This window comes from Nicotiana tabacum, chromosome 11, assembly GCF_000715075.1.
Source record: "Nicotiana tabacum cultivar K326 chromosome 11, ASM71507v2, whole genome shotgun sequence".
Classification (NCBI taxonomy): Eukaryota; Viridiplantae; Streptophyta; class Magnoliopsida; order Solanales; family Solanaceae; genus Nicotiana; species Nicotiana tabacum.
In genome coordinates this window covers 169,312,868-169,457,046 of record NC_134090.1, presented here as the reverse complement: position 1 = coordinate 169,457,046, position 144,179 = coordinate 169,312,868, and the positions used below count along the sequence as shown (strand labels likewise).

Here is a 144,179-nt window from a genome sequence, read left to right as displayed (position 1 = left end):
TTTAGTAATTCAAGTGCTTCTAGGAGGTACAGGTTCAAACAGTCAAACTATTCAAACACAGGGATATAGGTCATTATAGGGTTATCAAAGAACAGGCTTCAGGCTCAAAAGGGGTTAACTATGGCAATATATACAGGTGGATTCACAAATATACAGGCTACACAAAGAAATGCCTCAATCATCTCTAAAACCAAACAGCTTCTATTTCGCTTTGCTAACACATAGGGCAAGTTCTAGGTATCACATGCAAGCACAGAATACAAGTAATAGCTCACACATACTTGGCATGTAACTCATTCCGAATCAGTTTATCAACACACTCATACGAGCGTTCGAGCAAGACAGGATGTGCAAAATTAAGGCATAGATTTACGAGTCTACAAACGAGCCTAGACGTCACACCCTCATGTTCGTTTTTGTTATTCTCAGGTGTGTACATCAAAGGTTCTAGCCTTCACCCATTTTGGTCCTAAAACTACAAACGAAAAAATCTACCTAACTCGGTTCAAGAAAAACCCTTGGAAAAGAACCGTGGTCAAAAGAAAAACCAAGGCAAAATTACTACACTACCTAAAAAAGAAAATAAAATAAAGAAACTATATGGACTACTTCCCTCAAGAGTACTGTCCAAGTGGTCCGTCCTCAGGAAGAGTCCTCTACATTTGTTTTTTAAATCCGACTTTGACCCTCAAGAGACCTGTCGACAAGTGTCCGTCGTTGGGCCAAGTCAGTTACTTCTAATGTGAGTACAGTCAATTATACACAACAACACCAATCAAATACTACAACATACACTATGTCTATATACACTACAATACATTACCCGAGCAACTCTCCCACCCCACACTTAAAAATTATGGCATGTCCCCATGTCATATCAAAAATAACGAGCAGAAGGGTAAGAAGACTTCCCTGGGCCTCAATAAGAGTCGGAGACGGTGCTGGGGTCCACATGGCAAGCTCTCCCCAAAGCACGGAACCAGGACATAAACCGGCTCTCAGACCTGGCCTGCCGCTGAGACATGGCATCCATACGCGTGTGTAGGCCCTCCACCGAGGTGCGAAGATCCCCGACCTCTTCCTCCATAGTACGCAACATAGGCTGGGTGGACTATGATCTGGATAAGCCTGCCCCAACATGGGGGCGCCAAGAGGGTCCGGCACTGTCATAGGATCTCCTGGATGGTGCCATGGGAACCGGGTCATCATCCTCATCATCGATCTGAATGGTGGTGCGTGCACTCCTGCCCACTCTGATGCCCGAAGCTCTGAAAGCTGCTTTAGGGGGCAACTCTCCATCAGTAGGATGGGTGGAGACATTCTTCAGCAGGCACAATGTAGTCACCAGGGAGGGGAAGTAGAATCCCTTTGACCTCAGTGGGGACCGTATGATCATTTCATCACCAATAAGTCTTGTCGCATCAAAATCTTTCTTTGTGACGAATCACCACGTCAAAAAGGCTCTTTGCAAGTTCAAATCAGTCGTGTTGCCTGAGGGCAAGAACTGGCTGCAAATGACAGTGAGCCAACACTTAGCCAAATGGGTGAATGAATTGGAGTTCAGGGTGATATGGTCACGTATCCAGATTGGTTGCCCCCCTGTGTAGAGTGCATCAGTCATAATATCCCAAGTGACTCATGGTGCGTCCTGGTAATAGTCGACGTCACCAATAAACCGGGGCAGCCGCAACACCTGTTGAATAGTTTCAACCGAGGCATATACCCATTTACCCCGCACAGTCACCTCCCGCAACGTATGTGATGGGCAGTTCGCGTAGGACTCTCTTACAAGCATCCTGTTCACCGTTTCAGGTTCATCAAATAAGAACTCCATTTCCCTCCATCGGATTTCCTCATACATCTCCTCCTTTTCTGCGCGGGGGACTGCCATGTCAATCGGAATCTCAGGGATGAAGCTCTTTGAGGCCTTGGCATGAAAGTCATCCTCTGCCAATTCTGATTCGAACCTTGAGGCATCATATGTAGGTTGTTGGGATGTGCCTGCCGATCTCTTTTGCTTCTTACGAGCCATATGACCTGCAAAGAATACAAGAGAACCATCAAATATATCCTATATGTGCCAGCCGGATGGTTACTCAGACTTCACCACCCGATGGCACCAAATAATAACCCCCATTTATTCCATTCATACATTATGCCAAACCCCCAACTAGTGAGGTGTTCCAGGTTACAACCTCCACAATGGCCCCACAACTTTCTTACAAATCCTGGCATACAACACCCCACACTTACTCCCTCAAGTGATTCACGTTAAATATAACACCACCATTCACCAAATACAACACCACCACAACCTATGATAGGCACAAATGCCTCACAATAGCACCACAAGCCCCAAATTTTCGGCCAAAAAGGGCCCTCCACCAAACTACACCGCAAAAATTATTTCTAGACCTCCAAATCATCTAAACAACCCCCACAATCGAAGTATAAGAAAGACCCAACCATTTTAGTACCAAAAAAATCCACAAGAAGCAAATACAACAATAAAAACAGAGAAGAAGCAAAAATTGAAAGAAAATCTACACTATTCCTACCTAGGGTTTAACTAAACTAGTTTAGACTAGATTACACTAATTAGAAGAGGATATAAAATCAAAAAGAAGAGAACACTTACTTGATGAAGGTTGGAAGGGGTGGGTGGTGGTGAGAGGAGGTGTGGAGAAGATAATAATGGCTGTTTTTTGGAGTGAGGGAGGGATTTGAGAGAGAAAGAGAAGAGAGGATTTGGGTTTAAATTTTTTTGGGGGGGGGATGGGGTTCGTTTTGTTTCTGAATAGGGAGGGGGAATAATTGTTTTGGGGTGGGTGAAAGATTAGGTGAATTAGAAAAAGGTGGGGGTGAATTAGAAAAAGGAAGCTTCTGATGGTTTTGACTGAAGTTGGTGGAGGCAGCTTTGCTATTACATCAACTTTCGCGCGATCCACCTCTATTCCCTTGCTTGACACCCGGTACCCCAAGGCTATGCCTTCTTGTACCATGAAATGGCACTTCTCCCAGTTCAGAACCAAGTTAGTCTCGATGCACCGTTTCAGCACACGCGTCAGATTTATCAGGCACTCATCAAATGAATTCCCCACCACTGAGAAGTCATCCATGAACACCTCTATTATGTCCTCAACCATGTCAGTGAATATGGCCATCATGCACCGTTGGAATGTGGCAGGTGCGTTGCATAGGCCAAAGGGCATCCGTCTAAAGGCATAAGTGTCATACGGGCATGTGAAAGAGGTCTTCTCTCTATCCTCCGGTGCAATGGAAATCTGATTGTACCCTGAGTACCCATCCAGAAAATAGAAGTGTGACCTCCCTGCCAATCTGTCCAACATCTGATCAATGAAGGGAAGTGGGAAGTGGTCTTTCTGGGTGGCTAGATTCAACTTTCGATAGTCCATACAAATTCTCCAGCCTGTGACGGTTCTTGTTGAGATCAATTCATTGTTGTCATTTGTCACAACCGTCATGCCACCCTTTTTAGGAACACATTGCACTGGGCTCACCCAGCTGCTGTCAGAGATTGGGAAAATAATTCCCGCATCCAACCACTTTATCACCTCCTTCTTTACCACTTCCTTCATGTTGGGGTTCAGCCTCCTCTGATGTTCCCTGGAAGGTTTGTGCCCCTCTTCCAGCAGAATCATGTGCATGCAGTAGGCGAGGCTGATCCCCTTGATGTCTGCCATGGTCCACCCTATGGCAGTTTTGCACTCCTTTAGTACATGTAAAAGTTTTTGAACTTGCACATCTAACAAACTAGATGAGATAATAATAGGTAATGTGGAGTCAGGTCCCAGAAATTTATACCTGAGGTGGGATGACAATGGCTTTAACTCCAGCTTTGGTGGTTATTCAATGGATGGCATAGCTGGAGGAGTTTCTCTTTTTTCTAAGTGCAAGGGCTCAAACTCTAGATTTCTCTCCCAGAACCCTCTACCTTCCAATGCCAACACCCATTCCGCCAAATCCTCACCATTCACTTCATCTAAGTTCATCAAACATGCAGCAAGGGGGTCCTCAATTGTCAACACCTCATCATCAGACTCTACAATTACATCCACGACATCAATAAGAGAGCAATTGGCGAACTCGCTTGGTCGCCTCATAGACTTCTGCACATTGAACGTTATTTCCTCATCATTGAGTCTCATTTTGAGCTCCCCAGTCTCACAGTCAATCAGAGCTCTCCCCGTGGCCAAGAATGGTCTTCCTAAGATTATAGGAATCTCTTCATCCACTTTGCAATCCAAGATCACAAAATCTGCAAGGAACATAAATTTTCCCACCTGAATAAGCACATCATCAAGGATATCGAATGGACGCTTCATAGTCCTGTCGGCCAGCTGCAGCAACATGGAGGTGGGTCTAGCTCTCTCAATGCCCAACCTCTTATAGATTGCCAGGGTCATAAGATTAATGCTTGCCCCTGTCATACCTCCTTTTTGACCTGCGCCCGCAGGGGCATAAATAGAGAGTTTTCCACTTAAAGGACAATCAAAACGGGATTTATTATTATTTATTCAGAGTCGCCACTTGAGAGATTAATGGTGTCCCAAGTCACCGGTTGAATCCCGAACCGAGGAAAATATGACTCTGTTAACAGTCCGCGAACTAGAAATCTGAATAAGGAATTCTGTTAACCTGGGAGAAGGTGTTAGGCATTCCCGAGTTCCGTGGTTCTAGCACAGTCGCTCAACTGCTATATTCGGCTTAATTATCTGATTTTAGTACATGTTCAAACCTATGTGCATTTTTAACCTTAACCGCTTTTATTCATTTTTAGGAAGATTGCAACGTTATTAAAACACGTCTTGAACCATGTCACATAAATGCACCCGTGGTCTTAGACATATTTTAATATCGTTGAGATTTGGATTTGGGTCACATAAATGCGCACCCGAGTTTAAGAAGGTAATATTATTAAATGTCGGGCCTAAAGCAACTAGCGTATTGTTAACTTTGGAGGAGGCCATGAAATTCGTTAAATGGCACGTCCCGAGATCTAAAATATTTTTTACTATAATTAAGAGGGCCACGCAATATATGATATTGGTTTGGCACGACGCACCTCATTTGTTTTAAAGCCAACCTAAAAGAATTATGATTTTCTATTAAGTATTGTCTCTAAAAGGGCCCTAATTAATTAGCATTGTTAATAAACCATCATTAAAAGTATTACACCACAACATTAAATAAAAAAAACTTTAATAAACAACCTAGTATCTTTAGCAGATTGGGCTTCAAAATCAGCCCAAAAGAAGGAGAATTGTTTAACCTTACAAAAGGGGAAGGGCTGTCTGACGCTGGGCCTTAAGCAGATTCAGGCCCAGATCTTGTTCAAATAGAGGCTGTCACATTTAGGATCCTAAACGAGCCTAGATCCCATACTGATTTTATTTAAATCTCAGCCTACTGATTTTAACTCACAACGAGCTCAATTATTGGTGATCACATAATCATTTCTAAATTCATGCTAATTTCATCATGCTAACTTTGAATCATCACAGGCGTATTCACTGATTCATACATGGTTAACCAAACATGCTGAATCTGTCACACAATTAACATGAGTAAAACAAATTCATTTTTGGCAGACACTTCAATTCAAATCTATTGTGGCTAAGCAACACACATTGATTGTTTGACGAAACAAAAGCAAATTTGTTGAAACTGAACTCAAGAGTATTTGAATTGGCACTACTGATGAATTATCTCTTCATTTTTAATGACCTACGTGTTAGGTAACTTCTGAATCTCGATTTGGAATACACCAGTGATACTAGAATACGTAAAACCACGCCTTAAAGTCTTCGTCGAACTGCGAATTCCTTAATTGAATCGCAGCTTTTCAACAGCACTCATATCTCATAGATACTTTGAGGTAGAGTATGAGATGAGTAATTCCAGTCAATATAAGTTCTAAAATACTAATTATTTATAGGAAATTAAAATACACTAGGACTAAACTAATGAAGCAATATACAGACAATTCTAGTTTGAACAGTCCAATTATACAAACGATACAAAGTTTCAAATAAACGTGACTGCTTTACACCTTTAAATCAAAACAAAATAGAAGAAATTCAGAGATCAACCCAAAACAACACTTTATCATTTAATCCCCAAATCAGATCTACATTGATCCTTTACAGTTCACACGAGATCAAGGGGAGTACCTGGAAATCAGTTACAATGGAAGAAGAAGAAGAGATCAGCCACAACAATGCAACAGTAGCAACAACAAACAATAACACCAACAGGTTGACAATCAACAACAACAAACATGGCCAAGCTCAAGACCAAACCACAGTCACAAAGCCCAGGAAGAAAGAAGCTTAACCAAAACACTAAATCTACTAGAAATTATACTAGGCAGTCATAGGACACCTTTCATCAATTCAGATAATACCCAGCCCCCTCGAGTAAATCCCCAATTATCTTCAAATGCCCTGAATATCCAAGCACAGAATAGGAGCAGAAAGATTTGAACTACTTCTACTCTTGAGATCAATGTAACAGTGTGAGAAGATTGTCTAAAGCACTCTCTCAAACTCTTAAGGTTTCGAAGTGTAGAAGAATTAAACTTTAAAAGCTCTCAAGAAAACTGATTCTCAAACCCTCTCTATGAGTTCCAGTTCTCAGAAACTGATTCAGGAAACAAGACTCTCTCAAAGACTGAACCCCCAAAAGAAAAGACCAAGACCCCTAATTCTTTCTTATGTCCCTCCATCTTATACCCAAACACTGACCCTCCCAGCCTGTAATGACACTAGGCAGAATTAAGAAACTAATTTTGCCCATGATACCTTTAGAACTCCACTAGAATATATTTTTTTACATTATCCCTTGTCTTTTCCTTATTTAATGTTCAAGCAGGTATGTGCAACATATTTTAACCAATCCCTTTTAAGCCTTCCATACCATTATGTTTTGTTCCCCATTAATACTAAACAAATGCATTAGTTTAATGTTACATTAGTGCTTTACTGACAGCCCACTTAGCAAGACCATTTTTAAACTTTTAAGTCCCAAATTATCCCCTGAAACCCCTGTGATTACTGTCCTACCCCGATCACTTTAAACCTGTATGAAACCTCAGCTATAGCCAATTTAAGCATATCGATTGACTAATTAGATACATGAAACTAACTCCCAATCAACAACATTAAGACAATTTCAACAGGTTAGATTCATATCAGAACAAGCTTAACAGAACAAACAAGCAGATTTGAATCATTAAACTTAATCATCAATTGCACTCAAATCAAATCCAACAACATTTCAACCAAAACGGGGATTCAATGATTCAGGACAATAGTCAGACTGGACTATTAAGGTCAAGAAATTGATTCATACAGATGCATGCGAGTAAGCTATCTATATCAGGAACAAATACAACTCTAACTTAACCTCGAACAAAATGCTGGAACAACAAGTATAATGGCTATGAGCCCTAAGGCTAAAAATACCAAGGTCGGAAGATAAAACAACAACCAATAACTTGAGGAGAACAACTGAACTATATACATGAATGGGTCAATCGACGAGACCATTTAATTGATTCAACATATGCCAATCGACCAAGATGAGAAAAACTGGACCAGAAAAAAAAAGGCCCGGAAGAGGAGGAGGATTAATTGACCTAAATGATGAACTAATCAGTCAGAAATAAAACAACAACAAAAGAAAAAGGCAAACAAAAAGAAATACCTCGAAACTTCAGACCAAACCCAATCCATTTCAGTATGAACTTCGTCTTGAAACTTAGAAGCCAAAACTGACCTTAATCGAGTGTTCTCGACTGAGAACACTCGACTAAAGTCGGTTAAGACCTCAAACCTTTAACTTCGTACACAGTCTGAAGCTGGTTCCTCTAGGGTTTGCCTTCGATTTAAAATTCGAAAGGCTCTAATAAGATTTGGACAGAACCTGGGTGGGATTTGGGATGGGGGTAGCTAGGTGGTTTAGTGGTGTAACTTTAGGACTGATTGGGTAGGTTTGAGGTTTGAGGTCTTGACTTCGATCTGAGATTCGAAGCAGTCAGCCATGTTTCGAGGGTGATGGTTAGAGGGGTTAGGTTGGGGAGGTCGAGGGGAAGCTGTGGTGTAATTTTGGTGGTCATTGGACGGATTAGGGTTTGGTTCGATTCTTCGATCTAAGATTTGAAATATTGGGTACTGATTCGAGGAAAACTGATACGGGATTTGGAAAGAGGACGTTGTGGGGAGGCTATGGTGTAATTTTGGGGCTGTTTGGACCACCAAAACCGCCGTGAGGCGATTTCCAGTGGGCGGAGGGCGGTGGTTGAAGGCGGAGGGTGTTGGGCCTGTCTCTAGGTTAGAGACGAAGGCGAAGGGGGGTATGGCTTTGGGGTAGGGGTGAGGGTTTAGGGTATATGAAATTGGCGAATTAATTTGGGTCGTTGGATAATTTGAATCCAATGGCTCAGATTAATTCATAAGACAAAACGAGGTCGTTTGGAGTAGTACTGGGCGGTCCGGGTATTGGAGTGACGGGTCGGGGTTGGGTTGGGTCAAGGCTTTGGGACCGTTTGATCAAGTTAATTTCAACGGTCCAGATTAAAACGCCTGAAACGACGTCGTTTGGTTGAGGTTGGAGACGGGTCTGGGCTGGTTGGGCCAGTTTTGAACGGGTTTGGACGGTTTTTCTGATGGGTTTGGACTGGTTTCATGTTTGGGCTGGGGTTTTTTGGCCCAGATCTTGTTTCCTCTCTTTTATTAGTTCTCTCTTTATTTTCTTTTCTTTTGAAACTAATCTTCAAAATTAAAATCCTAAAAATCCTAATTTAAATTGTAAAACCAAATTTAACTTAAAATGCTAATTAACTCTTAAAAACAAATATCACACAAAATTAAATACAAAGATAATCACACAATTTTCCATTAACCCCTAAAAATGCGAAGTACGTTATTTTTCGATTTTTTATTTTCGTAAAATAAATTACTATTTAATTAATCCTAAATTGTAAATGCAAATGCAACACATATATTTTGTATTTTTCTTAATTAAAGTAAAAATGAACATGCACAGAAAAGTACAAATAAATCACAAGCAACGCAAAACTATTTTATTTTGAATATTTTTTTGGAGTAGTTCTTGTAGGGCAAAAATCACGTGCTCACAGCCCCTAAATCACAGAGCGCCTTAGCAAAGGCAAAATTCCCAATAGTGCATGGAACTGTAAAGCTACCTGGATCAGACAGCTTTTCAGCAATAGGTCTCGTCACCACTGCACTACAGGTCTGAGTAAGTGTAACCGTAGCCAAGTCTTGAAAATCAAATTTCCGGGACATCAAGTCCTTCATCATTTTTGCGTACCCAGGCATCTCCTTTAAAGCTTCAATCAATGGAATATTTAACTGGATTTGTTTGAGCATTTCAAAGAACTTTTTATACTGCTCCTCCTTTTGATGCTTGGCCAGCCTCTGTGGAAAGGGTGCAGGAGGTCTCTTCTTCCCAATCACTTGGGACTTCTCTTTATCAAATTCTATTTCAACTACTGGCTCTTCAACTGGCTCAGCTACTTTCTCGGTCTCCTGCTGAATGTTCTTGTCTTCCTGAGCAGGCTGGACTGTCACTTCTGTCAGTATCGTAGACTCATCCAGCTCAATGGGCACTGTAATGAATGTCTCAGCCTGTATATTTTCTCGAGCTCTCTCTTGTTCTACATCTAGATCCCTGCCATTACGGAGACTTACCGCCATCAGCTGCTTTGGGCCTTGATCTTTTGGATTAATCTGGTGTCTGCAGGTAATGTCCCCTGAGGACGATTGTTCAGAGACAATGAAATTTGGCCCAATTGCACTTCAATATTTTTGATTGCTGCGTCATGTGCATTACTCTTTCATTTATTTTTGCATTGGACCCAAAAACCTGCTGCATCATTGCTTCAAGTCTCGTGAACCCATTTTCTTGCCTTCCACCATGTTGTTGCTGAGGTGGGGGATACCCTTGCTGCTGATTGTTGTACCCCTGTGGCCTTGGATAAGGTGCCATATTGTTGGTAGGTCTCATACCTCCCATGTTTCCAGCGTTGTACTGTGGCTGAGGTGGTCTGTATGACTGCTGAGTTTGCTGACCCCAGTTCTGATTGCCCTGTCTCTAGCCTCCATAGTTTGACACATAGTTCATGTCTTCAGGGTGCTGCTGATGATGATCATGTTCTGCATTCCAAGGATTACCAACTGGCTGACTAATGCAAGATGTGCACAAGCCCACATTGGTAGTATCTACAATGTGCACTTGTTGTTTCTTCCCTGATTCCTCCACCTTTTTGGTGAGTATGCCCATCTGTGTCAAAAGGGTCGCCACATTTTCAGCCATGGAATTTGATGGGTCAAAAGGCACTGAGTGTACCACTGGAGTGATAGGTGCATTCCTCGTCGTTCACCCCGAATTCTGAGCCATTTTGTCAAATAGACTCTGACCTTCTCTCCAAGTTTTGCTCAAAAATGCCCCACCAGCTGAGGCATCTACAATGTTCTTCATGCTATCTGACAGTCCCATGTAAAACTGTTGTCCCAACATCTGATCTGGAATACCATGGTGTGGACATATAACCAACATTCCTTTAAACCGGCTCCATGTCTCATGCAGTGTCTCCATTGGTTTCTGTTTAAAGCTCACGATCTCATCAATTTGTTGAGCTGTTTTGTTGGGCGGGTGGAACTTGATGTGAAATTGCTTGACTAACTCATCCCAAGTTTCTATAGAGTTTATGGGGAGTGAGTTTAGCCAGACCTGAGCAGCTCCTATCACCGAGAATGGAAATAATAACAGTCTGATTGCTTCCGAAGTTACGGTGGGTTGCCTTTGAATTTTGCAAATCGATAGGAAGTTCTTCAAGTGCTGCTGAGGATCTTCGGCTGGTGTCCCAGAAAATAGTCCCTTGTTTTGCAGCAAGTGCAGCATGTTGTTCGTGATCTGGAACGATTCAGCTTGTATCGCGGGCACAACAATGACAGTGGCTAGATTGTCAGTTGTGGGTTGTGCCCAGTCATATAGTGCAGCCTCAGGCACAGGAGGTGCCATATCTCTGACGTTTCCGTTGACGCTGTCTACGTCACCCATGTCAATTTCGAGTTTGTGTGTTTGATGAGGTTGTTGAAGTCTTTTGTTGGCACGGTTCAATATCCGGAATGTTTTCTCGGGGTCTGAGAGTCCTTCAAGTAATTCTTCAGTCCTCGTAGAGTTTCTAGGCATACACCTGTGCAACCACGTCAACAACCGTCAAAATTTTCAATTAAAACTTGATGTAGAGAAAACTGACTACACTAAAAAAATTTGTATTTCTATCAATGGTAATTGATAATTCCGTTAACTCCCCGGCAACGGCGCCAAAATTTGATCACGCCCAACTATGCCTTATAAAAAGGACCTTGCGAACGTTGCAAATATAACCTGAGTATTCCGCCCAGAGTCAAATCCACAGAGAGTTAACCTATCAATCACTATCTTTAGACCCACTAAACTCTTGAGAGCCAATTTCCCCAAACGTTTGAATCGCAGTTGATGGTGTCTTTAATAACTAAAATTGCAAGTAAATAAACAGCTGTAAACTAAGGATGCTAAGGTTGTAAACAATAATGAGAAAACGCTAAGGTAATGACTTCCCCTATTGATGGAATCTCTTCTGTTTATGCTTCATATAACTTGACCAACACTTCTCTATCAACCATGAACGCTCATCTTACCGTAAATCTCTCCCGAGTAATCAAAGTAATATACTCAATGCACTCTCCCGAGATACACTAGCTAGCTCTAATTAACACGGTTCACTTTAGATTGCACTCAAGGCTTCGTTATCCCTAATCCCGCCTTTAAACCCGCAGTTATAGATCCCTCTTATACTTTGGGAGTGGTGTTGTTCAACAATAACCTAAATATGCACTCTCTCCCGAGTTATGCACACTAAATAGGCACAGCTAATTGAGGATCCTGTCAATTAACTACAACATACACAAAGTTGAACAAATAAAGATTGAGACTAGCAATTTGTATTCACATAAACAAGAAGTTCATCCCCCAATAGGTTCCATCAAAACCTTAGACAAAGGATTTAGCTACTCATAACTATGGGTAAACAAACTAAAACAATATTCATCATAAAACTTGCAAGAAAAATAAAGAAAAGAAAGATGTTTTGGGTGATCTCTCACAATTGTTCTTCTTGCCAAAATACTCTCTAAAATAATACATGCCTCTCTTGGGCGGAGTCTAGTGTTTCAAATAGGGTTTTGGGCTAAAAATCCCGTGTTTTGCACTTTAGTCCCTGAAGTTCTCCGCCTCCGCCGTGGTTCTGCCGCGGTCAAACCGCGGCCAAACATGCTCTCTGATTCTCACTTTGTCTGCAGCCCTCTTCTACCACGGTTCTGCCGCAGTCGCGGTGGAACCGCGGCAATCCTCTTTTGGTTCTGACTTGAGCTGTTTCGCGTGGTTTACTTGACGGAATTTTACGATCGGCTTCTTTTTCTCCATATTTGATCCCAAAAGTACTCCATAGCCTTCTCTGGTCATATATAACCTGCAAAGCATGAAAAACACTAATAAGAGCATTTTGTTATCACTTTTATCATCCAAACTATACAAGATAGTGGTTATTTAGGGCCTAATTATAGTTAAATTCACTTATTATCAATATCCTATATATGCAATCCTGCATTGACTCCTCTTGACTTTTTGATATATCTAATTATTTATATTTTGTCACCCCACCTGAAAGAAAATTCTGAATCCGCCACTGCTATGGACATCATTCAATTCTTTCATAGAAACAGGAAATGAATCATAAGTTATGACCCTAGAGTCTTGATCAATCTCTCCTTGTATAGAACAAGCTTAAATAACGGACGATGGGTTCAAACTTGCATTATAATAATATTTCATAACCGCACAAAGGATATGTGGATTCTAACTTGCGTTTGATTCTCTCCTCGTAATATGTTTGGAAATAATTGAGTTACGAGATCAAGAGAAAAAGAATACATTATTCATAATTAACACGTTATGAGTTCTAAGTTGAGAAAGTACAGTTCTAAATATATATTTACCTCTATGTAGACTTTCTTCTGCACATATAAATACTGGGTTTTGCCGAACCATTTCATGAATAAATCTCCAGCAATGATTTAGATTTAACCAGTTGGAGAAAATAAGAAAGAAAATTCTTGAAGAATATAATGTTCGCGATATTAAAAATATGTCCGTTTACATATGCACAGTTTAAAATACCATTTGAAGGGCAATGCACAATTTGGCAATTGATCAAATGTATAGAGTCACATTGGTTGAAATACCCCTGAGCTAGCTTTTGGAGTTGAGTTTGTCTTAATTTTTTTTTTTAAATATGTACTCAATCAATCTCCGAGTTTTACTTCTTATACATCTGGACCCCCCCCCCCCCCCCTCTCTTCCTGTCATCCTAGCTAGGTGTCCTTTTAGAAAGTGACAATTACGCTTTACTGCATTTTATATGGGACTATTTAAGTACTAATTTCTCCTTCTCTCCTTTTGTTTTCTTTTTCTATTTGTCCACTTTAATGGATCAAATTGAGAAACTATATTTATAGACAATAAATTGTGTTGAGAAAATAAAATCAAAATCGAAAATAGCATTTCGGATTGAAAGGTATGCTGCCCCCAGATGTATAGAAAGGTATGCAAGAATCAATATTGAAGTACCTTCTGCCAGGTGTGTTGAAATGATCTAGACACCTACATATAGCTACTCACTTGTTTTCACATTACTACTAGTAAATCACACGAAGACAATTGGCTTTGCCTCGGTAGAATTCTAATTTTCAGTTTATTAAGAATGAATCTTGAGCCTAACTCAACCCCAAAAGCTAGCACGTGAGGTGAGAATTGTCCAAGATCATATAAGGAGACCAAGATATCTATATATAACCCACCAATGTGGGACATAACTCAACACCCCCCTCACGCCCAGGCCTACAACGGGAGCGTGGACAATATAAATGGGGGCCCAACATCGACAACAATAAATTAGGATGGACCTGGCTCTGATACCATGTTAAGAATGGACCTTGGGTCTAACTCAACCACAAAAGCTAGTTTGTGAGGTGAGGATTGCCCAAGACCATATAAGGAGACCAAGATACCCATAACCCACCGATGTGGGACACAACTCAACACAGTCAATTAGATTTCTTGAACTTGAACTTGATTGCTTGAAACTCGAAACTTGTAGAGAAATTTGCGGCGTCTGATCCACAAGCTCTCTTTTGCTTCTTGTTATCACTTTTGGTGTCTTTTCTAGGTTATGAAGACCCCTATTTATAGTTGTGGGAGGAAAGAGTTATGATAAGAACAAACTCTTTCCGACCAATCAAGTTGAAGTGTGACAAGGCCGCATTTGATTTGCCAGAACATGTCACTTGCACACGTGACACGATTTCATTAGCCTATTAATGTGACTTGACATGCCTTGTCATTTTGACGCGTGACATGATCTTATTGGCTCTTCTGCTTGACTTGTCGTGCCACATCATATGACACGTGGCACCAAACTGGGCCTCTAGGAAGATGACATCTTGGGCACAATGAAATGGACTCATCACTTTAGTTCAATTAAATGGGCTAGCCTAATAGATTAAGAGTTATTTATTTAATCCATATATATTGGACATATATAATTAATTCAATTATACTAACACATAATACTTTTTGGACTAATATAACTTGAACTTAAAATATAGTCCAACTTGTTTTACGGATTAAATCTAACAAAATTTAATTATCTACACTATTTTCAGGTTTTAACTCAATATTGGCATAATATAGTTGCAAAGCAAGGTATCAGCCGAAGGTCTATCGGAAATAGTTTCTTTATCTCACGCCAAATAGAATAAGGTCTGCACAATATATTGCAATATCGTTCTCTGTTCTTTAGGCAGGAATTGATTCCTCTGATAATCTTCTTGAAACAAGCTATTAGAACTAGGTTACGCATATTTGTTAAGAATACCAAGTTATTAGCAAAAACAAACACCCTTAAACAATTTACAACAACAAATAAACCTAGTGTAATTTTACAAGTGAAATCTGAGTAGGATAGTGTATACGTAGATTTTACCCCCTACCTTATGAATATAGAAGGGTTGTTTCAGATAGACACTAAGCTCAAGGAAATCACAATCACAATAGTATTAAAAAAGAAATACGACAATGGAGAAACCACTAAACGCCCTTAAACAATTTCTTGAGACTAAAAAGGAAAACATGTCAATATTGCAAACAAGCTAAATGAACTTCTATTTTATTAATTTCAAACACAAATATTCAAAGACAGGTCTCCATTAGGTTATACAAAAGCCAACATGACCAAATAACAAATGAGGACAACATAAACATAACATGTTTTCTTTACTTAGATAATTCAGCAGAAAGGTTGTGGGCCAAAGAAGAAATAGTTGTAGGAGATACTCCTCTACTTCCACCTAAGTACCATTTCTTCATCATTTCTACAACATTTGCATTTTCCACTTTAATTTCAGAGTCTTCTTTACCTTCTGTTGCGAACGAAATCTGTTAAAGTCATAAACAAACATCAATCAGCCAAAATCAGAAACTGATTTAAAGGGCAGCGTGTGCAAAAGGCATCACGCGTCTACGCAGGATTCGAGGAAGGATCGCATCCCAAGGAGTATGATGTAGACAACCTACCCTAATGTAAACATTAGTAGTTGTTTCCACAGCTCGAACCCCTGACCTATAGGTCACATAAAGGCAGTTTTACCGTTGCTCCAAGGGGTGTGATGTAGATAGCCTATTCAAATGCAAGCATTAGTAGCTATTTACACGGCTTGAACCTCTGACCTATAGGTCTCACGGAGACAACTTTACCGTTGCTCCAAGGAGAGTAATGTAGACAGTCTGCCCTAATGCAAGCATTAGTAGCTGTCAAACCCCTGACTTGTAGGTCACACGGAGACAACTTTACCATCGCTCCAAGGGATGTGATTAAGATAACCTACCCTAATGCAAGGGTTAATAGCTATTTTCACAACTCGAACCCCTGATATAGGTCATACGGAGTCAACTTTACGTTGCTCCAAGGAGTGTGATGTAGAAAGCATACCCTAATATAAGCATTAGTAACTATTTTTACGGCTCAAACCCCTGACCTATAAGTCACACAAAGATAACTTTACTATACTCGAAAGCTCCCCTTTAGAATTAGAAAATGACTTGATGATATTAATTCATATGTATCTTACCTTTGCAATGCCAGAAGTAGCTGGAAAAGAATATGTTATAACTGAACTTTTCTTGAAATACTTAGACTGGAAAAATTCAACAATTTTCTCAAGTGCTTCTTCTTCCTCTTCTTCATATTTATCAACTTCAGCTAAACGGTCGCGTACAGCACTCTCTAGCTGCACTCCATATTGTGAACCTTTGATTTCTTTAATCACAACTACTCTCAAGAATTTATCAACTGGAGCTGCAAATTGACATTTAAACTATTTTATTTATACTCATTTATCTCTTTTTAGATTTTTATCTTAAAGTCGACAACCAGGGGCGGAGCTAGTAGCCCAGATACGGGTTCGGCGTAACTTTTGTTCTAATAGTATAATTGTATTAAGAAATTCATTGAATATAAAAAATTACTAGTAAGTTTAAAACCCAGTTATGACTCGTTTTGAAATTAAGAACTCATAAAATTAAAATCCTGGCTTCGCCTCTGTCGACAACTTATGAAAAACAAGAATATAAAGTCATTAGTGAAGATTTTACCATTAACAATAGCCTCAAAGAAGTCATCATTTTCAGTTAATTCAGTTCCTGTTTTGCCCTTCCACTGCTGCAAATGAGTCACAATTTCTGGATCCAAGTAAACTCCAATTGCAGTGAATTTAATTTGGAGAAAGTGTATCTCTATATCAGTTATTCCTGACAAAATATTTAGAACCAGTAAGATTAGTAACCCGAAAAATAAAAATATGTACCTTATACAACAGGTTAAAATTAATGTCAAAAATTCTTTACACTGCGTAAATAAGTTAAATCCAAATCAAAAGGTTACATCTTAAACTCTGAGGTAGCATTGTCATAGGCTTACATCTTTGTACAAAATTTTAACTAATCATCACAAAGGGATAATATATGTTACTAAATATAAAAACAAAATTTTTACAATTTACCATTCAAAAAAAAAATTAGAACATGGACGACATGCAGCTCTAGAATAAAATAAAAAAAAAAAAGTAATCGGATGCACGAAGCATCTTGCGTTCACACAGGGTCCGATGAAGCACTGCACCCAGGAGTGTGACATAGACAATCTATCTTAACGCAAACATTAGTGGTAGATTCCACGGCTCGAATCCATGACCTATAGGTTATACCGAGACAACTTTATTGTTGTTCTAGGGCTCACCTTTGCAGCTCTAAAATAATGCAATAAAAATAAAGAAGTTGTGGTAAAAGTTTTTTTTACCATAGCCCATCAAAGATAAAGGCTTAGTGTTGATCATGAACTGAGAAGGAAAAGGAAATTCATCCATCATCACTTCGTTCTTTCCCACTGTATACACAAAAATTAAACATTTTTTAGAACAAATACATCAAGAATCTGTTTTACACAACAAATACAAAAGTAATAAAATAAAATTAGAAAAAACGAGAGAAACTTTTAAAATGGCTTACTCTTTATGTTGACTGAGAAAACTCAACAGAAGACTAGGTGATTTTGAGAATGAAATTGTGGAATTAAAAATATGAAAGTAAGAATGATAATAAGTATTTGTGTGGAATATATAAGGGGAAATTTATTAGGAGAACTTTTAGCTACCACTCAATCTACCTTCCAGCAATGAGACTTGTTAGGTACGAGTAGACATTTTTTTGGTCAAAAGAAAACAAGGTTGGCACGAATAATTAGAAAGGATGGTATGAATTTGTAAAATTTATAGCCTATAGTTTTTAGTTCCTAATGACATTTTTTTGGCAGTTATTAGTCAAATCAGTCATTAAGTTGAGGATAATTTGGTTGTGTGTTTCTCTCCTAATCAATGGTTTGAAATAAATAAATAAATGCACTCTGGTGCACAAAATATTTCGCACTCACGCAGGGTATGGGGAAGGGCCGCACTCTTAGATGTGGATAGCCTATTCTAATGCAAACATTAGTGGCTTGTGACACCCTAGGCAAATCTCACATCGACAAAACAAGGGAGAGATGCTGGGTATATAAGTAAACAAGTCCCAAACCATAGTGACGCGTTTTAAAGTCGTGCGAGCCTAGGCCCAAAGCAGATAATATACTAATGGGCTGGGCTGTTACATAGAGTTACTCTGCATGCAACCTTGAACGGTGATGGAGCAAACCTCAATGAGGATGCTGAGTCCCTAAGAGGAGATGTATGTGACACTCTAGACAAATCCCACATTAGCAAAACACGGAAGAGATGCTGTGTATATACGTAAATATGCCTCAAACCCTAGAGACGCGTAAGCCGTGCGGGCCTAGGCCCAAAGCAGACAATATCATTCATAGGTACCAATAAATAGTTCAGAAATAATTTTACCATTAAAATTAATTTTTCATAAAATACAAGAAAAGTTTTATTATATTGGGAAAAGGAAGTGTAATTAAATAAGACACAATGAGAATTGACCTCAGACTTATTATGTGTGAGATTTTTATTGGTACCACGAGACATTAAGTCTCGATAATCAACAATAATTCGTATTTACTTCTAATGCTACTTGACAGTTTATAAAAGAGATTCAAAAATTATTTTTCAAAAGCTTGTATAATAGAGAATTATTTTCTCATTGGGATATTTTACACCAGCATTCAAGGGTGAGGCATAATGCTTTAATGAAATTGATGAAAGTTTGGAGACTATCGTTCAAATTCAACATACATTAAAAATTAAAGAAATTATTAGCTACGTCATCTCATAAGTAAATTAGTACATAAATTAATAAATTCATAAAATATTATCAATATTAACCAAATACTACTAATATTAGCCAATTAGCTATTTGTAGCCAAAAAATATCAAATTTTTATTTTCTTTTGAGTGAGTATTATTGAAATAGAATTTGATGCATTTTAAGGAGGTTGAATTTCTGTTTTGGGATGATGTGGAGTTTTGAGGCGGTTTTGATTGAAAATTCGAAGTAAAAGATAAATAGAAAAAAAGATAATATGTATATCGCAATACATATCATTTCTTTATCACATATGTATCGTATGTGTATCAAATGTGTATCTACTGTATATATGTGAAGAAATTAGACAACTCCCTAACCGTGCACTAAGGGCTTGATCTGTTTTTAGTTGCGTTAGTTAGTGTAGTGTAATTAGTTATTAGTTAATTATGTTGATAGTGGAGGTTAGTTAGACAGCTGGAAACAACTGGCCAATTAGTTGTAACTTGTATATATAGGTGTAGCTAGCTCATTCATTTCACTATTCGATTGATAATACACAGAAAATTCTCCAAACTTCTGCATGTGTTTTCTTCTTTCATCTATGCTTTCTTCTGCTTCAATGTCAATCAAGATCTTAGTGAGTTTCTTCATGGTATCATAACGAGGTCTCGTCGATAAGGTCTAAGGATTGTTCTTTGCGGATTGAAGACGATCAAGAGATTCATCGACAATTTTTTGTAAGAAAACAATTCTTGGACTGAATTGTACCAAACCCTAGATTCACTTGTTAATTCTATTTTTGATTAACGATTCTTCACTGTATATATGAGTTCACTGAATTTGTTGTTGTATAAGCATGGCGATTGAGGATGTATCTGATTTAGGAACCTCTGTTCCAGCTCCGGTGGTGATTGATCATAATCATCCCCCGTATCTTCATCCTTCTAACGCCCCTAGGTCCTTATATGTTGGTATTCAGCTCACAGGGATGGAGAATTACACTTTATGGGATCGAGCAATGAGAGTTGCACTCCTAGGAAAAAATAAACTAGGTTTCATTGATGGTACAATCACTAGAGATATCTTTGGACTAGCTTTAGGATATCAGTGGGATCAGTGTAATGCAATAGTAGTTTCGTGGCTTACTGGAAATATGTGCCAAGAATTGCTAAGTGGAATTCTATTTCGTTCTAATGCACTCTTGGTTTGGAAGGAATTACAGGAGAGGTTCAATAAGGTGAATGGATCATGTTTGTACTCTCTTCACAAGGAGATCTTTACTTTGACTCAAGGAACATCATCTGTGTCAGTGTACCATTCAAGGTTAAAGGATTTATGGTATGAGTATGATTCAATGATGCCACCTCTTTCATGTGACTGTGAGAAATCAAAGGATTTTGTAGTGCATTTGTAATATCAGTGCCTATTACAGTTTTTAATGGGACTGAATGAAGGTTATAGTCAGGCAAGGAGTCAAATTCTAATGAAGTCTGAGGTGATTAATGTGAACCAAACATATGCCTTGATTGTTCAGGATGAGAGCCAAAAACCTGTGGCAGGAAGTAACTATGTTATAGCTGAAACCATGGAATCAACTGCATTATTCACAGCCAGAAACAATGTGCCTAAGCAGAAGAGAAATTGGGGTGTAGAATGTGATTATGTCATGAAAAAGGTCACACAAGGGATGGATGTTTCAAGCTGATGCATTGTGTTTATTGCAACAAGAAGGGTCATCTTAAGGAAAATTGTTACAAACTGATTGGGTATTCTGCAGGTTTCAAGTCCAAGGTCAGAGCTAATTGGTTGATGGGCATTCTCTGCAATTTGAGACTAGTGCAACCAATCAAGGGAACATCAATTCTTCCAACATTGTTGCACCAATGATCACACATGAGTAATACAATATGTTGCTCAACATGCTCAGTAAGGCTTCCACATCTGAAACAAGTGCAAATTTGGCAAGTAAGTATTTCCTTGTTAAAGATAATACAGTATATTGGATGGTAGATACAGGAGCTACAAATCACATGATAGGAAATGAACATTTGTTGTTGGATGATGGTAAAGTAGGAAGTGATGGAAATGTGCAAATGCCCATAGGAGAGTCTGCTAAAATAACAAAGATAGGAAACAGTCCTTTGGCAGGAGGTGATATCCTTAAGGATGTACTTAGTGTGCAAGTTTTAAATTCAATCTATTATTAGTGTCCAAATTGACCAAGGAACTGAATTGCTGTGCAATGTTCTTTTTTGAACACTTTATATTTCAGGATCTTTACACTGGGAAAGTGAAGGCAACTGGTAGTAGAGAAGATGATTTGTATGTACTAAGAAGACACCATAAGGAAGCTGGAATAAATAGAGCAAAGGCTATGGCAGTAGAGTAGATGAAAGAACCTGAGATTTGTCACAGGAGATTAGGCCATGTGCCTATAGCAGTTATTAGAAAAATTTATGGTTTTAGGAATAAAGATGCTTTTCAATTATAGCATTGTGATGTGTGTCCCTTGTCTAGGCAAACAAGATTACCATTCTATGTTAGTACTAGTAGAGTAGATGAATCTTTTGATTTGATACACATGGATGTATGGGGTCCTTATAAGGCCTCAACCTATAATGGAATGAATTACTTTTTAACATTAGTAGATGATCACACAAGATGGACATGGATTTTCTTAATGAGAGTGAAATCAGATGTGTCTGAGTTACTTAAAACATTCATTACAATGATTCTTAACTAATTTGGAAAGATGTTTAAATGTTTAGGTCAGATAATGGATATGAGTTTTTTAACATGTCTTGCAAGGAATTATTTGCACATCATGGGATTTTGCACTAGTGTTCTTGTCCTTATACTCCCCAACAGAATGGAGTGGTGGAGAGAAAACATGGGCACATCCTAAAAACAGCAAGAGCATTAGGTTCCAATCTAATTTGCCAATTCGATTCTGGGGCACATGTGTTGAAGCAGCAACATATATAATACACAGGGTACCATCTACCATCTTGAAAGGTAGATCTCCTTTTGAAATATTATATAACAGTCCACCTTCTTTGGCCCACATGAGGGTGATAGGTTGTCTCTGTTATGCAACTATTTTTCCAAAACATGATAAGTTTGGTCCAAGAGCAGTGAAATCAGTGTTGCTAGGATATGGTGTTCATCAGAAAGGATACAAGCTATTTGATCTATCTAATAAAGTGTGCTTTATTAGTAGAGATGTTATATTTCATGAAAGCATATTTCCTTTCCAGGATAATCATAAAAACCAAAGCTCCTAAAGTACTGACATTACAAAATTGCAGAGGTTTTGTGTAGTGGATGATTTAGATATTATAAGTAGAAGCATTTTGTATGATCAAGATGTTGCAGATTCTACTTCATAGCAGATTCCAGGTGCATCAGCAGATCTTGATAAAGAAAATCATGAATCTCAGGACCCTTATGAAGGTGTGACAGAATTTGTTGAAGACATAGAAGCAGTAGAAGAACATCAAATAACAGAATTGACTGAAAGAAGATCAGGAAGAACAACTAAGCCACCTATTTGGCTTAAAGACTATATGAGGACTGATAAACAATCAGGAGCACATGCTTGTTTGTACCCTATCTCAGATGTCATCGGTTATGACTTCTTATCCTCTAAGTATCAAAGTTTCATCACCAAATTCTCTGCAGACACTGAGCCTAAAAACTATGCAGAAGTAGTCAAGGATGCAAAATGGATAGAGCAATGCAGACAGAGATCAAGACATTGTAATATAATAAAACATGGACAGTGATGCATTTGCCACCAGGGAAGAAGGCTATTGGTTGTCGATGGGTATACAAGATCAAATATAAAGCTACAAGTGAAGTGGAAAGGCTTAAGGTAAGGTTGGTTTCCAAACGGTATAGCCAAAGAGAGGGACTTGATTATCAAGAAACATGCTCCCATGTTGTCAAGATGGTAACAGTGAGAACTGTTATTTCATTGGCAGCAATGTATAATTGGGACATTCATCAAATAGATGTATACACTGTATTTTTGCAAGGTTATTTAACTGAAGAAGTATATATGGAATTACCACAAGGGTTTGCTTGTGAGGGACAACATCAAGTTTGTCGACTTCTCAAATCACTGTATGGTCTTAAGCAAGCTTCTAGACAATGGAACATTAAGCTAACATCTACATTGACAACTTTTGGGTTCTATCAGAGTCACTTGGACTATTCCTTATTCACTAGAAAAGTCCAAGGCAAAATAGTAGTGGTCTAGTTTATGTTGATGACCTAATAATTACAGGAGATGATGCTGCCTTAATACAGAAGACTAAGGAGTACTTATAGCAAGTTTTTAAAATCAAGGACCTAGGGGAGCTTAAGTTTTTCTTAGGGATTGAATTTTCTAGAAGCAAAGAGGGAATTCTAATGCATCAAAGAAAATATGCATTAGAACTCATCTTAGATATAGGACTCCCAGGTTCAAAACCAGTGAGGGCATCTTTGGAGGTCAACAAGAAGCTTACAACATTGGAGTTTGACACTCAGTTTGGTATTGAAGATGTTAAAGTTCTTGATGATCCTAGTTCATATCAAAGATTGATTGGAAGACTTCTCTACCTCACTATGACTAGACCAGACATAGCATCTGCAGTGCAATGCTTGATCCAGTTCATGCATTGTCCTAATACATCACATATAGAGGTTGTCATCAAGGTGATCAAGTATATCAAGCAATCCTCAGGCATGAGGATACTAATGTCAGCAGATGTTTCCTCTCAACTCACAGCCTATTGTGATACTGATTGGGCCTCTTGCCCCAATATCAGGCGATTAGTAACTGGGTATTTGATTAAGTTTGGGAGCTCTTTGATCTCATGGAAGTTGAAGAAACAAATAACTATATCCAGAAGTTCAACTGAGGCTGAGTATCGAAGTTTGGAATCAACAGTTGCAAAAATAGTTTGGGTGACTGGTTTGTTTGAAGAATTGGGGGTGCATATGCAGAAACCTGTGTCTATGATGTGTGACAGTAAGTCTGCGATTCAAATAGCTGCTAATCCAGTGTTTCACAAGCGCACAAAGCATATTGATATAGACTGTCGCTTCATTAGCGAGAAGGTGCAACTTGGACTTGTTCATCTTTTACATCTTCTTTCTTCAGAACAACAGGCAGATATTCTCACTAAGGGTATGGGTGTCACCCAACATCATTATTTGTTGTCCAGTCTAGGCATGAAGAACATCTTCATGGCTCCTAGCTTGAGGGGATGTGTGAAGGAATTAGACAACTCCCTAACCGTGCACTAAGGGCTTGATCTGTTTTTAGTTGCGTTAGTTAGTGTAGTGTAATTAGTTATTAGTTAATTATGTTGATAGTGGAGGTTAGTTAGACAGTTGGCAACAGCTGACCAATTAGTTGTAACTTGTATATATAGGTGTAGCTAGCTTATTCATTTCACTATTCAATTGATAATACACAGAAAATTCTCCAAACTTCTGCATGTGTTTTCTTCTTTCATCTATGTTTTGCCCTGCTTCAATGTCGATCAAGATTTCAGTGAGTTTCTTCAATATACATATACGTGAGATACATGCTTGATACATGTGTGGCAGAGAAATTTTTAAACTCGATTTCAACAACTGATTTTGACTCAAAACTAGTCTAAATCATCTCCAATCTTCCTCAAACTTTACATATTGACTAATTTATACGTTTTCAATGAATTTCAACCATACCCATGAAAAAAGGTCCCTTTTCGCTTAGATTTTTGGATTCTTGTATATTCTTTTCTTTGTGTTTCATCACCTTGTTTATTACCTATCATTGAAATTTTATGTCCTTCTTGCATCTAATGTTTCTGATCACGCTTAAAAATATGGAAAGAGATCTTTGCGTATGATTCTTGGAGAGAAAGAATCCTTATTTATGTGGGGTTTCAATTTTTGTATGAGTTTAGCTAGTTTTGTTAAGTATGTAATTAATAGCTAAAAGTTGGTAAGTTTGGATTTATTTTGAATATTTTCATAAGATTCTCAAAAAATAAACGGTAGGTTAAAAAATCGAGGCGTGCCCAAACTAGTTGAATAAAACTTTATCATTTTTTTTAACAAATATGTCAATTCTGATTCTTGTGACTTGCCTCAATCATAGTAATGTTACTAAAACAATGGCCAAGACGTTTTCTCTTATTTTTACTATTTATAACCTTTTTTTTGGGTCATGTATTATTGATAACCTTTAATGCCCTATCGAACACTAAAAATAATCTAACAATCGTTTTTTTCAAAAATCATTTTGCATGAAAAACATTAATGTTGCACCATACCTTACACCATTTAAAAGTTGTGTATTGCCTTGAAAATGGATGCAAGTTTTAAACTTAATAATTATGAATAATTATTTTTGGTATAATGAGTGAGCAAATTACTTTATTCCCTCCAAAACAACATCAACTGTTTTTTCCCTTTCTATGGCTTCTTCATTATCGATTTTTCTTTTTTAGAATTGCTTTGGAATGCTCTGCTTGAGCCGAGGGTTTATCAAAACCAATCTCTCAACCTTCACAAGTTAAAGGTAAGGTCTGCATACACATTATCTTTCTCAGACTCCACATATAAGATTATACTGAGTATATTATTATTGTTTTCGTAAATAACCAAATTTTATATTTAAAAAAATAGCTCAATTTTGCACGTAAATTATCAGGTTATGTCATTATTTATATCCCATATTTATCATTAACTTTCTAGTTTAATTCTTTTTATTAATTAGCTCAAGGAAGAAGAGGACAAAATCTGCCTTCGTCTCTAGTTGCATAACCACCACTCCTTTCACCAACCAAGTTTAGGCCCTGTTGTCTCATTGAACACCTCTGACATTATTTATTAAAGTACTTTAAAAATATTTACTGATCGATAAAAATTGTCGAACATTTCATCACATTTTTGTAAGAATTTTGATGACTCACTAAATATGGGCAATCCAATTAAAGAATAATTATTGGAAGGGAGCCTTAGAGCAGTAATAAAATTGCATACGTATGATTGACAGGTCGCGAATTCTAGTCGTGAAATTAGCCACTAATACTTGTATTAAAGTAGGCTGCCTACATTACATCCCTTGGGGTGCGACTCTTCCCAGAATCCTGCATGAATGTGAGTTGCTTCAAGCACTAGGGTGCCCTTTTTTCCTGTAGTTATTAGTCAAGTTTAATTTTGATTCTAATGAAATGAATAACTTATCAAACTTTTTAAATAATAGAAATATCACATTTGGTACTTCCACGGACAAATTTTCATAAATATAACTTGTGTTTAGCAATTAAACCATGTTTAAAATACTTCTCCTTATTATAATTTTAAATTTGTTAAAATCTACTAGTCTAAGGACACAACTCTATTAATTAGTTGAAATAATGAGATTTAAGCACCCCACTGCTACTGCTGCTCCAAAGAGCCCACCTTTTATTTTGAGCAAACTTCATTTATAGCCACTAGAGCCAAACTTATATCACCTGATAGCCACAAAATAATCTCTTACAAGTAATAGCCTCAAAACAATAACAAAGGCTAGCAACTGAAAAAGCTGAAACCATACGCTCAACGCAAACGAAAAAGAAAGCAGTCCTAATCGATTTTGTATCCTAAATTCACGCATTCAGTATGGGATCTTCAACCTCCAAACACTATAAAAGTCGCCCAATTATTCACATTGTGAAAGAAATTCTAGGGTTTTTAAAGATTAAACCCAGAGAAGAGCTCTCAAAAATTCATGCTGAAATTCAAATTTTTTGCACAATTGCTGCCTACAATCAGCTTAATAGAGTTGAGATTTCGTTCTTAAATTGTGAAATTGATACAAAATCGACAAAATCAACAAATGTCTATGGAGATTGTGAATGTTGGAACTACAGTTCCAACTTTGATTCCGATTTTACTTCAACACAGTAGTGAATGGGTAAGTGAGAGTAAATTTGTTAATTTCCTTGTTAATGGCGTGTTGATCAATTCGGACTGTAGCTATGATTATTTTGTTGATGAGATATACAAGCAATTGGGTAGAGATTCAATTACGAGTGCAATGGAGATAAAATATACAGTGAAGGATGGCTATGTAGCAATTCCAATATACAATGATATGAGTGTACGCTTGTATATGGAGATGAAAAAGAAAAACCTGGATATCACTGAATATCCATTATGCATAACATTGAAAACTGTATATTCAAGTGTTGAATGCTCATATTCAAGTTCATACTTGGGTGGCAACTTACTTGCAACAACTTCAGCCGGAAACTTACTCGCAACAACTTCAGTTGGTTTACAATGTCAGAACGTAGAAGAAGTACATGGAACTAATATTATTGAGATGATGGATAATCATGTAAAGAAAGACAAAATTGAGATATTGAAGGGAAATTGTATAATAGACAATCCACAACATGAAGAAATTGCAGAAGGTCAGTTGTATTGGGACAAAAATACACTCATTAGTATAATGAAGCACTACGCAATACGAAAAAAATGTCAATTTATAGTGGATAGATCATCTACAACAAGGTATGATTTCTACTTATGAGATTGCACTTCTCTGTAATTTTTTGTATACAGATCTGGATAAAAAAATGTATAATTATTGTATAGTGAGATTGCACTTCTCTGTAATTTTTTGTATACAGATTTGTATAAAAAATGTATAATTATTGTATAATTAGATTGCACTTCTCTGTAATTTTTGTATACAGATATGTATAAAAATGTATAATTATTGTATAATAAGATTACACTTCTCTGTAATTTTTTGTATACAGATCTGTATAAAAAATGTATAATTATTGTATACTAAGATTGCACTTCTCTGTAATTTTTGTATACAGATCTGTATAAAAATGTATAATTATTGTATAATAAGATAACACTTCTCTGTAATTTTTTTGTATATAGATCTGTATAAAAAATGTATAATTATTGTATAGTGAGATTGCACTTCTCTGTAATTTTTTATATACATATCTGTATATATACAGATCTGTATAAAAAAATGTATAATTATTGTATAATAAGATTGCACTTCTCTGTAATTTTTTGTATACAGATCTGTATAAAAAATGTATAATTATTGTATAATAAGATTGCACTTCTCTGTAATTTTTTTATATAGATATGTATAAAAATGTATAATTATTGTATAGTGAGATTGCATATGTATACTGCTTGTTTATTTGAGACACGTGTAAAAATCTGAAGAAATGCATTATCATAACATTATATTTTAAATAGGTATTGTCTTACATGCGTGGATGAAAGTTGTAAATGGAGTCTTAGATTTTCAAGTTTACACAAATCAAATGTCTTCAAGATTAGCCGGTTCAATGATGTCCATACTTGCCCAGAGATGAGTAGACTATTTTCACAACGTCATGCTACTTCGTCAGCCATTGCAAAACTGATTTGCAACAAATATACCAATCCAAAAATAATATACACTCAGACAGACATCATGAGCAACATGAAACAACAGTATGGGATTAATAAGAGTAACATAAAAGCTTATAGAACAAAAGAAAAGGCGCTTGAACTACTAAGAGGGATACCGCGTGAATCTTATAGAAAACTGTCGGGTCACTTGTATATGATAAATATGACAAATCCTGGTTCTGTCACAAGGTTACATAAATCAGAGGACGAGCGCTTCATGTATGTTTTTATCGCACTAAATGCATCAATCATAAGATGGAAATATTGTTACCCTATCATAGTGGTTGATGGGACATTCCTCAAATCATCACACAGAGGAACAATGTTAACAGCTAGCGCACAAGATGCAACAGGTGAATATGTTGCAGACTCGTATAATAATTATATATGGTATAGATAGTTCTTATTTGTGTATAACAAAAATAAAATGTGGATACTTTCTTATTTGCTTAAGCGGGTAAAATTTTTCCACTAGCATATGCTGTTGTAGATTCTGAAAATGATGCTTCCTGGGAATGGTTTTTTGAAATGTTTAGACAGGCTTTTGGGGAAAAGGAAAGGATGTGCATCGTATCGGATCGTCATGCAAGCATATTGAGGGGTGCTTCGATTGTGTATCCAGAGGTATCTCACTGTGTATGCATCTTTCATCTTTGGAATAACATAAAGAAGCAGTTCAATAAGAACCATGACCGGCTGAGGGAAGTATTTTTTGCAATGGCCAGAGCATACAAAATTGAAGATTTTAATCGCCTCATGGAAGATATGGACAGCATTGATAAGAGGGTAAGGGGTTACCTATTCCAAGTTGGTTATGAAAAGTGGTCTATAGTGCATTCCATTGTTAATAGATCCATGGTGATGACTTCAAATATTGCCGAGTCACTCAATGCAAGGAACAGAGAGGCAAGAGAGCTACCAATCATGAGTTTGCTAGATTACATGATGAATTTGGTTATGGAATGGAATAATACAAATAGAATGACTGCAATGAGTACATTTATTGACATAGGACAAAAATATCATGAAGTACTGAAGGAAAATAGCTATTTGTCGCAAAAGATGACGGTAAATATTCTTTTATTATGTTTTACTTCATACGCCGGAGTAACATACTTTGACAAAAATGCAGTAATACTTGTCATATCCCTGTTTTAGTGTTACTAATAATATCTATTTAAATTTAGGTGAAGCCTTCAACCGATTATGTATATGTAGTAATGGATGCTAAAAAAAGGCGAAACATAGTCTACATGCAAAAAAGAGAATGCTCGTGCAAACGATTTCAAGTGGATGAGATTCCTAGTCCACATGCTATGGCAGTATTGGACTACACACACATGGAAGCACCTAAATATTGTTCTGCCCATTATACCAAGGAATACTTCAAGAAGACATATGAAGTACCAGTTAATCCACTTCGTGATGAAACTACATGGGACCTTCCAACAAAGGTGTTAGATAATGTGGTCCTACCACCGATAGTGAAGGGCAAACCAAGAATACTGACGAAGTCGCGACGCAAGGGACTTTATGAATATCTGTATACTGAAACTGTTACATGTGGACTTTGTGGAAAACAAGGACATAATAGAAGAACATGTAGGAATGCTCAAGACAACTAGTAGATGTTGCTATAGTGATTTAGTATTTTGCAAAAAAAAATTGAATATTGCAATTAGAATATTAGAAAAATAATGAGATTTGCAATCAGATTCTCTCTGATGTATGAATTAAGATGCTACTTTTTGTCATAATGAAAGTATTGGTAGAAGTTTTATTTCAAATACTATTATGGATGTCACTATACAAAATAGATGACAATATATAAAAAAGACTGTTACTATACAAAAATATACAAAATAGACTGTCACTATACAATTTATATGTAATATTTTGTTCCTATACAAAAAAAATAGAAAATAAACTATAGTTATACAAAACATATACAAAATAGATGTCATTATATAAAAACTATACAAAAAAGAGGGACTGCCAATTAAATATACAAAATAGAAATTGTATATATATACAATTACATACAATAGACTCTGACTATCCAAAAAATATACAGATAGATATATAAAACTACAGTTAACAATATCTTACACTTACGCTACAATTAATGATGCCACGGTGCTTAAGATTGTAAATTTAACCGGCCCAATGCAACAGGACAGGTTTTAAACACTTTCTTATCACCTATTCACTGGCATAATATGAAAACAGCAAAACCGTAACATTACAAGCAACATATATTTCTTGCATGTCTTTCCAATTTGCAAAAGCTGTGGAAAATGCAATAGTTGTTTCAACATTAGCATTTCAAACATATTGTTCAAAGACAACCCAAACAAAAAGCATAAAATGTAATATAGGTATGCAACTGTATCCTATCATAGACAATATAAGAACCAAACTACTTCCATCTTAAAACTACATGTGAAGTTTCTGTTAAACTATCCCAAACTACTTCATCTTGCCCTTCAACTTGCCCTTTTTCTTGATATCCTTCAAAGTCTCGTCATCACCAACATGCGTCTTGCCCTTTTTCATGTTATCCTTCAAAGACTTGTCATCAACAATGGAATGCGACTTGCTCTTTTTCTTGTTATCCTTTTTTATCTTATCCTTCAATCTACCAGTAGACTCATCATCACTAACTGCATGTCCTCTTTGTTTCTTCACTCCATAATCCCATAGCAATATACCATATCGATTTTGTATCCCGTCAATATCAATAGCTTTAGGAATATTGCTGCCTTGAATGATGTACTCAGCAAATGCAGCAACATAAACACCACAATCACTACATACAAGGTAGCACATAAACATTGAATAAAAGTTAAGATAATATCCAAATAGAAATTCATATACAAAAAATGAATAAGAATCAGAAATATTCAATAATAATTTACGTGTTATCTTGCATTGGAAACCCATCAACGACATGAATCTCAAAAGGATCATTGGCGGGGATTCCCATAGGATTCTCCTTTGTGTCCCCAAAACCAATACGATGAAGGAAATATGGGAGCAACACTGAGTATGGCTCAACTGATCTCTGAACTGCACTATTCTGTCGCGCGCCACTCATGGAATCATATACATAAATGCGCAGATCTTTGAATGACAATCTCGCCAATATCCAGTGCCACTTATCAAACAGATTTATAGGGAAAAGGATTTCATCAACAGTAGACCAAGGAACATTACATCTTAAAAAATACCCAAGTATGTACTCAACAATTGGATCTGTTTCAGTAATCAAATTCATGTCTCTATTTTTCTCCAAAAACTCCTTGTACAAATTCGAAATCAAGCAGTTAAACCAACAGTCAGTCATTGTGAATCTTATTGGAACATCAACATCGTACTTCCCTTTCTTTCTCAAATAGTAAAAAATTACATCAATATGCTGAAATGTGAAGAATATACACAGTCACAAAATTACAGTATGAAAAAACTAAAAATGTATATCACCAGTTTATATTTTACAGTTAAAGTGTTGACGTACTGAATCACACAAGGGTAGGCCGGGATATGCAAATGTGAAGAACCATTTTTTTTCTCCAATATCATCAACTCCAAATTCAAAGATTTTATTTAGCTTATTGCCAGCCTCTGTATAAACACCGTCCCTGATGAATCATGATAAAAAGATATGGTTCATAACACGAAATAAACAAGAACAAAAAAAGAAATAAGAAAAAACTGAAACATAAAACTTACGGCGCATTAGTCCTTAAGCCTCTATTGATGAAAGTGTTCCACTTACACAATATTTTGAAATCAACAGGATTGTCAACATTTCCCTCAAAAGAATACTTTATAGTCAAGATGGGCTTCTTTGACTTAGTTGGCTTGTTTTCAACAACTTGGATTGTGCCACCAGAGTCAAATGTGTTTATGAATGGTGACTTCATGACCCCTGCTGGTTTCCTTTCTCTAGGGTTCATTTCAGGTGTGTCATGATCAACAACAACTATATGATCTTCCTGCATAGTAGCAATATTTTTCTCCACTCCTAAACAATCACCATGTACAATATTTTGATTGAAATACTTTTGGGTGATTACAGTTATTTGAGCCTAAGCATCATTACTCCAGCTATTGTCCTTACCACCTTCCTCACAACTATTTTTACCAAGTTGTACAGAATCATCCACCAAACTCCCCATATTAGAAGTATTTTTGTCACAAAACTGTTGGGTGATTGCAGTGATTTCAGGCTCGGCATCCTCAATCCAGGCTTCGTCATCACCAACTCTTTTACTACTTTTACCATCTTGTATAGAATCTTTCACCACACCCTCCATAACATCAATAGTTTGCTCTAGACTTACCTCATTGTCAACATTTTTCTTTAGAACTTCTTCAATGCCAATATTTTTCTCCATAACTTCCTCACTACTAAAATTATTCTCTAAAAATTTCTTATCATGATGGTTGTCATTTTTTTGATTACCCTGTTCAGAAAAAATATACAACAAGTTGTAAAATTATAGTAAAAGGTAAAAATAACAAATAAGCGTAGTCATGAGAATACTTTGAAGCATTGCGTACACCTAGAGCTTTAAAAACCTTTTTAAATGAGGAAATCATTAAGTTCTCCAAAGATGAAACCTTATCGTTTACCTATAAAAGGAAAAGTGAAACCGAATATCAATTAAGTTGTCAGAACTGCTCAAAGACAAAATAGAATTGTACCTTCTTGATTTCACTTCTCATAAGTTTTAGCTCTTTCTCGCTTGAATTCAAGTTACTGGACTGTGGATTCGGATTCTCATTGTTGATAGATTGTGATTCTGGCTTATTTTTGGAGTGCTTCTTAGCACTTGTTTTAACTTCAACCACGACTCCAGATTCAATATGAATCTCATTTTTATCTTCACAAACTGGGACAAAGTCATCCAATTGAAGTCTTGTTTGTTCATCATTTGTTGGGAAAATGTTACCAAACACCAACTACAAATAAATAAATAAATAAAAGTTAGCAATCACCAAATGTATCAGAAATGCATAATTCATGTATCCGAAATGTATAATGCATGTATCAGAAATGTATAATTTATGTATCAGAAATATATATCTTTTACCTGCTCCTGACTTAAAAGAAAAAACTCTTTCCTCAACCTTTTAAACGTCACCTTCTTCTTTACTTTCCAGTTAAGTATGTGTGGCATAAGATTTCCAACCCGGCAAGCGAGGTTTTTGCGAGTATAGGGGCAGCATTCATAAAACCAACACTGGAATGACAAAGGCAAACCACCATATCGGTACATCTCTCTCCTACTACGAACCTTATCCTTCATTGAACACAACGTAACATTAAAAACCACTTTTCCCCAAGGGAAAGTCTCAAAATCACCAGATTCAACCAACAGAAAATTATTCTTAGTTATCAAATCATCATTCGTAGTAGAAAATAGGAAATTGTGAATGAAATACAATACTGCAATCTTTAATGCATCCTCATCAGATTTCCACATCTTGTTTAAGAAACAGTCAGTTAACGATTTCTTAGACACTTTCGACATGCTTGGAAAGTACAATTCCATCAACCGACTCGACTGGACAGATTCATAATCCTTATTGGGATCACCATTACACTTTAAATCTGTAATAATACAAAACTCTGCAAGTCCAAAGCGCAACTTGGTGCTATTCACTTTAATCCATAACTCATTATCTTTAGGTGACACTACTTCCCTAAGCAATAGTGAATGGATAAGTTGGTTCTGTATAAAAAATTCGGGCAAGTCCACAAAATAACCAAAACATGTTCTTCTAAACATCTCAATCTGCTGATCATCCAAATTATTTTTCAAATGTTCCACTATAGTGCAGTTTGTATGCACACTGATACGGGTACTATAATGATCAGCCAAAGGAACATAGTAATCCCAAAGCTGCAAACAACACAAAAATATAAATATATATAAGCTTCTTAACAATCACAAATACACACTTTAAACATTACTTATACAATATGTGGATAGATGATACACTTTATATACAAAAGTTGCACATTACTTATTGACTTGATACACATTATATACAATATGAAAAAGAATGATACATTTATATACAAATCTGGAACATAACTGTCATATTGGTTAAATTTCTACATATTAAAATAAACTAGGCGCATACAAGTCAAAGTTATATCATTAGAAAATACCTTCAAATCAGATGAGCTAGAACATTTTTTATCAACATGAACTTTTCTCTTTTTTGATGGAACATCATCCCGTCACTTTTAGCTTTCCTTTTAGAACCTTTACCATTATCCTTCATAACATCCTTTTTCGCTATTTTAATCTTTCTTTTGGAACTTGTACCTTTTTCAACAACTACATGCTGAGCAGTGTGTGACCTCGTTACTCTATCGCTGGGAGTCCCGCTATGAGAACGAGTCCTTCTATCAACATGAGTATTTTGCTTTCTTTCACTAAGGGTATTTTGCATTGCTTCAATAGAATTATGGGTTGCATGCCCCAAATCGCACCCAAATTTTGGTAAATCTTCAAAATCGTCATCGTCATTGCTAATGAAATTAGGGTTATATTTCAGTAATTTACCGGCTAATTTCAGAGAATTTGGAGATGCCTTCATCTTCTTTTTTTTCTTCAAAGACTTCTTTTCCCCCATTATAGAGTTGACTATGAACAAAAATCGGAAAACCTAGAGTTGACTATGAAGAAAAATTGAAAAACCTACTGAAATTTTGACTTACATTGAAACCAAGAGTAAAAATGCAGAAGCTGTGTTTGAGGAGAAAGGTGGTTTGAGAGAGCCGAGTTAAACGAGTAAATTCAAAAGCGTGGGTGGTTTATGGATTATGGGCTAGTAGATGTAATAAGATTGGGCCGGAGGGACATTTCGGGTCAAAGGGGAAAACTTTGGGCTATTAAAATTTTGAAGGGCTATACAGGGTAGTTTTCCCTTTTATTTTTGTCCAGAAACATAGGTTAGGTCACTTGGATAGTTGGATATGTAACTTGACACTATCCACTATGGCCATGCTAAATGAGCAGGGTCGGATCATTTTCAACGTGTTATGTGTAAAAATTTATTAAAATTTCAAAAAATATTTAAATCCATAGTTTTAAAGGTACATAGACTTCATTCTAAAAACCTTGAAGATGGTATCCATCAAATTAAAAGTTCTCGATTTGCCGCTGAAAATGAATAATCACACAATCATGCATTCATACAAATACAACTCTCTAATTTTTTACTTAATTAGGGTCACAATGTTTTCCAAAGTCTCGATTTTCATCAACGTTTGATTCTCGTCCTTCTTATCCTCGAGACATTTGGCTAGAAGCTGGATTAGTCCAGGCTTCACAAGCTCATACAAATATTAACTCATTTTCATAATAAAATAATGGAAAAGGGTCACATTTTGTCATATAATATCCGAAATTGAGTAACGTTGCCCTCTGTTACACTTCTAATCTAATAGTATCACCCCAGTTGTTTGACAAAAGTCTTGTTTTACCCTTGATCCCTAGCAGAGCTTCTACCTAAGGGTAATTTCTAACACCGTTGAAAGTTGAGGGATAAATTTGGATATATCTTTCTCGAAAAATTTGGACATTTGCAGTCCACTCTGTTTACGCTGGAGCTCCATTGATAATAAATAAATATTAGACGATTTACCAACGGCAATGGTACAAAGGCACTAACATTGTAGCGGATGACAAAGTTGAACAATTTCGATAGGGCAACTTTGGACCTTCAAATTGTTTTATGAAAGTTTAAATTTTACATATATTCAAGTCTACTAAATTTGAATATCATGAAAAACAAAAATGCCAACATTTTGAGAGAGATGGAAGTGGATATTACAAATAACCAAAGAACCAAACTCTCACCTCAGAGAATTGTAATATGTGGTGTTTCATCTTTTCATTGACGTGGAATAATATCATTGGTTCCACCTCAGCACTAAACAAATGAATTTGATTGGTCTCAAATAATACATGTCAAAGGTAAGGCGTGTGCCTATTTCACCCAACCTATTCCTTGCTTGTGCCTTTGCTATAACTGCGCATTCTATGCTCGTGCCTCCTTTTCAATGGCACTCATAAGGCCATAACATGAAAATATTTTTGTTCATTTACACCAGTCTTCAAATTCCTTAAACAAAAACCATTCCGGGGAAATAAAACCCCGGTAAGAAAGACAATTTTAGCAGAAATTTGATATATATATACTCTCAAGATGACGTCGTTACATATTCATCCTATTGTTCCGGTAGGAACATTGGATAAAAGTGGAACGATACTGAGAAGATTAACATGGTCTGTGCGCAAGAATGACAGGCACAAATGTGTTAGTACTCATTCATTTGTTTCAAAGCCATCTCTCTCAATCTCTAATCAAATGATGCAAAGGAGGCCTCTTAGTGTTTCTGCTTCTATGATTCTATCAAATCCACAGCCCCAGGACACAGTTATCAAAGATGATGATCAAAGAAAGGAAGCCATAGTATCGGAAAATCTGGACGAGTGGATGAAGGAATGGATGGTGGACATTGTAAAGAACTTGAAGCAAGCGCCACTACTGGTCCACATTTATGCGCAAGAAGATGATAGAGGCCAAGAGAGAAGACCCCAGATCAAAACTGAAAGAGCCTTAGTGGAGAAATGGCAGAAAATGAAAAATGAATGGGAAAATGGAGAGAAAAGAACCCCAGATGGACTAATATTTGTTGAAGAACTTAGAGATGAAGAAGATAGAGAATTAAATGAAAATGGAAATGACAATTCAGAAGAAGATTCAGTTGAAGGATTGACAAAATCTTGGGGGTTAATTGTACAAGGGAAAGGAGTTGAATTTGGACCTGCTTGTTATCTGTTGAAAACAAGCAGAGTTGGAGCTGGTAGAGGAATGGGATTGTTTTGCACTCATTATTGTTTAGTAAGAGTTAAGAATTTTAGGGAGAGTGCTTTGACACAACTTAAAGGTTGTTGGTTATGAAGTAACAAACAGCGATAAGTGAACAGTTCAATGGTCAAGAGATCACAATTTGAATCGTAATATGGTCCTTCCTATACTCCGGACCACAAATTTGGGTCCATGTTTACTATGTGAAAGAAAAAACAATGAAAACATTGTTGTTGTTCGTACTAGTAAGATTATTTAATCTTCATATATCTGAAAGGTACCAGTCAGTACAAAGTCCTGTGGAAATGACTCCATATAATTCATTTATTTTAAACAAGTGGGGCTCTATAATTCATCTCTCTGATTATATCTCAAGGCTGTAGTGCTACAAGACAACCTTTACAATATACAACACCTATGCCTGAGAATCGCGTGGAACAGATACAAGATCTAGATTACAGCTGAAAAAACTCATGATTGTCACTAGTTAGACTATATGTATCAAACGTGGCATCATATGTGCAGTAAGTTAGGGGATGAGAGAGTTATGATCATTATACTGAATATAACTCTACAGCCAATTGGCTGCCGTCTTACTTGATATTGGCTGGATTGATAAGTTATCTGAAACCTTGGCTAGGGAGCGATATTGCAACTTTACACTCTCAGCATTGTCTAGTGTCTTTACAACATACCTGCACAAGTTGTACATTCAAATAAGGAGTCAGTCCTCATAGGTAAAATGAGTCAGTAGAAGTTGGAATCTTTAAGAACATTTTGACCAGTGTTTATTTAAGTGTGACATAAGGGATACAACACATTCATAATAAGAGGTAATAACTTCTCAGTGTTAAGTTACCCAAAAAAAAAATCTGTTTTAAGAAAGGTTGAACCTAGTACTCCGTCTTCCTCACACTATAGAACACCATTAGACATGTAGTTGAAGAATTTTATCAGATACTGCAAGATGACGAGAAGTCAAATCGCGCTGTCAATTATATAGATGCAAATCCAGATAACAAAGAAGAAAAGCGAAAACAAAAAAGCTGGATTCAGCAGAGCACTCAAAATGAATACGATATCATTAGGTCGAAAGACAAAACTTAGAAGCCAATGAAGACAATCTGAGGCAAGAAGTTCGAAGGGAATAGCAAAATGCAACAAACTTAAGATTAACCTTTCTTCTTTTTCCTTATATAAGAAGGCCGAGAAACCTAAATGAGCTGAAGAATTCTTTTAATAAACTACTTACACAAAGTAAGCATTTTAAAGGTCAAAGATTTGGATGCAATATAATGAAATATGTTGACCCTTTCATGTCTGACTGGCACTAAAGCATTTTAAAATTCAAAGGGCATACCACTTATCTGAGCTATGTGCTAGAGAAGTCTAGAAATTTTTTTAATAACCGAGAAATTCTCGAGAATCAGGCGCACGATCCAAACTCAATGAATAATGGGTGCAATCCTCTACCCTTCTCCGCTTAAATACTAGGGGGTTTTCTGTGGCAAAGTTCGAACTCGACCCACGCATTACACTACGTCTTACCAGTGAACCAAAGCCCCAAGAGCGAGAGAGGTCTAGATTTCTGAAGATTTTAACCTTTTAGGCTTAACAGATATATAGAACTCAAATGTTGAGAGCCTAAGCACAAAGGATATATTAGTGGACTTTTTAAAAGTTGTGGCAAATAGCTTTGGGAGGTCAAAAAGGATGTAATGAAATTTGAAAAACAAAATGATGCAAAAAAAGAGGTGTACCATCCATTCAAGCACTGAGTGGTAACAACAGCCTCACGACCCACAAAACGCTGAGGTGTCCTTTTGTTACCCTATTTGATTAAAAATTTCAATTAGATAGCCCATTCAAAACCAATCTGGAAATGCAATTGAAATTCAGATATTACAGGAAGAACCTTTATAATAACCCTGTCTGTGACAGCAAATGGAAACTGAACGCCTCTTCCTCTTAGATGATCCGAGAGCGGTGAATCACCAAAGGTCCCTCTATCCTGCATCACGTTATGATATTAATGCCTTAAGAGAGAGTCAGGCTTTTGAGCACAAGGACAATCAGATGTAACTCTCCCTGATTTTCTTTTTATCTTTAGTCTAAATTAAACAACGTTCAACACTATTTCCATCTAATTTCAGGTCGTGGTATAGGTAAAAAAAAATAAAAGTGGCAAACCTGGTCATATCTCTCCTTTCTTCTTTTTAAAGAACGATTAAGCTGTGATTCCTCTTCTCGACGGAATGCTTGAACTGCAGCTCGAAGAGCTACAGAAATATGGAGAGGCAAATAGAGGTCATCAGAAAGAATAGAGATAAATAGGACTATATGAACTTACTCTTAGCTTCATTTCACACCTTAAAAATGCAGAAAGGACCAGTGAAGCACATAAAGACCCTTCAATCTATGTTCTTCCAAGTACGGACAGGTTTGACTAGAAGTTCAAAAAGAGTGTAAAACTAGGATCATACAATCATGAATATGATAGAGCCAGTAGAGAAAATTTCTTTTATAATCTAGAAATCCCCGAGACCCAATGGCACGCAGTACGAAACTCGACGGATAATGGGGCCATTCCTCTACCTTTTCAGTTTAAATACCAAGCTTTTGCTGGCAAGGTTCAAACCAGTGACATGCGCCTAACTCACGCATCACGAGTTCTCTTACTACCAGACCAAAGCCCCGAGGCATTAGTAAAGAAATTTATCCAGTTGACTTAATGCAAACTTACTTTTTGACAAGTTAAGCAACAAGTTTGGAAGCCCTTCTAACTCTAACTAAGGTTAGAATTTGAAATTTGAAGCTAGAGCCAAAACATGCGGGTTGTTAATTAGATATCCTCGGTCTGCTATGAGAAATTAAGTTTGCTGCTTCTAATTTGGAAATCAACTGCAAAAATAGAGTTGCCTTCGTCAGAAGAAGTGAAAATGATAGAGATGACAGAGAATGGACACTGGAGAAATGGTAGTTCAGAAATAGACAGCTTAACATGTGAACGTAGTGAGATAGAAAGCATGATGAAGGAATAATTTTCTTTTTTATACTGTGATCGAGAAAGAAGACTTAGCTCGTTTTTTTAATAAAGATAGAAGTGTGCATTCCAAAAGTGGAAACATGAGATGTTTACAGTCTGTTGATAGGTACTACGATCAGGGCATGTTTACAAATTTATTCTTAGATAGGGGCCACCATGAACCATGGTGGTGCTTCCTGGACAGTGAGTCCATGCCACCAGACAGAATCATCAAGTATTAGAGAAACCAGAGTAAATGGTATACTAAATCTACCAAAAGTAGAGAATATATACTTACATAAATTTGGCGCCACTAAATCTTCAGACACCACGTGTGAACAGATATAGCAAGCTTTCTGCAATTACACCATAAAGGCTAATTAGAGACTTACTTTAGAACTAGCTCACTCGCACACGGACTAAAGTCACCACAGATTCATATTCTCTTTCTAGGACCTTGTTGCCAACTTAAGTGCGAGAAGACAACTTCCTATTGCAAATGTGAAAGGAAAAACTAACATTTAACAAAAGGAGAAAAGACGAATGAAAATTTTGTGTCTCTTGCATTTATGTGAATTTGTACATTCATTAGATATCAATGAATGTCATAACTAGAACTACTAAGGTAATAGATAAATACATAGATTCAGAAATATTTTGTGAACTGTGAAGCAACATTAGATGATAGTGCAAACAGAGGATTATGCAACTATTTTTGTTTGACAGGAGAGACGAGATTTAATTTGAGTAGGGATGCAATGTCCATATATAGCTTTTGGAGGTGACATGGTTTCAGAACAGTTGGTCCTATATTTCAAATCTAAAATTAAAGGCATTTGCATCTGATTTTGCCATCTGCATCTCTCTCCAACCAATAAGAATATTAGCATTTTCTTGGTTATCACACTATGTTATCAGATACAGTGCAGTTCCCCTAAACTGAAAGTGGAGAGAAGTTTTTCCAAAGATGCTTACTTAAATCAAAAAGCATAAAAACCAGAGCAAAACCCCGAATTCGGGAACACATTCTCCTATTATGCAAATGAGGTTGTAAGTCTCTCTATCTAATGCATCTTGAAACAGAATTTGTTGATTAAGCAGCATTGAATATCAAAATCCTCAAAGAAAAGAGATATAAAGAAGTTTAGACGCAAATGCAATTAATATCGAGTATCAATGAAAGTTGGTAACAAACTGTTTCCAGAGGACATACCATTCTAATCACATGCTGCACTCCACCACTACCAAAGGAATGCCCACAAGGCAATATCATCGCATCATCCATAAGTGCTCCCCTGAAATTGACAGCATGATATCAAGTGTGGATGCAAGTAACGAGATGGATAAAATAATGCATGAATCTAGAACAGCAAATAACGTATAGAAAGAGACTGCAAGAGCACGTGATGTTAAGCCAGGACAAATAAAATAATGCATGAACCAAAAACGGTAAATACAAATATGGAAAGAAACTACTTAACTACATAAGCAAATAATCATAAGATTATTTTAACCTCTACTATAAACATTATCATTTGATAACTCAGAATAGATAAATATTATACAGCCATTAGAAGAACGAAAAAGTAAAAGCACGCCTCAGCCGTTTTTCAAAAAGAGAACATTTTGTTGACAAATGCCGATTCAGAAGATTTTTTTAATGAAAATTAGGCGGGAAAACTTGCATAAGCTAACAACATACACCTTTTTTTCCATTTTATGTGACATTTTTTTCGTTTTTATTTTATATGACATTTTAGTTTGTTTAAAAAAGAACAATCGTTTTATATTAAGAAACAATTTAACTTTAAGTTTTCATTTTACCCTCAATGTCATGATTATATAGCCACAGAAATGTCATGGCTACAAGTTCCAAAAGTCTTCCTTTCATAAACTTTGTGCTCAATCAAACAGGTTCACAGAAAAATGAAATGGAGGCAGTAATATTAAATCTACCGTTAATATTCCGCACCTCGACTATTTCACTGGGTACCTGCTATCTCCCACCAACATAGGTACTGGATAAGTCTACCCACCAATACTTAGGCAAAATAACCTAGTGTTTTTTGTCCCTACTAGAATTTGACACTGGTCTCCAAGGTTTCTATCCGATTCATTGACCATTAGGTCACACCCTTGGGTGCAATTTATGTTTCTGTGGCAAAACGACAACCATCCCAGATTCTGAAAAAAACTTACAAGAGTCATCTAGGTAAAATTCAATAAATCATTTCATCCCACCAAATGCCCTTTTCTTTTCTTCCTATAACAGAAAGGAAGTAGCAGAGCACACCTACAGTATAACTGAGAAACTAGAGCTAGCATTAGACAAAGCATCTATACTCTTTTATTCTCAAGCAAGATCACACTTGATTAAAGCTAAAATAATATGCTCTCCTGCGGGATTTACTTTTAATTGCATCCACATTACTGCAGCTTAATGCATTCTCCTAAAAAGCAACCTCTAGCATATAACTGCTAATTGCACATTTACACTAGTTGTCACTTGACCTTGCAAATATATTAACATGTGGGATCACCCTAATTGTCTTTGTCCGAAGTCTAAACTAAGAGCTCCAAGAAAGCAAACAACCTTTAATAATCTTATTAACACCAATTTTATCAATATCAATCATCTGTGCCACAATCCAAAATTTATTGAGGCCATCTATATGAAACCTCCATTTGGCCCATCTCATTCTAATACTAAATAACTTGCCTTTTTAAGACAATCTAGGAGTCATAACGCAATTTATGCTTTACTTAAGATCCAGAAAGCCGCAGCTAAACTAGAAGAACAAGCGAACAGCCAAAACAGATTACTCTCTCTGACCCAATTTATGTGATACTCTTCCTTTTTAGTCTGTCATGAAAGAATGATACGTTCTATATTTAGAAACAATTTAACTTCAAAAAGTTTCATTTTACCCTTAGTGAAATGATTATAGTCACACAAATGTCTATAACTTATTTTTACCACAACTTTCAAAACTCTTTCTTTCTTTCTTAAACTCCGTGCTCCGTCAAAAATTATCATATGGATGAAGGGATTACAGGACAAGAAACTTACATAATTGGATCGGAGAGAATAGCTCTCAAAGACTCTCCCGATTCACTTGAATAACAACCTTCCTTTCTCCCACTAAACCCACACCCATTCTCAAACCCCATTTCCTTCGGCCCTGCATTTGACCCTTCCCTTCCCTGCAAATATTGACTATTATAATACACCTCCCCATCAACACTAGCAATTGTCACTGCATTTCTCGCGTCCATGCCGCCCTCATTTCCTGATTCCTTAGCACCTTATTCAACATATCAATAAATCAATAGTCAACTACGCATCAATCCAAAAGAAGTCCGAGTTTTAAAAAACAACTAGAAAATATAATAAACTGTCAAAAACACTTACCAAAGACAGAAAGGGTTTTTGGTTTTTCACTGCCAATTTTACTATTACAGTTATTATTAACTTTATCACTATTATTATTATTATTATTATTACTATTTTCAACTATAACAATGCCTTCAGCTTCATTTTCATCGTCATCATCATTATCGTCATCATCCTCGTCATCATCCACGTGATCATCCTCCGATCCATAGCCACGTCGGTCGTCGGTGAACATTTGACGGCGAAAATCGGCAGCTTGCGGTTGATGAGTGAAGTAATGGTGGTGATGATTATTATCGTACTTGTCAATGAATCCGGTAAGTTCTCGGGTCGTTTTTGGGCCCGGATCACCGGTAATGGCGGCGGCGCAGCGATGAGGAGGTGGTGGTGGTGGGCCACAGCTGAAAGTTTCATGGAAAACGAGCTGTGAGTGTGGATTGAGTCCATTTTCCACTCGTCGGGTCGAAACCAGGCCCATTTCTTCAGAAGCCATAGGCAGTGTCAATAAAACAACCCTAATTCAAGTTAATTTCTGGAACGTAAAGAGAATTGCAGGTTTGGATTGAAGAGAAACTCCATTTTTGGTGATGAAGGAAGTGGGAATTTTTTTTGTTTTAGGAAAAAAATGGTAAGAATTAGGGGTTTAGGAATTTGGGGGTTGTGGGCCAGTGAAACGACGCCGTATTAAGTGTAGCTGCAGGATAGTGCAATTAAGAACATTGGTCAATTTGATGGTCGTTGAAAATACAAGATGGGTACCATTGTTCTAAGTTGAGAACAAATAGATGGTTAGACAAATGAAGAAAAACTCATATAATATTTTTTTTGTTTCTTACTCGGTGTTCGGTACCTGTATTATAACCCGGCTACATCAGGATTCGGGCTAGGTAGGACCCTATTTGAGGGGTAGCGCTCTCAATCAAGGATTTTTTCATACCTAGGGCTCGAACACGAAAACTCTGGTTACGAGAGGAGTAGCCTTATCCGTTGTACCACATGTGACCACATGTAATGTTTTGTTTGTCTTATTGTTTATATTGAAATTTGAATTTTAATTTCAAAGATTTGCATATACTTTATTGTTAATGTAATAAATTTAAATGTATAAGTACATGAAATCCGATAAATCATGGTATTACTATAATACACAAATTAATCATTTTGTTCTGCGAACTTGCTTTAGGTGTTAAATTTTCATCACCCTCCCCTTTCCTTACATCATCTTACAGATGGAGTAATGTGTCATTTATCTTATTTTCTGAGTTACTAATTTTATTTTTTATAAACCCCTATCTATAGCTATCTTTTCAAATAATGTAAAAGAAGCTTTCCCTCCGTTTCGCTTTATTTGTTACTATTTAATTGTTAGTCCGTTTCAAAAAAATTGACATATTTTTATATTTTATTAATGAGAAACTTTTATACTTACATAAATAATATAATTTGTTTAAAATTACAAGCTTTAAAAATATTGTAGCCAAATATTCTGGCATATTTAAGACGTTTAAAGTCTTCCTCTCTTTATTAAATTTTACGTCTAGTGGCATATCTAGAGAGCAGTGTATACGGGTTCCCGCCAGGAGTGAAGCTATATATCTTAAAGAGTGGTCAATTGACCACCCTCAACCAAGCCAATTTTGGGGTCGCTTTATAGTAATGAAACCAACAACCAAAGAGCTGCAAAGACCAATGGCCCAATTGTTGTACAATAGGGTTGTAATTTATTAGTTATTCCTGATGATGCTCGTCGGAATATTGCATTGCGCATATAGATAATTAATCACTCTTTATCAAAGAATATTTTTAACTTCTTTCGAGTTTGAACACCCTTGAGGAAATTCCTGATTTCGCCACGGGTTCCCGCGAATCCAATAACTTTTATATAGACCCTATATTTCTATTAAAAAATCCATGAAATATAGAGTATATAAATATCTTACAGCTTGTTTGGATGGTTGTTATGTATTGTTTTATAATGGATCGGGTAGTATTGTATTGTATTATATTGTATCATTTTGAAGTATACAATGTTTGAATAGATTGTATTGTTTGTCATCGTTTCATGAAGCCATGCACCAACAATATGAAGAATAAACTGCAATATTATTAAAAAAAAAGTAAGGAACGAGACAATATTATAAAAAAAAGGTAGAGTAAATAACAAAATATAATTATTTAATAATAAAAAGGGGCAAAATGAGAGAAAAAAATAGAAAAACGATACGACCACACTAAATCTGTCGTTTCATAAGGTGACATTTTTCGTTGCTACGTAACCATAAATTTAACGATACGATACAATAAAATTTAAATAACAATCAAAATAAACATTGTATTTGAAATAACAATATGATACAATACAAGAGATAACAACCGTCCAAACAATGTGTTATTGTGAACTCCATTATTATTATATATTTAGTCGGACCTCTCTATAACAACATACTTATATAACAGCACTTCACTATAACAACCAAGTTTTTCCGGAACCAAATTTCATGTTCTATTATAATATATGTTTTTTATAACAACAATTCGCTATAACATCCAAAAATATCTGGAACAAACAAGATTGTACAATCAAACATATCTACAACAGCCTTGCTTGTTTCAGATATTTTTGGATATTATAGCGAATTATTGTTATAGAAAATATATATTATAACATAACATGAAATTTAGTTCCGGAAAAACTTAGCTTTTGTAATAAAATATTGTTATATAATGATGCGGTTTCATAGAGTTATGACTATACTATTAATTTGAAATACAGTAGAAACTGATATGGCAAGTCAAAAGTATTTTGTACAGAGCTAACTTGAAAAGAATGGCGGAGACTTGCCGAAAGGAAGGTCATGGCGTAGGGGGAGGAGTAAGGCGTGGGGTTTTAGTCTGGTGAATTTCCACGGAATGAGTGTGACGTTGAAGCACGCCATTTTGACTAGGTAACGCTAAGAAAAAGTAAACGAATGAAATGTGAGAGACGAAGACGAGCCTGAAGAATTTTCATAACTCATTGACGCGGTCATTAATTAATTCCTCTTTTAGTCCGTCAGCTCTTTTGCTTGTCTTTGTCTCCTTTCTCTTTGAAACTTCCTCATCTTCTTTAATTATTGATATATTTTTTCCCCTTTTCACTTCTCAAAATTTATGAGTTCTTCTGCTTTTTTTCGGTTCGGAGGCCCAAATCCAGAGGGTCCATCATCCACTTGATCTGGAGTTTTTTTAATATAAAAGTGCTGCAGTGTGGAGTTAAAATGGTGTTCTGGAGATTGGTTGTTTCATTGATTATGCTGATTTCAATTTCTTTGGAGCAATCCAATGCACGTTCTGTACACTCCTTCGAACATTTAGCTCAGCCTCCAGATTCCCGATCGAAATTAAATAATCAGGTTTCTACACACCATTCAATATCCTAATTTATGTGGCATACTTTCTTTTAGTTTGTTTACATGTTTATATTTAGAAATAATTTAAATTTAAAATTTCGATTTTAGTGATGTTTTATAGCCACACAAATGTCTGTGACTTATTTTATACCATAAAATTCAAAAGTCTTTCTTTCTTTAACTTCTGTGTTGCTCACACATAAATTAGGACGGAGGGAGTATTTATTTTCTTAAAACAACTCTTTAGATCAAGCTGAGGCCAGCTGCACTTATACGAAGATTGTTCACAGTTCTGTTCTGTGCTCTTTCTTTGTTGATTGTGGAATTTTCAAGAACTTATTTTTATTCAGGTAGCCCCATCACCAAGCTTTGTCGCTGCAGTTAACGCGAATTCAGGTACTAATCAAGCCCCTGTAGGCCAACCAACGGCGGCTTTTGTTAGTCGTAATTGTGACGGGGCGTCTAATAAGTGTACGGATGATCATATCAGTATGACTGCCTGCTTTTTTCCTGCCAAGAAAGGTAATTCTCCATTTCTTTCGTTTTTTTCACTAGATACAGTAATTCCTTGTGGCTATGTAATTTTTAGATTGCTAAACTCGTGATTACAATTTTAGTATATTTGGTGCTTGAATTAGAACGTAGCACTTCATTATTGCATTTATTCTCACTTTTCTTTCATCTGTTATGAAATGAATTATTATGATCTGTACTGATATGAACAACATGCTGTAAATTTTCTGGCAAGTTCATGTCGATATGGCTCAAAAAGCATATTAAAACTGAAGAGCAGGGTTTGATTCGACGGAGCAGCTTGGATATTTGACAGGGTTGCAATGCGCTTTTAGTAGCAGCTTATTTTAGACGAACGTGACAACGTGGATTTTTCGAATATTATGCTATTATGTCATCTTGGATACCTTGTTGTAGTGCAAGCTAATTGTTGACGCCTTTGAAAAGCAAGTTGTTTGACATTACAAGTGTCAAATAAGCAAAGAATTATGTCCAACATAATCAGCATAGCACATTGCTAATACGGATTGAGGTTGCCTATGAGAAACTTGCAAAGTGACTTAGCTATAGGCAAAGTTTTGCCGTCCACATATCCGTGCAAGATTTGATTAGTTTTCTCATGAATTTCAAGTTTCTGCAGTTAGTTTCTCCAGTCATTATCTTAAGTTAGTGTCTCTCTGTCATTGAGCAGTATTCTTTTGTTGTAATCTTCCAGACACGCTCCAAAACGGGGCCTCAGTTCCATCCTGAATCTAGCAGCCTAGGTTCCATGCAACTCAAAAGAAGACTGTGAACAATATCCCTTGCGCTTTGCTGGACCTTCTTGACTTAAGACTAGCACTGGGGGCCAAAATTGCTGCCTTTCTAAAGAATCTGATGTTTTTTCTTTTGATCTAAATTCCAAGCTTCTAGGATTTTAACTTACTTGTAATGCAGATTTCATCCAAATTTCAAGCTTTACATCTGGTGTCCTCTTGTTCAGAAGTTTCTAGTACTCTTTTGTCTTCTGTCCTTCCATTTGTTCTTTTCTTTCCTTTTTTCTTTTAATTTCTGATAGTCGCTGAAGGTGACTCCGTGCTGAGAAAATATACACGTGAAGACTTTGATGTCTCCGTCTATTTAAGATTTTGTTTAGCTCTTGTTCTTACAATATTTCTTATGTATTGACTTGCTATTGATCTTTTATTTTTTGCTTGTCATTTTAATTTGCAACAAGGAGCGGATTGGATAATCGTGACACTTCTATATTCTCTTGTCCTGCCTTCTTACCGTTGATTCCATTTTATCCGCTGGCAAACATCTTTCTACATTGAATTCAAATGATTTGGTGTACATTTCATTTTTCCTAGATTACGTTATATTTGAATGATCACTTTCTTGTCTTAACACCTTAATTTGGCTAGACCATAAAGCTCACTTTGTAATTTTGTTGTAGGACATGAGGAATCATTTCTGCTCGTCCACAACAACGGTGAGAACCCTTTGATGCTGAAGGTCAATGTTTCACCTGCAAACAAAACTTATGAAAATATTCAGATACCAAGACATGATGTCAAGCAGGTAAAGAACTCTTCCTTTCTGAATGACTGGCTTTTGTCCTGACAAATTCCAAGACTACAAAATAACAGCAATAAACTTTATTTCTTCATTTTTGGTACCAATCGAGGAATCCTGGATGTTAAAAGGCTGAAATGAAGAAATAAAGCTTATTATTGTTCAGTTCTGACTCAAAAAATGAACATGACACTATTATAGGCTGCATGTATTGATATAATCAACCTTAATGTGCTGTTTCGGTGACAATGTTTTTCAACCTTCCAAATCATGAAAGTAAACTAATGTGCTGCTCCTAATTCCATGTTTTTCAAATCCTCATTTTGTAAATCAGATCAATATCTCGTCCACAATTGGAGCGAATTCATCAACAATTATGCTAGATGCTGGGACTGGGAATTGTACGATTGAGATTGGACGTTCAGTATGGCAAGGCTACTTTAACTTGCCATATTCTTATACCACTTATGTGACCCCTATGAATGGGGCATACTTACTAGGTGTGACAGCTCTTCTAATCGGAGGAATATTCATCTGCTGCAAGTTAAGAAAACAAGATCGACATCTTGATGGTGTTGCATATCAGGAACTTGAAATGGGAAAACCAGAACTTCAATCTTCCATCAAGTTGGAAACTAACGCTGAAGGGTGGAATGAGAGTTGGGACGACGATTGGGATGAAGAGGAAGCAGTGAAGTCACCTGGTGGAAAAACCATAAGCAGAAAACTAGCAAATGGTTTTGATGATTTGGATAAGAGTTAATATAAAGACACAGATTTTGTTCCATTTTCTTGAAAATAGTTCATAGGAAAAAAAAAATAGAATGGTGAGAAGTGGATGCAGTAGATGTTAAACAGGAATAGGAAACTGCTAAAGAGTTTCAATTTTAATCATTTTGAGTTGTGGTCTGACCACTTAAGTTCTCTATAGAGCTGGTTTAATGTAATTTTTCGGTTCATGTAAAACTACATTCAGATCTCTCTATAATAGTCAAATTTTATAACAGCACTTTACAATAACGACCAAAGTTTTTTTGGAACTAATTTTTCATGTTATGTTATGATTCTTTGTAACAGTACTTCACTATAGCTAATGCTGCTTGGTGGGCCGGGCCTGAACCGGACCGGACCGGGCCCGCGGTCCTAACGGTCCTGGTGGGCCGGTCTTGGTGGGCCGGTCCTGGTGGGCCTGAGAAGCCCGTGATGGGCCGGTCTTCATAGATTAGCCCACGAGCCCGGGACCGTCAGCCGGGCCTGGGCCGGGCGGGCCTAACGGGCCCAATGGATTTTTTTTTAAAAAAAATAAAAATTTGTATACACATAACATACAAAATATATAAGGTAATATATACACCTAACATACAATATATACTACAAGAAAATATATAAGTAATAAGTTATAATATATATACATAAGATACAATATATATACTACAAGAAAATATATAAGAGAATATATATACATAACATACAATATATACTACAAGAAAATATATAAGAGGATATATATATACATAACATACAATATATACTACAAGACAATATACAAGAGAATATATATACATAACATACAATATATACTACAACAACATATATAAGAGGATATATATATACATAACATACAATATATACTACAAGAAAATATACAAGAGAATATATATACATAACATACAATACTACAAGACAATATATAAGAGAATATATATACATAACATACAATATATACTACAAGATAATATACAAGAGAATATATATACATAACATACAATATATACTACAAGACAATATACAAGAGAATATATATACATAACATACAATATATACTACAACAACATATATAAGAGGATATATATATACATAACATACAATATATATTACAAGAAAATATACAAGAGAATATATATACATAACATACAATACTACAAGACAATATATAAGAGAATATATATACATAACATACAATATATACTACAAGACAATATATAAGAGAATATATATACATAACATACAATATATACTACAAGACAATATACAAGAGAATATATATACATAACATACAATATATACTACAACAACATATATAAGAGGATATATATATACATAACATACAATATATATTACAAGAAAATATACAAGAGAATATATATACATAACATACAATACTACAAGACAATATATAAGAGAATATATATACATAACATACAATATATACAACAACAACATATACAAGAGAATATATATACATAACATTCTATACTAGTATACTATATATATATATGCTTCATGTTGTACTTTGTTATAAAATTATTAGACGTATTTATGCTTCATGTTGTACTTTGTTATTAATTTATTATGCATGACAATTTAGTGTTTTACTATTGTTTTGTTATTTTTCTTTTTCGTCAAGCACTTTAATAATTAGATTTCTACATATATACTACATATATATTTTTAATATAGCCATGATACTACAATAAATTGCTTTACAAAAAAAAAACCGGTAGGCCCGCGAAGCCCACGAGCCCGGCCCGTTTACCCCGGGACCACATGGGCTTAGGCCCGTCACGGGCCGGTTCCACCAGGTGAGCCCACGAAGCCCGGGACCGCCAGAGCCCAGGCCCACGAAGACCGGCCCGTTTGGCCCACGAAGGCCTGGGCCCGGCCCAGAATACAGTGTTAACTATAGCAGCCAAAAAATATCGGAACAAACGAAGCTGTTATAGAAAAGTTTGACTGTATTTTACTTTTTCTTTTTTCATTCAAAATATGCCTATAGTTTTCTATCTTTCCTTTGTCTTGCTTTATGCTTAAATTTTCATACATACTGCTTTTGGACATTTGATGTTTGATGCAAAATGATTTGTCAGGTGATTAGTGATTTATTCTCTAATAAACTTGCCTTAAGTTCAGCTGCTTCACTTAAGACCCTTTTTTATTAGTTGACAGTAACCTTCATGGCATGTCTGTCCTATATTACAAACATATTGGTTTCATTTTCATCTGTGTCTAAAAAATGAATATGGTTGTTTTAGTTTTTCAAACGATTCACTTATTAGACGAAAAGGAAAAAAATATTAATTTTTAAGAGTTTAAATTTTGTGTGTTGAAAGTATATAAGTTTCTTACATCATCATGTTAAGTTGAGCAATAACAACATGTCAACTTAGCCTGCAAAAGATGGCAAAATTGTATTTCTGTAGCGTAAAAACTATTTTTCCTGCTGATGTATAAACCTTAAACTCAACATGAATAGGTGTTTAGTCATATCTTTGGAAATGATTTCATTTCCTAATATATAAAATTAGATGGTTTGGACCCACTACCACTAGTGTATTAACCAGAAATTGCATGGATTTGGTTCAGTAGGATAATGAAATGCATTAGCATTCAAATATTACAACTTGCCATGTTACAGATTTTGATATCAAATCGGATATTGATCTCCCTTATTGTTTAACGATTAAAACTACCAATTTTGTTTCCTTTTTTTTTATTAAGCTAGTTCTTACTTTTTTTCACTTTGTTCTCGTTGGGTTTTTGAATTCACTTAGATTAGTTTGATTTAATGGGTGCATGTGATTCAAACACTTCAATTGTGTATAATGTTTGTGAGAACTCCAAAAATATGCAAAATGCATATGTGAAATACGATGTATATGAGCCTAAGGCCACTAAGGCAATAGCCTTAGGCCCCCAAAATATTTAGGGCCTCAAAATGTCACGGTCTAGCAGTTTTCGGGTTGGTCATTCAAAAATAGTCAGCATTTGCCAAGTCATTGAAAAATAACCACTATTTTGTTGTAATAGAGACCGGTCCAGCATAATATACTGGAGTTCGGTGCACCTGTGTATGAACTTCTAGCATATTATGCTGGACCGGTATACTTTGTTGGCGCCAGTATAATATACTGGAGACTGGAGCACCAGTGCTCCAAACTCTAGTATATTATCCTGGACCGGTATATTATACTGGAACTCCAGTATATTATGTTGGAGTATTTTCCCGGATTTTGAACAGTATTTTCGTTCAAATTTATCTTTACATGAAAAGTGGTTAAATTTCGATTACTTTTGAAACTGTGGCTATTTTTAAATGACCACTTGTAAATCTGGCTATTTTTGAATTTCTCCCCCTCAAAATCTATAATATATATAATATTTTATAATTGCATTATTGGTAGAATTTTTAAATTATTTGCTTAAAATAATTATAGCTAAAAGTTATACATATCTTAAATTGTAGTTACTAGTTGTTTCCTGTCTTTAATTCATCCAAACTTAAATCGATCTACTTACAATGTTAGTTTAGACTAATTTTTCTTAAGTCTTTGAGTACCTTTGTAGACATATTTTCAAGCTACTTTGATAATTAACTATTAAAATATGTTCTTAATATTGAATGACTCTTGAAACATAGTAGTTACTATAATATTATTTGTTTCAACTTATATTTAGAATTAAAAGTGCTAAGAGAAACTGTATAAGTAGAAAAATACACTAATTGGTAAACTCAACAGGTAAAAACTATTAATTCAATTACCGTTAATAATTTCTAGATCGGTTGTTGTTTTAATGTAATTTTTTAGTTCATGTAAACCTACAGTCACACATCTCTATAATAGTCATCCTTTACAACAGCACTTCACCATAACGGTCAAGTTTTCTTTGGAACCAATTTTTTTATGTTATCTTATGATATATTGTTGAAAGGAGAAGGGGATCTGATCCTTGAGCTAAGATGGAAAGAACATAGAGTAGAGTAAGAGAGAGAGTGGAAAGTTCTGAAGAAGTTTTCTGTTATTGGCTCATACCAAACGTGTGACCTTTTACATTTATATATCTCCTATTCTAACTAACTCTAACACATGAATAATTAACTATCAACGCTAAGCTAACACTAATCAACTATGTACAAACATCATTGCTTATGTACAACTCTACACTTCACATACTAATTTCAACACCCCCCTCAAGTTGGGTGATGAAAAATATTTATCATACCCAACTTGCTAACCATTTCACTGTATAGCTGCTTCCCAAGTGCCTTGGTCAATATGTCTGCTATCTGCTCCTTACTAGGTACATGAGCTGTTTTTATCATTCATGTTTGCAATTTTTCTCTAACAAAATGGCAGTCAATTTCTATGTGCTTTGTATGTTCATGATACATAGGATTAGATGCAATCTGCAATGCTGCTTTATTGTCATAGTATAACTCCATCGGCAAATCAACTTTCACACCTATCTCCTCAAGTAATCCCTGTAACCATACTAATTCTGCTACAGTTGTGGCCATACTCCTATATTCTGCTTCTGGTGAACTTCTTGAAATTATGCTCTACTTCTTGGACTTCCACGAAATCATTGAATCTCCAAACTTTATGCAGTAACCTGTTATTGACTTTCTGGTAACTGGGCATGATGCCCAATCAGCATCACAAAATGCCATAATCTTGCCACTTTGTTTGTTGCTCATTAATAGACATTTCCCTGGGCTGATCTTACTACTCTTAGGGATGCTTCATAATGGGACTGCTTTGGTGTATTCATAAATTAACTTAGAGTCTGAACTGCAAAAGAGATATCTGGCCTTGTGATTGCCAGGTACAGAAGTCTGCCAATCAACCTCTGGTATACTCTTGTGTCTTCAAGTTCATGATCATTCTCCTCTCTCCCAAATAGTTTGTCATATTCCACACTAGCTAGCTTCACATTTTGATCAAGTGGAATATAACTGGTTTTGCTCCCCCTAAGCCACATTCTGAGATAAGATCTAAGGCATATTTCCTTTGATTCATAACAATGCCTTTCTGTGATCTTGCAAACTCAATACCAAGGAAAAATTTAAGCTCTCCTAAATCTTTCATCTTAAAATTATCATTCAGAATCTTTTTTGGCATCTTGGATTAGATAATTGTCACTTCTTGTAATTAGGAGATCATCTACATATACTAATATGATTACTATATCCCTGCCACTCTTTTTGGTAAATAAGGAATAATCCAATTTACTTCGGCTAAAACCCGAGTCTACAAGGGCTGAAGTCAGCTTCAGGTTCCATTGTCTGCTGGCCTGCTTCAGACCATACAGGGACTTGATTAGTCTACGCACTCTAGTCTCCCCCTGACTACCAAAACCCTGAGGCAAGGACATGTAGACCTCCTCTGAAAGATCACCTTGGAGGAATGCATTATAAACATCCATCTGGAACAAGGGCCAAGCATGTTGAGCAGTCAAGGCAACCACACTCCTTACTGTGACCATTTTAACCACAGGAGAAAAGGTCTCATGATAGTCCAGACCTTCCTGTTGAGTAAACCCCTTAGCCACTAGCCTGGATTTATACCTCTCTATAGATCCATCAGCTTTATATTTGACCTTATAAACCCACTTACAACCTATGGGAGACTTACCTGTAGGCAAATTCACTAACTCCCAGGTATTATTGTCTGTAAGTGCTTGAATCTCAAGTTTCATAGCTTGAACCTAATTACTGTCAGTGACAGCTTGGTCAAAGGAAGTTGGTTCAATGATGGATGAATAAGAAGACAAGCAGGTTTGATAAGAAGGTGATAAGGAAGAGTAATTGATGGAATCAGTGACGGAATAAGGAGTAGAAGATGAGGGTTTGATATGATGGACAAAATCTGTAAGCCACCAGGGTGGTTTAGATGGTCTTCCAGACTTTCTTAAGGGAGCTGTAGGAGTAGGGGGCAAATCTTGGTGCTGGTGAGTTGAAGGTAATAATGTAGGAGGGTCAGACAGGATAGGAGATGAAGAAGTAGGAGAAGGAATTGGAGAAGAGAGAAGTGGAGAGAATATAGGAACATAAGAGTAAGGAGATAAAGAATGTTCAGAGGTAGTTGGAGGAACAGGAGAATCTAAAGTTGCAGGTGGTAAGGAATCTATAGAAGCTGGAAAAGAATCATCAAAAGGAAAAGGTGGAGTACTGACAGGAAATGTAGGAGAGGAACTTGAAGATAAAGTATGTAGGAATGTAGATTTAGGATGCTTAAATGGAAACACTATTTCTCTGAAGGAGACATCCCTACTGACAATGAAAGTCCCAGTAAAAATATTGTATAATCTATATCCCTTTTGAGAGGTAGAATAACCCATGAAGATAGCAGGTATGGTCTTTTGTGAGAGTTTATCAGTGTTATGTAAAGCAGTTGCATAACAAAAACATCCAAAGACTCTAATAAAGTCAAATGTGGGAGGATGTCCATGAAAAATCTCATAAGGAGATTTCCTAGATAGGACTGAAGATGGCAGTCTATTAATAAGAAAGGCTACAGTTAGTACACATTTCCCCCAGAATTTTAATGAAACATGGGCATGAAACCTAAGGGCTCTAGCCATTTCAAGCATATGCCTCTGTTTCCTTTCTGCTACTCCATTCTGCTGTGGAGTATGTACACAAGAACTTTGATGTAAAATGCCAAGTGATGAGAGAAGAGCTGGACACTGGGAATTGAAGAATTCAAGACCATTATCTGATCTTATGATCTTAATTATGGTAGAAAATTGATTTTTGACCAGAGCAAGAAAAGATTTGAGTAAAAGAAAGACATCACTCTTCATTTTCATCAAGTAGATCCAATTCATTCTTGAGTAATCATCTACAATAGTAAGAAAATACTTGTATCCATTGTAAGTACATTGTCTATAAGGACCCCAAACATCCATGTGTACAAGATCAAAAGGACATACATTTTTTTTTGTACTAGTTGGAAAAGAAAACCTAGTTTGCCTTGCTAAAGGACAAACATTATAGTTTAAACTGTCTATGGGCAAAAATCGCTCGCTTTATCTTTGCACGAAAACCCTTCGTGTATCCGGGCAAAGAGGGGCAGCTGTAAGCACGTGATTTTTGCCCTATATGAGAATTACTCCCAAAAAATTCAAAATAAAATGATTTTTCTTGGTGTGCCATTTTGTGATATTTTGTGACATTTTGAATAATTATTTGTATTTGTCTGTGCGTGTTTATTTGATAAATTAATAAAAAATACAAAAATATGTCGCATTTTGCATGTAGGATTTAATTCTATAGTTGTTAGTAATTAAATTTGTTTTACAAAAATTTAAAAATTACAAAAATAAGCATCGTTTGCATTTTTAGCATTTAATGTCCAAATATACAATTTTATGCTTAATTAATACTTAATTGTGCGTTAATTGTTATTGGGAGTTAATTTGCGCTTTTATAACTTAATTTAATTCTTAATAATAGTTTAAGTATTTTTATAATTTAGTTTTAGAGAAATAAAAGAAGAAAAGAAAGCAAAAATATAAAGAAAGTCGGAATTAGGCCTCTTCTTCAATTTCAAGCCACAAGCCAAAAAAAAAATGGCCCAATCTTCCCTACGACCCAGTCCATTTCGAACTGGGTCGACCCAGTCCATAACCCAAAAGACTCAAACCCCATTTGTCTTTCATTTTTACAAAACAAAAACAAAACAAAAAAAAAAAGAAAGAAAAAACCCTAAAAGACCTAAGTCATCCGCCCCCCCCCCCCACCTTTGCTTCTTCTTCTCCAAGTTTCTCCCTAGCATCAATGGCTTCCCTTCCATCCTCCTCACTGCACACACACACATGTCGTCTCCAAGCTGCCCTCCCATGAACGACCTCAAAAACCACCAACGCGACTTCATCCTTCTCGCCGTGTCGCGTCGTTTTTTTTACTGTTGCTGCACCCTTTTCTCGACACATCTGCTGCTTCAGTGATTGCCATGGCCGTGCTTTAGTTCCTGGACAACTACGCAGTCGATGCCTTGTCGCCGCTACAGCTCCGCTCGTTGCCATGGCTGCTGTCGCGACTGCGTCTTCTCTTCGTCGCCGGTTGTCGCAGCTACTCCCTCCATCGTGCTGCTGTCGATGCTGCTGCTTCTGTTTCAATCAAATGACCAAACGAACACAGCCATGGACGAGCTTCGACGTCGACCATGTCGTCGTCCATGGCTGTCCGCGACGTGTTGCTGCCTTCGCTGCCGGATTGCTGCTGCCGATGCCGTGTTGCCGCTGCTGCTGCCACTGCTGCCCGTTTTTCTTCTTCGCAGCTGCTCCATCGCGGCTGACCATGGACGAGCTTGCTCGTCGCTGCTGCGTTTTCTTCATCTTTCACTGATGCTTGTTGCTTCGTCGTCTTCAAGTCCGTTTATGTCCAAGTTTCGTTGGTTTCGTTTAGAGTTCGTTCGATGTTCGTCATTGGTCATTTACGGTTAGTTGTTCTAAGTTTATTTTCATCCATAATTTGTTTGATATTTTCAGATTTGAAATTAGTATAAGTTTGTTTCATTTTTCATATTTATTTTTAGATAAAAATGGTTAGTTTAATTATATTGTTGATAGATTTGAATTGAAGATTCAATTAAATTATTTTTTCAGTTTGAGAAGATTTAGTTTTAATATAGAAAAGTGTTAGCTTAAATCGTTTAAATCCGTTGATTGTTGTTAATATAGATTTAATTCGTGTTTCATCTTGTTTGAAGTTCGTTTTTAATTCAGTGATTTAATGTGAAGTTATGTTTTGGTTTTAATTTTTGGATCATGCATATTTGTTATAATTTTGTTGGATTTAATTTAAAAAAAGATTAATTGATTATTTGAAGATTAGTAATTTGAATATGTTTATTTGTTTTGTTTAAGTTTAATTCGAAGTTGAATAAAGCTTGTTTGTTATTGTTGTTAAAGTAGATTCATTCATGTTCCTACTTTGTTTGGATGATCTTGAATCCGAATTTTATATAGTTTGATTTCTTGTTTACCATTTATGATTATTGCTTGAATTGTTCTCATAATCTTGTTTAAAGTTTAATATAAGAATTGTTTGTTGTAATGTTGTTAGAGTTGATGTTAAGTTCAATATTATTGAATTTAAGAATCTGAATATACTTGTTTGATTGTTGTTGTTGTTTAAATCCGAAAAATAGGTTTGTTGTTGCCAAAAATATTGTTCAATCAAATTTTGGTTGTTCTTGGTTGTTCAATTTATGTTCATATGATTTGTTGTTGAAATGTTGTTAAAATCATGTTCATGTGATATTGTTGTTATGATGTTCATCCATGTTCATATTGTTGTTTGAACATTGTTAGAAATTGATCATATTGACTATATTTTGGTTATGTTTGATTAAATGATGTGTTATAGCTGATGGGTAGTTTGGTAAATTTGTAATACGATCAGGGGTAGTTTGGTAATTTCAGTAAGGTTGGAAGGGGTAGTTTAGGAATTGTACATTTTGAAATTGTTTATTTGAAGCATGGGGGACAAAATGAAATGGGGTGGGTTGTGATATGATTATTTAATATAAAGGGGGGACAAGATTTAAATTAAAGGGGAATCTTGCATTATTTTAAATAAAGCATGGGGGACAAAATATAATGGGGTGGTGTGATATATTTATTTAATGTAATGGGGATGAGTGGGAAGATAATGGGTTTGGTAGAGAAAGGGATTGATTTGAATTGATTTATGGGATGAGATATATATATGTGAAGTCTTGAACATAAGAAAGAGGACAGACAGAAAAAAAGAGATTGACAAAAAAAAGGGCTGAACATTTATTCCGAAAAAAAAACATTGAAACTCTCAAGAAAAGAAAAAACATACAAAGAAAAAAAATTTGAAAATTAGAAGAGAAAGTAGTACACACCTGAGAAATATTCTGGTATACAGGTGTAGAAATTAAGGGTTGAAGATTAACTAGCCTTTCAAAAATCTGAAAATTTCCTTTGGTTTCTGTCCATTATTTTCGGCATTCCTGGATTTTATTTTGAATTTTTCAAAGCTGTCACTGGGATTTTCGTTGACTGGTTATTGCTGGTTATTGTTGCTGTTGCTGTGTTACGTATTACGTTGCTGACTTTCTTCTTCTTATATTGACAATATCAGGTACACAACTGTAATTTTGGCATTTTGTAAGCTGAAATGAAGAATGGAGTGTTAAATTTTTAATTTAGTTTAATTTAATTTTTGTATTGTATTTAGGTTATTCATGTATTATTATTCTGTAAATCACTGTCATCGGCATAACTAGGCATATTATAGCGACATATTAAATAACGCCTTTACCAGATTATTAGGAAATATATTTAAGCCTGATTATTAATTAAAACTGTTTAATAAAAAAAAATAGAAGAAATAACGTAAAAATGGCGTTATTGAATCAGTTTGGCAAAAAATTAACTAAGTTCCTTATGCAGAAGGTTTTTCATCAACGATAAGTTAATCCGAATCATGTAGTTAATTTCAGTTATAACATGAATTAGTTTGCAAACAAGTATTAGGACATGATGAATTAAAACAAAGTTAGTTAATGTTAAATTGTTTAAATTTTTAGAAATATGATTTAGTACTCAAGTTTTTATTTTTATTTCTTTCAATTTTCAGTATTTGCAAATAATTAGTTTCAATAAGCTTAAGTCTTACTAATAATTTGAATTTTAATCCAACTATGGGATAATTAGTTTTTTTTTATTTTTTTATTTTTTTACTTTCCGATAATTCCATGTTGTATCTATGATTATAATTTTATTATTTTCTGCTAATATTTGTTTTTCCCTTCTATTTAATATGTCATTTTCAAGAATGTAGATATTGATTTTATATTTATAAAAAACTTAGTAATAATAAAAAGGTAGTCATTAGGGATACTATTAAAGGAGTTCGCTAAAAATAAATAGATGTAAATAATACAAATGTATAGGATTCTCCATTCTCATTTATTTATTTAATTATTAAAAAAAATTACTTAGAATTAGGGATGGATTGTTTAGTGAATTTCACTTCCTTCCCCAAAGATGATGACGCGTTAGACTCTTTAAGGCGCGATTTAATTAATTTTACCTTCTTAAACTCGGATGCGCATTTCATGCGACCCAAATCTAAATCCTAAAACATCAAATAAAATATGTTTCGTATTGTGGGTGCATTTCATGTGACACAATCCAAAGATATGTTTTAAGCGATGTTCACATTCCTAAAAAAATAATAATTATAATAATAAAGCGGTAAAAAGATAAAATTTGCACATGGTTCATAATTGTATTAAAAATCAGATAAATAAGCCGAATATAACAGTTGAGCGACCGTGCTAGAACCACGGAACTCGGGAATGCCTAACACCTTCTCCCGGGTTAACAGAATTCCTTATCCGGATTTCTGGTACGCAGACTGTAATATAGAGTCATTCTTTTCCTCGATTCGGGATTAAAATTGGTGACTTGGGACACCCTAAATCTCCCAAGTGGCGACTCTGAAATAATTAAACCAATCCCGTTTCGACTGTCCTTTAATTGGAAAAAACTCCCTACGCCCTTCGCGGGGTCGGAAAAAGAGGTGTGACAGCTCTGGCGACTCCGCTGGGGACTTAACCCAGAACCAGTGGTTCAGGGTTAGAAATTCGAGCTCATATAAATTGTTATATTTGGTTTTATCTGATTTTTACATGATTGAGCCTAATGTGCTAAATGCTGCTTTTACCGCTTTGATATTACGTGAACTGTGTATAAACTGTGCCGAAACCCATCTCCTCTCTGAGTCTTCTAAATCATGAAGAAGGGTGTACTTCGTACGACTTCTTTTCTGTATAGTGTCAAATCCCAATTTAGAACGAGGTTCGGACAAGTTGCTAAGCCGGTGAAGCTTCTGTATTCCCGGTACGCTACCCCCTCGGCTCGAGCTGTCCGCTCGGGTAAGCCAGGTCTAGAACAAACACCCAGGTTCTGAACCTAGTATAACAAAACCACATGTCGGATCCCTAGTAGGAACGTTTGTTTGCATCACGTGCATCTGACTTTGGAGGCTCAACACAGGGGTTGAGTCTGTCTAGGACAGGTGCACCAAAAATGAAAATGACCATCCTGATGCATATTATTTGTTTTATGTGCATTTATTTGCTCGGTCTTGCATGTTGACCGGCTTCTGAGTCTCGGGAGTGTAAAAAGTAAAATAAAATAAAAATAGCAAGTAAAAGTTATTTGATTAATTTAGAAAAAATCAGTGTCCAAGTACTGTCGAAGTACTGCCGAATTTTTTTTAAAAAAAAAAAAGCATAAATTTTTTTTTACTTTTAGAATTGTTGGTTTGCCTAGAAAGCAGAAAGTGTGTAGGAATAAGTCTTCTATTTTAATTTGCTTTATTTAAAAAAAAAATGAAAAATGAAAATAGTTTTTTTTTATAAAAGGAAGTGGAAAAATTTGTTTGTTTTCAAAAAAAAAAAAAAAAAAAAATTAGTTAGTTTATAGCCTGAACTACGCGGGTATGATTCTCACCGGATGTGAGATCAGAGGCAAACCTCTTTGGTTTCGGCTCACCATATTCAAAAAAAAATCCAAAAATATTTAACATTACTCACTTCTTTAGAAAGTTTTTCTTTTAGACCTCAATTTTTTTTTTAAAAAAAAATATATTTCCTTTTAATCTCAAAATCCCAATTATTTGTTTAAAAGATATTCAAAATAAAATTCAAAAATATTTTTTCTGTAGTATTTCTTTCATAAATTCAGAATATTGGTTCAAAAATATTTCCTTTCTCCTTAAAAGTTTTTTTTCAAGAAAAAAAAATTATTAAAATCCAAAAAATATTTCTTTAGAATATAGATAGTTTTTAAGTCAAATAAAAGTTTTTCCTTCTTTAATCACTATAATAAATGTGCAGGATGAGCACAAGTCAAAATGAACCATTCTCAGTGTGTAGCGAGGTCCCTTCGCAACTCCACATGTGGTGGAATGATATGGGAAAGGATAGTATAAAGATAGTGGAAAGAGTTTTGGGAGGTTTTGTCGATCTGTTGAATATCAAGCCAAGGACAGATATCATCGAGGCTCTAATACCGTTCTGGGACCCAACACGCAACGTGTTTCGTTTTGCTGACTTTGAACTTTCACCTACACTAGAGGAAGTCGCCGGATATGCGGGGTTGAATGGGAAACTAAGAGGGCAGTATTTACTTTCACCAAGACCAGTATCTCCGCACGCGTTCTTGGATTTACTAAGCATTAGTCGGAAGGTACAGAATGATGATTTGTCGAAGGGATGTTGTACTCTCCAATTCTTGTATCAACGGTACGGAATTCCTCAGGGTTTGGAAGAACCAAACCTCGGATTAACTCACACTGGGAACAGAATCAGGTGGGAAGCAAGACGTACTTTGGCATTTATCACAGCATTTCTGGGAATTGTGGTCTGTCCCCGCAAAGATAAAAAAATAGAGATAGGCCTTGTAGGGATGGCCGATGTTGCAATCAAAAGAACCGACAGTACTGTGGTTCCTTTGATTTTGTCTGAAATCTACCGAGCTTTAACTATATGCCGAGAAGGAGGCAAGTTCTTTCAGGGATGCAATCTGTTACTCCAGTTGTGGATGCAAGAACACCTCCATCACCGAGTGGGATACATGAACCACGGGTTGACTGAGGAAAACTGCATTAGCGGCTTTGAGAAACGAATGACAGGCGTCATATTTCCCGAAGGCGTCGAAGCATGGCTTGCACAATTGAGGTCAATAACAGCCGACCAAGTTGAATGGGCATTTGGGTGGTTGAATGATACTGAGGTAATATACATGGCGGCCGAGGAATGTCATGTTCTTTTGATGGGACTTCGTAGCATCCAACCATATGCTCCTCATCGGGTACTGCGCCAACTAGGAAGATTTCAGGTAATTCCCACTGATGAGGATCTAAGCAAGCACGCCATTGAGTTGAGTCCAGGAGTCGTGTTCCCCGAAGGAAAAATTAGAAAGTTGTGGCACGAATGTAGATTCCTTGAACCCAAGACTATGGTTCGAGAGCTGGCTAAGGGTGAGGTAGACCCAAAATACGATGTTTGGTTCGGGAAAAGGTTCCAGATTCGTCAGAGGCCTGGCAAAAGAGCTCACGTCCAACAATTTACGGATGATTCGCAGGAACAGTGGGGCTGGTTAGAGAGAGAGGAAGGCTACCGGGTTGAAATCCGGAAGCTGAAGCGACAAATTGAAAGACTTATGTTTGAAAACAACGTTCAGGTAGCCTCAGAGCAGGGTGAGAAGAACAAATTAGCCAAAGAAAACCAGGCACTGAAAGCCCGAATTCGCCAAGTCAGTAAGAGTGATAGCGACCGACAGAAACGTCGATCTGATGAAAGGTTGATAGCGGAATTGAGAAATCAAGTCAGCCAAAGCCGAGAAGACTTGGAGAGATCCCAGGCTTGTATAACAAGAATGCGGGTCAGGTGGGCTACAGTTACAACATCACGGAGAGAGCACCTATGGAAAGTAAAAAGGGACTATGAAATGAGTGTCGCGACATTGAGAGAGATAAACTCCATTCTCAATAATCGGGTCCTCAAACAAGCCCAGGATGCTAGAACATATAGAGAACACTACCATGAGTCGATAGCCCGGATGGAAGAACAAATGGAGAGGTTCCAAGAGCAGCTCATTGACAATACTCGAATATTGGGACTAAAGAATCAACGGATAGAACAGCTGTGCATAGAGAGGGATAGAATCAGGGGTAGGATCAATGATATAGGGCGCTATATCACCACAAAGTGCCTAACATGTGAAGAGATGCCTCGTGATGTCCTATTTGCCTCAATCATGGGTTATGTCCATCAGATCATGGAGGAACTAAAAAGCTTGCAAAGAAGCCTGGCCCCCAAGCCCGCGGAAAGGCCGAATGATGCCTCGCGGGCACCAAAATTCAAAGCTTTAATGTATCCCTAGTTCAATCTTGCACTTGTTTGTTTTTCGAGTCTGTTGTCTACCCATATGTTTTTTCCTTTTCTTCAAACATTCTCAAAAAAAAAAAAAAAAAAAAAAAAAAAAAAATATATATATATATATATATATATATATATATATATATATATATAAAGTCTGTATTTTTTGTTTTTTCTGTGATGGCTTGTAATAGCATTATTTTTGAGTAATATAAAAAAAATATATATATATATATTTGGTCTTATGGCACGAACTACGCTTGGTCTGATTCGTGCGGGGTCACGATACGTAGGCAATCTCTATAGGATTCGACCGTAATTAAAAAGAAAAAAAAAGAAGAAAAAAAAAAAAAGAGGAAGAATATATATTTGTCAGAGCAAAAATAAGCCGGGATGATGCATGCGGATCGGAGCAAAAGCATGTTAGAAATGATTAACTACCTAGGAGCATTGCATCCCCCTAACGTGCAATTACAATATCTGTTAAGACTCTACCACTGACAAGTTTGTTGTTTTTTCATACCAATATCAGTTAGTTGTTAGAGCGTACTGGCACCGTACCATTATCAGACAAGATCAAAAGGTCCTATACCAGAAAGTATGACTGGGTCAGACAACAGCGTTGAGTCAGAAAAAACGGCCAATCAGATGCTGAAAGAAGCCCTGGAGAAAATGGAAAAAATGAGGCTAGAAATGAATGAAATGCAGATAGCCTTAGCTAGAGCCCAGAAGGGGCAAGAATTACCCGTTACTCCTACCCTCCAACCAACACACACGCCGGAATACCCTTCTCCCGGTCCTTCAACAAGTTTCCCAAGCCATCATTATTATCAGGGAAGAGAGGCTTATGATTCCCAAGCTCCACCACCCACTCAAAACCCTCCTCCACCAAATGTTCCCGTCTTTGTGGCACCTCCCCCAGCCCCATTGCACAGATCATCTAGTGAGCCATTGTTTCAGGCTCACGATACACAATACTACCCCCTGAACTCACATTCAAAGCACCCGAGCCACATACCTATAATCCCCACTTTGAGGTCCCGGCGGAGATTGAAAAGCCGGCTAAGAGCCCAGAGCAGGACGAGGTGATGCGGAAATTTAAAAGCCTGGAGCAATCCTTCAGGAACATACACGGGTTAGGTAACCAAGTCAGCGTGGCTTACAAGGATCTATGCCCTTTCCCTGACGTTCAATTACCAGCAGGGTTCAAAATGCCCAAGTTCGATTTATACGAAGGGCATGGTGATCCTATGGCACATCTACGAGGTTTTTGTAGCAAAATGAGGGGAGCAGGGGGCAAAGATGAGCTATTAATAGCTTACTTTGGCCAGAGTTTGAGCGGGTCGGCGTTAGAGTGGTATACAAGACAAGATCCGAGCAGGTGGTACACCTGGGATGACTTGGCACAGGCTTTCGCAGGACATTTCCAATACAACCTTGAGATAGTCCCAGACCGTCTCACATTGCTAAAGCTCGAGAAGAAACCCGGAGAGAGCTTCCGAGAATTTGGGTTCCGATGGAGAGAACAGGCAGCCAGAGTTGATCCCCCAATGAGAGAAGGAGAAATGGTGGATTACTTCTTACAAACTCTCGAGCCAACTTACTTTGGTCACTTGGTGACGTCAGTTGGCAAATCATTTAATGAAGTTGTGAAAATGGGAGGTATGATAGAAGAGGGACTTAAGTCTAATAAAATCCTGAGTTATTCGGCAATTAAGGCAACAACTCAGGCCATTCAGAGCGGCACGGGAGGTGCGCTAGGAAAGAAAAGGAGAGAGGAGGTCACGACATTAGAGGCCGACAATTGGTCCAGATCTAGAGGTCCTTCCCCTCATTACCAACCCAGACCCCATCGTCTAAACTACCCACACATTCCAAATTACCCTCCACAACCCTACTACCAACCACAAGAACAACATTTCACCGTCCATCAAGCCCAGACATACACCCAACCTCCGGTTCGCCCACAATGGCGCACGCCGGTTCCCCACAATACATACCCACCTCCACATAACACATACCCACCACCACAAAACACCTATCCACCACCAAGAGCCTACAGGAACCCTCCAGGGATGGGTTTCAGGGGAAATCCGGCCGCCAGAAATGAAAGATTGCAGAGGCAAAGAACTTTTACTGAGTTGGGGGAAACTTATATTGCCTTGTTCCACAAATTGAGGCAGTTGGGTTTATTAAATCCTGTTGAGCCTAGATTACCAAATCCCTTACCCCAAAATATGGATCACTCGGTAAGATGTGAATATTGTTCGGGAGCTCCCGGACATGATACCGAGAAATGTTGGAGGCTGAAACATGCAATACAAGATCTTATTGATACCAACAAGATCGAGGTACAGGCACCGGAGGCACCTAACATTAACCAGAACCCATTGCCAAAGCACCCTGAAGCCCACATGATCGAGCTTGTGCACGAAGTAGGGGAGCCGAAGAAACCCCCACAGACAGTGATGATGATCCGTGCCACTCCAAAAGAAAAATCGATCAATGAGGAAGCAGGGGTAAAGTTGAAAGGGGAAGATGTCAAGCCAGTGGTGATATTGGGGAAGAATCCATCTGCCGCTACAAGGAAACCAGAACCAGCCAAGTTGGTAATAACGGGAGCATCATCTACACCCGTGGTTGTTGTGAAAGGGGTCTGCAGGGAACTGGTCATCATAAAACCAGTAGTCCAAACACCAATGATTGATAGCAAGGCTGTGCCTTGGAAGTATGAAAAGGCAGTGGTGATGTACAAGGGACAACAAGTGGAGGAGAATAGTTGTGAGGCGCAGGGACTGACTCGATCAGGACGGTGTTTTGCTCCGGCGGAATTGAGAAGACCCAATCCAGCTGCAATAAAGAAACCTGTGTCAGAAGAAGAAGCTGAGGATTTCTTAAAGAAGATGAAAGTGCAGGATTACTCCGTGGTCGAACAGTTGAAGAAAACACCGGCCCAGATCTCACTGCTATCATTATTAATCCATTCGGATGAACATCGTCGGGCCCTGATGAAGATACTGAATGAAGCTCATGTGCCCAATGAAATTTCTGTAAATCACCTGGAAACGATTGCCAACAAAATTTTCGAGGTGAACAGGGTAACATTTTCAGATGATGATCTGCCAGTGGAGGGCACGGAGCATAATAAAGCTCTCTACCTAACTGTCAAATGTGAAGATTCGGCAGTTACTCGGGCATTAGTGGATAACGGCTCAAGTGCCAATATTTGTCCATTATCCACCCTGAACCAATTGAAGATCGACCACGGAAGAATCCAAAAGAATAGCATTTGCGTCCGAGGATTTGACGGAAATGGAACAGCCACCGTGGGGGATATTATACTTGAGTTGACCATCGGTCCAGTCCAGTTTACCATGGAATTCCAGGTATTAGATGCTACGGTATCTTATAACTTTCTGTTGGGACGTCCGTGGATCCATGCAGCCAAAGCAGTGCCATCCACCTTGCATCAGATGGTCAAGTTCGAGTGGGATAGACAAGAGGTCGTATTGCACGGCGAGGACACTGCGTGCACCGTAGGAGGCGCCATTGTACCCTTCATAGAGACTAATGATGACAAAGGTCCCTGGGTCTACCAGATTTTTGATGCAGTGTCGGCAAACAAGATCCCCGAGGGTGAAATCATTCAGCATCCTAGGATAGCTTCCGCAACGGTTATGATGGTTTCAGAAATGCTAGGTAATGGGTTTATGCCAGGAAAAGGCTTGGGAGCTGAACTTCAGGGAATTGTTCAACCTGTTTCCTTGCCCAAGAATTTGGAGACCTTTGGGTTGGGGTTCAAACCGACTGCGGCAGATGTAAAACGAGCTCGGAAAATGAAGAAGAAAGTTTGGTTTCTTCCCAAACCTGTGCCACGTCTCTCAAGATCTTTTGTTAGAGCAAGCGCCAAGGGGTCACCAGTCCCGAAAGTTCTCGGGCGATTGATTGGGATTGACGGGGATCTGAATCAGAGTTTCGAAAGATTGTTCACTAATGTCAATATGGTAGAAGTCGGAGAGGGTTCCAGTGGAACAGACATACAGTTTATGGGGCCTGAAGCCAAAACCAACAATTGGACGGTTACTCCTCTTCCTACTCGGGGAGAGTCCTGGTAGTAGGCTTTGATTTTTGCTTTTTTATTTTTCGGATTATTCAGGGTGTAATCCAAATCTCATTTTATCTTGTAAAAGTGTGAACCCTGTTATCCCGCATTTTAATAAAACTCTTTTCTTGTCTCATTTTAATTTTGTTTTATTCTTTTCTCTTTCTGAACAGTTCTCTTTTTACTGGTTCTAATGACATGGCATGCACGACGGATCTTCGACCTAGTCTAATAAATCAATCTGACTCTGATTTAATGATACAAGAGATCGATTATGAGTCTGAATATGATGAGGATAAAGCCTTCGAGGAAATAAACCGAGAACTATGCCAATTTGAAGAGAAACCCAAGCCTAATCTGAATGACACCGAGGCTGTAAATCTAGGGGATGCGGATAATGTCCGAGAAACCAAAATCAGCATCCACATTGAGCCTGGCATCAGGGAAGAATTAATCAAAGCACTCATTGAGTTTAAAGATATTTTTGCATGGTCATATGACGATATGCCGGGTTTAAGCACCAAGCTAGTGGTTCACAAATTGCCCATTGACCCGGCCTGTCTTCCTGTCAAGCAGAAACTGAGGAAGTTCAAAACAGATATGAGTGTGAAGATTAAAGAAGAAGTAACCAAGCAGCTGCAAGCAAAGGTTATTCGGGTCTCTCGATATCCTGATTGGTTGGCTAATGTAGTGCCAGTACCAAAGAAAGATGGGAAGATCAGGGTATGCGTCGACTACCGTAATCTGAACAGGGCAAGCCCAAAGGATAACTTTCCATTGCCCAATATCCATATCTTGATCGACAATTGCGCCGGGAAAGAAATCGGCTCCTTTGTGGATTGCTACGCTGGGTATCATCAGATTTTGATGGATGAAGAAGATGCAGAGAAAACAGCTTTCATTACGCCATGGGGGACTTATTGTTATCGGGTAATGCCATTCGGTTTGAAGAACGCTGGGGCAACGTACATGAGAGCAATGACTACTGTGTTCCATGATATGATACATAAAGAAATCGAAGTGTACGTAGATGATGTGATCATCAAATCCAAGCGTCAGGAAGACCACGTAGCAGACCTTAGGAAGTTTTTCCAAAGACTTCGAAGGTATGACATTAAGCTCAACCCAGCCAAATGTGCATTTGGTGTTCCATCTGGAAAGCTGTTAGGATTTATCGTCAGTCGGCGAGGCATTGAGTTGGATCCGTCAAAGATCAAATCCATCCAGGAATTGCCGCCACCGAGGAACAAAACAGAAGTAATGAGTCTGTTGGGAAGGTTGAACTATATCAGCAGATTCATCGCTCAGCTCACAACAACTTGTGAACCCATCTTTCGATTGTTGAGGAAAGATGCCGCGATAGAATGGACGGCAGAATGTCAGAAGGCATTTGACCAGATCAAAGGTTATTTATCTAATCCACCTGTATTGGTTCCACCTGAGTCGGGGAGGCCATTAATCCTTTATCTAACGGTCCTGGATCATTCGTTTGGTTGCGTGTTGGGTCAACACGACATCACAGGAAGAAAAGAGCAAGCCATCTATTATCTCAGCAAGAAGTTTACAGTCTATGAGAATAAGTACACTCAACTTGAGAAAACATGTTGTGCTCTAACTTGGGTAGCACAGAAGTTTAAGCATTATCTGTCGTCACATACTACATACCTTATTTCACGTCTGGATCCATTAAAGTATATTTTCCAGAAGCCTATGCCCACAGGAAGATTGGCAAAATGGCAGATATTACTCACAGAGTTCGACATTGTCTATGTGACGAGGACGGCCATGAAAGCTCAAGCATTGGCCGATCACTTAGCTGAGAATCCTATTGATGAAGAATACGAGCCTTTGAGGACGTATTTTCCTGATGAAGAAGTGATACATATAGAGGAGTTAGAACTGAATGAGGAGCCAGGGTGGAAGCTTTTCTTTGATGGGGCTGCTAATGCGAAAGGAGTTGGAGTAGGAGCAGTACTTATTTCAGAAACAGGACATCACTATCCTGTTACAGCTCAGCTACGTTTCTATTGTACTAACAACATGGCTGAATATGAGGCATGTATTTTGGGCCTACGATTGGCTGCAGACATGGATGTTCAGGACGTCTTGGTCTTGGGAGACTCAGACCTCCTAGTACATCAGATCCAGGGTGAATGGGAAACACGGGATTTGAAGCTTATACCATACCGACAATGTTTGCACGATTTGAGCAAGCGATTTCGATCAGTGGAGTTCAGACACATCCCGAGAGTTCACAATGAGGTTGCCGATGCTTTGGCCACTTTAGCATCGATGTTGCACCATCCAGACAAAATCCATGTTGACCCATTGTATATTCAGGTTCGTGATCAGCATGCCTACTGCAACATAATAGAAGAAGAAATGGATGGCGAGCCATGGTTTTATGATATCAAGGAATACCTCAGGATAGGAATATACCCGGAGCAGGCAACCGGAGATCAAAAGAGAGCCATTCGACGACTGGCAAATGGATTTTTCCTCAGTGGAGGAATGTTGTACAAAAGAACCCCAGATCTGGGATTGCTGAGATGTATTGATGCAGGTCAAGCCACGATAGTGATGACAGAGGTACATGCTGGAATCTGTGGGCCCCATATGAGCGGATATGTGTTGGCAAAGAAGATTCTGCGAGCGGGATATTATTGGCTCACTATGGAGCATGATTGTATCAGTTTCGTACGAAAATGCCATCAGTGTCAGATACACGGAGATCTGATTCATTCTCCACCAACGGAATTGCATACAATGTCCGCACCATGGCCATTTGTAGCATGGGGCATGGATGTCATTGGGCCTATCGAGCCGGCAGCTTCGAACGGTCACAGGTTCATTCTGGTAGCCATCGATTATTTCACTAAGTGGGTTGAAGCCAAAACTTTTAAGTCTGTAACCAAGAAGGCAGTGGTGGATTTCGTCCATTCCCATATCATTTGTAGATTTGGGATCCCAAATATAATAATCACGGACAATGGTGCTAATCTTAACAGCAACTTGATGAGAGAAGTATGTGAACAGTTTAAGATTACACACCGTAATTCCACTCCGTATCGGCCCAAGGCGAATGGAGCAGTTGAGGCAGCCAACAAAAATATAAAAAAGATATTGAGGAAAATGATTGAAGGATCCAGACAATGGCATGAAAAGCTACCATTTGCGTTGTTAGGATACCGCACTACTGTTCGTACTTCAATAGGTGCGACTCCTTATTTGTTGGTATACGGAACCGAAGCAGTAATACCAGCAGAAGTTGAAATTCCTTCCCTTCGAATTATCGCTGAGGCCGGGATTGACGATGATGAATGGGTCAAAACCCGACTAGAGCAGCTGAGTTTAATGGATGAAAAAAGATTGGCAGCAGTATGTCATGGCCAGTTGTATCAAAAGAGAATGGCAAGAGCATACAATAAGAAGGTGCGCCCCAGAAAATTTGAAGTAGGGCAACAAGTATTGAAACGGATCCTCCCACATCAGATTGAGGCAAAAGGCAAGTTCGCCCCGAATTGGCAAGGGCCGTATATTGTGACCAGAGTATTATCCAATGGCGCTTTACGTCTGATGGATGTTGAAGGAAGATGCGTCGACATGGCTATCAATTCTGATGCAGTCAAAAGATATTATGTGTAATTTCTTTTGTTGTTTATTTGTTTGTTTGTACTTAGTGCTTATCGGATAATGAAATGACGGAGGCAATTCTTTCTTCTATCCAAACACTTTTAACCTTTGCTTTACCCCTTTGAGCCATACTTATCTTTTTATACCCCTCTCTTGGAATCATTAATGAAAAATGTATGAAAAAAAAAACTTTTTGAAGGTCGCAAGAAAACAAAGGAGTCAGTGAACTACGTTCGACCTGATTCCTCAAAGAGGATACGTAGGCGCCTCACGGCTCGGTCATAAGGTAATAAAATAAAAAAAAATAAAAAAAAAAATCAAAAGAAAAATCCCCAAGTAAGAAAACTGGGGCAGAAATTATGTTTCTAAATTTTGAAAAAAAAAAAGTTTGATTCCAAGAGTTGTAATACTTTACCCATCAAAGTTATTTTGAATTTTATATCCTTTTCTTCTAAAACCTATATTGATATCCAAAAAAAGACCTCCCGATCAGTATCCGAGAGGTGTTAAGATAGGCAAATGAAAACCAAGAATAAAACATCGGTCCCTGACTGAATGAGGATCATGAATTGAAAGAATTTATAGCCAAAAGAATTCCCGGCAGAGATAAATCTTATCGGCAACACTCCAATCCCAAGCTGAGAAAATAAGATGAGAGAGTCTTATCGGCGAAAACCTTCACAGGCGCCATAAGGCGACGTAAGCTGAGAAATACAAAATGAGAGAGTCTTATCGGTGAAAACCTTCACAGGCACCATAAGGCGACGGGAGTTGTGAGAAATGAGAGAGCCTTGTTAGTGAAAACCCCGCGAAGGGCACTATAAGGCGACAAGATAGATTGACGGAAAAGATCCGTATTTTGCGAAGAATTGGGCACCTATTTATCCCCAGCAAGTGAAGACATCAGAAAGTTTGATCGACACAAATAGACTGGGTTGATTAATCCGGAATGCACAACATGATCATTGGAATCGGTTGTATCACCCAGATAAGTTCATTTTTTTTGTTCAGAAAGATTTTCTCATTTTTCTATCTTTTCATTTCGTTGTTTAAAAGAATTTTTCTAGAAATTTATGTTTTAAGGAAGGTCTTTCAGAGCTTACTACCAGTTGCCAAAATGGTACAACATAAAAAGTGAAAAGGTCAGGCAAGAGACAAGGCAATAAGGCAAAAGACGTGGGTTGCTAGGCCGAATAATACTGTCCTAAAATGGCAAGGAAAGTACGGGGAAGAGCCGAAAAAAAAAATGTTGAGGAAATTGTAAGCCTAGTTCCAAGACGATCCCCAGAGTACTCCGACCGAATATCGACCAAGCTACGAGGTGGTCGGACAACACAGAAGGGGAAGGGAAGAAGGGAAAATTCATCTTCGGCAAAATAACCTCCAGAAATTTTTGAGATACAAAATGGTGAAGGGATAAATGGAAAAACCATCCCCAGCAGAATGTTATCCCCAGCAAATAACATCATCCCCAACAAGTTTTGAGAACGCCGAACAAGAATAAGGGAAAGGGAACAATCATCCCCATCAGGAGTGACATGACCATTCGCCATATTTCAAAAAAAAAAAAAAAAACTAACTAAATTTTCTTTGATTTGAACAGGAAAATAAAGTGTTGATGATGGCCTAAAAATACGCCATAAGAGAGATCGCCAGAATTGGGGCATAAAATTTTCTGCCACAAGTGGAAATTTTCTCGGAGAATAGAGGAAACAAATTCAAATTATTCTTTACCAATTAGGCACCCACCAGTAAAATGCGGGAATACTTTCTGTTCTAGGTCGCCCACCAGTAAAATGCGGGAATACATTTCAGTTCTAGGTCGCCCACCAGTAAAATGCGGGAATACATTTCGGTTCTAGGTCGCCCACCAGTATAATGCGGGAATACTTTTAAGTTCTAGGTCACCCACCAGTATAATGCGGGAATACTTTTCTGTTCTAGGTCGCCCACCAGTATAATGCGGGCATACATTTCAGTTTTCCATTTCTAGGTCACCCACCAGTATAATGCGGGTATACATTTATGTTTTCATTTCATGTTCTAGGTCACCCACCAGTATAATGCGGGAATACTTTTCTGTTCTAGGTCGCCCACCAGTAAAATGCGGGAATACATTTCAGTTCTAGGTCGTCCACCAGTATAATGCGGGCATACATTTCATAATTTTGCATTGAAGCAACTTTTTAGTCTTGTATTACAGAGTTTGGAATCAGTAACCCCACCAGAAGGCGGAAGGTTACAACAGGAATCCCCAGCAATAAACAATAAAATTCCCCAGCACCGGGAAGCAGAAGGTTGCAACAAGGGGTCCCAGCATAAACTCAAGTCCATGTGTCAAAAGGAAGAAAAGCATCGGAAGAAAAGCACCGAAAGAAATGCAAGCAGACAAGGAAGCAAGGCAACAAAAATAAATTGTACTCTAGCCTAGCTTCTTGTTTTTTTAAGCACGGTGTAACAAGGAGATCGGTAAGCAATAATAATAGCATGCAACAACAGTAACATTGCAGTCCAACGGTAGTCCCAGCTACCAAAATTTCCCGAACTACATTGACCTGATTCCTGTTTAGCCCAGGATATGTAGGAAACCTTTGAAGCAAAGGTTCGGTCAAATCTTTTTCAAAAAAAATGCTTCAACGGAGTACGCGAATGGGCAAAAATCGCTCGCTTTATCTTTGCACGAAAACCCTTCGTGTATCCGGGCAAAGAGGGGCAGCTGTAAGCACGTGATTTTTGCCCTATATGAGAATTACTCCCAAAAAATTCAAAATAAAATGATTTTTCTTGGTGTGCCATTTTGTGATATTTTGTGACATTTTGAATAATTATTTGTATTTGTCTGTGCGTGTTTATTTGATAAATTAATAAAAAATACAAAAATATGTCGCATTTTGCATGTAGGATTTAATTCTATAGTTGTTAGTAATTAAATTTGTTTTACAAAAATTTAAAAATTACAAAAATAAGCATCGTTTGCATTTTTAGCATTTAATGTCCAAATATACAATTTTATGCTTAATTAATACTTAATTGTGCGTTAATTGTTATTGGGAGTTAATTTGCGCTTTTATAACTTAATTTAATTCTTAATAATAGTTTAAGTATTTTTATAATTTAGTTTTAGAGAAATAAAAGAAGAAAAGAAAGCAAAAATATAAAGAAAGTCGGAATTAGGCCTCTTCTTCAATTTCAAGCCACAAGCCAAAAAAAAAATGGCCCAATCTTCCCTACGACCCAGTCCATTTCGAACTGGGTCGACCCAGTCCATAACCCAAAAGACTCAAACCCCATTTGTCTTTCATTTTTACAAAACAAAAACAAAACAAAAAAAAAGAAAGAAAAAACCCTAAAAGACCTAAGTCATCCGCCCCCCCCCCCCACCTTTGCTTCTTCTTCTCCAAGTTTCTCCCTAGCATCAATGGCTTCCCTTCCATCCTCCTCACTGCACACACACACATGTCGTCTCCAAGCTGCCCTCCCATGAACGACCTCAAAAACCACCAACGCGACTTCATCCTTCTCGCCGTGTCGCGTCGTTTTTTTACTGTTGCTGCACCCTTTTCTCGACACATCTGCTGCTTCAGTGATTGCCATGGCCGTGCTTTAGTTCCTGGACAACTACGCAGTCGATGCCTTGTCGCCGCTACAGCTCCGCTCGTTGCCATGGCTGCTGTCGCGACTGCGTCTTCTCTTCGTCGCCGGTTGTCGCAGCTACTCCCTCCATCGTGCTGCTGTCGATGCTGCTGCTTCTGTTTCAATCAAATGACCAAACGAACACAGCCATGGACGAGCTTCGACGTCGACCATGTCGTCGTCCATGGCTGTCCGCGACGTGTTGCTGCCTTCGCTGCCGGATTGCTGCTGCCGATGCCGTGTTGCCGCTGCTGCTGCCACTGCTGCCCGTTTTTCTTCTTCGCAGCTGCTCCATCGCGGCTGACCATGGACGAGCTTGCTCGTCGCTGCTGCGTTTTCTTCATCTTTCACTGATGCTTGTTGCTTCGTCGTCTTCAAGTCCGTTTATGTCCAAGTTTCGTTGGTTTCGTTTAGAGTTCGTTCGATGTTCGTCATTGGTCATTTACGGTTAGTTGTTCTAAGTTTATTTTCATCCATAATTTGTTTGATATTTTCAGATTTGAAATTAGTATAAGTTTGTTTCATTTTTCATATTTATTTTTAGATAAAAATGGTTAGTTTAATTATATTGTTGATAGATTTGAATTGAAGATTCAATTAAATTATTTTTTCAGTTTGAGAAGATTTAGTTTTAATATAGAAAAGTGTTAGCTTAAATCGTTTAAATCCGTTGATTGTTGTTAATATAGATTTAATTCGTGTTTCATCTTGTTTGAAGTTCGTTTTTAATTCAGTGATTTAATGTGAAGTTATGTTTTGGTTTTAATTTTTGGATCATGCATATTTGTTATAATTTTGTTGGATTTAATTTAAAAAAAGATTAATTGATTATTTGAAGATTAGTAATTTGAATATGTTTATTTGTTTTGTTTAAGTTTAATTCGAAGTTGAATAAAGCTTGTTTGTTATTGTTGTTAAAGTAGATTCATTCATGTTCCTACTTTGTTTGGATGATCTTGAATCCGAATTTTATATAGTTTGATTTCTTGTTTACCATTTATGATTATTGCTTGAATTGTTCTCATAATCTTGTTTAAAGTTTAATATAAGAATTGTTTGTTGTAATGTTGTTAGAGTTGATGTTAAGTTCAATATTATTGAATTTAAGAATCTGAATATACTTGTTTGATTGTTGTTGTTGTTTAAATCCGAAAAATAGGTTTGTTGTTGCCAAAAATATTGTTCAATCAAATTTTGGTTGTTCTTGGTTGTTCAATTTATGTTCATATGATTTGTTGTTGAAATGTTGTTAAAATCATGTTCATGTGATATTGTTGTTATGATGTTCATCCATGTTCATATTGTTGTTTGAACATTGTTAGAAATTGATCATATTGACTATATTTTGGTTATGTTTGATTAAATGATGTGTTATAGCTGATGGGTAGTTTGGTAAATTTGTAATACGATCAGGGGTAGTTTGGTAATTTCAGTAAGGTTGGAAGGGGTAGTTTAGGAATTGTACATTTTGAAATTGTTTATTTGAAGCATGGGGGACAAAATGAAATGGGGTGGGTTGTGATATGATTATTTAATATAAAGGGGGGACAAGATTTAAATTAAAGGGGAATCTTGCATTATTTTAAATAAAGCATGGGGGACAAAATATAATGGGGTGGTGTGATATATTTATTTAATGTAATGGGGATGAGTGGGAAGATAATGGGTTTGGTAGAGAAAGGGATTGATTTGAATTGATTTATGGGATGGGATATATATATGTGAAGTCTTGAACATAAGAAAGGGGAGAGACAGAAAAAAAGAGATTGAAAAAAAAAAAGGCTGAACATTTATTCCGAAAAAAAAAACATTGAAACTCTCAAGAAAAGAAAAAACATACAAAGAAAAAAAATTTGAAAATTAGAAGAGAAAGTAGTACACACCTGAGAAATATTCTGGTATACAGGTGTAGAAATTAAGGGTTGAAGATTAACTAGCCTTTCAAAAATCTGAAAATTTCCTTTGGTTTCTGTCCATTATTTTCGGCATTCCTGGATTTTATTTTGAATTTTTCAAAGCTGTCACTGGGATTTTCGTTGACTGGTTATTGCTGGTTATTGTTGCTGTTGCTGTGTTACGTATTACGTTGCTGACTTTCTTCTTCTTATATTGACAATATCAGGTACACAACTGTAATTTTGGCATTTTGTAAGCTGAAATGAAGAATGGAGTGTTAAATTTTTAATTTAGTTTAATTTAATTTTTGTATTGTATTTAGGTTATTCATGTATTATTATTCTGTAAATCACTGTCATCGGCATAACTAGGCATATTATAGCGACATATTAAATAACGCCTTTACCAGATTATTAGGAAATATATTTAAGCCTGATTATTAATTAAAACTGTTTAATAAAAAAAATAGAAGAAATAACGTAAAAATGGCGTTATTGAATCAGTTTGGCAAAAAATTAACTAAGTTCCTTATGCAGAAGGTTTTTCATCAACGATAAGTTAATCCGAATCATGTAGTTAATTTCAGTTATAACATGAATTAGTTTGCAAACAAGTATTAGGACATGATGAATTAAAACAAAGTTAGTTAATGTTAAATTGTTTAAATTTTTAGAAATATGATTTAGTACTCAAGTTTTTATTTTTATTTCTTTCAATTTTCAGTATTTGCAAATAATTAGTTTCAATAAGCTTAAGTCTTACTAATAATTTGAATTTTAATCCAACTATGGGATAATTAGTTTTTTTTATTTTTTTTTATTTTTTTTACTTTCCGATAATTCCATGTTGTATCTATGATTATAATTTTATTATTTTCTGCTAATATTTGTTTTTCCCTTCTATTTAATATGTCATTTTCAAGAATGTAGATATTGATTTTATATTTATAAAAAACTTAGTAATAATAAAAAGGTAGTCATTAGGGATACTATTAAAGGAGTTCGCTAAAAATAAATAGATGTAAATAATACAAATGTATAGGATTCTCCATTCTCATTTATTTATTTAATTATTAAAAAAAATTACTTAGAATTAGGGATGGATTGTTTAGTGAATTTCACTTCCTTCCCCAAAGATGATGACGCGTTAGACTCTTTAAGGCGCGATTTAATTAATTTTACCTTCTTAAACTCGGATGCGCATTTCATGCGACCCAAATCTAAATCCTAAAACATCAAATAAAATATGTTTCGTATTGTGGGTGCATTTCATGTGACACAATCCAAAGATATGTTTTAAGCGATGTTCACATTCCTAAAAAAAATAATAATTATAATAATAAAGCGGTAAAAAGATAAAATTTGCACATGGTTCATAATTGTATTAAAAATCAGATAAATAAGCCGAATATAACAGTTGAGCGACCGTGCTAGAACCACGGAACTCGGGAATGCCTAACACCTTCTCCCGGGTTAACAGAATTCCTTATCCGGATTTCTGGTACGCAGACTGTAATATAGAGTCATTCTTTTCCTCGATTCGGGATTAAAATTGGTGACTTGGGACACCCTAAATCTCCCAAGTGGCGACTCTGAAATAATTAAACCAATCCCGTTTCGACTGTCCTTTAATTGGAAAAAACTCCCTACGCCCTTCGCGGGGTCGGAAAAAGAGGTGTGACACCAAATAGAAGGATGTGAACATGGCTTTGATGTGATATTAGATGACTCTGAGATTGGAATATTAGGATCTGGGTTTGCTGAAGATATGAAGGATTTGAGAGCAGGAGTTGAAGGTGTATCAGGCACTTTGACAGGTGGTGGTATCTTGGCAGGTTGAAGTATGTAAAGTCCATCCTTCTCCTTACTAATCCCCCTTACCCTGCCATTGTAGAGGTCCTGAAAAATGCATAATTCAGGAAAGAATAATGCACAACACTTCAGTTCTTTAGTTAGCTTTGAGACAGATAACAAGTTGTATTTGAAGTTAGGAACATAAAGGACATTATAAAGTTCTAGGTCATTAGAAAGAGTTAATGATCCTGTGTGAGTTACAGAAATAGTGTTACCATTAGGCAAATATACTTTACTAGAATTAGAGGCAATAGAGTGGGATTCAGTTAAGATGTCCAAGCTAGAAACCGTATGATTCGAAGCTCCGGTATCGATAACCCAGGAATTAGTTTCAGAACCTACAAATAGGCATGTATTAAGGAGATCAACTATACCTGTCATGTTTGCTTTTGCATCTGTTGTTGAAGGTTCTTTGTCAATTAGCTTCAGCAGTTGGTGATACTGTTCTGGAGTGAAAAATGGTATGTTGATGGGCCCTCCTGATAAACCATCTACTGAACTAGTTCCTTCAGATTCAGCAATGCAACTCACATTATTAGCTGTAGGTCCCCTGCTTCCTCCTGAATTTTCCTTGTCAAAAGTTCTCCTTTTGTTAAACTTGTTGTTAGATGGATCCTACCAGCTTATAACAATTTTCTTTTTGTGACCCCTCATATGACAATAGTCACATTACAATGCACTATTTCCATTATTTTTTCTGAACCTGTTACTTTGAATAGAGGCTAATGTTGTAGAATCATTCAAATCAAGTTGTTGCAAGGCTGGTGCTACCTGAGATATCATGTTTGATTGCACTCTGTGACTTTTATTCTGCATTATCATATTGTATGCCTGATTGAGAGTGAGAACATGGGCAGTTAATAGAACTTGACTCCTTGCCTGTGCATATATCTCATTTAAGCCCATCAGAAATTGTACTAGTCTTTGATGCTCCATGTGTTCAGCATATTCCTTATGCTTGGTACTGTCACATGGCAATGGTACCATTGACCAATACCCATCCCATACACATTTCAGTTTTGAGTAATATTCTGAAACTGATAAACTTCCTTGATTGGTGGTAAAAATTTCTCAGAGAAGTTGATAAACTCTAGTTAGATTTTTCTTATCAAACCTTTCCTTTAAATCTGTCCAAACACTACAGGCATTGGTTGAGTACATTATACCATTGGCTAGCTCTTTAGACACTGAATTGGTTATCCAGGATAACACAAAAGCATTGCACCTCTCCCATTCATGCTCTAAATCACCACTATACTGTTCTTTCCGATACTTTCCATCTATAAACCCTAGCTTATTTTTGGCTAATAAAGCTACTCGCATAGAATTGCTCCAAGCTATATAGTTTTCTATTCCTGTTAGTTATTGAGGAATAAGTACGCTACCTGGACTGTCTGAGGGATGCAAGTACAAAGGATGCCTGGGATGAATGTCCGTGAATTTTTCTCCATCGTCCTTCCCGGTCTCAGTAGTTGTGTTCGTCATCGTCTAGGCTTGAATCAGTGATTTGAAGGTTGAATCTGCATCAATCTTCAAGGAAAACTTTTCACTTTCTCGGAATTCACAAGTTCTGAAATCAATCGTAAAACCTAGGTAGATTCCCCAAATTTCCGACGAATACTCTTAAATTTTCACTTCTCTGACAATATTGAGTGAATTTATCTATACTAATCTTAGATTCTTCAAAGGATCGGATCAAAAAACGTCATAGATCTATGACTCTGATACCATGTTGAAAGGAGAATAGGATCTGATCCTTGAGCTAAGATGGGAAGAACAGAGAATAGAGAAAGAGAGAGAGAGTGGAAAGTTCTAGAGAAGTTTTCTGTTATTGCCTCATACCAAACGTGTGACCTTTTACATTTAAATATCTTTTATTCTAACTAACTCTAACACATGTATAATTAACTATCAACACTAAGCTAACACTAATCAACTATGTACAAACATCATTGCTTATGTACAACTCTACACTTCACATACTAATTTCAACATATATGTTCTCTATAATAGTACTTCACTATAACAGTCAAAGTATCGGAAATAAACGAGGTTGTCGTTGTAGAGAAGTTTGATTGTATTTTACTTTTTCTATTTTCATTCTGAATATGCCTATAGTTTTCTAGCTTTCCTTCGTCTTGTTTTATGCTTAAATATACATAAATACTGCGATTTGGACATTTGCTGTTTAATGCAAAATGATTTGTCAGGTAATTAGTGATTTATTATCTGATAAACTTGCCTTAAATTAGCTGCTTCACTTAAGACCCCTTTTTATTAGTTGACAGTAGCCTCATGGCATCTCTGTCCTATACTAAAAACATTTTGGTTTGATTTTCATCTGTGTCTATAAAATGAATAAGGTTGTTTTAGTTTTTTAAACGATTCACTTATCGGACGAAAGAAAATCAATACTAATTTTTTAAGAGTTAAGTTGTGTGCGCTGAAAGTATATAAGTTTCTTACATCATCATGTTAAGTTGAGCAATAACAACGTAACATGTCAACTGAATATTAAAAAAAGGGTTAAATTATTGATTGTAGTGTAATTTATTTTTTTTTGCGCCGTTAATATACATACCTTAAACCCAATATGAATAGGTGTCTATTCATCTACCTCTATAAATGATTTGATTTCCTAGTATATAAAAGTAGGTGTTTTGGGTACATTAGTGTATCAAGATCAGAAATTTCATGGATTTGGTTTATTAGGATGATAAAATGCATTAGCATTCAAATATTACGACTTGGCATGTTACAGATATTGATATCAAATCGGATATTGATCTCCCTAATTGTTTAACGATTTGGACAACCAATTTTTTTCCTTTTCTATTTAGCTAGCTCTTTCTTTTTTCACTTTGTTCTCGTTGGATTTTTGATTCACTTGGATTAGTTTTGATTTAATGGGTGCATGTGATTCATACACTTCACTTGTGTGTAATATTTGAGAGAACTCCAAAAATATGCAAAATGCATATATGAAGAACGACTTACATCTGTTCTAAAATGCGACTTATAAATCATGTTAGGAATGAGACTTATTATTGTTATTATTATTATGCATAATGGGAGTAGGAATGCTAATGCATATGAAAATTGTATACACACTATGAATGAGACTTATACCTGAATGTGATTTATAGATCACATCAAGTATGCGACTTATAAGTCTCGTTCTGCGAGTTATAAGTCGCATTTTACTTGCTGATGGTACTTCTGAAATTCCGACACTTATTAAGCTCAGCCAAAGAAACTCCTGCACATTATATTTGAACTTGGGATTCGACTTCATTAGTATTTTAAACCAAAAAATCCTCAGTGATTTTTAAAAAGTTAATAATTCTGTGCCTGTATCAGAGTTTAAAGATATTCCAAACTCGAATTAATGAGTAAGTTTATCTACATATTACTATTACCTCAATCAAATATATGCATTTCGAACTCTGTGAACTGCTAATAATGAACACACTGAGAATGAAATGAACAGATGCATCGAAGAGGCTAAAATTTCCATGCTTAAGCATTTGAAACACTCGGGAGGATGTCAACAGACGCCATGCGCGGAGTTCGGGAAAAGGCCGGACCACAAGGGTGTATTGTACGCTTAAAAATTAGAACCTTCTTAACTAATATTTGTGAGGACAAATGGGGGTAAATTGGTTTTGTGACTTTTTATAAACTTGTTTTTAGTTTTATGACCTTACTTCTTTTATTTACACATGGGAGATTTACTTTTATATATAAGAGATATGTCATTACACATAAAAGATTTGAAAAGATCATTTTTTTAATTTTAAAATCATAAAGGGGCATGATATACAAATAGCTCGGAAAATTGGTTGTAAAGATTATACGTGCTTTTGGCTTAAAAAGTAAACAAACAATAAACCAACAACAGACAAACATGTGAAAGGCAACAGGTACTCGCTAGAATAATTAAGATGCATGCGAGTTAAGGGCGAGGAAGGGCCGCATTGTAAAAGGTGTGATATAGGCAGCCTACTTTGATGGTGATTGGTTTCATGGTTCGAACACGTGACCTATAGGCAGGGGCGAAGTCACCTTTTATAAAGGTTGGTCAACTGACCACCCTTCACCAAAATATTACAAAAAATTACACTATATATAAGTAAAATATTGATTTTAGATATATAAAATATATATTAAATACCCTTAGTCAGGAATTTTTTTTTAGTTCTTTCAAGTCTTAACACCCTTGGAAACATTTCTGGCTTCGCCACTGCCTATAGGTCACACAGAGACATCTTTTCCGTTACTCCAAAATTCCCATCGTCACTATTATGAAAAAATAAAAAATAAAAAGGACTAGAAGAGTTCAAGAAACAAGTGTGAATTTCACCAGTCATTCAAACATAAGTCTTATTTTGCATTCAAGGCTCAAAAAAAAAGTTTATTTCAATGATGGTGGCTGTGTTCATCAAATCCAAGACACTGAATGAAGATAGAACAGAAATAGCCGACTAGCAAACAAGGGCAGCAACAACATGCCACTAAGGGATCATCATCTGGCCTGTTTCCTTTAGCTCTGTAGCGAAGATTGTAATTATAACCACCCATCTTCTTGTTCCCCCTGAATAAACAAAAGAACTATTGATTATTCATTATTCTACGAGTTTAGTTATATGTTGTAAGAAATTTTTACACTATCACGTTACCTTACGGGTAACATCTTTTGTTTTCAATATTTTAAATTTCACATTTTAAGAAGATTTACCAGTAGATATTTTTTGAATAATTAGATAGTATAAAAAATTCCTTACACTGACCAATATATATAACTTAAACTCATAATTATCATCAATGAACAAAAGATCAAAGAAATCAACAAATGAGCATATAACATACCTTGTGATATGAGCTTCCTCTTTCTTTGCCTAATTTCTTTGGAAATCTTACTCTATTTAAATAAAGCAAAGATTGAGAATTACCTATGGGGGGGGGGGGGGCAGTTATCAAATGCTTAGCTGGTAGGAATATTGTTCCTAGTTGAACTGCAAAATAAAATGTGAGACTTGTTCTTTTGCAAGTAGTAGTTGAGCTATTTTAACATTTTGCAATTTTGGCTAGCCTGGTTTTTATTTTATCCGTTAAAAACAGTCTATTCCAATTGGACTAAATAATAAGAATAGCATTCACATGGGTGGTTGAGTTTGAATTGGAAATTAAAAATTGCAATAAGCTTTGGTTAGTAGAATACATCGTTCATTCACACATAAGTTTTAGCAGCCATTTTGTCAATACATGGTTGAAGTTGAAAAAGGGAATATTTTAAGTTGGAATTGATAAAAAAATATGTAGAAGTTGACGCATTGTTTACATCCTTTTCTTCCCCTGTCTAAACCCTAAAGTCTAACTTTTCAGAAAGTTCATATTTACTGAATGTACAATGAGCACCCCAACTTAAGGTACTTTAACATTTAGTTGATAACTTGATATTGTTCGAGTATATTGTTAATACACTCTTACTTTGCGTTGCAACTGATAAAAAAATACAAAATTTTGCTAATTCAAATTGAAATCGCATGTAATGACTTCCGCGAGCCTCAATGAATTTGCGTAAAAAATACAGTGTTCAAACTAAGGGAAAAAATAAATACAACTCTCAATTATATTTCAGTTACAACTTTTACTCACCTGATGAGGGTAAAATTTACAGGACTCGTGAACTCTTCATTCAGTGTTGAGCCTAGTTTTGATTTTGTAATCTACATTCCAGATGATGTTCGGTTTATTCTTTGGGCACCCAATTTAGGAACCGTAGGTTTGTTTCCTCGGCCTCGGCCAATTGAAGGTCTGGCTTTAGCAGTTGGTACAGGAGCTGCAATAGCAGCCCAAGGATCATTATCATCAAGTGCTCCGCCTTTTTTCACATTCAAAGGCTTCGATGAAGGAGCTGGGGCAGCTATGGCACCCCACGGGTCATCATCATCAACTGGTCTACTTGCTCTAGAGCTTGATGGCTGAGAACTAGTTCTTGGAGCAGGAGCAGAAGCAGGTACAGATCCCCACAGGTCATCGTCTTCATTTTTGGTTACCTTTGGTGTGATGCTTCCTCGCAAACCTGTAACTGAAGCAAATATCATAAAGACTCAGGAAAGAAAAACAATATAGAAATTAGACTGATCTAATAGCCACATAAGTAATTTGTTTCAAGTTTTTTCCTAGTTTTGTTACTTGTAATGGATTGCCATTTTTTTGAAGGGGAAAAGAGGATTTCGAGATTTAGTTAAATGTGAGTCTCTGATGGGCATTATCACTGATGATACAATGAAGACTTCTAGCAGTGATAGAATCTCCTTGTTCATCACCCTTATCCAATTTTGAATTTACTTTGTATATGTGTGTGATCTTCCTGAGCCGAAGGTCTATTGGAAATAGCCTCTCTGCCCCATCCGGGTAGGGGTAAGGTCTACATACTACCCTCCCCAGACCCCACTTTGTGAGATTTTAATGGGTCGTTGTTGTTTGTATATGTGTGTGTATCTTTCAGTTATACATGTAAATGAACCGTGACTTCCCTGCTTACTGTCCAGGAACGTAAGCGTCTACTGGAACACATAGTTTAATAGACATCGTCATTACCTTGCGATTTTGGTTGAGAGACGGGACGTCTTTGAGCGGCTTGGATATTTGCTAGAGAGGGAGACGGTTTTGGCTCTTCGTGGGGCTCGATGTCATCCCAACCATCTTTATCATTGTCATGACCTTCATGAATTCCATTTTCAAGTTCTCCCCATCCATCAGTTGATGTTGGGGATAATGGCACAGGCTGATCTGTCATATCGTTGCTAGAACTTACATGAATTGGTGTTATACCCGAACTATCTGCAAATGTTTATTATTTGGAGAAAACCAGTATCAAGCTGGAGATGAGTTCATCCTCGTAGGCATATGATTAATATTTGAACAAAGCAACACTTAATCATTCATTATCAACCAACTCCCGAAGCAAAATGCAAAATAAATGAATTTGTAAGATGCGTACTTGAGCTAGCATCGGGGGCTGCAGAAGTAAGAGGCACAGTTGAACTAGCTGGAGCATTTGGACTCTGCTCAGAGGATTTACCGCCTTTAAGAGTCAACGAGCTCATAGCCCAACTGCAATATGAGATTCAGGCCATATTATTGAAAACTTACAGGAATTTGAAAAACTGAAGAATGAAAAGGGTAAACGATATAGCTCCCCAATGTATGCATACTTCAACAATTCTTCACAATATTCTTTAGTATTAATTCAAAGATGGCAATATTTTAATGCTTTTTAACACCCTTTAAATTTTCACATCATGACAAGTTAACGGAAATTCTGAGATAACTATAGTCAAATTCAGATAAAGCTTAGCGAACGAATGGAACTGACGATAAAAATGATTATGTTGCAGCTGCTTGCTGAAATGCAACATATAGCAATTATTTTACAATAGCAGCAAAATGACCACATAAAAATTGCTCAAATCTTTACATACCCTAGCAAACTCGCATTTCCAGGCATTGAAGAAGTTCCCATGCTTGCAGTGCTGGTATCTCCAGTGCTAGTCTAGAGAGGACAAAACACAAATGAGGGCACAAAATTCACAGGGGAAGGGCAAGAGAGCACAACTGAGAGCACATGTCATACTTACATGACATGCTGAAAACTATGACATGACATGCCGAATACCACAAAATTTTTAAGGAAACGTTTGGTATGTAAATACATTTTATCTGTCTCAACAATCTTTCTTATATATACATATATATAAAAGAGGGCGAGCACCCAGTTGTGAACTATGAACAGAAAAAGTACATGCTCCCTCCGGCCTACGTTCCATTTTATATGACGCTTTCTTTTTTGGTCTGTTCTGAAAAGATTGACACATTTCCACAATTGGGTACTCTTTAATTTTTTATGTTTCCATTTTACCCTTAAAGGCATGCTCTTATAAGAATGACGTGGCATGCTGAAAGCCAGAAAATTGTATGAGAACTTTTGGAATGTTAATATATTTACGTGACAAAAGTATATCCTTCATTCTTAATGGCTCCAATATCAGTCCATCACTACATTTTATACAAAATACAGCGAAGGGCGTAAATGTTCATTTCTAATCCGACATAAAAATATGCGTGTTGAGTATTCCGAAATACGAAAAAATTCATGAGAAGCTACTTAATTTTAAAGTTAATAAGCCGGGAAGGGCACCCAAGAAGTGGCAGAACTCTACTTCCTGCTCATCAGTTTATGGTCATTAACAAGAAAGAAAGACACAGCTTCTTTTAACAGGACTAGAGTATAGTCATGCCACATATCATCCAAGTTTTATAATGTCAAAGTGGAAAAGAAGCTTCTTCTTTTTTCCTTCTCTTTTCAGTTATGCCAAATAATCCCCAAGTTTTATGAAAAGGTGAAAACATTTTTTCTCAAGCTGCAACACAACATCACAAAAATAAGCTTTTCAACTCAAGGCTAAATCTGGGACATCTAATGTGCAAGTGAATATTTTTTAAAAGAATACATTAATACCTTCTCATGGTGCTGCTTGACTAATTGCAAAAACTGATCAACTGCTTGGAATGCGTTTGATTGAACATCACTGTTCATTGAAAAGAAACAAGTGATGAAAGAGCATATATGCGCAGAGATAATCAGAACAACTTTTCCAACCAAGCATAACAACTAATCCGCTCCAAACAACAAAGCGACTCAAACACAAAAGCACAGAAACTAAGAACAAAACCCAGCCAAACAAACAAAATGCATTATCTTGGATTCCATTTTGGAAGGGGAAAGATTCCAAACAAACAGTACAAATGGCAGATATGTGGATTACCACGATCTTCTATCTGTAAATTGAGTTTGACATTCGCACTATGACGAGCAATAGGCTCCACAAAATAATGAAACCTAAAGTTTCTAACAACTACAAACATTCTTACTTTTTGAAAGATTTAAAGATTTAGAAATGCACATAAATTATCCAGACAGCGAAGGAACTCATAATATTTGAAACCATTAACATGCAATGCTTGATAGCTGAATCTGTCAGCCTAAGCATCCATCGAACTAACAACCATGAGGATTCCGGCACTCATAGCTGTCCGATAGCCTAAACTGAGGCCTACTATTACCAATCAAAAAAAAATAAGGCCTACTACTAACACGAAAGTTCAATTCATCTAAATCACAGAGGACCAACGGCATGGAGTCCAAGTGCATTGACGCTAATCTATTTGCTAATGCAAGCTCCTTAACTGTGATTGTATCAGTAACAGCAAAGCTTAAAAACTTCTTAATTTTTATAAGAGCTAAAGTAACCCCAGAAAGTGGCATTTTCTGAATATTGGAAAGAAACGAGTTCAAACGCAGCAAAATGGATAGTGACGATTCATATAGCTGACCCCAACTAGTGATTGAGGCATAGTTGTAAAGTAATCCCGGAAAGAAATGTTCTCAAAACTAGCATAAACTGATTCCATGTGAAACCAGATATCCTACGTCCTTGTCAAGGACAAGTCAGTGTTATCAAAGGCGAAAAGCGCAAAAAAGCTCTAAGGTCCGTTGGGGCTTTAAGCGCAAAGCGCAAATAAAGCGTGGGCTTTAACGAAAAAAGGCGCAACTGGAGAAAAGTAAAAATTATATATATGTAGTCCAAGACCAATAACTATAAGCATGAATAACACATACAAACAGAAAAATTGAAAAAGAATTACGATAAAATGAAATATCAATTGTCCAGTGTTGCCTTTTCAAGATGCACTCATTGGCAAGAAAAAGTATGTCTTAGAGCCTTGATGCGACACTGAAGCACCCTCAAAGCAAGGCGAAGCGCTCAACATGTTTTGAGCCTCGCTTCAAGGCTTAAGCGTGCTTTAAGCGCGCCTTTGACAACACTGGATTTGATAAGTATCTTTGTAGCCCTAGAGCATTTTAGTCAATGGATGAAGTAGTTCAAGATCTTTGTAAATTCATCTAAGGGTCTTTATATACCAATGTGCGATTTGATATTATATAACAGTTTCCTGCAAGTATAACTCGACCTAGTTTCAAGTATGGACTTTAATGGGGACTTAAGGGTGTAAAAGCATGATTAATAAAAGTTGACTATGATACTATATGAAAGAACCTGAGCATCTAATGGAAGAGCTTAAAGCGCAATATGTGGAGTAACCAAGACTTTTATGAACCCATTTGGATGTCCTTATAAATCTAGTGTGGAACATAACCACACAGCAGTAAATGCAACTTTAAGAAAAGAATACCTGTCGGGATCAATGGTAAGTACAACTATATTGGGTAAAATGCGGGTTGCAATCTCAGTCACATCATAGTAAGAGCTGGTAGCACACAAAGCCATGACACCTGCCGCCATATTAAAATTTACATCCATCATTACAGAGAGAGGAACAAGGATTAAAAAGGGAAGAGAAAGCAGAGACAACCAAAGGAATCTGGAAAAGATCAATAAAGAATCTCTAGAAAAAATTAAACTCAAAAATATTATCATTAGCTTGTCAAAGAAAAAGGTTGAATGCAAAGCATATATGGTGCTACCTGCTGCTCGGGCAGGTGAAAATGTATCGCGCAAGGCACGAACAGTGAACGCATTTATTAGCACCCTTTTCCTTGTCTGTAGGCAGAAAATTCCATTAAAATTATCATGTTAGAAGTAAAACACATCTTGGGATGGATAGGATCTATTTTAAACTCCTTCATCAGTAAAAAGCCAGTAGGCATTGAAATATTGTCACTTATTTAAATTCTGGAGCGGTATGAGAATCAAGACACAGTTCCTTACTCCCTCATTAAGGTAACTGGCAATATTTCCAAGCAATATAGTAGTGTTTGTTCTAATTGCCGCTTCTTCATCAACCTACATACACCACATATAGAAGAGCAAAAACTAAGAAGCAAATAAATAAGCCTGGACAAGAAGAATAAGCTTTGCATTATGACACATGCCTGTTGCTTGAACAGATATTTCAAACACTATCAAGCAACGAATTAAAGCACAAAAAGGAAGACTAGCAGTTTTCCCTGTACGCTTCACACCTGTAGTTTAGAGAGATATTTCAACAAAGATCCCGATATCGTGCGATGTGAGAGCTGCAATAAATTTTGGAAATACATTAGTTAGCGTGATACTAGGAATTAACAGTAACACTATATGGAACTACTCAACCACTATGAAGCACGATATTGTTCACAGATGACCAATCTAAGAAACAATAAGCACTATAACATAACATGTAAATGCTAAGAAATTTATCAGTGCATATAGAACATCAGTAATCAGACTTCCAGAAAGTCAAAACATAAGTACAGTGGCATGTTCTAGTTCAAGTATACAGTTAAGCGCCGCACAGCTAGGTCAACTTACTGGATATTTGTGCTTATATGCTAGAACAAAAGTGCAAGACCTATATGCAGGATGTACGCACCTTAGGAGCCAATACAAGCATAGATTTGAGTGTCAACTCCCGAAGAAAAGCAGATGTGTCAGAGAACCCAGTAGCCACATGAGCATAAACCTGATTAAAAGCTTTGTCAGGAAATTTGACCATCAAAGTGCAAAGAATTTCTTACTTATTAAGGGTGTCCCTTCAAGTAAGAATAATTCTGCTCTTGGAAAAAAAAAAAGCCATAATTCATCTAATACTTCCACACCTGCTCAACAACTTGTGCAGATAATGACTCCCCATATTGATCAATGTGCTGCAGAAGACCAACTCGGATAGCCCGATCATTGGAGGCAAAAAGTTTTATGATCGTAGGCAGTACCTATTATAGATGCACACGGTTCAAATTATAAGTTAAAACAGAAACGTAACACCAAAAAGATGTGATCACTGTGCTGGATGTAAAAAGTACATAATGTTGGGAAAAGGGAAAAGGGAAGAGCGAGAAAAAAGTTCAACCTTGACACTGAACTCATCTGTTGAAAGCCAAGAACCCATTTTCAACAGCGCCGTTAAAGCAGGAGCAGCAGCTGAACCAAATTCTAATGCAGAAGCCAGCAGAGGAAGTAACTGCAAAGAGAAGATATTATATTTCCTCTATTAATTAATTCATTTATTTATTTTGAGAAAATTTTTCTATTTGCTTTATTTAACAAACTCGAATTTTTTATGGAAGAAAAAAGGTCACCTTCTTCAGCACGATTTCTCGAGGAAGTTGCTCTGCTAGATTTGGAAGCTTACGGAAGAAAGTGTCCTTTTCTACACTATCCTTAAGATTAAGTATTTCCATGAATTGAATGGTCTCCACCAACTTATTGTAGAAATATTCTGCCAATGCATGATTAGCACCTTTAGTGGAGATCCAGCAAGTGAAAGATACATTGGACAGAGTAGAAATACTACCACTTCAAGTCAGGTAAAAAGAGAAGAAACAAGACTAGATAATCCAGGGTGATAAACTGATAATTAGAAAATCCTAGAAGAGTAAAAGCAAGAATATGCCATGAAAAATGAGCAATGGAAGCACCATCAGATTAATAAGAGGGACTCAAGCATTAGCTCCACATAATGAATTCCACAAAGTGAGGTCAAAATGGCTTGATCTGATTCAGATAGATTAAAGTTCATAGAAGACATACAACCCTATGGAGGGTACAGAAAACTAGGGAACGTAAGATATACACAAGGATATATAATTATATATATATATATGTATGACGAATGTGTAAGTTATAATTCAACTTTCATTTAGTTCTGCCAAAAGGCTACCTGTTTGATTCATCCTGATTCACCAAGCAAGAGGTGCATCAATATAAATTAATAAACTAGCATGCAACCAGGTATAAGATAAAGTTATAGAAGGCAAAGCCTTTGTGAGGGGTAAATATACCAAATTAGACTAGACCAGAAATTACAAAAGCAAAATACAGAAAATTGACATGATTATCTTCATTGGAGTAGACATCAATTGGAGGCTAAGACTGTCATGATTAGCATGTTACAGAATCCCGAATCATTCTGACATACGAATATATCACAATAAATAAAACTGGTTCATAAAAGCAACGAGAGATAATGACCTCTTCTTGTTCATGGGTTGTAGGAAGATAAGGAGGAAAAAGAAAATCGTAAAATAGTACAAAAAACACATTAAAAAAGCTTTGCCTGAATTATCCTAGATGAGCAATGATTAGCTATTTGTGGAGAGTAAAACCCACTTCAGCATCGAGTCCTTGGATTGAAACATGGACCACAGGCAGATGGTGATAAAATACATTTTCAAACATACATTGAGCTCATATCTGCTACTAGAAGACTAGAACTTATTGAAATTAATACCCACAATCACTAAATTCAATGAGAAAACAACAGTTTAACAGTAGAATATGAGATGAGTATTAATCATATGATGTACGGAGCTTGGACAGCTTGAGAACATAAATAAGATACAAAAAATAAAATTGAACAAGAAATACTACCACTATTTTCGAGAAGCTTTGATGAATTCAACCTGCGAGCAGGCATAGAGCTCAAGAGACGCTGATAATCTGGAAGTAGAGACTGTGAGACAGGAAAATAAGCCAATTGCAAATGAAATGAATTTTTCAAAATGCACTGGAAGATAAGAAGAGTATAACCAGACAGGTGCTAAAGAGAAGCAAATCAATCAATGAATTTTGCAGCACACCTTTGGAATAGAAGCAGTATTGCGCAGCTCCTCTGTTTTGCTCAACTTGGTACCAGAAAACAGTTCATAGATAAGACAGCCTAGCAATTTCACAGCATCAAAAGATTAATTTGCAGTTGAAAAAGAACATTTAAGAACTCTGGAGCATTTGATAGATAAGCGAAAAGCTCTCTTGTCCATTTTGCATTCAGAAAATGGTGACTCCATAATAAATACTCAAGCATCAGAATGACTATATCTAAGAAAGGAGGTACAGCAGAAGCAATCATTTCATGAGCCGAGGAAATGCTGAACGTTTAAAACATTTTAGTTTTTTCTACGCTCTTGGTAGCATGGTAAGGTTCATAACTGCAACCTATATTCCAATATCAGAAAAGTGGAACCTCAGAAAGTAGAGAGCCAAAACTTTTTAGTTTTATCATTCTATTACCATTCAATAATAATGACAATTAATCACAAAATACTTACCCAAACCCCAAGAATCTGTGGCCCAAGGTGGAGATTTTCTGATTGTCGTCCAGTCAGACTTCAGCAGTTCCATTGATTTGTATTGTGCACCAATAAGCCAATCATATTGCTGCACACAAATAAACACAGAATGAACTTGAATTGCTGTGTGACAAAGGAAAAAATGAAAACAACAGTGAAGAATGAGATACTGAAGAATAGCATCAACCAATCAATCAACTGCACCTCAATCCCAAATCAGTTGACTCGACTGTATGAATCCTCTAAGGAAAATACAGTTATGCTAAAAGAGGAATTAAAAGAAAAACTTTCAAGGATAATTAGTTCATCATGTTGTATGCTTGAAGAAACAGAAATTAGGTTTCTATTTATCCTATCTTTTCTTTCAATGCTATATACAGAGATCCAATAAAAATTTTGAGTTGCCCACCCTGTGATTCATAGTTAAAGACGAGGTTTGGTATGGCATAAAAAGTGAAAGGAATGTTGCAGTGAGTTAATTCAGAATCATAGTTTACCAGCATTGGTCCAACAGAAGATTCATTGTGTCCATCAAACTCAGAAAGTACATCAAAGGCGTGCAACTTCCAGTCCAGAGTTTGTGTGACAACAACACTAGCCAGACAAACATTCCCATGAACCTGCACTAGTAAAAATGCAACTCAAAATAATCCATCAAATATTCAAGTGATCCAGTAAAGTTTGCAAGCAGAAGATTATTAAATGACCTCAAAAGCTACCAGTAAGAAAAAAGAAACAGATACATCAAATAAACACAATTAATTTCGCCTAATCACTATGTCCAAAGGATCAAATCCAAGTCTAGTTTAATTAGATGAAGCTTTCACCACGGATGAAAGAATAATATTTCAGGCTTCATGAGGCCTTGAAGAGCTCTTCAGCATTTGGATGCATCAAGGAATGTATAATAAAGCTAAGAATCCAACTTGTATCATAACCTCAATGTACAGCGTAAATACTCAATATGGCTCAACCATTTAGATATTCATAAGAAGCATCAATAAACAGATCCCTGCTGCAATATTTTACCTTTATCCTAATATCAGAACTTCCACTTTCTCAGAAAGTAGCTCCCATAGATGCACTCCTTCGATATAGGGAACGAATGAAATTTAATCAAAAGCATACTTACAAGTTTGCAATCGTTATTTAAGAAGCTCACAGCTTTGGCTATTCGATGCAACCCCCAGGCATAATATTCGTCCCTGCCGTCATCAAATAAGGTATAAATTAAAACATAAGTTCTGAAAACTACAGCATATCTTCAAAGACAGGACGCTAAAGTAATATCTAGATACACCAAGGAATTGCAAAAGGAAGGAGAGCCCAGTAATTCAATTTGAGATATAGAAGGAATGACATTGATTGGAACTTTTAATGAATGTTTAATTTATCATTGCCTCATTGTATCTTTTCTCTCCTACCATATTACTATTATGCCAAGCCTAGGCCCAATCATCTCCCTTACTCATGCTACATAGTTCACAAACTGGATAGTAAATAATGGATGGTTTTCTGGGGAAAGGGCTAGATCTTATGGAGTAAGCCGGTGGAAGGGAGAGGTTAATCATATAATTCTGGCTTGAAAGACTCTTTCTACTTTCTAGACCTCAAATTGCAAGGTTCTTCTGAAGCCTTTTTTTTATATTTGAGTTTGCGATTTTGCATCAGTTTTCTCTTCCTGCCGACCAGGTAATGTAAGCTCAATTTTCTTAGTTGCCTAGTACCTTCAGCCTTCAAGAGCTGAAATTTTGTGACAATGGTTTAATTATTTGGCAAGATTCTGGTCGTGAATTACTAGAATTTGGTTTTCGAAACCAACAGTGTACGCACCCTTTCAACGTGTCCCTTCAAAAGAAAATAAGCAGAGCAAGAACAAGATAGATCAACATGATATGACATGGTAAAGAGATGCCCTTTCTTGAAAGAACCAATTTTCGAGGGGAGTGAGGAGAACTAAATAACTAGGTCTAATCTCCAATTTTCTATTGAAATAAAGAGAGTTGATTCCGGTTTATTTCTGCCCCTTCTTCCTCCTCCTTGGTTTTGGACTAACTCCCTCCCTCCCTCTCTTGCAGATGCTGTTTGGTTCAGTTCCAGATAAAACTGAGACACTTGCATCATGGACCCTTGACGAAAGAGTTAACGAGTGTGTCTCACTTAGCTGTCTTTAAAGGTATTCTTCTTCTATACCACAGAAGCTTAGGAGTAATAAGAACCTTGTGGAAATGTTGCTTAATCAATATGACAATGACCAACAAGCCCCAACAATAAACGGAAACAACAAATCTAGGATTAGATGACGTTTTTTTTTTCTAATAGGACTACCAATTGATGGTAGAGAGCAGTAGTTGGCAGATCAGAAATGCCGATAGTTGTTAGGACGAGATCCACTGAACTTGGATGAAGATGGGAACCTAAAAAATGGCAATTCAGCGTTAACTTGGTTGAGAATGGGATCTAGGATACACGACTTTTCGCGGCCACAAAGACATAAATCAGACAGACGAGAGTGGAAACATTTCTAGAAACATTCTACCAGGTAACATTTTTGCTCTTCTTACCTGATTGTGCTTAAAGTTACTAAAAATATTTACATTGGTGAATAAAAAAGAGTCCTCGTTTGGGTGCAGTTAATTTTTAAATTAAAGATAAAGAAACTCAGCTGGTAACTAAATGCTCAATTGCCCCGAGCGAGGTTTGCGAATTTGTTAGCTAATATGTTGGCCAATTCTCCTTTTATGCTTAGCTACATGTTAATTTCTCTAACAGCTTGACTTGAAATCACCAAATGCAGGTATTATGGTTGACAAAAAGTTTGTCATCCTATTGAATTTGGTTTTTACTTATGCAGCCATGTTGTATTTCAGATCAAGTGTTAATCATTTGTTTAGTATGTAAGTTGTTAATTTTGGATTTAAGTACATATAGCATTACAAGTCTTTATTTGGAAGAAAGCTCTACATGAGTTCTAGCAAAGGGGGGCTTTCATTTAGATGTTCTTGATTCATGTCAATGAGTTAACATTGTTGGATTTGTAGGGAACTACCCGTCCTGCACACTATCGTTTTTTGGGATAAGAACAATTTTAGTGCTGACGAGATGCAGTGTTTAACAAACAGCATTTATTATACGTGAGGAATTCTAGATCTCAACTAATGGCATTTCCAAAAGTTGTTTTCTACTTTTTTGATTCTATGAGAGTTTCTTAGTGATGGTCGGATTAATTGAAGGTCTGCTTGTTGCACCCTAATCCACACACCACGTGATGCGCTATTACTACTAGACCGAAGTCTTCGGGCCGTTCTTCAGAAAAAGAATTTGATGCCTTATAATGGACTATAGATGCCAAATTCTGGAAAATAAATATGAAAGCACACTAATTTCAGGTTGCACCTCTGGAAGCTATGAAATATTATATGCAATAAAAGTTGAAGATTACACATTTGACACAACAGCTGCTCAAAATTCAAAAATTACATGCTACTATTATTGTAATTCAAGTAAGTCATGTAATCAATCTTTTTAAGCATAGAATGTTCAGAAGTCAATGAGCCTTGGTAAATTCATACCTCTGGGTACCTTTTAATCCTAATTCCTTAAGCTTTTCAGAGAGTGGCATGACAGGTTCAGTAACAATATAGATGGTAACCTTAGTAGTAGAACCATCAAAATTTTCAGCTTCAGTGCTGTGAAGAAATGACAAAATATTTGGATGCCTAACCTGAAAAAACAAAAGGAGAAAAAGTTAGCATGAAGGACTCCAATAATTAGAATAGAACTATGTCCTTAAGCTAAAAATGAGAAGTAATACTCTGATTACAAACTCTTAATTTACAAACAATAATTAGCTTACTGTACGAAGTCTCTTTACTCCATTCCGACCAGCAGCTAGATGTCCATCATTTGTGTTACTTCCTGAGAGAGCAAATATTGACACAGGAGTCCCATCATCCTGTTTGAAGAGAGAAGCCAAATGAATTACTTGATGTCAACCAATTAATTTGCACACTGGAAAACTGAAAAAGAAAAAAGCCAAAATAGCACAAGGCTAGCGGTAAGATGTCTACATTAAATAACTGTATGATACATCGTACACTTTATCGATTTTTAATGTTTAAGATGGACCCCCCCCCCAAATTACAGTCACAATCCCGTTCATATAAGGATTAATTTTGTGGTTCCATGGCAAGGATTCTACTGCATAAACCACATCATTCAATTATTTATGATAGTTCTTTCATTATGTTTTATTCTCTCATTATGATTTTCTCACTATGAAGCATACACTTAATAAATTGCTTCAGAATATTGAGTAATCAGAACAAGGTCATTCAATTATTTTATGATAGGAAATTTATGAAAATTTAATTAAGCGTGAAAAGGGCCATAAGGAAATCAAGGAATTGAGAATATTTGTATGAAATGTGCAATATTTATATGACACACCTAGCGGCAAGTGCAAGTCTAGCTAAGTCATAGGAAGTGTCCTACTGCAATTGAACAGTTGTTCTATGTTTAATGTTGTGAGTCTCTCCCACCTGGATAATTTCACACTTATTTAAATTGATCTTTAGTCTGGATAGTGCAAACTGCTTGCAATCACAGTGGCACTTGTCTCAAATATGTTAATTGAGATTCATTATCGAAAAACACTAGAGTATCATTTGCAAATAGTAAGTGTGAGACTTGAACTTCTTCATCAAAAAAGTGTGAGACTTGAACTATCCTGCATGCTACTGACTATAAAGCCCTTCAAATAGTCTTCTACTACAACTCTATCCATCATCTCGGGCCTCTATCACCAAGACGAATAGTATATAAGAATAGGGGCTTCTTGAATGGGACGGCTTTTCTGGATGTCCCAAAAATAAGGCTTCCAACTCTATATTATAGCCTTCACACCCTCGATCTGACGGTCCTCATTCTCCCACTTGGCAAGCTGCTACTATGAACAACAAAGTAAAGGATTCTTCTAGAAACTGTCTAGGTTCTCCCTATGAAAATTCCTTCTTCGCTATCCTCTTCATAGCTTCCTTTCATGAACTTTTTCTTTACTTGGACCATTTCATTTCTCGATTCCCTCGATTGGCTGCTTTTTTCAACGAAGGGCATTCCTCTTCACGACGGAGACACTGGACATGGTGTTTGCTCTTCGACAGAACCATATCTCCCCGGAGCAAATTCCTAGTCAAAACTTCGCCAATCTATTTGAATCACGAAAGCGCAAGAAAACTCAAGCACTAACGGATATGGGCAGCCACAGTACATGTCAAAGTCTCAAATCGGACTCTCATGGGAGGAGAGGTCTCTTTATATGGCTAGGGAAATCCTCAGCTCTTGATCTAGCTATTGTGGTTGAGTTAGGCTCCTCCATTTCTTATCATGGTATCGGAGCTAGACACATCCCAATTTATTATTTACCCGATGTTGGACCCCTATTTTTTTTTTTTTTTATTTGCACCGGGTGTCCGAGTCTCTTTGAGCCCCGACTATTCCCGGGAGTGCACAGGCCCTCGGCAAGGAGTTTCCCGCAAGTGCACCATGGTTAATTCAGGTTTTACCCAGTCCGATGGCCCTCAGAAATTGTTTGCATCCAGTGGGTTTCGAACTTTAGACCTTGAAAGGGAGCAAACCCCAAGGCTCAAGTCAATTGCCACCAGGCCAACCCCTGAGGGTTCACCCGGTGTTGGACCCCTATTTTATATTATCCACGCTCCAGATGTCCAGTCCTGAGCGCGTGAGGGGTGTCAAAGTCTCACGGGATGGGAGGTCTCTTTGTATGACTTGGGCAATCCTCATCTCTTGAGCTAACTTCTAGGGTTGAATTTGGCCCAAAGCTCATTTCTTTATCAATACACATACCAACAATAAATATAGCAAGGCAAAGATCAAAAACACCATATTTTTACGTGAATATCTCTTCAATGTGAAGAGTAAAAAACATGGGATCAAAACTCACTACTTAAAAATCTCTTACAATGTAGTAAAATTGAACAAGTTCAATGTGAAGAGTAAAAAAACATGGGATCAAAACTCCACTACTTAAAAGATCTCTTGCAATGTAGTAGCCAGTATAATACCACGGGTGGGGTCTGGGGAGGGTAGTGAGTACGCAGACCTTACCCCTACCTGGAGAGGTAGAGAGGTTGTTTCCGATGGACCGGACCCTCGGCTCAAGAAAAGGTGGAAAGGAAGAATAGGGGAGAAGAAGAGGAGGAAAGAGGGGGGAGAAACCCGATAAGCAAAGAGGAGAGAACAAGTAAGCAGCTATGTACTACTTAAAAGATCTCTTGCAATGTAGTAAAATTGAACAAGTAAGCAGCTAAGTACAGTACTACTTAAAAGATCTCTTAAAATGTAGTAAAATTTAAATGAGTGCGTTGACGAGTCCTTATCACACGATCTAATATATAAAAAGCCTCTCTATATCAACCATCCTCTACAACAGCATTTCAACAGCCAATTTTTTTTTTGGATCCGATTTTTAATTGTGGGATAATACTGGGTATGTTGTTGTTGTTGGATCCGATTTTTAATGTTATGTTTATATTATGCGTTTTCTATAACAGCAGTTCGTTATAGTAGCCAAAAAATGTCCAGACAAACTATGTCATTTTAGAGAGGTTTGATTGTACTATCAACAATAAACAACACATATCATCGTAGCAAATTGAAAACAGAAAAGCTAAGCCATTTTTTCAGCTAGGATAAGAAAATAAATCAAAAGTACGTCGAGATAATTTTTGTGTATCGAACCTTGGAGGTGCCACGATAGTGAACCCAAGAGCCCCAAGCAGAGGAATAAGGTTCGCCGATATTATAAGGCAGATCTTTGAGGCCTGTTCCAGATCCGCTGACGACGCCTTTCAGGAAATTGAACATCGTAGAATCTCAGCGATCTCCGATCACCGACGAGGAGACGGGACCGGAAAAAAACGACGATTGATATTCTGTTACACACACACACAATACGCGGCACAAATGGGAACTGTAATGATAGCTTGATATTTGTGTGCTTCGCGGTCTACTACAGCCTTTTGTCCCTTGCCCAAAGCAGACCATTTAACCCGTACTGTGAAAAAATAATGTGAAGCATTTCTTTTCAATAAAAAAAAATATTTAACTTAAAACTTTTTATATATTAAGAAATAACTAAAAATATTTTTTATATATTAAGAAATAACTAAAAATATTTTTTATATATTAAGAAATAATTTAACTTAAAAAATTTTATTTTACCATTAGTAAAATAATTTATAGTCAAATAAATATATATGATTTATTTTATACTATAAATTTAAAAATTTCTCTTTCTCGAACTTCATGGTCAATCAAAATACATCACGTAATTTAAATTACTATCATAGTAAAAATGTATATAGATATAAATATTGTGGCTGCCTTTAAAATTTGACACTTAATTCTCTTATATATAATGAAAAAGTACTACAAAAGTAATGTCCATAGGATCTTCATTATAAAACATAAGGTAATCATTGTAAGCACGTGATTTTTGCCCTATGAAAGAATTACTCCCAAAAAATTCAAAATAAAATGATTATCCTTGGTGTGCAATTATGAGAATTTTTGTGACATTTTTGGATAATTATTTTTATTTGTCTGTGCATGTTTATTTGTTAAATTAATAAAAATACAAAAATATATCGCATTTTGCATGTAGGATTTTATTCTACAATTGTTAGTATTTAAGTTTGTTTTACAAAAATTGAAAATTACAAAAATAAGCATCTTTTGCATTTTTAGCATTTAATGTCCAAATGTACAATTTAATGCTTAATTATTACTTAATTGTGCGTTAATTATTATTGGAAATTAATTTGCGCTTTTATAACTTAATTTAGTTCTTAATAATAATTTAAGTATTTTTATAATGTAGTTTTAGAAAAAATAAAAGAAAAAAAGAGAGCAAAAATACAAAAAAATGGAATTGGGCTCTTCTTCTAATTCAAGCTACTAGCCCAAAAATACCCAACCTTCCCCATGACCCGGTCCATCTCCACACGGGTCAACCAGGTCCATAACTCCAAAGACCCAACACCCCCTTATCTTGCATTTCAAAAAACAAAACAAAACAAAAAAAACCCTAAAAAAACTAAAGAGATCCGCCCCCTCTCTCATTCTCTCCATCTTCTCCAAACTCCAACAACACACATCCATGGCTGCCCTCAACCCCGCGACTGCTTCTGCTTCATCTCTTATTTTCGTCATCACCATGGTCGCCTTCTGCTTCGTCTCCAAACGACCACCATCTTGCTAACCAAAACAGTCCCCGACGTTCGTTGTCGTCTCGTCGAAACCAAACGACCACAGTCCTTAAACACCATATCTCCATCGTCGTCCTCAAGCAGCCATGGCTACTTCACCACTGACAGAACAACCAAACGACCCTGTTGTTCGTCGCGCGAGCTGCCAGGCTTCACTTGCCTCGTCGTCGAAGCCATGAACGATGCACCAACGGCTCACCATCGCCAGCAACACGCAGTCACGCCTCACGACCAGCCCGTCGTTTCTGCTGCTTCTGCTACGCCCAGCTCCACCATAACACCATCGATGCCTTCTGCTTCATCTTCTCCATCCAAACGACCAGCTGCTACTGCTTCTTCTTCGCTACGTCCAAACAATCCCCATCGCTGCTGCTTCACTTCATCGTCTTCGAAGCCTCCTGCTACGTCCAGCCATGGACAACTACGCAGCTGCTACCTCGCCATTCTTCAGCTCCCTCGTCGCATGCTGCTACTGCTCCATCGCTGCCTTCATCTCCTTCAGTTGCTTCTTAGGATCGTCTCCGTCGTTTGTTCGAGTTTTGGTTGGGGTCGTCAAAACAGTCCATACATAGTTCGAGTTCGTCGTTGGTCAGTCGTTATTCGTTGTTTCGATCCGATTAGTGGATTTTGAGTATCACTTTTGTCCATGTTTTGTTTTTGATATTCTCAAATCTAAAATCGGTAAATGTTTGATTTTTGTTTTGTTCGTGTTCATTGTTTTGTTAATTTTTCAGTTTGCTCATGTGAAATTGTTAGTTAATGTTGTTAGATTCAAATTGAAGTTTAATTAATTATTTCTTCAGTTTGTTTCATGTGTTGTTATGTATTTTTTCATAAATTGTTAAATCGTTTTGTTGTTGTTTGAATCCGTCATGTTTTGTTGTTTAAAATAGATTTTAATGCATGTTTGAAGTTCATCCAGTAATTTAATTTGAGTTTGTTTTGGTTTTTGATTTGTTGATTTAGTTTGAATCATGCATTGTGTTGTTAATATTGTTGTTTCCTTGCTCATCCATTTTTGGTCTAAGTTAACCAGGATTGGTTCCCAATATGGTTAATTTATTTCCATTAATTTGAAGTTGTATGATTCATCTGTGTTCATGTGATTTGTTGTTGAATTTCTTTAGAAATTAGTCTTATTGTATTTGCTGTATTTTGGTTGGAATTGATTAGGTGAATTGGTTATAGTTGATGGGGGTAGTTTGGTAATTTGTAGTACGTTCAGGGGTAAATTGGTAATTTCAGTAAGGTCGGAGGGGTATTTTTGGAATTAAACATTTGAACAATTGTTTAATATAATGGGGGACAAGACATAAATTAGTGGGGGAATAATGTAATTTTTTATGTTAAGCATGAGGGACAAGATGTAATGGGGTGGGGTTGATATATTTGTTTAATGTAGTGGGGGACAAACATTAGGTAGTGGGATTAAAAGGGGGATGAGTGGGAAGATAGTGAGTTTGATAGGAGAAAGTGTTTATTTTATTAATTGATTAAAGGGTTTGGGATGAGATATATATAAGAGACTTGATCATATTTTTAGAGGGGGACATAATACAGAAGAAAGAGGACAGAAACAAAAAGAAGAGTAAAATAGGGAGAGAGAAAAAAGGGAGCTGAATTTTAAGAGAGAGAAAAATTCCGAAAATACTAAGACTCCAAAAAATAAAAATAAAAACATTCTGGAAATTCAAGAGAAGAATAGTATACACCTGATATACAATTTAAATATTCTGATATACGGATTCAGAAATTAAGGGTTGAACATTAATTAGTCTTTCAAATCTGAAAAGATTCCCTTGGCTTCTGTCCGTTGATTGTTGTTGGTGTTTCTGGATTTTTATCTTGAGTTTTAAAATCTTTCACTGGTTTCTCATTGCTGGTTGCTGGGGTTGCTGTTGTTGTATGCTACTGAATTTCTGTTGATCTCCCTTTTTCTTTTGCTTCCAATATCAGGTACACAACTGACACACTGGTTACTGTAAACTGAAATATGAAGCATGAATACGAAAATGAAGAGTTGAAGTTCTAAATTTATTTTAATTATATTCTGAATTTTATTTGTATATATAAATTATTTAGCTTACAAAAATCAGAATCATGTAGCTGTTTAATATATATAGTGGAACATGTGACGATAGCTTAACATATGAACTATCTATATATTGCCTAAAAATAAATAAATAGTGTAGTAACTCCGTCTAGTTAAAAATCAAACGAATAGACCATTTCGGAACTTGTAGGAATATTGTTTAGTTAAATAATATTGGTTAATTTCAGCATGTAAATGGTTTAGGATTAAAATTAGATTGCTAAGTTTTTTTTTAATTTGACAAACTGAGAACATGCCTAGTATAATGTAACTAGGTAGTAACATGTGAATAAGACGGCCCAGGTCTAGTTTTATGTCATACACGTTGGGCCTGGGCCCGCATTGGCAACGGACTGTCCTGTTTGCATCATTTTCAGATTTTATGAATCATATTCGAAACTCATCTATAACAACTCAAGCATGTAAATAAATTAAGACATTTTCTCTTTTATTTTGTAGAGACAAATTTAATAGAGAAAAATGTAGGCATTTTATGACTGTCCTTTAAAAATAAAATGAGATTAGCCTCGCCCAATAAAACGCACTAATTGTGGGGCCCTCATTAAACGTTTAATTGAATATTTAGAATTCGGGATGGACTGTTTAATGAATTTCACTACCTTCCCCAAAGATAATAACGCATTAGACTCTTTAGGCGCATTTTAATAATCTTACCTTCTTAAACTCGGGTGTGCATTTCATGTGACCCAAATCTAAATCCCAAAACATTGAATAAAATATGTTCCGGATTGCGGGTGCATTTCATGTGACGCAATCCAAAGACATGTTCTTTAAACGATGTTCACATTCCTTTAAAAATATAATAAAAGCGGTAAAGAGTTAAAATTTGCATATGAGCTCATAATTATATAAAATCAGATAAACAAGCCTAATATGACAGTTGAGCGACCGTGCTAGAACCACGGAACTCGGGAATGCCTAACACCTTCTCCCGGGTTAACAGAATTCCTTATCCGGATTTCTGGTTTGCGGACTGTAATACAGAGTCATTCTTTTCCTCGATTCAGGATTAAATTGGTGACTTGGGACACCCTAAATCTCCCAAGTGGCGACTATGAAATAAACAAACAAATCCCGTTTCGATTATCCTTTAATTGGAAAAAACTCCTTCACCCCTCGCGGGGACGGAAAAAGGAGGTGTGACAATCATGATACAAGAATTTTTGAGTAACTTTCTCTATAGTAGTTGATACTTTATGGGGGAACATTAGTCAATATAACAAAAAGGATAGGACTGGAGTCCAATATTTTAAAAGGCGAGGCGTGAGGCGAGACGTTTTAACTCTAACGAGGCGAGGTGTAAGCCCTGAAACATGGGCATAAGTCGCACGGATCTTTAAATTTTACAAGAATTTTAAAATAGTATAAAATAAAAAATAATTATAAAAATTACATTAAAATCACAAAATTATAACAAATAATATATTTAAAAAATTTATAAAGCATAATTCAACTATAAATAATATAAAAAGTATAACATATATCATAATATGCAAATTAGCTACAACGTCATTACAACTCAAACATCAAAAGTTATGTATTCGATACGAAATCTTATATGTATCTCTTAAGGAGTAATGAATCTTGAAAGAATTTCGATATTATAATTTGATATTTTTCTTAAATACTCCTTTTATTTAATATGCTTTCTATTTGAAAGAGAATTAATATAAAAACATAATTCACAATTTCAATATGATTCTCTAGCGTCATTTATTTTTAAGTTTCAACAAGTTAATAAAGTGACACATAATTCACCATATAATACCATGATAACTAATTATTTGTAAATAGTTACTAGCTAAAACTGAGCTATTAAATTAATAAGTATTGTATCTCGTAAACGTGAAAAAAATATTTAAAAAAATAATTATAAAAAAATTATGGACTATTATACAGTAAAGACATAACAAAAGTTAATAAATAAATACTTTTTAAATGAAAGATTTATTTAAAATTAACTATATAGCAGTCTTAGTGGATAACGTACAATAATTTTTATTTTAATTATGACATAAAATATTCTCAATTTAATGATTTATGATTAAGAAAAAAGTAATTTTGAATAGTGAACGATTTATTAAGAAAATTTGAGGATTTACAAGGTTAGTTACATACAATTGCATAATGTTCTATTAAGCGAGCCCAGTACGATGAGCGTTGGGCGTGTTCGAGGCGTAAGTCGCAATAGCGGAGGCATAAATTTCATGGAACTAAACCTCACACATAAGCCCAGGGGCGTTTTACGAGTTTCAATTCTGCCTTTTAAAACAGAGGACGGGAAAAAGGTAAAAGAAAAAGGTCATTACATTTTCAATATACTGTTAGCTATTGCAAATGAATTTACCTTATTTCTGCCGACAATTTAAAGATATTTTAGGTTCGGGTCATTTTAATACTTAGGATGTGAACAATTGTAACACGTGTGTTTATATATACGAATATATTTTCTTAAGATAACTTACTGTGTTTAATCAGTTGAAGACAAAATTAAAAGTGATTCTTGAGGGGCGATTTGCACAAATAGAATCATTCGGTGCTGCTATTTAAATTTTGACCTTAGAAAAAGTATTAGAAAAATAACCTTTGGCTAGAATTTTAAGCACTTCTGGCAATCACTGAAATTTTTCATATGATGATCACTAGGGTTTGCCACAAAAACTAGCAACCATTAAAAAAATTATATGATAATTATCAAAATTTACCACAAAATGGGACTAATCGCTAGGATTTTTCAGCACTATCGCTTAAAATCGTAACGATTACTATACCAATCGGTTAAGGAAAATTTGGGCAATTGCAAGGAGCCCCCATCTAGCGTAATTTCATCACTATTAGAAGTCTAAGTAGACGTTTGGACATAGAAATTGTAATTTTTGAAAAAAGTAATATTTGAAGTTAAGTTGAAAATCGTATTTGGAATTTGAAATTATGAGCCCGTTTGGACATAAAAAAAAAAATTACTTTTTTCAAAAGAATTTCACTTTTTTCAAAATCAGTATTTGGCCATAAAATTTTCAATTTTTATTTGAAGATGAATTTGAAATTTTTTGAAAAGTTGAAAAACTCCAAAAGCTATTTTTCAAAATTTTCATTCAGATCACTCACAAAACTTCAAAAATAATCTAAAATTATATTCATGTCTAAACACAACTCTAATTTTCAAACACCACTTTCACTTGAAAAAAAGTTTCACTTATTTTTGGAATTTACATTTCTTATGTCCAAACGCCCACTATGTTTGGACATGCATTTCACTTGAAAAAATGTTGCAACTTTGTGAGTGGAGAAAAAAATCTAAAAATTTTGAAAAAATGGTCAAAATTACTTTTGGTTTTTGAAAAACTCATTTTTGAAAAATTTCCAAAAAATTATAAAATTTTATGGACAAACACATTTTAAAAAACAATTTTGAAAAATAAATAAATTATGGACAAACGGGGCCTAACAGCTTGTTTGGATGGTTGTTACGTATCGTTTCATAATGTATCGTATCGTATTGTATTGTACTATATCGTTTGATGAATACAATGTTTGGATGGATTGTGTCATTTTATCGTCGTTTCATAGTATCACGCATCAGTAATATGATGAATAAACTTGCAATATTATAAAGAAAAATGATTATATGGTATATAAAAAGGTAGGATAAATGATAAAATAAAATTATTTAATACTAATGAAGGGTGAGATTGAGAGAAAACCCCAAAAAAACGACGTGACCACACCAAATCGGTCGTTACATAAAGTGACATATTTCATCATTACGTAACCACGGATTTAACGATACGATACAATAAAATTTAAGTAACAATCAAAACAAACATTATATTTAAAGTAATAATACGATACGATACAACAGTTAACAACCATCCAAACAAGTTGTAAGAAACCCATCTTATTTTTATTTATTTTAAGAAAAAATAAATGTTCTATATATATGTCATTTGGAAGTTAGAGAAGACCCGGTTAGCTTATTTCGAGGGCTCATCGTATCAGTTTCAGTTACAGTGAACGGAGAAATTAACAACGCCGAAGATGACCAGTACCGGACTCTTCAAGTTCCTGCGGCCCAAATTGCGTCCTCAGTCCACCGATATACAGGCCGCCGCTACTTGGGGTGTCGCCGCCACTACCACCGCTCTCTGGATCGTCCAGGTCCTTTCCTTTTTCACTTTTTCTCAAGAATTTTGGAATCCGATTTATTTGTATGTACTTCAATTTTGATTTTATGTTTTCCTTGTTTTTTCGTTATCTAATTCCATGCCATTTAGAACTTTTAACACTCAGATAGTCGATCACATAATAAGTCAATCGGGTAATTCTCCTTAGATCCTATAAGCAACTAGGTGGGTCAAGGATTTTTAAGTCAGTGGATAAAGAATACCACTGCATCTACTGTAATTTTGATAAAATAGCAACTTTTTTTCTTTTTAAGAAACTATTCAAATTCGAATTTTTAATTTAGATAATAGGAGCTTATTCAGTTATCATAAAGATTTAACTGAACCTTTGATTGCGACTTAAAAGCTTCGTTTGAGCAGAGAGCCTGAGCTCAGCTCGATATCCGGGCCTGATATTATGATTATGGAAGCGGAGCATCTCCTGTCAAGCATCTTATACTGCTATCAAGGGCGGCTCTAGGGCAAGGCAAGGCAAGTGAAGCCCTTGCCTTAGGCCTCCAAATAATTAAGGCCCCAAAAATAAAAAAATACAACTATATTATTATATAATATATACTCCATAATTTATATTTATATAATTATTAATAAAAGATTTCAAATTTTAATAATTTTTAACATTTTGTAGACGTAAGATTAAGTGAGTTAATTGGAAAAAAAATTCTCACTAAATTAAATAATATATTTACCTTCTCATCAATTTTATTTTTCTTTCTTTATGTATAGTCTTTTTTCATGGTTCTTACGATTTTACGTTCTAATTTCAACTCCAATTCCCTAAATTTACTATATCTTTTGGTCACATTTGATTGAACCACATGCCAGAAAGCAAGTTCTTTTGTGTCTCATCTTTTTTAACTAAGAAATCCTCGAGGAAAATGTCGCAAGGTTCAAAACATGATGAATAATGGGCTCGCCCTTTACCATTTTCACTTAAGGGAAAAATTCAATACCATATGACGCGCGCCTAACTCATACATCATGAGTTGTGGTCCCACCACTATATCAAAGTCATGTAGTTTTTTTGTGTGTCTCAGTATTATATGAATTTTATAAAAGACGTTTCAGGGTCTTTTTAATATATTTTGGTTTAGGCACCAGTTTTGTTGAGCCGCCCCTCATTGACAATCAACAATTATTTACAGACTACTGCCCCACTATAAACGTACTGTTCAACCAGCTTCATTCACATTTGGTAACTGAATGACAAACTCGTTATCTTTAATGCTCTTGTCATTGCTGTCTTATTTTAAGTGAGACTCTATAAATTTTATTGAGAATGTCAGGGGCGGATATGTGGCTCTAGTACGAGACTAGTATAGCCTTGATTTAGGTTCCCAAAATTTTTAATATTGAATTTTATAACTTTATTTCAAATTAGACAATATTAATGTTTGTAGAAAAAATAATAAAGTACGAAAAAAATTGTAAAAAAGAAAGAAAGGTATCTACTCTTAAACAGTAAAAATATTTTTAAAACTTTGAATTAAACTACTTAAATCTTCATATTAGTAAATATATTGTCTACAACAATATTAAAGGTAATATATTGCAAATACATGTCTAATATCTCATTTATTTAAATTTTCCTTTTCTAATATAAATAATTATATTACTATGTGAAGTTAAAGACTATGTCATTTAAGAATATATGCTATAAACAACAAGTATGAAAAAAATGGCAAGATTATTTTTTTTGCATATATGTGTGTATACGTACTAATAAAAAAGTATAAGGCCTCTTATTAAAGTTTGGCTTTAGGCCACCAATTTTACGGAGCCGCCCTTGACTGCTATTTTTTGTTGTCATGGTTTGTGATCCTAATAGTAATTAGGAATCATTGTTGGATCACTATCCGCTTGAATTGAAAACTGGATTAGTGTTAGAGATTACAAACATTGCAATTCGAGATACAATACTTACGAATTTGCTAATCTAGTACTCCATTATTTCAACATTGCTTCAACATCCTTTTCTTCTATGATAAATTTTTAGCCCCTTTACACTCTTGCTATTTTATTTCCACAACTTGATCAATTGATTTCTTTCTTCGGATTCTAGATCTGGTTTAGGCATGGTCCGTTAGCAGAGGCGGAGTCAGGATTTAAACCTTATGGGTTCGGAATTGTAATCTCATTAAGTTATTGGGTTCTAAATTAACAAGTTGTACATATTCAATGAATTTCTTAAGACAAATACATGGTTTGAACAAAAGTTACTGGGTTCGGCCGAACCCGTATCCCGCACTCTACCTCCGCTCCTGTCTGTTAGAGCCCCCTATGCATTAGTAGTTATGGTCCTCAAGGACGTGAACACGGGGTTCTATTTCTTGAACATGTGTTACTCATAAAAGTTTGAATTCTGGCATTTGTAGTTGTTTATGGATTGAGTTTATTGCACTGATCTTATATCTACGTTTCTAAAAGTTATTGCAGTTTCTTTCTCGTGTTTTAAAAGTTATACTAACCTCCTCTCCAAATATTATAAGTCCTTGCGTTGTCCTTGTCGTTTAACTTCCGAAAGTAACTGAAACCGTCAAACATATGCTCTTAAGAGTTAATACCATATAGGGAAAGTTGGTATGTTTGACAGGAAAATGTTGGGATTTGAATCCTTCCCGATTTTTTTTAATGATTAGGTAGGCTGGATTGGTTCAGTTATCCAAAATGTGCAATTATTGTTCTGATAAATGTTGTGATGTGGTATCCGACCATTTATGCAATGTAACATTTGGTGAGCAGGATAGCTTAGCAGTCCAAAATCTTGTGTGACAACTTTAGGAATCAAGAATTTAATTTGATCATAGGTTACATTAGGTGAATTCTTCTCATCTGCCTATGTCTTGGTGGGTAGAGTTATTTGGTACCTCTACTTGTGGAAGGTAATAGGCTAGCAAATACTTGGAGGATCAATTGAAGTGCGCCAAAACTTGTCTGTACCCCATTGTTATCCAAAAAAGAGGGTCAACTTTGTTCTCAAGTATACCTTTGAGGCGTTGACACTAGTTTATCAAACACACACACACATATTGTTGTAAATTTCATTGATTCAACTTTTTTTCTTTTGAGCAAACTAAATCATCACCAATGGCACAACGAGGACAGTCGAAATGGCAAAGTAAGGTAGTAAAAGCGGCATACGGATGGTGCTAGAGATCAATTTTCTTCTGATTATTTATCTATGGCCTAGTAGAAGGGTCTTTTCTGGGGAGGCTTAGAGAAGGGGTGGGAGCTTGTTAGGGCGGGTGTGGAACAGCAAGTAGGACACAGCTATGGGAATGACTGTATTTTAGGTCTTTCCTGTGGGAGTTTCAATTATCGATCTCCTTGCCTCTAAATTAAGACTATAGGGATGGATAAGGACTTAATACGGAGGTGCGCTAAACATGGAAATAGGTGAGAAGAATTTTATCCAGAGCTTTTTTGCACTGAAAAATCTGTAACTCTTTTTTTCCCATTTTCCCTGCTTTTGCTAATTTCTAATCTCTCTCACTCAACATCAGCCAAGTGTCAACTTAGTGACATTGGCCAAAAATAGTCATAATTGCACGCAACCTACTAGTTTAAGAAAATGGGGGGATTCATTTTGTTTGTCACTTTGTTTTGTGTTGCAGGTTTGTTGTCCATTTGTTTTCCTGTCCATCTGTTTTCCTTCTGACTTTTGTGATGACATTAGTTTCATTTTTTTTAACTATGAACGTATTATAAACTTAAAGTTGCATTTTCAGATTATCTTATGTGCAATATATACTGATGAATGTGGCTGTTTTAAGATATTAGATTAGAGGTTCGGAAATCAGTAATAAGAAGGAAGGTTCCAAAACTTTTGATGAATTCTATGGAATTTGTTGAAGTAACTTTTTCATTTAAATGTTTTGATGTCCTTTAATTGGATATCTCATGTATAAGCTTTAATTAGAGAGTAGAGAGCAAAGCAAGTGCTAATTTAGTCTTTTGGTGTTATTTTATTTCTATGCACTTCTGGACTTCCTTTAGGTTGTGCAACTCAGTTCTTGTTAATGTATTGTTTGGATATGTAAGCTTGATTTTACGATGGCATATATGTATCTAATAACACCTCTGACCGTGTTACGTTATTTTCATATTTAAGCAGCCATGGGACTGGTTGAGGAAGACATTCATTGAGAAACCAGAAGAAGAGAAGTGAACAAAAATGCTGAAGAAGGTGGTTGAGCAGGATTAAGTTTAATAATGTATCTCATTTCTCGTGGTTCTTGTTAGTGTAATCATGGAAGTTTAAGTTAGCTGATGGTCTCTCTTCATACATCACACATGTTCACATTTTCATTGTTAGTAACAGTGATGCTTGATGTTGTGTACTATGGACTTGAACCATGAAGATTGAAGAACATTGCATCAATGATTTGGTCAATGCAGACAATAGTTGAACGGGCTTTCTGAGATACAGTTTGTGCTGCCTGATTAACGTAGAAATGATTAGGAATTAGACTATGCGTCCTGAATTATAGTTTTTTGGTTCAATTTTTTAGGACAAAAATATCATAATTTGTCCTGCAATTAAAAAATTTCATTTAAATTTCATGACAAAATAGGTGTCCGTCAGTTGTTTCAACATTCTTGGCCTTTTTTAAGCTTTAGCCGTCGGAATCTAAGATGTGTCGGTGTTGAAGACTTACCAGCAGAAGAGGTTTTAATCAATTACAAAGTAATGTGCCTATTAAGAACTAGTTTAACGGGGTATTTAACACAACAACAAACCCCGTGGATTCCTGCGGGTGGAGTATGGAGGTACGTTGTACGCAGACTTTACCCTTACCTTGGAGGGCAAAGAGATTATTTCAGTTAGATCCTTAGCTAAGAGAAGATGAACAGAACAATAACAACAAGCAATAACAATAGCAAGATATTAAGAAAATCAAAGTGAATCAAAGAGTAGGAAGTGATAGCAATCTAAGAATAAAAAGATACCATACTAAAACTAAAACTATCGGTATCGGGAGGAAAAAGTACAATGCTTTACTACCTACTAATATATAACTCTAGTTCTCGACCTCCATACCTTCCTATCAAGGGTCATGTCATTGGTAAGTTCCAGTTGTGCCATGTCGTGCTTAATCACCTTTCCCCAATACTTCTTTGGCCTACTTCTACCTCTTCTCATACCTATCAAAACCAACCTTTCACACCTCCTATGGGCCCCCTGTGCTTCTCTTCTTCATATGCCTTGACCATCTCAGCATCGCCTCCTCTTTACAGTGTGTTTAAATAATGTAAAATATTTTTCATGAAAATATTTTATTTAGAAACTATGTTCAGCATTTGACTGAGCATTAAGCTAGTTACCTTATACTCAGGGGTAACCCTTCCCTAAAGCAAGTAAAGCAAGTTCTGTGAGGTGAAAATGTTCAATTCTTTCTTTAATATATATAGAGAAGAAGGATTTGTAACTGCTATGATTTCTGCCAATGAAATTGCATTTGAATATTGAAACGTGTGATATATCGGAAGAAATAATTTGATAAGAATGTTTATAATGAAATCTCAAAATTCTTGAAGAGTCCCTTAGAGTTGATTATTTTTTATACATAATAGATAAAACTATTTTTTTACTTCAAAATAGATTTGAACAATTCGAAGCATATAAAAATATTTTTGGTTTTCTATTTAGCGGTAAAAAATTGAGATCGCTAAATGATAAAAATTTGAAAAATATTGCCTTAATTAATCTTGAATGTTCCTTAAAGTATAATAATCTGATATTGATGGTTTAGATTTATTTTCTAGATTAAAAATACTAAGAAAAATAGTAAAATTAGAATATAAAGTTTAATTGATATACTCAATCAAATAAAAAGATTTGATTCTTCTCCAAATGCCTGTAGCTTATAGAATAATGTTAATAATTCCTGCTATCGTTGCTATAACGGAAAGAAATTTTTAAAATTAAAATTGATAAAATCTTAACTAAGATCAATAATGTCTCAGGAGAGGTCAAATGGATTGGCTATATTGTTAATTGAGAAAAATTTATAAGGAGAAATTGATTACGGGAAAACTATTAATAACTTTGCATCTAAAAAAAACTAGAAAAATAGTGTTTAAATTTTAAAAAAATAAATAAAAAAGTTAAAACCCTTCATAAAGTTTGGTTTTAGGCATTAGGCCGCCTGTGAGAAAGGCCTATGGTTGTGGTATTTATTTAAAATAAATAAGGTGTTAACCTTTGCTGGGAAATTTCACAAAGCACTATCTTTTAGTAGTAATTAGCCATCTATAGATACCATTTGTTATATTACGGGTTATAGATACCTTTTATGTGGTTATAAGATGTATTTGATGTATTTAAGTTATTGTATTTATGAATAAAGTAGCAAAAATAGGCGTGAATCAGGGAAGTCCAGCTAATCAGTTGTTGTATTCGAGTGTATTCGACTGTATTCATGGAGTGAAACATGGGATTACAGCTGGACAGATTATTGTATTCGACTGTATTCACGGTGTGAAATAGGGGATTACACTGTTTTTAAAAGGGAAAGTGAATCAATTAACATAATAGAATCCTAATATAACTCAACAAACTCAATTATAACACACAAATTTTGTATTTTCAGTTATAAAAAAGATTCTCAACCGAAAAATACCCCAGAAACATAGCAATCTTCAGAGAAATTATATAATACATCTGAATATATAAATTATATTAATTAAAAAAAACTTATGAATACATTAATGACATATAGCGAGACAGTGAATACAATGAAATACATAGAATACAGCGAAATACATTGAAATACAATGCGAAAAAAGACAGTGAATACAATAAAATACATGAAATACAACGAGATACATTGAATTACAATGGAAAAAAAAGACAATGAATATAATGAAATACATGAAAATACATTAACATATAAAATACATTGACATATATTAACAGAAAATCATCCTACAACATCCATATCTTAATTTTTTCAATTGGCAGGGACGGTATTCACGAGACTAGTGGAGCCAGCTTATATAGCAGTGAAATTTTTTCAAATGACAAAGACGGTATTTACGAGGCCTCTCTACATCATAACAGAAATTTTCTTGAACTCAGTAGGAGTCAAGTTAGTTCATCAAAATGTTATTGAGGGATAATTTACGAAAAGGAAGTAAGCGTATGTACTTGATCGCACGTATCTTTTCTCATCACTAGCAGATCTTCATGTGCCAACGTTTTAACCTTAAACACTTATTAAGTTTCTCTTAATTCTAACAATACTAAAAACATCGATCCCCTGGGTTTTCTACAACAACAACAACCCAGTATAATCCCACTTAGTGGGGTCTGGGGAGGATAGTGTGTACGCAGACCTTACCCTTACCCTGAGGTAGAGAGGCTGTTTCCAAATAGACCCCCGGCATCCTTCCCTCCAAGAACTTCTCACCTTGCTCTTGGGGAGACTCGAACTCACAACCTCTTGGTTGGAAGTGGAGGTTGCTTACCATCAGAGCAACTCCTCTTGTCTAGTTGTAGGAATATGCCGTTGCAGTCGTCAGATGCGGGAGCCGGAGCAATTGCTGAAGTGGGCTTTGCACAAATCCGGTGGAAGGAGGAGGAGGTCGGAAATTTTAATGGGATGGGGGAAGAGAATGGGATGTATTAAAGTAGAGAGAGAAAGAAAATAGTGTAACTGATTAGCGTATTTAGTAACTTAGGGGTAGGAGGTAACCAAAATTAAATATTTTGCCATAAACCTTAAAAGGTATCTATAAAATATAATTTTTGCTATAGGAGGTAAAAATTCCGTTAATAAATAAGCATGAAGGCTAACAATATTGTTTTTATTTTAGTTGACATATGTTGGTGTAGTTTTATGTGATATTTTAATATTAAAATTATATTATGCCTCGGAAAATTACTAATTTTCATTAGCTCATGATCTTGAGAAATGGCCATAACTCCCTTTTAACCCACAACTCCATGATGTATAAAACGATCATAACTCTTTTGTAACCACTCTATAATATTCTACCATTAATTACACACCAATTTCTTCATATTTACTATGATCTCATAACTTATTACCCAACTTTCTTTCAATTTTATCCAAGTAAAAATTCTTGCACCTATAAATAGGAGTTTTTTTTTTTCAAATAATGTAGCGTGTGAAAAAATACTGTAGAGTGCATGAAAGTTAAAATAAAAAGAAATAGTTTTACTTTATTGAAGGAAGGTATTTCAAGTGGTGAAACTTTGGACTCAACAACTTATCCATAATTTATTTAAGCCATACGGCGTGCTAAAAAAGACTACTGCTGGATTAGTGAAGCTTTTATTGCAGTGTGCTTGAATCTCCTTAAAGAGAGCGAGATATCGGCGTCTCAACCTGAAGATATATTATTTTTTTCTTTTTAATTTTTCAACTGTAATTATTCACCAACAACATAATTTGGATGATCTAGTGGTTAAACAATAAGAGTAACAATTTTGAGCTTCTAAGTTGGAAGATATTTGAATTTCATTTACTACCTTAGTGTAAGCATGTATTTCCAATCTTAGTGAGCAAAATTATTTGATACATAGTAACTAGGGGTATATATGGGCCGGATTGGTTCGGTTTTTATCAAAACTTTGGATTGGTTTGATTTTGTCGTTTTTATCGGATTTTTTGTTAATTACATATTATTTCAATATTACTTTGTTAAATATTTGATAAGTATACATCTATTTAGTAAAAATATAAAAAACTGACAAACATATTATCGATTAAAATATTCTTATGGGAGAATTCTATTAGTAACATAATAATTATTTTTCTAGTCGTCTGACAATAATTTTTCGTTGATATACACTTTCAGGTTAACCGGATTCAGTAATTAAACATAAAAATCAATATGATACCTAAATATTAATAATCATTTCACATTCGAAAAAGATATAAGAATTTAATAGATCTCAACATATGATATGAATATGGAAGAACAAAGAGATAGACGCATTTCAGTAACACTTGATAAAAAAGTGATCGTATAACCCATTATTTAAGGTCAATAAATATGGAGCACTTCATATTCTTTTAAAATTTATATCCCGCAAGAGAATCCCAAATATTTCTAGATATTTTTTAAAGAAAATTATATATATATATATATATATATATATATATATATATATATATATATATATATATATATATTATTTATATATCGGGTTGGTTCGAGGTTTTTTATTCAATACCAAACCAAGTCGGGTTTTTAATCGGTTTGGTTTGACTTTTTGGTTTGGTGCGGTTTTTCGGTTCGGTTTGTACACCCCTAGTGCCAACACATAATCAATTACATAGTCGAGATAAGTGTAAGCTAAAAAAAAAATACTACTAAGTACTAGTCCCTCCGTTCCAGTTTATGTGAACCTATTTCCTTTTAGGTTCGTTCCAAAAAGAAAGACTCATTTCTAAATTTGGAAATAATTTAGCTTAAACTTCAAATTTTACTCTTAATGAGAGGCTTTTATAACTACACAGATACTATGAACTCCTTTTTTTACTTGTTTAGGACCATAAATTTCAAAAAATATTCCTTTTTTGTTAAATTATATGCCAAAAAAAATAGATGCACATAAATTGAAACGGATGTAGTAAATATTACTACAGTACCTATAGTGAAAGAGACAGCTGTGGTAAATTTTAAGTTTTTAACTAGAGGTCGCCCGAAGAACGTCTCTTTTTCATTTGTGACCAAATTGCGCAGACAAATAGCTTGGAGTAGACCACTGAACTTTTTGTGGAATTTGAAGAATAGGACTTTGTATATTGTGACATACACTATGCCTATGGGCTATGGGATAGTTTTTTTTTTTTTTTGGTTGCAAATCTACTTTTTTCTTAATTTTGATAGAGTTAATCTTACTTCTTCTAATAAATATTGTGAACAATAAAACTTAAATATTCTTGGAAGTTGGTATTTTTCTAAATTAAAGGTTTTTATCTTGCATCTTTTGTTTTGTTTCATTTGGAAAAGGGTTTACCCGGTGCACTTTTTTTGTCAAAGATTAATAAAATGACAATGATGTACCCCAACTCCTTTCTGGAGATTGACTTATAAACAAAAGAATAAAAATAATTATTTTAAACATAATGTAAAATACAACCCACCCCCATAATAAACCAATTTTTACAATTGTAGATGGCTGGGTGTTGCATATTTTTTAGTTCCTCCTGTCCACTTTAATCAAATTTTATTTGTTTTTACAGTATTAAGAAATTTAATTTTTAGCATTAATTAACAATAAAATTGACTAGATTAACCTTAATTTATTCATTGAAAATATAATAAATACTCCTATGCTCTCTACTCCAAGGACAACTTTGAAAAAAATAAGTTAATTCCTTCTTGGTATTTGAAAAAATAAAATATTATGAACCATAAAAAAAGGCCAAAAAATTAATTAAAGTGAACCGGAGGAAGTATTAAATAACCGATTATGAATTAAGGACAAGATTGTAATTTTACTTGAAACTATCCCTTAAAAAAAGAAGGAAATAGTCACTTTTTCACCTTATCGGGTCTTTTGGTAGAATGCATTAGAGAAAACAATACATGCATTAACTTTTGATATTATTAATCCATTATTTTGTACACTTTTTCAACCCATGTATAATATATTACTAATGCAAGTATTAGTTATACAACCTATTTGATATTTTTCTATGTATAACTAATACTCCCTCCGTCCACTATTCCAAAAATAGATTTTTACTTTTACTTGTCCACTTTCACATATCAAGAAAAAAATAATTTATTTTTCCTGTTTTGCCCTTAGCATTAATTACTTATTCCAAATTATTTTCCAAATCCATTAAGACAATACACTAATTAATATGACTATCATGGTAAATTATACACTATATTTATTATTTCTTAAGGGGTGTGCAAAGTCAATCGTGGATAAGTAAAAGTGAACGGAAGGAGTACATAACAAACCATGGTATTAGCAATACAAAAACTATTAATGCATACATTAGCATGATTAAAGAAAAATTATACTTAAAATCCCTTAAAACTAAAGAATATAAAAGGTATTTTTGTAAAAAACTAACTTTCTTTAAAAACATGGGATGCATTTTGATTTTTAATATATCACACCAAATAATAAATAATAAATAATTTTTGCATTACTAATAGGCCTTAATCCGTACTGCTTTCGTACACCCTACCAAACGACCCCTAAGGACCATTCACCTTATATAAAACACATTGGTCGAAATTTTCTGGAAGTCACGTGCGTATTGTTTCTCCCAATTTCCGAGTTTTCCCCAAATTTCAAAACACGCCTATTAATTCTACACCGTCTGATCATACATCGTTCTCCTCATCACTGCCGTCCGATCACTCACACGTGCCGCAAACAACCTCTTTTATCTATTCCCTCTCCTAGAACAAAGTCGTAAAACTCAAAAACTCCTCCAGCTCCCACATCAAAGCTAGGGTTCTATTCGGCCGTCAAATTTCACAGCGGCAGGTTTAATTTCGTCTTCTCATTCGTAGAATTTGTTAACAGTTCTTTAACAGTTACTTCTTTTTTTGGAATTTCTGTGTATGTGCATGTGGAATTTGTAATTTTTGTTAATTAATTTTGATTTGATTGTACAGTGGAGAAAAAAGTATGGAGAAGGAGCTAATTGAGCTGTTTGAGACGGTAAAGCGAGCCGCCGATGCAGCTGCCGTCGACGGCGGTGCAGATTCGTCGCCGGAGGAGAGTAGGTGCGTTGACGTTTTGAAGCAGCTTAAAAAGTTTCCTGTCAATTATCAAGTCCTCGTATCTACACAGGTAACAATACGTTTTTTCTTTGCGTTTTTGATTTTAATTGTTTAATTTATTTAGAAGGTAATTTTTATTATGCGTGCGTGATTTTTGATAAACAAGCTTCTGCTTGTCGTGTACATTTAACTTTTCTTTATTGGAAAAGGCTTGCAGTTGTATCAAACTTTGAAAAAATTTGAAGTGATTTGAAATTTTTTGTGAACTGATAAATACATATAGAATATGTCACACACCTAGTGGTCAATAAAGTTGGAACAATCCACGGGAGATTAGGGTTCAAGTCCTAGCGAAGTCAGAAAACACTAGTTTCTTCCCATTTTTCTAAGTCTTTGGACAGAGTTATCTATACCTCTCCTGGTAGGAGTTAGCAGAAACTGGTAGATTAGTTAAGGGGTGTGCAAGTTAGAAGGTTACCATTGCTATTTCTTTTGCTAAAAAAGCAAGATGTCTCAGAGTGGTGTTTGGTTGGCAAAAATGCTTCTTTTTGAAAGAAGTTAAAATTCATTCTCTGAAGTTGGAAGATAAATATTCAAAAAAGCTTTGCAAACAAACAAATTTGAAACACTGAAAGTATAATTTGCAAACCTCTTACAATCAATTTTCCAGCAAAACACCATTTTTACAAACAATGTTATGCTTATTGTTTACTATGACAGCCTATCACTTGATGCTAGTGAGAAGCCTATGATCCCTTTCCTGTATTTGACTTAAGGAAACATGTTTCAGGTGGGTAAACGTCTTCGGCAGTTGACAAAACATCCGAGGGAGAAGATCCAGGCTTTGGCATCTGATGTGGTTCAGAACTGGAAAAATATAATCGTAAGAGAAACTTTGAAAAATAAGAACAGCAATGGAGTAAATGGGGAATCCGTGAAAGATGAATGTCCTGGTGCTACTGCTAATGAAGCCACTAAATCTCAGATAGCCAATCTGGTGAAGGTTGAAAAGGTGTCAAGGGTTGATAATGTAAAAGTTGAGAGGATGACCTCAAAATCTGACAATGTAGTGAAGTCAGAAAGTTCGTTTACTGTTAATGCTGTGAAGACTGAAAAGAGAACTGTTTCTGATAGCATAAAAGTTGAGAAGATATCAAAAGATGGGAAATTGAGCTCTAATGTGGCAAGTGTTGCTCCGCCAAAGTTGGGCGCTCTAATTTATTGCAAGGACTCCGTGAGGGACAAAGTTCGGGAACTCCTTGCAGAGGCTTTATGCAAAGTCTCAGGCGAAGTAGATGACGATTTGAGGGATGAGGTAAATGCATGTGACCACTAAAAAGTTGCAGTTCAAGTAGAGACTGCAATGTTTGAGAAGTGGGGTAGATCTAATGGTGCCCAGAAGTTCAAGTATAGGTCTATAATGTTCAATATCAAGGATCCAAACAATCCAGATTTCCGGAGAAAAGTCCTTATAGGACAGATTCCTCCTCGTAGTATTACTGAACTGACACCAGAAGAAATGGCAAGTGAAGAAAGGCAAAAGCAGAATGAGAAAATTAAAGAGAAAGCGTTATTCAATAGTGAACGTGGGCTTCCTGCACAGGCTAGTACCGATAAGTTCAAGTGTGGTAGGTGTAGAAAGAATCAGTGCACCTACTATCAGATGCAAACACGGAGTGCAGATGAACCTATGACCACGTACGTGACATGCGTGAACTGCCAAAATCGCTGGAAGTTCTGTTAAATTTGAGCCAGTATCCATTTATCACTTACTGGTATCACATTGTGAGCTTCATAGGCACCCTCTCTTAACCTTGATGTAGTTCCTAGTTCATTTTTTCATTTTCTTCTTGGAGGCAATCTCATTATGCCTGCACAGGATCGCTGAGATAGTTTATTGTGCGAGATGTTATGACATTGTATTTTTTTCCTCATTTCTAGGCTAAAAAAATTGCTCTACAGAAAATGCAGTTGTATTGGAAAGAAATAATTATAAATTGAAGATGCATTTGTGGGCAACTATGGATATTTTCTTTCCAGTAGATTATTATCAGTTGATTTTCCTGCAAAGTTATTCCAAATTCATTCAGATTCTTCTGACAGTAGGAGAAATTTCATTTTCAGATTCTGTCCTGCTGTGTCTGGAATTTATAGAGTATGCAAATCTGTTAGGAATGTTGTTGGATTCTCACCCTAAACTTTTTCCTCTTTTACCATTTTGCTCGACAGCCATTATCACAATTATAGTTAGAGCTGGGCATATGTTTGGGTAAAATTGATAGTCCGAACCGAAAAAAACTTATTGGATTATTGGTATCGGAATTGGGTTAACGGTTCAGTAACGATTTAGTGTTATTTTATTATTGGATTATCGGCTCGGGTCTTAATTTGCCCAATTTTATAACGGTTTAACCGATAATCCAATAAACTTTATAAAAATATGATTTTATCCTTAGGTATATAAATTTTTCAATTCTCCCAATTCTCTATTTACTACTATTTACTACTGTTGTGGCCCTCCCAAATTTGTCATTCTAACACATAGAGAAACAATATTGTAAGGTTTATCATATTCTTTGAGAGGGTTTACAACAGTAAAAAAAGTTTTATCATATTCTTTATACGGTACACATTATCCTTCATTACTTCTTCCCTCTAGAATCTAGATTGAGTTATCTTATCGGGTAAATCGATAACCGAACCGATAACGATCGATAATCGATAACTGATATTTTATTGGTTCGGTTATTGGTTTTTTAGCATATTTATAAACCGATATGCCAAATCGATAACACTCACAACCGAAACAAATCGACCGATGCCACCCGTAATGGTAGTAAACTAACTGTTCTATTTTCAGAAACCATATTCAAGCACACACATTTCAATAAAACAGAATAGACCTAAATACAAAGTAGCATACACCATAATCAACTCTTTTCTATCTTAGTAGATGTTAACACCTCAAAGATACATGGACTAGAAATCATAGATAGAACCATTGTTGCTTGGCTTTTCACATTTTTTTTCCACCTTTATTCTTTCCTAATTACAAATCCAATATTGTCATCCTACTATACCCACCCCCAACTTTTCCCAATCTATGTATACACATGTGGACAAGAGTCAAGAATCACATGCAACTAGTACTACTAGACATATTTCTTTCTTTAAGAGCTTGGAAAACTCTAGAATTCTTATCAAATATCTGAGCCCTCCTATTGTAATCTGTTGGTTCTTTCCCTTCATCTTCACCCATAATTGCTTCTCTTTCTAAACACTCCAATAATTCAACTATTCCACTTATCCCTTTACACTTTTCTTTCAATCTCTTCATTCCAACCAATTCTTTTTCCATATCCATTTCATCCTCTATTTTCCACTCCAACTTTGAACCTGAGCTTTCTTTTACACACTTCAACTTTGATAATCTACGCAATTTCCCATTATCCAATGGCTGAACTGAAGAAATCTTGAAAAAAGGTGTAAGAAAATTAGAATTAGGTGAAGAAAAAGGGTGCACTTTAGCTTTGGCGTTAGGAAGACAAAAGTCCATAGCTATCAAATTAACAAAGAAATGTTTTTGTTCAGAGGTTTTTGAGGTATTCAAAGGTTGTGTACTTGTGATTTGAAGGATCTTATATAGAGGGGCAGAGGAGGAAATGGGTTGGTGCCACGTGGAAGGCAGCGGTTAAGACAATGAATTTTTTGCATAGACGTTGGTTCCAGATTGATTTATTTATGACGTGTGCAATTAAATTGTTGTTGTTTGCAGTGATGTCATCCATAAGTAAAGCAGTGGGTTAGATAACGCATCAGGAATTCAAGATGATCATTAAAAAGTATATGGCAACTCCATACTCAAGGCCCGAACCCGAGACCTCTGATTAAGGATGAAGGAATACTTACTATTCCACCACACCACTTGTTGGTGATCTGTTGCAACTTCATCATGACAACAATGTGCGACTTGTTTCTGGCCTATATCTCGACTATGAAGGCTGCACGCACGTTTGGCGTTTTTCAGTTTAAAATTAACTCGTGATATAACGTGCATAAGCACATAGGAAATACTGATCAACAAGGAGTAAGCACATAGGAAAGGCTGATCAATGACCACAAAAAATAATCAATGGAAAAAGAGACTACTCAAATTCATGATGATTCTGAGGTAAAAGCTTGCTTAAAGGCATACCTGTGCCTGCATATGAACTTGGTTCTACCCTTTCCTCAAATGCTAATTGAGAGAACAAATCCCTGAGATTTTCACAAGTTCTTTTCCCACAATTGAAGCTTCCCACTTCTTCAATTGTCTTCGAAACCTCAGAATTCTCCAAGCACTTGACCAGATTTTTTCCTAATCAAAGTCACAGTCCCCAGGAGATTTTCTCTGACAAAAACATGATCTACAGTAAACATCGACGTGGAAGACTAAATCATAGAGATCTGATTCAAGTGGTAACATGCATCAGGAGCTTGGTTTTCCAACTGGATTTGCATTCTCTGAAGAATATTTTCAGTTTATGCTAAATCACTTTAAATTATTTTCAGTTTAAGACTAATCTCTGTCAACTTTTCCCTATATGATGGCTCAAATTTCCATCTCACCTAGACAGGAATCAGAATAATAGTCAAAAGATTGCGAGAAAAAAATGAATTCAGGGTCCACAAGGAAGTGCATTATCTATTCGTAAAAAGCCTGTACTGCAATTACAATAGTAGTCCATAATCCACCTAAGAATAGAGATTCTACTGTACACCATGTATTACAACACCTGAAAATTAACAGATCTAAAATGACTCAGCCCTACACAATAAGCAGTAAGCACCACCTTCCAGCTTTAGTTTCTCCACTTTTTCTTCTGTCCAACTTTGACTTTGCACTCTTGGATAGGGCAAGACAATCTATAAATGTGGCTTGTGAAATATAAATTACTAACAATAACACAGGAAGAGGGAGGGCAAGGAAGCTGTTCAAATGAAACTCACTGATATACAACACGATAACGACATTCGCAATTGTAGTCTCATGGAAGTTACAGGAAGAAATTTCGACTGCATTGGGCATTACTTGATCATGAAAATAGAGAGATTATGTTTTAAGATTTCCTCTTAGTGAAGGAGCTAGTAATAACTTTCTACCTGCATATTTTACAATCTGCTCATCCTCTGAATCAGCAGAAGCAGACCTGGTATACATCATTGTAGTGGAGGCCAGTACATCATCTCCAAATCCACATGCTCTAAAAAAAGGCCTGGGAATTATATGGCCAAAAGTTACAAGTGTAGAGGTTTCTCTTTCAAAGTAACAGCAGAGAAGATTTTCTTGACTATACATGAACATATAGGATAATTTATCAGATGAAAAGCTCCAACATGGACAAAGATGAAAAAGAATTTTAATCAATTCACTTCCCAACAACAACAACTATGCCTCAATCCCAAACAAGTTAGGGTCGACTATACGGATCCTACTGACCATGTTGCTACATTTGAACTCATATCAGTCCATACTAAACAAAATAAAAGTAAAAGAAGTCTCTGTATTTTCTACCAGCATACAAATCTCTGACAAAACTGAAAGACCCTTGAAGAACATAGGTCCTAAATTAAACATACTAACATGACTAACACTCAAACCAAATTGTTCTTCTTTTTTCAGAAAACTCAATCCAACAAATTAATTCACTTTCTGACTAAATAATTTTAGCGTAAAGGTTCAGCATCTGTTTCACAACAATATCCCCTTTGTACGCCAGAATTGCTAGCTCATATATTCATGCAACAATTAACATAAAGCATGCTAAAAAAATTGACCCTACACAAATATCTCTTATTCCATCATAGAGATAGCTTGGATGAATCCAAGGCAGAGTCTTTTATTTCAGCATAATAAATTTTAAGGAAATAAACAAACATAAACTGCCAATGAAGTGTAGTTTTGTTGCCTTAAGAGAAATGAACTTACTTCTCTTGATCAGAGCAGAGGGCTGCTATGTCATAAATGTCTCTGTTCACAAGAATCCTGCAAGCAAATTGAGCTCCATGAACATCGATTAACAGGGTAAAAAGAGAACTCGTGCAACCAACAAATATCTATAAAGACTAGCACATGGATCGCCAAAATGAAACAATAAGCTTCAATTATTGCGGCCTAGGAGGAAGAAGGAAGGAGAATCGTCCTTATTTGTTTAGGTGTGGAAGAGAGGGTTAATGTTCCAGTATGAAACATCCTATACATAAAAGTGGATCCAGGATAAAAAAGCAATATATGTAACATGCACCCACTGCTTATAGGCTGTATCACCCTCCTATGTGCCAATCAGAATATAAAGGAAAAAATGGTAACCTTAACATCCTTTGAACTATCTTCCTGCCAATGCCTCTTCTTCGAAGTGAAGGAATGACCTGCAAATCACTGAAGCAGAATCACATGAATACCCGATGGATTAGAAATACTCCACGGTATTGGATTATATATAAAGGGAATAAAAGGAGAAGTAAACGCTAAACTTTGGTTAGATAAATTTCTACATGAAAAGGATTCCCCCCCTAAAGGATAATGTTTTAGTTGTTACTGTTTTTTTCATGAACCTTGAGGCATTCCCTAAGTACCCTTCAAATGGGGAGCCAGTCCGCTATATTAAAATTTGCTCCAATAGTTGTCAATGCAACTTTAGATAGATGACAGGTGTCCTTGAAATTTTAAAGGTTTATCTCTATTATGGTTAAATCTCTATTAATGTTAAGGCTGGCAAAAAAGGTAAATATCTGGTGGGAGCATGACATACATGTGAGATGCAACCCGCCTTTTACCTTTCTTTTGAATATATCCCCTCTCAGAAGAAATCATTAGTTACCCTTTTCCAAGAAAGCAGAAACCAGCACAACAAAAAGTCAAACCATTGACGGTTGAAAGGATTGTCTTCTTTGTTTAACTATTACATAACTTTTATCAATTTTTAACTGAATTAAATATGACTATGTCTTCAGAAAATACATTGAATCTATTAATTTCCTTTTCTTCTGTCGCTGGGATTTAGTAAATTTCTTGAGCTTGAGTTTGGTTTTACAATTCAATATGCGTCTTTGTATATGCTTATTAGTTAGATATATTGGTACTGCAAAGTACAGAGTATTAATCTGCCTTTTCTTTTTCTCTTGGAGAGAAAAGCATGTATGATACTGCACCTGAAGAAGTTTTACAAAATAAATCTGGAGAGTATGTGATCTTGAGTCTAAACTTGGCCTAGAGTCTGACAGCAATGAGAATGCAATTAATCTTATAACGAATATGCAAGGGCTGGTTATAGTACGTGTAAAGAGTATGTGAACACAAATAAGAAATTACGTTATGTAAAGCCAAGAAAGATTACATGTTTCAGAGAAGGTTTTTGTGGAAATGATAAATGAAAAAAACAAGCTATAAACCCACGAAAAGAAGCTAGAATTGAATGCCAAGCTCACAATTTGTTATGTGTTTACAGTTCGGAAAGTCTCAAATTACTAAGGTTTATGTAGGACATATTTTTTTTATTTTGAGAATGAGAACATAATTACTTTATTGTTCCAACATAATGGTTCACATGTTACCGTCTCCTTGAAACACGTAATCTTTCTTGACGTTACCTAACGTAGTTTCTTGTTCGTGTTCACGTACTTTTCATGTAGTATATCCAACCCTTCTTGCATACTTGTGATAAAAGTTAATTGTATCATCATCACTATTAAATTCAAGCCCAAGTTTAAGCTCATAATCAACTTACCTTTAAGACTTATTTTGTAGAACTTCTTCTAGTGCAATATCAGATTCGTTTTTCTCAAAGTTACTCATTAAACTTTTAAAAGCAAAAAACATATAAACAATTTGTATGTACCAAAATAATAACCAATAAACATATATAAAGTTATAAAGTTACATATTGAAAAATAAAACCAAACTCGAACACAAGAAAGAATTACTTGCTAAATAAATGAATATATTCACCCAACGATTAGAAATAAAAAAAAAGGGCAAATTAACAGATTCAATATGTTGTCTAAAGGCATATGTTTATCCAATTAAACAATTGGTAAAATAAAAATAAAAAGAACACAAACCTTTTAACATTAAATGGTAGACTGTTTATTGTTGTCATATTTCTGCTTCTTTGTGAGAGGGTAAACACTGATACATTTTGGGAAGGAGATATGTTCAAGTGAAAGGTAAAAGGGCGGGTTGCATCCTGCACGTATGTCACTCCCGCTATATTTTACCTATTTTTCTTTTTCGAGCCTCGACATTAATAGAGATATAACGATAATAGAGAATAAACCAAAATAAATGTAGCCTTTTTCATATTCACAAGGATACATATCAACAAATTTTAATGGAGATGCATCTCAATCCCAAACTAGTTAAGATACACCTATTCTATCCATCAAATTACTGCAACCATTCCTCCTTCTACCAGGGGAGATTTTGTTTTCAGTACTAGATAAATGTTGCTTAATTAAACATGTATATTCCAGATAAAGATCTTCTTTTTATTAAACTGCAAGCAAAATATTCAACCAATTCACAAAAAATATAAAACACAATTGCATCTCAACTATTAATCTGACCATAACATCATAGATAGCAGCTGTCAATCCAGAATCAGAAACAGCACGTCCAAAACCAACCAATTCTCCATTACTCGGTGTCACAGGCACCACTTTTCCAATCCAATCTCCACCAATACCCGTTAAACTCGGAGCCAATTCGGGTACCAAACCGGGTACAAAGACGGGTCGGGTAAAGACCGAAACGACGATATAACTATGATGTAACGCTTTTCGAAGCTTGTTTAGATCCACTGGCTCGACTCTACCTTCTGAGTTCAGTTTTGGAAAACGGTGACATGAATGGTTACATAAAGAATAGAGGTTTTTAAGGTGATTAGGGATTACATCGTTAGGGTTTGTGGAAATGAATAGTGGCGGCGGCGTTGGTTTGCTTTGTGAGACTGTTTTTCCAGAGATACTGCGGAATTTGGAGGGAAGATAACCGCCGTGTACGGCGGCTGCAACTGCCATGATTAGGATTTTTTTTTATTTTAAAAAAAAGAAAAACTCTTTCGCCTTTTTATTTTATCTATTTTGGGTTTTTGGATAATTTCGTTTACCTCCCATGAAACTTCGGTAACTATATTTTTCTCCCTTGTAGTTTCTAACATTGTCCATTCTATGTAGGGAACATTGTGCACTAAGCTCCCGCTATACGAGGGTTCTGGGAAAGGTCGGACCACAATAGTGTATTGTACGCAGTCTTACCCTACATCTCTGCAAGATGCTCGAATTCATGACCCCATAATCACATGACAACAACTTTACCAGTTACGCCAAAGCTCTCTTTCGTGTAGGAAATAACATGACAATTAAAATGTCACATTTTATATCAAAGTATTACGAGTTTGAATTATTATGTGTCTTAACCATTACAATTAAGTTTGGCTAGCGATAGTGTAAATATTTTTTACACTAACTTAATATATTTCAATAATTAATTATTATAAATTTTAGTCGATTATCAATTATTTTCATGTGTAAAAAGATTATAAGTGTGTCAAAGGAAAAAGAGAAACAACGAAGTAAAAAAGAAGTAGTGAGTGTGAGCACGTGATTTTTGCCTCATACGAATTACTTCAAAAGAATTCCCAAAATTAGGTCTTTTCTTTAATTATGTGTTATTTTTAGGAATTATTATGTGATTTTCCTGATTGTTTGCATATGTTTGTGTGCATGTTTAATTTTATTAATGCATTAAAAATACAAAAAATATAGCATTTGCATTTAAGATTTGATTTTTATATTTTTGGAATTAATTAATAATTAGCTGTTTTACAAAAATGAAAATTCACAAAAAATTAACATACTTTTGTATTTTGGTCAAATTGTGTGATTTTCTTTTAATATAGTGTTTAATTATTTGTGATAGGTATTATTTAAAGTTAATTAATATTTTTAAGCTAATTTAGGTCTTTTATAATTTCATTTAGGATTTTTAAGTTTTAATTTTTGAAAGAAAAAGGAAGAAAAGAAAAGAAAAAGAATTAATGAAAGAGAAGGAAGTCAAATTTGGGCCAAATTCAATTTAATTCAAGAGGCCCAAATCAAATACACCTGAAACCCCCCCCCCCCCAGTCCGGCCCAAACCCGTCCCAACCCGGTCCATCACCAGACTAAACCAAACGACATCGTTTCGGACATGTTTTAATCTGGGTTGTTGAATTAATTTGATCGAACGGTCCAGAGCTTTACCCACAACCCGACCCGTTCCCACACCCGGACCGCCCCAGTTGAAACCAAAATGACCCCGTTCCCATTTATGATTTAATCGGAGCCGTTGGTTTCCAACCATCCAACGGCTCTAATTAAATCAAACATTTAATATATCAACCCCCTCCCCAAACCCTTACCCCTCTCAGAACCCCCCCCCCATCCTTTGTCTCTCTTCAGAGACACCCCTATCTCCCACCGCCTCACACCACCGCCCTCCGCCCACCGGAAATCGCCTCACGGCGGGTCCGGTGGCCCACACAACTTCAAATTAACACCATCGATTCCCCTTCATCTCCTCATGCTGAATCCCCACTCCCTTTTCCTCGAATCACCCATAACTCTTCGAATCTTGGATCGAAGATCGGACCCCGAACCCTAGCCTACCCAACCAGCCCCAAATCGATACCCCAGAACCATCTCACTACCCTCTTTCCAAATCCCCACTTCACACCCTTCGAATGACACCAGAATTGTTCGAATCTTAAAGGAACCCTAAAATCCCAAACTCCAAATCGGTTAAATATTGGAAGGTTTGAGGTCGAAATCGACCTTAGTTGTGTGTTCTCAGTCGAGAACACTCGATTAAGGTCTATTCCGGCTTCATATTTGAAAAATTGAATATCTAATTCAAGATGGGGTTCAATCATTTGGAGGTAGGTGTCATGATTTTAGGTTTTTCTATTTTTTTTATTATCTTCCTCTACTCCTTTCTTTTATTTTTAGAAGGGTTGTTTGGTCGGATTCGATTTGTTTTTTTAGTTTAGTTTCTGTGTCGAACTAAAAATTGTTCGTCGATTTGGTCTGGTTTATTCATGAGCTTCTTTAGCTATTATTCATGTCATATGAATTCTTGATTTCTTCTGTTAATTATGGTAACCTCTAAGACCTTCGTATTCTTGGTTTAGTTAGAATAATTAGGATTAGTTTAATAATTTGGTTTAAATTCTTGTTTAATTGTGTTAATAAGAATTGATTATTATAAGTTTTATGCAAGTGGTCACTAATTGAGAAGCCTCTAATAGTGGTAAGGTAGTATTTGCATTATTGAATTAACTAAAAGCACTAATTTGAGTGGATAATTTAAAATGGAGAAGATAAGTTATAGTGGAAAATGCACTAATTGAATCCCCATTTAAGGGAGCTGAAAATCAGAAGAAGGAGAGGGATATAGAGTAAGAGATAGAGATAGAGAAAGAGATAGAGCTTAAGATATAGAAGAGGCAGGCTAAAACATTCTGAGAGAGAGATTGAATACAGAGAAGACAAGAGAGATTCTGAAATACTGAGAGAGGAGAAGAACATTCTGACATTCTGAAAGTATTGAAAAATACAGAATTTTTTTAGAAATAAGAATCTGATAAATCGGCTGAAAACTCTCTGCTGTACCATTGAGCCTCAGTAATTCCTGATTTTTTTAAGCTTTGGAAAACAGTAATGTTCAGTGATGGGATTTGAGTTGGTTTGATACTAGTTTTTTGGAAGGTTTTGATCAAATTATGTTAAAGACTACTATTCCATTGGGTTTTAAATCAATTTTTTGGGTTCACTTGCTGAATCTGGGGCTGTGTTGTTGGTGCTGTCGATTTCTGCTGTTTAAAAATTGTTGATCCTTCTTTATTTCTTTGTCCCTTCAATCTCAGGTACCTTCTTAGCCCCTGAATGATGATTGATTGTTGAACATATAAATCAGATAGAATATTAATTGGATACAGACTGCATTTGAACTTAGTTTACCCCTGTTTCTCGTACTGCTTTAATATTCTGTAATAAATATGTAGTTTTAGAGGTTATCTAAGCTATCATTTGCACATTTAATGTTGTGTATGTTCAGTAGTTATTTGTATGGGTAATTGGACATGTATGTATGATTCTGCTATACATATTCAATAGTTGTATGTATAGGTAATTGGACATGTACGTATGATGCTTATTTGAGATCAGTATGGTTCGAAGAATTTGGCAAACATGTTCTATGTTTATATTTGCTCCTGAATGAGTTTGAAATGTCTAAGGATCATATTGAAAACTTTAGTATGATTTTCTGGAATTCATGAGGGAACCAGATTCTAATGTACTGGTTTGGCAACTATCAGTGTTAGGGGAAATTCAAGTTAGTTTAGTTATGTTGAAAGTTATTCACTGGTTATCTATTGTTGCTTGCATGTCAATTGAGTAGATTTGGTTGTTTTAAATTCTACAAGTTTTGTCCACGTGATGTTTAATTAAATTTTAAAAAATCAGCATTTCAAGTTAATTAGGGCCTTGAAAATTTAGAATCATATGCTATATAGTTTCTCAATAATTGGATCCTTAATTGTTTTCTATTTTCAAAATCTTGGAGTTGTTTGTATGTTATGACTAGCTATTTAGGTTCAATCTGAACTTTTGCTGCTCAGCCATCGCCGGATCACGATACAGACTCGGTGTCGAGTCTAATTGGTGTTGGTTCTGAGGTTTTAAAGAATTTGGGCCTTCTTCTTGGGCTCAATTTGGGCCCAGAATTTTAAAATTAACAAGAAATGAAAGTGATAAGCCCTGATGCATGAGTTTTCTTTTATTTGCTTCAAAATAGGTTCCTTCACTGTTAGTTGGGGTTAGTACAATTCCGTTTTAAGATCGGCCCAGTTCCCCAATGTTACAAACCAATTGGTTTAGTTTCTTTAAAAGAGATAATCATATCAATTGGGCGAATGATTATGGCCCTTTAATTTGATGGTTGCTAATTAGTAGGAAGAAAAATATATTTTTGATTCTTACTCATGTCTAAAGTACTACATATTGATGCAAAAAATCTTGAGCTTTAGTAATCCGGCTAATGATTTCGTGCGCTTAACGATATGGACTTCTCTTGGTCTCAAATCTAAATATGTTGTTAATTCCTCCTAGGCAATTTCGAAGTGATTTGATCACAAAGGGCTTCTAAATTCAATATCTTATGATGTGCCTGTTGGAATGATTATTTGGTTTGTTTTGTGAGCTAATCGGGTAGATATTGAAATAAAGAGAGGACTATTGGGCTAAACTCTAAGAATGAATAAGTTGAGAAAGAACTTGACAGGCGTAAAACCTTTTAATAACTTTTTCTGTTGTGTGTGGCACGATTACGGGTTCCAGAATTAAGACCCATGTATGCGCAATGTTGAGCAAAACAATCTTAATCTTTAAAATACAATTGTGATTGTGTACACGTTCGCGTGACATGATTACAATTCTAAAAAAACAATTCGGAGTATGCGTTCGCGCAACTTCGAACAAACCTTCTAAATAAAAAAAATGAGTTTTCGGAGGTTATTAATTAAATTAGCTCATATAGTCCGAAGTGTGCCGCCTACCATTTAATCATACAAAAATGACAAATGTTCGTAGTTTGCTTTAAGCACGCGCAACTTTGGCCAAACTTTTTTTTATAATAATAAAGTGTTATTAATTGTAGACACGTTCGCGTGACATGATTTTTGATGCGCCAAACAAACAGGTACACGTACGCGTGACCCGTTTCAAGATAATTTTCTTAATAAAAAAGAGGTAAAGGATAAATGCATATAGGATCTAAAGTCAGTAATTAAACAATTTTAATAAGCCAAGTATGATCAAAGCGACCGTGCTAGAACCACGAAACTCGGGAATGCCTAACACCTTCCCGGGTTAACAGAATTCCTTACCCGGATTTCTGTGTTCGTGGACTGTAAAATAGAGTCAATCTTTTCCTCGATTCGAGATTTGAACCGGTGACTTGGGACACCACAAATTATCCCAAGTGGCGACTCTGAATTTTTAATAATAAATGAATCCCGTTTCGATTGTCACTTTAAGTTGGAAAAAAACTTCCTTATACCCTTTCCGGGGTGTAGGAAAAAAAGGAGGTGTGACAGCCCTGAGGACTCTGTTGGGGACTGAACCCAGAATCTCTGGTTCAGGGTTCAGAATTCGAGCTTAGAATAATTGTTGTATTTAGCTTTATTTATTATCTGGTTTATTCACATGTTTGGGCTTAATGTGCTAAATGTTGCTTTTTACCGCTTTGATATTATCTGAACTGTATATATAAATTGTTACGAAACCCTTCTTCTTTCTGAGTCTTCCGAATTTATGGTGCACACGTGCGCGTGGCCCACCTTTATGTTAGAAGTCATACCAAATAGAACGAAGTTGGGTCAAGTAACTAGGCCGGGTAGACTTTTGTGCTTCCGGTACGTTGCCCCCACTTCGGCTCGAGCTGTCTGCTTGGGTAAGCCAGGTCTAGAATGGTATACCCCAGGTTTTACACTTAGAATAACTCAGCTTCATGCCGGATCCCTAGTAGGAACATTTGTTTGCATCATGTGCATTTGACTTCGGAGACTCAACACAGGGGTTGGGTCTGTCTATGACAGGTATACCCGAAATGAAAAAACCATCCTGATGCATCTTACTTGTTACTTGTGCATTCATTTGTTTCGGATTTGCATGTTGACCAGCTTATAGGAAAAAGTTAGAAAAGGAAAATCAATCTGAGAACCGAGAAAGAAAATTGTCTGTTTTCGAAAAAAAAAATAATTTCCAAAATATGTTGAAATTCTGTCGAAATTTTGAAAAGAAAAGGAAATGTTGCGTTTCTTTTAAAAATAGTTTTATTATTACGAACTACGTAAGTTTGATTCTCGTCAGATGTGAGATACGTAGGCAACCCATATCGGGCCCAACTATTTTAAAAAAAATAATAATAAAAATAAATAGATAATAAATAAATAAAAATATGGGTACATAAATGTCATTATGTTGTCATAAGTAAGGCGATGCCATTCTTCTCCAAAATATCCCCAGAAGGGCCCCGAAAGGTTGTTTTTGCCAGAACAGCCGTCTTTGGTCGTTTTTTTTTTTGAATTTTTTTTTTCAAAAAATAAAAAATAAAAAAATTTGCCGGTTAGCAAACACGGTCTTTAAATTTTCTTCATCGAAATTTTTTTTATGATTTTTTTAGAAATATTAATGATTTTTTCAAAATGAGTTTTGATTTTGTTTTTTGTTTTAATTAAAATCACTCCCAGGTACAAAATGAGCACCATCCAAAACCCACCGTTCACAAATGTAGATGAGTTTCTATTTAGGCTTCAGATGTGGTGGTATGAGTTAGGAGGAGATGGTGAGAAATGGGTCATTAAATATTTGGGAGCTCTCACAGATATTATGAAGGTTAAACCACGCGATGATTTGATTACGGCACTAGTGACTTTTTGGGACCCTGTTCACAATGTCTTTCGCTTATCTGATTTCGAGCTTACTCCCACATTAGAAGAAATAGTTGGATATTCCGGTTTTGACGGAGATTTGAGAAACCAGAATCTTATATTCCCAAAGGCTCCCTCAGTACACCGATTCTTTGGTCTTCTGAATATCAGTAATCAAATCAGAAAAAGCAACGTTGTCAAAGGGTGTTGTTCTTTCAACTTCCTATATTCAAGGTTCGGAAAGCCAGATGGATTTGAAATTCATGAAAAAGGGCCTTACTAACAAACAAAACAAGGACACCTGGCAGATTCACCATCGCTTCACTTTCATGGTGGCTTTTCTGGGAATCATGGTCTTCCCAAACAAAGAGCGGACGATTGATATTCGCATAGCCAGAGTCGTACAAGTCCTCACTACCAAAGAACATCACACTCTTGCCCCGATCATTCTCTCAGACATTTATCGGGTATTGACTTTGTGTAAATCCGTGGAAAAATTCTTCGAAGGTTGCAATATTTTGTTGCAAATGTGGTTGACTGAACATCTCCGACATCACCCCAAGTTCATGCAGTATGGTCCGAGCAAGGACAATTTTATTGAGAGTTATGAAGAAAGAATAAAAGATTATAAATTTCCAGAAGGGGTGGAAGCCTGGATATCCCATTTAAGATCTTTAATGGCAAGTCAAATTGAGTGATCTTTGGGATGACTCCCGGTAAGAGAGGTGATATACATGTCAACCTTAAAGAGTTATTTGTTGCTGTTGGGTTTAAGAAGTGTCCAGCCGTATGCGCCATAGAGAATTCTAAGACAGCTAGGGAGACACCAAGTGGTGTGTGATGATGAAGATTTGAGTGTGCAAGTGATTGAGCTACACCCCGAAGCCACTCTCCCTGAGGCTTTAATCCAGCGGATTATGAATGGTTGTCGATACTTGAAAGATGATACCCAAGTTCCAGATCCTACGAAAGGTGAGATAAATCCGGGTTATGCTAGGTGGTTTGATAAAAGATCCCGTGTGGATGATGCACCAGAACCTGATCCTAGAAGGCCCATAAAAAGACCGCATGTTCAAGCCTTTGATGACAAAATCCAAGAACGGTTGGCTTGGGGTGAAAAAAAAAGGGGGTACAAAGAAACTATTCATGCCTTAGAAGAAAGCCTGAGGAACCTCAATTTGAAGAGAGACTTACAAGCACAAGAAGCAGAAGGTGAAAAGAAGAGTCTGATTAGCGAGAATAAAACTCTCCGCGCTCGGTTTCAACAGATGAAGAAAGCCTCTGAAGCGCCAGTGAGAAGTTGGAAAGATCAGAAAATCATTGCCAATCTGATGGGAAAAATGCAAGATTATGACTCCATCTTGACAAAGACTGAAAAGGTGTTAGACAAAGCTAAGGAAAAAATCATACAGTTAAATGAGGAGGCCAAATCTAGTAAGGAATGCCAAGTAATGAGATTCGAAGAAGAAATGGCTCAATTCAAGAGAGAGAGGGACCATTGGATACATTCAGAAGCTCAACTCCATGCACAGTTGGAAGAAATGAGAAGGTACAATAGAGAACATCAGCATGCAGATATTGACAGGAAAAGAACACAGGCAAGACTTGATTAGGCCAGACTTCGGGCTCAATTGGAGTCGGCTTTAGATCGCGAGGGCCAGATAAGAGATATAACCACCACTCGCCAACAACAGTTACAAAACCAAGACCAGAATCTCCAGGACTTCAGAGCACAAATCCATGATTTGGCTGTTTACACCTCTCAAAGTTATGTGAACTGCCAAGGGATGGATTATGAGAGGTTTTTAGAGCATGCAACTACTTTTGCCCATCATCTTGCAATGGAGATAGAAAGAATGTACCGTACACTAGGAGGTCAGTCGGGTCAAGCCCCACCGTGAGCAGATGTTCCAGTGATTAAAAGCAAAAGATTGTGGAGTGAAGCGTGGTCATAGTTGTTGGAACTTTTCATATAATAGTCATGTTTAATTTAAGTCCATGTTGAGTCTTTTAAACCATTTTTTTGAAAGTATTGTCCAAGTGTAATGTCATTTCTGTCTTTGTACTGTTTCGTTTGTTAAAAATAAATAAAGTATTAATAATTGTTTCCACCAGAACTACGCTCCGTCTGATTCATGCAAGGTCATGATACGTAGGCAATCTTCATAAGATTCGACCACAACCAAAAGAAAAGAATAAAATGAAAAAAAGGGGAGGGAAATAAAGGATAGGCGTGAGTGACAATAAAAGGGAAAGGTCGGGAAAAGTTGGGATGACACAAACAACCGAGCAAATATATGGTATAAATGACTAATTGCCTAGGTGCATTGCATCCCTATGTATGGTTGTCTATTTGTTAAAACTCTGATCACTAACAAGTTTGGTTGTCATTATTCAGAATTCAAGAAGTTAGTACACTTAAGCATACTGGCAACCTACCCCTACCAAATCAGATCCAAAGGAGAAATAATCATGTCTATCCCAAATATAGACACCAGTGTCATTGAAGGAGAAGAGTTGGACGTTAACGCCATAAAAGAAGAGATGTACAAATTAAAACAACAAATGGCCGAAATGTATCAGGCCTAGGCTAAAGGACAACCGCCATCCGCCTACCCGGCTAACCCTACCTTTACTCCACCACCGGCTCAAACTCAGGATCATCCTGCCACCGATCTATCCCCGAGTTTTCCCATTTACCAACACTATCGGGGCACCACTTCTCATACACCACAATCTCCACCCCCTAAACCGATTCCATACCCGCATCCACCAGTAACTCCTGTCTTCATACCATCTCCACCAGCTACACTCCACAAATCTCCTAGCGAGCCTATGTTCCAGGCCTAGGACAACCAATACTACCCCTCGGAGCCCACTTTCAAATCTCCAGAAACCCTTTCCTATACTCCTCACTTTGACCTCTCGATAGAAGCTGATAAACCAGTCAAAAATACCGAACAGGAGGATATGTTCAGGAAAGTTAAAAGCTTAGAACAATCATTCAGAGATATGCGGGGGTTGGGAGGGCAAGTCAGTGTGGCCTACAAGGACCTATGTCTGTTCCCGAATGTGCAATTACCGACAGGTTTCAAGATGCCCAAGTTCGATCTATACAACGGGCACGACGATCCAGTAGCCCACTTGAGGGGTTTTTGCAACAAGATGAGGGGAGCTGGAGGAAAAAATGAATTGTTAATGGCTTACTTCAGTCAAAGTTTAAGTGGATCAACATTGGAATAGTATACTCGCCAAGACCATGGGAGATGGTACACATGGGATGATCTGGCGCAAGCATTTGCTTATAACTTCCAATACAATCTTGTGATCATTCCAGATCAACTATCCTTGACTAAACTTGAGAAAAAGCACAGTGAAAGCTTCAGAGAATATGATTTCCGATGGAGGGAGCAAGCAGCAAGAATAGATCCCCCAATGAAGGAAAGTGAGATGGTAGATTACTTCCTACAGGCTTTGGAACCTACTTACTATGGCCATTTGGTCTCAACTGGGGGAAAGTCATTCAACGAAGTAGTAAAGATGGGGGGCATGGTAGAAGAAGGCCTCAAGTCAAATAAAATCATGAGCTATTCGGCTATCAAAGCAACTACTCAGGCTATTCAGGGCGGCATAGTAGGGATTAGGAAGAAGAAGAGAGAGGAAGAAGCAATGGTTGATTCAAGAACTTGGTCTGGATCCAGAGGTTCACCTTACCACTACAATCAACCTCGACCCCACCAACAAACTTATCACCACAATCCACCCCAACACTACTATCCCCCACCAGAACCTCATTTTTCCGTCTACCATGCACAAGCATACAACCAACCTCCTGTCTACACTCAATGGCGTGCTCCTGTCCTACCAAATACTTATCCACGTCCATGAGCCTACCAAAACACTCCCGGACCAAGTTTCAGGCCTAGTCAAGCACTCAAGGGTGAAAGGTTGCAGAAAAAGAAAACCTTTACTCCGTTGGGAGAATCATACATCAGTCTATTCCACAAGCTAAAACAGCTAGATATGCTAAGGCCGATACAGTCCAAACTGCCAAATCCTCCTCCAAAGAATCTTGACTATACTGTCAGTTGTGAGTATTGTTCTAGTACTCCAGGTCATGATACAGAAAAGTGCTGGCAGTTGAAAAGTGCGATACAGGAGCTTATTGATACCAATAGAATTGAAGTTCAAGCTCCCGAAGCACCCAATATCATCAGGAATTCGATGCCAGCCTATCAGGAGGCAAATATGATCGAAATAGTGCAAGCGGAGGGAGAACCCAAGAATCCATCACAGACCGTCATGATGATTCGGTCTAGTGGAGTCAAGACAGATGAAAAATCAGCAGATGAGAAGTTGGTGCTCAAGCAGAGCAAAAAGAGTGTTGAGCCATCTGTGGCAGTTGAGAAGGGGTCTTTAAGCAAAGTTGCAACGAAACAGGAAAGGGTGAAGCTGATTGTACCGGTGTAAGCACGTGATTTTTGCCCTATATGAGAATTACTCCCAAAAATTCCAAAAAATAAAACAATTTTTTTTGATTGTTTGCAATTGTTGTGAATTTTGTGTTATTTTTCTTGTATTGTTTGCATTTGTCTGTGCATGTTTATTTGCTAAATTAATAAAAAAATACAAAAATATGTCGCATTTGCATTTAGGATTTAGGTTTGCAATTATGAGTAATTAAGTTTGTTTTACAAGAATGAAAATTACAAAAATAGGCATCTTTTGCATTTTTAGCATTTAATGTCCAAATTGTGTGATTTTATTTTATGGATGTTTAATTTTGGGTGATAATTATTATTAGAAGTTAATTAGTATTTTAAGATAATTTTAGTTTTTATAATTTAATTTTAAAATTTTAGTTTTATCAATAAGTAAAACAAAAGAAAAGAGAACAAAAAAGACGAAAATCGGATTGGGCCTTTTCTTCAATTTCAAACCACAGGCCCAAAGATACCCAACCATCCCCATGACCCAGTCCATTTCAACCCGGGTCGACTCGGTCCGCCCTATAGCCCCAAATGACCCAACCTCATATCTTCACTTCATTTTTATTTTACACAAACAAACCCTAAACCTAAACATCCGCCCCCCCCTCCCTTTCCTTCTTCTCCAACTCCCCAAGCTCCCCAACCATGGCTACCCCTTCACAACCTCCATTGTCCTCTTCCTGCTCCAACGACCACCCCCATCTCGAGCTCTCATGGCAGCCTCCATCTTCGTCAACACACTCACACGCGCACAGCTCCTTCATCTTCTTTCTTCAATGAAAAATGCAGCCAACCCTCCATCGACCTAAAGCAGCCCGTCGAACCCCTGCCATGTCCACCGCCCCAGCTTCGTCTTCGTCATTGAGCTCGAGCTCTCATGGCTGCCATCTTCTTCGTCTTCTCCATGTCTAGCTCAAGCTCGACAATGGCTGCCCCTTCACCTTCATCTTCTCATCTCAAACGACCACCCAGCAGCACCATGAACGCCCAGCTCCTCCAGGCGCGAAGCTCCAGCCATGAACGACCACTGCCATCTCCAAGCTCCAGTCGCGAGCCCAGCCTCATTCGTCACAGCAGCTCGCCACTACTTCACCTCCATGGCTGACCCCAGCTCCACCACGATAGTATTTCATCGTCCAGTAGCGTCGCCATAGCCTGTCTCCTCCAGTCCAAAACGAGACCCAATCATCTCGTTTGTTCGAGCTTTGGTCAGGGTCACACATACAGGTCATGCTCAGTCGAGTTCGTCGAGTTGCAGTGCGTCGAGGTTCCGTTCGAATCCGGGCTTCAAACTAGTAGGTTTCCATTCTCTTGTCTCTTAGTTTTTATTCAGCGAATTCATCTTCCGTTACTTTTCTTCTTGTGTTCGTGTGCCAATGGTTTGGTTTGAATTCGAACCTAGACCTTTGCTTTTATTAGAGAAAATTTGTGTTCATTTTTTGTTTGAAGTTTGTTAGTTGTTCATCAAGTGATTTAATGTCGAGTGTTCATTTTAGTTTGAATCATTTCATCCTTGTTATAATGTTATTAGATTTAATTTGAAGTTCAATTGATTTTTGAGTTTAGTGATTTGAATCTACTTGTTTGTTATGATCAATTTGTTATTGTTGTTGAATCTGAAAGTAGGTTTGTTGTTAAAAAGTATTGTTCAGTCAAAATAATTTTAGTTGTCTCTTTGTTGTTCATCATTTAGTTTGAATTCGTTGATTGAATTTGATTAGGAATTGGTTACATTTGCTATATTTTGGTTAGAATTGATTAGGCGAATTGGTTATAGCTGATGGGGGTAGATTGGTAAATTGCAGTATTTTCAGGGTAAATGGTAATTTCAGTAAGGTCGGAGGGGTATTTTTGGAATTAAAAATTTGGACAATTATTTAATCTGAGTGCTCCGCCCACTAGGCATTAATAATATTACAATAGTACATGGTGGGGGACAAGACATGTGATGGTGGGAATGAATACATTGTTTAATACATGGTGAGGGACAAGACATGTTGTAGTGGGCAATAATTAATTGTTTAATATAGTGGGGGACAAGACATGTTGTAGTGGTCAATAATTAATTGTTTAATATAGTGGGGGACAAGACATAAATTAGTGGGGAATAATGTTATTGTTTAATATAATGGGGGACAAGACATAAGTTAGTGGAGAATAATGTAGTTGTTTAATATAGTGGGGAACAAAGCATGCAAGTGTGGGGGGGGGGGGGGAGAATATTTCGGGTTAGTGGTTCAAGACAAGAGTCTTGCTATAAATAAGGGTCATTTTGACACAAGTTGGGGGGATAGTTTTTTTAGAGAGGATTATTTTTGGAGAGAGGAAGACATTCTGAAAATCCTAAGAGAGTGTTGGAGAGTTTAAAAAGAGAAAACAAAAACAAAGTGAGAGAGGAGTTTAGTTTCGGGTTTAATACACGCGTGGTTGAGTCTGTTTGTGGTGATGTGGGTTGTTGCTGCTTAGTCTTTTACAAACTTTTGGGTTTGTTCTATTGAGCTTGTTTGGTTTTTCTTCAAATTTTCCCGCGCCTCGAATCTGGTTTGAATTGCTGCTGTTGGGTTGCTATTGCATTGTTGTGTTATTACTGTTGCTGACTCCTCCTTCTTTTCTTCTTGTATTGCCATTTCCAGGTACATGTCATGAATCTCAAACCATGTAGCTGTCCATTTGAAAATGAAATGAAAAATGGAAATATAACTTCATTGAAAGCTTTAGTTCTTGCCGTATTTTATCATAATGGATTGTAGTAGTTTGGAATGTGATTAAAATTGTTTTACAACGATTTAGATTGGTTCGGACTGTCGAACTCATGGACCGTTCGGGACATTTGATAGTTTGTTAAGACATGTGGTAATTTAATTTCATTTAGTGTAGTCAAGCTTTAAAAATCAAAAGTTATTCAAAACATAAAGCGATCTTGTGATTCACAGTCCTCACTCGTCCTAATAATCGACAGTGCAATCCCGGAGCCATACTGTTTTGTACTTAGTAATGGCAATTGTGAGTTAGTTCAAAACTGGAGGTATAATTTGACTGTTGGATTTGCTTAACACTAATTAGCCTAGAATAGTTTTGTTGATTAACTCTGTTAAAGAAAATAAGTTTGGAAATTGATTCTGGACTTGCATTTGTTGATAATTGGATATTTGAATGATTGTGGATAATTAGTTAAAGTTAATTGCAATATGAGTTAGGAAGTATTATTAACTAGGATTCCTCCCTTTATTTTAGAAACAAACTTAATAGAAAAAATGTAGTCACTGTAGGTTTATCCTTTTAAATAAAAATGAGACGAGTCTCGCCAAATAAAACGCACAGATTACGGGGCCCTCACAAAAATGTATGTGTTAATTACTTAGAACTCGGGATTGGCCGCTTAGCGAACTCCACGGTCTTACCCAAAATAATAATACGCTAATCGCTTTAGGCGCGCATTTTAATAATCTTACCTTCTTAAACTCGGGTGTGCATTTCATGCGACCCAAATCCAAATCCCAAAACACTGAATAAAAATGTGTTCCGGATTGTGGGTGCATTTCATGTGACGCAATCCAAAGACATGTTTTTAAACGATGTTCACATTCTTTTAAAATATAATAATAAAAGCGGTAAAGAGTTAAAACTTGCACATGAGCTCATAATTGTATAAAATCAGATAAATAAGTCGAATATGACAGTTGAGCGATCGTGCTAGAACCACAGAACTCGGGAATGCCTA

The 144,179-nt window shown here is 36.2% G+C and overlaps 9 protein-coding genes, 2 long non-coding RNA genes, 1 other non-coding gene and 1 pseudogene across 15 annotated transcripts; 7 read left to right on the top strand and 6 right to left on the bottom strand.

The window, feature by feature from the left end:
• Window positions 1-15,300: 15,300 nt before the first annotated feature.
• Window positions 15,301-17,924, bottom strand: LOC107770091 (chalcone isomerase-like protein 2). 2 transcript variants are annotated; one of them, XM_075225712.1, is made up of 6 exons: window positions 17,713-17,924; window positions 17,504-17,590; window positions 16,801-16,956; window positions 16,278-16,504; window positions 15,724-15,826; window positions 15,448-15,585 (listed from the first exon to the last, which is right to left on the bottom strand). In XM_075225712.1, coding segments are annotated over exons 1-5 (528 nt in total). In that variant the 5' UTR covers window positions 17,714-17,924; the 3' UTR covers window positions 15,448-15,585; window positions 15,724-15,769. The 2 variants fall into 2 exon arrangements, with proteins under 2 accessions (XP_016444841.1, XP_075081813.1); XM_016589355.2 differs by lacking the exon at window positions 15,724-15,826 and having other exon boundaries at window positions 15,301-15,585; window positions 17,713-17,920.
• Window positions 17,925-19,804: 1,880 nt separating this feature from the next.
• On the top strand, window positions 19,805-22,232 carry LOC142166127 (uncharacterized; annotated as a pseudogene).
• Window positions 22,233-28,444: 6,212 nt separating this feature from the next.
• LOC107770093 (uncharacterized) lies at window positions 28,445-30,038 on the top strand. The gene is made up of 3 exons (XM_016589356.2): window positions 28,445-28,766; window positions 28,889-29,481; window positions 29,601-30,038. Exons 1-3 carry the CDS (start codon window positions 28,445-28,447, stop codon window positions 30,036-30,038), a joined length of 1,353 nt encoding a protein of 450 aa, XP_016444842.2.
• An 844-nt stretch (window positions 30,039-30,882) lies between these two features.
• Window positions 30,883-35,067, bottom strand: LOC107770094 (uncharacterized). Its single transcript, XM_075224549.1, has 9 exons — window positions 34,621-35,067; window positions 33,513-34,325; window positions 33,124-33,381; window positions 32,998-33,051; window positions 32,537-32,882; window positions 32,146-32,440; window positions 31,931-32,054; window positions 31,332-31,831; window positions 30,883-31,222 (listed from the first exon to the last, which is right to left on the bottom strand). Exons 1-9 carry the CDS (start codon window positions 35,065-35,067, stop codon window positions 30,883-30,885), a joined length of 3,177 nt encoding a protein of 1,058 aa, XP_075080650.1.
• A 1,605-nt stretch (window positions 35,068-36,672) lies between these two features.
• Window positions 36,673-36,774, top strand: LOC142166764 (U6 spliceosomal RNA). The gene has a single exon (XR_012697139.1). It is a non-coding gene; the product is annotated as a U6 spliceosomal RNA (small nuclear RNA).
• Window positions 36,775-37,551: 777 nt separating this feature from the next.
• Window positions 37,552-44,352, bottom strand: LOC107831406 (U-box domain-containing protein 62). Its single transcript, XM_016659168.2, has 8 exons — window positions 43,749-44,352; window positions 43,407-43,641; window positions 41,550-41,631; window positions 40,635-40,692; window positions 39,502-39,590; window positions 39,227-39,322; window positions 39,072-39,142; window positions 37,552-38,006 (listed from the first exon to the last, which is right to left on the bottom strand). Exons 1-8 carry the CDS (start codon window positions 44,221-44,223, stop codon window positions 37,883-37,885), a joined length of 1,230 nt encoding a protein of 409 aa, XP_016514654.1. The 5' UTR covers window positions 44,224-44,352; the 3' UTR covers window positions 37,552-37,882.
• A 2,363-nt stretch (window positions 44,353-46,715) lies between these two features.
• Window positions 46,716-50,190, top strand: LOC107831405 (uncharacterized). Its single transcript, XM_016659166.2, has 4 exons — window positions 46,716-47,122; window positions 47,470-47,641; window positions 49,068-49,192; window positions 49,521-50,190. The coding sequence occupies exons 1-4, from the start codon at window positions 46,988-46,990 to the stop codon at window positions 49,947-49,949; spliced, it is 861 nt and encodes a 286-aa protein (XP_016514652.1). The 5' UTR covers window positions 46,716-46,987; the 3' UTR covers window positions 49,950-50,190.
• Window positions 50,191-84,406: 34,216 nt separating this feature from the next.
• Window positions 84,407-85,012, bottom strand: LOC107775593 (uncharacterized). The gene is made up of 2 exons (XR_001645778.2): window positions 84,883-85,012; window positions 84,407-84,607 (listed from the first exon to the last, which is right to left on the bottom strand). It is a non-coding gene; the product is annotated as an uncharacterized LOC107775593 (long non-coding RNA).
• A 522-nt stretch (window positions 85,013-85,534) lies between these two features.
• Window positions 85,535-101,260, bottom strand: LOC107775592 (uncharacterized). 2 transcript variants are annotated; one of them, XM_016595341.2, is made up of 21 exons: window positions 100,910-101,260; window positions 98,007-98,105; window positions 97,723-97,874; window positions 95,283-95,355; window positions 94,648-94,770; window positions 94,130-94,238; window positions 93,662-93,741; window positions 93,453-93,534; window positions 92,162-92,301; window positions 91,933-92,043; window positions 91,682-91,795; window positions 91,456-91,545; window positions 91,067-91,120; window positions 90,813-90,887; window positions 90,569-90,644; window positions 90,277-90,376; window positions 88,541-88,610; window positions 87,504-87,574; window positions 87,023-87,135; window positions 86,620-86,862; window positions 85,535-86,104 (listed from the first exon to the last, which is right to left on the bottom strand). In XM_016595341.2, exons 1-21 carry the CDS (start codon window positions 101,033-101,035, stop codon window positions 85,743-85,745), a joined length of 2,463 nt encoding a protein of 820 aa, XP_016450827.1. In that variant the 5' UTR covers window positions 101,036-101,260; the 3' UTR covers window positions 85,535-85,742. The 2 variants fall into 2 exon arrangements, with proteins under 2 accessions (XP_016450827.1, XP_016450828.1); XM_016595342.2 differs by having other exon boundaries at window positions 85,535-86,098.
• Window positions 101,261-108,518: 7,258 nt separating this feature from the next.
• Window positions 108,519-113,156, top strand: LOC107775591 (uncharacterized). Its single transcript, XR_001645777.2, has 2 exons — window positions 108,519-108,709; window positions 112,847-113,156. It is a non-coding gene; the product is annotated as an uncharacterized LOC107775591 (long non-coding RNA).
• A 6,820-nt stretch (window positions 113,157-119,976) lies between these two features.
• LOC107775588 (transcription elongation factor TFIIS-like) lies at window positions 119,977-122,478 on the top strand. Its single transcript, XM_016595337.2, has 3 exons — window positions 119,977-120,220; window positions 120,352-120,529; window positions 121,250-122,478. Exons 2-3 carry the CDS (start codon window positions 120,365-120,367, stop codon window positions 121,793-121,795), a joined length of 711 nt encoding a protein of 236 aa, XP_016450823.2. The 5' UTR covers window positions 119,977-120,220; window positions 120,352-120,364; the 3' UTR covers window positions 121,796-122,478.
• LOC142166126 (transcription elongation factor TFIIS-like) lies at window positions 121,823-122,656 on the top strand. The gene is made up of 2 exons (XM_075224548.1): window positions 121,823-122,087; window positions 122,550-122,656. Exons 1-2 carry the CDS (start codon window positions 121,823-121,825, stop codon window positions 122,654-122,656), a joined length of 372 nt encoding a protein of 123 aa, XP_075080649.1.
• A 1,357-nt stretch (window positions 122,657-124,013) lies between these two features.
• Window positions 124,014-129,554, bottom strand: LOC107775589 (GCN5-related N-acetyltransferase 3, chloroplastic). Of its 2 annotated transcripts, XM_016595339.2 has the most exons (6): window positions 129,064-129,554; window positions 126,809-126,867; window positions 126,428-126,484; window positions 125,602-125,714; window positions 124,655-124,849; window positions 124,014-124,460 (listed from the first exon to the last, which is right to left on the bottom strand). In XM_016595339.2, the coding sequence occupies exons 1-5, from the start codon at window positions 129,514-129,516 to the stop codon at window positions 124,827-124,829; spliced, it is 705 nt and encodes a 234-aa protein (XP_016450825.1). In that variant the 5' UTR covers window positions 129,517-129,554; the 3' UTR covers window positions 124,014-124,460; window positions 124,655-124,826. The 2 variants fall into 2 exon arrangements, with proteins under 2 accessions (XP_016450825.1, XP_016450824.1); XM_016595338.2 differs by lacking the exons at window positions 124,014-124,460; window positions 124,655-124,849 and having other exon boundaries at window positions 125,117-125,714; window positions 129,064-129,552.
• Window positions 129,555-144,179: the final 14,625 nt, after the last annotated feature.

What these genes read in the sequence shown, in the direction of transcription:
- LOC107831405 (XM_016659166.2), top strand. Translation starts at nt 46,988, where the DNA reads ATGGTGTTCTGGAGATTGGTTGTTTCATTGATTATGCTGATTTCAATT. An exon ending in GATCGAAATTAAATAATCAG is followed by an intron (nt 47,123 to 47,469) that starts GTTTCTACACAC and finishes ATTTTTATTCAG; the next exon opens with GTAGCCCCATCACCAAGCTT. An exon ending in CTTTTTTCCTGCCAAGAAAG is followed by an intron (nt 47,642 to 49,067) that starts GTAATTCTCCAT and finishes ATTTTGTTGTAG; the next exon opens with GACATGAGGAATCATTTCTG.
- LOC142166126 (XM_075224548.1), top strand. Translation starts at nt 121,823, where the DNA reads ATGTTTGAGAAGTGGGGTAGATCTAATGGTGCCCAGAAGTTCAAGTAT. An exon ending in TACCGATAAGTTCAAGTGTG is followed by an intron (nt 122,088 to 122,549) that starts GTAGGTGTAGAA and finishes AAATTCATTCAG; the next exon opens with ATTCTTCTGACAGTAGGAGA.
- LOC107770094 (XM_075224549.1), bottom strand. Translation starts at nt 35,067, where the DNA reads ATGGGGGAAAAGAAGTCTTTGAAGAAAAAAAAGAAGATGAAGGCATCT. An exon ending in TTCTTTTAAGTCAGGAGCAG is followed by an intron (nt 33,382 to 33,512) that starts GTAAAAGATATA and finishes ATTTATTTGTAG; the next exon opens with TTGGTGTTTGGTAACATTTT. An exon ending in TGAGAAGTGAAATCAAGAAG is followed by an intron (nt 33,052 to 33,123) that starts GTACAATTCTAT and finishes TTCCTTTTATAG; the next exon opens with GTAAACGATAAGGTTTCATC.
- LOC107770093 (XM_016589356.2), top strand. Translation starts at nt 28,445, where the DNA reads ATGAAACAACAGTATGGGATTAATAAGAGTAACATAAAAGCTTATAGA. An exon ending in TAGCGCACAAGATGCAACAG is followed by an intron (nt 28,767 to 28,888) that starts GTGAATATGTTG and finishes TTTTTCCACTAG; the next exon opens with CATATGCTGTTGTAGATTCT. An exon ending in ATTTGTCGCAAAAGATGACG is followed by an intron (nt 29,482 to 29,600) that starts GTAAATATTCTT and finishes ATTTAAATTTAG; the next exon opens with GTGAAGCCTTCAACCGATTA.
- LOC107775592 (XM_016595341.2), bottom strand. Translation starts at nt 101,035, where the DNA reads ATGTTCAATTTCCTGAAAGGCGTCGTCAGCGGATCTGGAACAGGCCTC. An exon ending in TGCTTGTATTGGCTCCTAAG is followed by an intron (nt 91,121 to 91,455) that starts GTGCGTACATCC and finishes AATTTATTGCAG; the next exon opens with CTCTCACATCGCACGATATC. An exon ending in GGAAATGCGAGTTTGCTAGG is followed by an intron (nt 87,136 to 87,503) that starts GTATGTAAAGAT and finishes CTCATATTGCAG; the next exon opens with TTGGGCTATGAGCTCGTTGA.
- LOC107770091 (XM_016589355.2), bottom strand. An exon ending in TTTATCTTTGATGGGCTATG is followed by an intron (nt 16,957 to 17,503) that starts GTAAAAAAAACT and finishes ATATTTTGTCAG; the next exon opens with GAATAACTGATATAGAGATA. An exon ending in CTTTGAGGCTATTGTTAATG is followed by an intron (nt 16,505 to 16,800) that starts GTAAAATCTTCA and finishes GTCAATTTGCAG; the next exon opens with CTCCAGTTGATAAATTCTTG.
- LOC107775589 (XM_016595338.2), bottom strand. Translation starts at nt 129,516, where the DNA reads ATGGCAGTTGCAGCCGCCGTACACGGCGGTTATCTTCCCTCCAAATTC. An exon ending in ATAGTTCAAAGGATGTTAAG is followed by an intron (nt 126,485 to 126,808) that starts GTTACCATTTTT and finishes ATTTGCTTGCAG; the next exon opens with GATTCTTGTGAACAGAGACA. An exon ending in CTCTGCTCTGATCAAGAGAA is followed by an intron (nt 125,715 to 126,427) that starts GTAAGTTCATTT and finishes TATAATTCCCAG; the next exon opens with GCCTTTTTTTAGAGCATGTG.
- LOC107775588 (XM_016595337.2), top strand. Translation starts at nt 120,365, where the DNA reads ATGGAGAAGGAGCTAATTGAGCTGTTTGAGACGGTAAAGCGAGCCGCC. An exon ending in AAGTCCTCGTATCTACACAG is followed by an intron (nt 120,530 to 121,249) that starts GTAACAATACGT and finishes AACATGTTTCAG; the next exon opens with GTGGGTAAACGTCTTCGGCA.
- LOC107831406 (XM_016659168.2), bottom strand. Translation starts at nt 44,223, where the DNA reads ATGGCTTCTGAAGAAATGGGCCTGGTTTCGACCCGACGAGTGGAAAAT. An exon ending in ATTCTCTCCGATCCAATTAT is followed by an intron (nt 41,632 to 43,406) that starts GTAAGTTTCTTG and finishes TGTCAATTTCAG; the next exon opens with GGGAGCACTTATGGATGATG. An exon ending in ACTCAGTGCTTGAATGGATG is followed by an intron (nt 38,007 to 39,071) that starts GTACACCTCTTT and finishes CAACTTGTGCAG; the next exon opens with GTATGTTGTAAAGACACTAG.